The sequence below is a fragment of the Salminus brasiliensis genome, chromosome 21 (assembly GCF_030463535.1).
Source record: "Salminus brasiliensis chromosome 21, fSalBra1.hap2, whole genome shotgun sequence".
Taxonomy (NCBI): domain Eukaryota; kingdom Metazoa; phylum Chordata; class Actinopteri; order Characiformes; family Bryconidae; genus Salminus; species Salminus brasiliensis.
Genome location: NC_132898.1, coordinates 27,657,841 through 27,779,736, shown reverse-complemented (window position 1 = coordinate 27,779,736; position 121,896 = coordinate 27,657,841). Strand labels below are relative to the sequence as shown.

The window sequence follows — 121,896 nt, the reverse complement described above, 5'->3', positions numbered from 1 at the left end:
TTGGAGTCTATTTTGCCTTAATACACTCTTCAAGTATCTCTTCACCATTAATGGCTTGTTTAAAATATGTTTAAGGCATAACATCTTATCTTAAAACTATTTTCAAACAAAGCTTAAATGTGTCCTCCGCAATTTACACAGTGAATACACCCACTAGTGAAGTAGGGGCAATGAGCACACACGCCCAGAGCAGTGGGCAACCAACTCCAGTGCCTGGGCAGCAAAGAGGGTGAAGGGCCTTGCTCAAGAGCCCAACAGTGGCAGCTTGCCAAGCCCAGGTATCGAACCCGGAGCCCTAAACGCTGAGCCACCCCTGCCATTTCAATTTGTCACCACCATTATGAACAATAAAGTAAGTGTGTAAGTTTCTCTAGAATGGTTGTTTCACACTTAACCACCCTGAATGACTTTTTACATGTTTAAGGTATAATTATGCATTATACATTTTGAAAGGATAATTCCCCCTTTAATAAAATTCTCAACCCGTCCAGTAATTTATGATAGAAGTCTATGGGCAGTTGTTAAAGCCATTGGCTTCTCTTACCAGTGTTATATAAGTATTATACATGAGGCTTCTGATAAACGGTTATAAATTATTTTACAAAGTGTAGGACAATGCATTGGAATGATTAGGTCAGCTGATACAAGATCAGTCTCACAGCTTAAATGCTAGCCAGAGCTCAAGCCTCATGAAAAGCCCTTACAATGGGGATCTCAGGGCCATCAATATTTTAAAGGGTGAAAAGAAATAGGCCGAAATGTTTTGCGCCTTCTCTTCTCTTCTCTCTTTTTTTTTTTTTTTCATTGACATCAATTATTCACGCTCTCTACCACTTTACCCAACTCTGTCCGGGCCCTTGGCTGGGACTCTTTGATAAAGCTCATTATGTTAACCCAGTTATATCGCCTTACCCGACTGCAGCTCCGACACACACACACACAAAAAAAGATGTTGGTGATAACGCTCTTCTCTTACATTGGATTAAAAGTAACCTGTCCTCTAAGACTTCAGGCTTAGTTTAAAAAGGCACTGGGTATAATCAAAGAGAGATTAGCAGGTTGCATGTCCATTACTGACCTCAGAGCTCTATTCATTATTGAGAGACTGTTTTTCCACTTTGGCCTCAGAACGGAACCATAAAACTCAGGGCACAGTGTGATGTGCCCTAACTATGGGTGCAACATTGTTTGGGAGGGTTGTAGAGGGCCTTTGGTAGAGATGTGAGGGCAGGCATGGGAAAGAAGTGGAAAAACATGTGGAGAATTCCAACCTAGTCCAGTTTCCATGTTTTTAAATCCATGTTTTCTTTCTAACGTAGTTCATCTCGCTCATGTATACTCTTAAAACTGAAGGTAAGGTGCTTCAAAGCCTTAAAAGAAGGTATCGTGTTCATTGTTTGCAGGGTGGCAGCATCCCAGAAACCACTAACGTCATGGGATGTTCCAGAGCCGCCGTAGTGAAGGTGTACCGAGAATGGACTTCTCGCACATTGAGTGACTCCCAACGGCACAAGAGTGGAGCCCCATGGGCCACAGAGGCCAGAGGGGATAGACGACTTGCCGCTGTAGAGCAGTTAACCTCTATAATGAACACCTCCCATCGCCTCATCCAAGAGCCAAGGGTGGTTAATCCCACTATGAGGTGAAACGTATACGATCCTCGAGGAACTTTTGGTGGTTCTTCAATTTGAAACTTAATGTGCTTTGAGGAATTTTTGTTTAGAAACACCTTGAAGGTTCCTCAGAGCACCTTAAGAGGTTCCTCCACTGTTTCAAACCTCCAAAAGCTCCTCAAGGATCTTATGCCTTTAACAGTGCAGGTGGCCATATTATATCATTTAATAATAGGGCGGTGTTTCTAATACACCTGTGGCTCTGCACATTGTACTATTAATCAAAGGAAAAGAAGGATGTCATCATACCTGTCTAGCATAACAGTGTCTGAATGGTGTCGTGTGTTTTTAGGAATGTATGTACTGCCCCACAGTGGCTACCCATCAAAAGAAAGAAAGAAAAAAAGTAGTGTGTCATCAGCGTGAGACGTGTGTGAAAATGCAAGTAAGACAGAATTGCTCTTGAATTTTTCCCTTTATTTATTTGAACAATAATATCCTAAGTGGATTTCCATAGAGCTGGTTCCCCTTAATGTGTAAATAACGTACAAAAATGATGTCATTATTGAACCAGGTTGTACATTTAATAAGCTGAACATCAAAAACATAACTGTTATTCCCTCATATGTAAAAACATGGAGATAAAAGTGGCATATCTTATTTTTTTTCTTTCTCAGTATCAGTGCAAACAAAACAAAAGGTCATGTTGGTTTTTAATTATGTACATTTACATTTACAAAGGTCGAGATTCCACTTGTATAGGCAGGATTATATATATACATATATATATATATAATCACAATGCAATACAAAACAGGACTCAAAAACCTTGTGGGTAACAAAACCTTTTCAAGATTAGAGGCTGTGCTTCTGTTTTTATCTTTAAAAAGGCAGAACAAGCTTTTTTGCATTGAATAAAAGCCTCTGAAACAAAGGAGACCTCAACTGCGCATTCAGAGACGGAACAGAAAGTGGACGACATTCAAAACCGAAGTTTCCAGAACAGCCATTTAAAGGACATCCCATTTATTAAGGTCTAGTAAAAGTAAAAAGGCTCAGTTGATGTAGGCTCTGTCGCAGCCACTGACAGGCCTTCGGTGTACAGTGTAGTTCGACATACTGTCTTCCGTCCTCCCAGTGTTTCCTTCAGTGTTATAAAGATGTACAGCAGAGTCACCACTGACACATTCAGTATCATACCGTAATGTGGTCCAGTTTCAGTCCAGAAGAATCCCAGCACTGCAGTTTAGTGTACAGTATTAATATTTTTAAAGAAAATATTCCAAACAGTTACAGGTATATGTGTTCAGTAAAAACTGTAATATTCACCAGCTAAATCATCAGCGTAAAAGGAAATTCCACTAATGTTACAACTTTTTTGCTTAATTTAAAGTAAATTGTAGGAAAACAATGTAGTTTAGAGCGGTTTGGTGTGAAATGCAATCAAGTGCAATGAAATGCAAAGTGGTGGTGATAGAAGCCAGACATCCAAAAGGTTAAATATAATATATAATGTAATAATTGCTTAATATCTGTGACATTGTACTAGTTTTAACATAGTATTTTGGTGTAAAATACAAATTTTAAATACATTTACGGGAAAGAGGGCATTGTAGGTCAAAGCTTATATATATATTTACATTATATACATATAAAATTCAGCTATATTTGCCATGTAGACATTGCAACTCTAGGTTTTTATCACAACCACTGTAAAGAAATCAGTCAGTAAGACTGGTCACTTTACACCTGGTCACTTTATCCGTCTTGAGTGTCAGGACTATATCTGGATCAGGCCAAGCCACATAAAAATGCAAGTGTAGACGCACCCAAGACATATTTAAACCAATTGGATACAAATCCAATCTCTCAAACCACTTCAGGAGCTTGTCTGAGATGCATTTGCAGTGTAAACACATCCGTCTCTCCAAGACACATTCCAAAAGCATTATTTTCCTGCTTGGACCGGACCAAGTTAACTGAACTACAATTAGAAACAGATCCAAAGTTTCACTACAATTATTTATTTCACACCAAACCACTCCAAAAAACAGTGTGCAGTAAGAACAGTATGTAGAAGCTGTGAACATGTGGTGGAATTCCCCTTAAATCCACTGAGTAAGTGAACAAAGGCACATTATGCAATGCTGGAACGACTGCTGGACTGTGAAACACGGACCAGTAACACTTTCTTTACAGTGATTAGAATCATCTGATTTCTCTGCTTTCTTCGTCTGTCATGTAGATGCATATGGCTTATGTAGACATATGGCAGATACATGGCATCCCCCTTAGACACTTTTACATGTTTTAAAAATGACAGATAACTGAATTTGGCAGCATAGTGGACCTGTGGTTACATTCGAAAGTGAAGGATCTGGTTAAAGCCTTGGCTTAAAGTATAGCACGGGTTTACATTCTCCACTGAAATTCCTCTGTAGTGTAGCTGTATACTACGCTAAAAGGACAAAAGTCTTGGGACACCTTCTAATTCATTGTTTCTTCTGAAATCGAGGGCATTAAAAAAGAGTTGGAGTAACTGTCTCTACTGTCCAGGGAAGAAGGCTTTCTACTAGATTTTGGAGAAGAACTGCTATGAGGATTCTATGAGGCCTATTCTATTGAGAATACTTCTTTACAAGGACTAGTCAAGCTGTATGTGTGTGTATGCACACATGTGCACACCTGTGTCAGCAGTGGGTGCAACTTAAAGTAGCTGAATGCATTCATTAGAAGGTGGTGTCCACAACCATTTGGACATGTAGTGGACATATTAAGCTAATAAACTCAATAAAACGTAAGAATCTTGCTTGGATTTTTGGATCCAAGTGTGTTCTAGGCTAGTATCAGGTCTTAAAAATGTGGCAAGCGATGAAAAGACAGCTGATAACACAAATATAACAGAAGAAAGTTCAACACCAGCTTCAGTAAGTGCACTTCAGATCGACCTACAGTCAGAAAAGTGAAGTTAAATATAAACTGTGATGCAAGCTGGACGATCATGGCACAGTTACAGCAACCCCATACAAATCAAATTATATTACACCCCCAATTACTCTGATATCTCCTGATGAAATGTACAGCTAACGTCACTTACAATATACAGTCTTGTATCAAAGTGTTGTTGAAAAAACAGGAATATATTTCACACAGTATGTTTACATACATTTATCAAAATACAGACGGCTGATATTCAACCTGATATACTACTGTAGATACTGCACTTCAAAGCTTAAGAGGCCGGTTCATGTTTCATGCTATTCCTTATGCTTCCAATGACATTTCTCATAAAACCACCTTAGCCTGATGGTCTGCTAACGTGGCGGTGCTTAAGAATCCACTAATTTAGCACAGGTTTATCTGTTTAAAATGCAAACCAAACAAACTGAATCAAATGAATCACAATTCAGAAGACTGGAATCAATTAGGCTGTTTACACCTTATACCAACATGCGCTTCAGCCATTGGATCACACTCGTATTTCACGTGACCACATTGAAAGCTGAGTGTAACTCTCTTAGGATCGCCAATTTCGAATCTTGGGTCAAGCTGCTTTGCCATCAGCAGCCGGGGCCTGAGAGGGCACAACTGGCCATGCTGCCTATAGCAGGGTAGATGGCTCTCTCTCACCCACATCACTCTTAGTGTACAGGTGTCCGTTAGCTAATGTAGCAGAGCTGGGGAGTCTGGGGAGCCTGCTGACCACCTAGCGATGCTGCATTGGCAACCGTTAGAAAACAGACGGTGGTTGACTTCACATGTATTTTTAAAAGCGTGTGCCCGTCTTCGTCCTCCTAATTTTGGGAGGATTGGGAGGGTTTTCTTAATGAGTTGGTTGGGCAATTTGCCAAGAACAGTCAAGGGTAACTCATTCCGGACTCATTTGTGATCGGATTACAATCAGATTACTAGGTGGTCAGAACAATCCTTGACCACTGATGGGGTGGCAGGGTCCCTAATCTCAGACTCCTGACCATAGATGGCTGTGGTGTTGCTGAGATTCAAACTTATGATCTCCTGATTTGCATGACAGTTAGACAGTTGCGCCACCCAGAGCTGTGAAGTCATGTACATTTCTGTGTCTAGCAAAGAACAGAAAGTGGAACCATGAGGAGCTCATAAATTCAAATCCCAGCAAGGTTCAGCATGCACACTGTCAAAAGCCTCTCAGTCTTTCTAGGAACATTGTGTGATAGTGGTGCCTTGATGTGGAATGGTGACTTCCGAGCCTCCCATTCCACATCTGAGTCAGCAGTTTTTGCAGCTTAAAGTAGTGGAACTGACTAATTTAACCTAATTTAATTGAGGACACTCAATTATTCTGTTCTGAATAATCTTATGCAACAGATATCTCCTACATGTAAGATGTTTCCAGCTGCGTTTCATGTGCAACTTATTTCTGCACTTCCAAAAATGGGGGTTCCTCAAGGGTTCCTTCAGTGAAGGCAATGGTTCGATACAGAAATCATTTAGATGCTTAAATGGTTCTTTGTCTGCTTAAAGGGTTCTTCATACTGGTTCAAAAAAAGTATGGCTCCACTATCATTTTCAGTACTATACAGAACCCTGTACAAAATTGAACCTCTTGCCGTTGAGGGGGGTGTGCAGCCAACAGCGGCATACTTCAGCCATAGCTCATGAACTATTTCCATTTGGCGTGCTGCACTTTTTCTGTACAGAACACAGGCTAACCAAACAAGGCCTGCCATTCCAGCTGGAATGCGCTTACATCAGAAGCCGGAGCACCACTGGAGTAACAGCGGCATGTCGTCCGCAAAGGAACGTCCAGTAGCATGCGCAGAAAGGGACTCTGTTTAAGGGTGTGGGGTTTGACAACTTCAACAGGGTAATCCACGGTATAATGGCACTAGATCCCTCTGTCAGTCAGGAGGGATGAGGTGTGGTATAAGATGAATCCAATGTTAATTAAAAAAGGCTGTGTCTAGAGTCATGCATCAGCTGGATGAATACTATAATACTGTAGCTTCTTCCATTGCATTCACCCATCTGTAAGAAAAGAAAAGAAGTGTGTATGAGAACGTGCAATATTTATAAACTAGCTGACTAATGTACGCTTAAAAAAGGGTTCCTCAAGGGTTCCTCAAGGGTTCCTAAAGGGTTTACTAAAGGCAATGGTTCTATTTTAGGGGTGTAACGGTAAACAGTCATGGCTTGTCAAGTCATGGCTTGGTTCACACTACGGTTTGGACGTCCATCATGGTTTGGTATGACAGGAAAAACCACAATACCCTCAAATGCATAAGGCTAGTTTTATTTCTATTCATTTTTCATTTCCCATTCAAGTTACAGTTTGCTTCCTTCTACTGTCTTATAGCCCCTCCTTGAGGTAGTCGGGACAGCCTGCATACATACACAGTAGGCATGCACCTTTTATAGGTCCTGTTTTTATGTAGGGCCGTAGTCGGACGCCAGTTAGCTTAAGCTAAGCTTAGCATGGCATGTTGCTTTATTAGTACAATTGCTAAGGACAATTTGGTTTCCCATCAGTCTTCATACATAGGTTACTGCACATGCTCTGTATGTACATACTGTGGCAGTTAGGCGCGACTACACAGACCACTACTCTTCTGCTTGCACCCTTTGAGTGCTTAAATGGTTCTTTGCCTTGTTAACAGGTTCTTCATCACTGTCTTGCTATAACCTTGTATCTCCATTTTTGCTGTTTTGCACTTTAAGACCTAGACTAACATCATTTGGCACTTATTAATTACATTATATCTTTTTTTATTGTAAAGAATGGACCAATAGAAATGCTCCAAAATGATGTGGAATAAAATCTAGATAAGGTACACAGATTTTTGCTTCACGGCAACTACACACACTCTCACACCTACATATATAGGAGAATTAGGAGAGAGAGACCTGCGTGCGGTGTTCTGATCGTCCGCTCTGAATGTGTAGTACAGTGTTTTTTTATGGTAAAGCTGGAAGACGCCGTCTGTCTCCTCGCCTTCAGACTGATCAGACAGCTTTACTGTAAAACCCTGCAGGGGCAGAGTCTCACTCGCCACCTTATCCTACATAGAGAGAGAGAGAGAGAGAGAGAGAGAGAGAGAGAGAGAGAGAAAGAGGGAGAAAATATATAAATAAATACAATTAAAACATTAAATTAATACAACAGCAACAAACAGAAATCCATCAGCTTTAACAGCAATAAACTTTACTAATAAACACCCAGTTATCACCTGCTTTCTGTTATTTGATTACATGTAATTGTGTAATTAATTACACTTATTGCAATTACATTTGACATAAGTTATGTAGGTCTGCACTCTTTAACATCTGTTGTAATGACAAAATGACCTGAGTGCTTGGTAATGCAGCAGAAGTGTCAGTGGATACTGTGTGTCTGAGTGTGTGTCTGAGTGTGTGAGTGTGTGTGAGTGTGTTGGTGTAGGAGACTCTGGGCCCCCTCACCTCTCGGGCTGTAAAGGTGTAGAGCACCTTGTCTTTGAGCAGGAACCACAGCCTCTTCCACTTCCGCTTACTCTTCTTTCGCCTCTGCAGACTCCCACTCATAGTGGAGCCTTCAGCGCCCACTGACACCTACACACACAATTCCAACACACACACACACACACACAATTACAACACAGAGAGGAAAAACAGAAGAGAGACATATACTGTAAGGCAGATATAAAGAGACAGACAGACCCTGCACCTCAAATATACACTATACACAACGTACAATGTACACTACACTAGCGCAGTGGTGGGCAACTCTGGACAGCACGGTTTGCTTATTTGTTTGCCCTAATGTAGCTACTACACCTGCTAATTACAGGGCCATGTCAAGCACAGCTTCAAAGGTGTTGTAGTACCTGAGCGAGAGGTGACGTGCTTTTCCTGCTTTTCCACAGGCTGGGAGGCTGCAGGCTCTGGAATACAGCGGACAGAGGCCTGCTGGCTCTGTTTGTGTGTGGACTCGCACTGCCGCACGGCATGGGGACAGTCCCACCTACAGGAACGGCAAAGATACATCAAAGATTTGAATAATTTATGTGATATGCTTTACACAAACGATCTAAGACGCTGGGCAAAGTGTGAATATATATATTCACCCTTTGAGCAATTTCTTAAATCTTTAGTGTAAAGAATCATTATTTGACTGGTTGTGCTTATAGTACACTTGCCTCGTTTCTTAAGCTCAGCATAGCAACGGTTGCACACTTTCACTACTCTGTCTTTGAGGTACTTCAGCGGGTACCTGTTTCTTGAGCAGGCCCGACACACCACCTGCAGGTAAGAGACAGAACTGCAGCTGAGAAATCTGGTAATGTGGCCCAGCCTAATTTGTCATAATTCATCAAGCATGTCTGCAAACATCTGCTAAATAAACATCTATATATAATATAATATTTACTTTAACATACGGTATCCTACATCATATATTTTGTTTCTTAAACCAAAAACAGACAAAACTGTAAATTTTTGTATGTTTCGTTTTTTCGAAGAACATTATTTATAGAACAAACAACAATAATAAATTAAATATTTGCAAAAAAAAACATAATAAAAAACAGAAAAATAAAAATAACTGCAGTGTTTTTTTCTCTCTTATTTTAGGAGAAATATTAACAGGGTGTTTGTGTGTGTGTGTGTGTGTGTGTGTGTGTGTGTGTGTGTGTGTGTGTGTGTACCTTGCCGCAAGCATTGCAGTGGTGTCTGCGCAGCGTCAGGCTGAAGTCTGAGGCACAGTTCATACACATCATGGCATGGGAGATGGGCACCAGCACTGGAGCTGCTTCCCCCAGAGACATCCACAACTTCTCCCTGGCCTGAGAACAACAGGGGACCAGGAGAGGAGTCAGAGTTAGACCAAAAAATACACACCAAGCCCAGGAACTGACATTATCATACTCTCACAAATCACAGTTGATCAATTATTTTTTTCATTATATGTAATTTGTCAGGTTTTTGAGCCACACACAAACACACACACACACACAAACACACATACACAAACCTATATTTAAGCATACTATTTGTTAAGGTAGGTAAAGACCGTAATCACCTCACTGGAGGAGCTGAATGTATTGAGGCCTGCAGCGTGGTCGGCTATAGCTCGGCTCAGAGTGTGGAACCAGTCTTCTCTCTCAGCAAGAGAACTAGAGAGAGAGAGAGAGAGAGAGACAGAGAGAGAGAGAGAGAGAGATTTACAAAGCGCTAAAAAACGAATACATACACAGTCATTTCTTCTACGTTTCTGTTGCCAAATAATTTTTTTTTCATCATATACTGTAAGCATATCGTCGCTGTCATGCAAAACCCTTGTATCTCCATCTTAGTTTTTTACGTTTTTGACATCATCTGAATCTGGCAGTTGATCTGGACATTGTGTCAGAATTTCAAGATGAATGGACCAATAGAAATGTTAAAAAATTTCCTTGAATAAAATCTTTATAATATAAATTACAGCAATACAATTAATAAACATGCCACAAATCGTCATAATAATAGTAATAATAAATGCTACTTATATCCTAAACTACAAATAGTCTCATTAGTTTTAAAGCATATAATTTAGATTATTTAATATAATTTCTAATTATGTTTTGTTTCTAATTTTCTACTAAATTTGAAAGGCCAATTATCAAATACCCATTTATGTGAACTCCCCCTATCACTACCATGAACCCCCAACACTAGTAAGGTGAAGACTATCTATTTTTACGCTCCCCATCTCAGATAAAACAGCTAACAGACGCCGGTACTGACCAACATCACAGTAGCCACCACAGTACCATCAACCTACCCCAGAGAGAGCAAGGCCAATTGTGCTCTCTCTGACTCTAGCTGCTGATGGCAAAGCAGCATGACCTGAGATTTGAACCAGGGATCCTCAGATCACAGCGTCAGCGCCTTTTCCGCTGGACCACTTGTAACCCCATTCTCTGCTTATATTGGTCCATTCATGCTGACATGTTCACCCAGAATGAAGAACACCTGGCATTTCCAGATGATGCAAAACCCACAGGCTTACCTGGCTGAGAGGGTGATGGTGACATCATTGACTTCTATCCTGAGTGTGTTGAGCACATTGTCAATGACAGATTTGCTGACCTGTAATACACACAAACACACAGGGTACATTGTTACATATCCTGGCTGTCAGAACAAAACTTTAGATCTCCATATTTTTATAAAATGCACTAATAAACGGACCGATAGAAATGAGCGGAGGGGGTTTTGTCCTGACAGTGTGAATACATGCTATACACTGACATATGTAGGTGTTGTGTGTAGGCTGCAGAAACAGGAGACCAAAGGTAAAGAACATAGAGTTTACCTTCATGCCACTGAGGGGAAGAGTATTCTTCAGCCTGTACTTTCCATCCTGCTGAGGGTAGGTGTACAGCATCACATCGTTCATCTACAACACACACACACACACACACACACACAAACATTGTGAGTAATTCCAGTGTGTTACTTTAATTTATACCTTCTGGTTGAGCCCTAAAATACTTAAAACATTGCAAAATACACCCATATTCACCAATTTAGATGGACACAGGTGGAATTTGACCTCTGCCTTTAAGGGTTAAAGGCCTGGCGCAAGGGCCCCACAGTGGCAGCTTGCTGAGCCTGGGTATCGAACCCACAACCCTGTGCCACAACTGCTGAGTGGGATGGGTTTGGGCAGTGGTGGCGCAATAGTGTAAAGGTTCTTCAAACCCACAGCTCTTTTACAAATATATACTATATGGCCAAAAGTACTGGGACACCTGCTCAGTCAATGTTTCTTATAAAATCAAGGATATTAAAAAAGTTTATCCTGCTTTTTTAGAGGAACTGTCTCTACTGTCTAGGGAACAGGGCTTTTATACTAGATTTTGGAGGAGCGTTGCTGTGCAGATTTGATTGCATTCAGCGACAAGAGCGTTAGTTAGTGAGGTCAGTGATGGTCACCACCCCACCTCATCCCCAACTCCATAACTCATCCCAAAAGTACTGGATGGAGCTCCAACCATCATTCCAGATAATACAGTAGTTCCCTGCTCCACAGCTCAATGTTGGGGGGCTTTCTACCCCTCTAGTCCACACCTGGTTTCAGGCAGCATGCTGCCAATAGGTTTATGTGTATGTGCTCCAGAGAGTCCTACTCTACTGAGAATGTGTGGGTGAATTTGCACACCTGTGTTAACAGTGGGTGGTGCTTAAAGTAGCTGACTGCATTCATTAAAAAGGGTTACAGCAACTTCAACAACTAGTTGTAGTCAGGGACACTGTCAGGGACTCTGGGGCCCAAAATTCTGACCAATCTGGCAAAAATACTCAATTAATACATTTTTGTTAGGACCCCTGTCAGTCACAGGCCCTTAGAATCATCCTTACCACCCCAACAAAATAATAAAATGCCACCCCTGGTTATAGTATATTATTGCTGTTGGGAACTGTATTCATATTTTATTAATATAGGCCATTTTACTCCAGCTGATCCATTTGTTATGCAGTTTTGATTCACTGTAAATAATTATATGTAATTTTTTAAAAATTAAATGTAATTTTTATTTGAAACTATATAAGTTATTAATGTATATACAACCATTATAATGAAATTATTCATATTTCTAAAGCAAACAATCCCCAAAATGACAACCTCAGCCTGTGTTAGTTGCAGTGTTCACCACAAGAGGACAGCACAAGCTCTAAATCACACCCCGGGCTGCTGCTGTATGCAGCCCACTTTTCAGCACACATTCTGTAGCATATTTATGTGTTTGGGTTGTGATCTGGCGGCGAGCAGTTCACACGCTACACACAATAGGGGTTTCTTTAAAATACAGAGCTGTACTTTATCTTATTTGCTAGTCTTCACAATGATGTTGTAATCCTGGGAACGCATAGTCACTCGCATACGTACACACCCATACGTGCAGCAGGCACACTTCAAACCAATTCATTGTGTTTGGCCTGACAAATTTAGCATTAAACAAAAGCCATGACATCATGGGACACACTCTCACACACACACACACTCACACCGTACAGTGCCCCAAACATCCGTAGCTCATAGGCAGCATCCAGGAATTCAGCATGGACGATTCGCAGAAAGGCGAGACTGGGCGGAGGGCCTCAGAACAGCCACAACAAGCAAAAAAAAAGAAAACTTAAAAAAAAACAACAACAACTACGAACAGAACAGAACGTAATAATACATTTAACGAGTTTAGGATGCCTGTTAATATAGTTTATACATAATATGATCAATATATATTTTATGTTATGTATAATAATTATAGTTATATATAGTATGTCATTCAGTGTCAGATCACATGCTGTGCGATGATTCAGGCCTTAAGTTTGCATGATGCTAACTGGTGTCCATAAGCTTTTTTTACTTGTTAGCTACGTTAGCCTTGTAGCTCCAGTTCAAGCACACCTTGAACTTCGGGCCTGTCTTGGCTAACTTCATTCAAGGAAAACAGTAGTAGTTAAATATTCATATAAAAACCAGGTAAACAATCCTCTGCAAACAATATCTTAGATCACATTAGCCTGTCTGCAGAAACTAGCCAACAAATGTTGATATATCATGTTTAGCTCTTTGTCAGGTTGCTTTGGCATTAGGTTGCATTAGCAGAAAGCACAGAAAGTCTTCAAAGAGAAAAAAGAACATTCATTAAGTCTTTTATATGTTTTATTAAATACGTACACTTGATTATGCTAACACTCAGGGCCCTATTTTAGCGATCTTTTGGCGAGCCATCAACCGCGCACCGCCAGCTTGATTTAAGGCATGTCAGTGTCCTGTCTTTGCTATCGTAACGACAGGAAAAGTCCGTCTTGCCCAGCTCGAAGCGCATGTACTAAGTTTCTTAATGAATCATGGGTGTGTTCTGGGCGTAACGTGCAGTAATAAACCAATCAGCGTGTCTCTCGCCGTTCCCTTTAAGAGCCAGGTGCGATCTGACTTTGGCGGATTGCTGTTTCAGTGGTGTAATGCAGGGTGGGGTGTACCAGCGTCGGCCTGCACGTGCCTGTGTTGACAATTCAGTGCCGAGATAGCAACAAACGAATGAACGTCTGACTGTTGACGAACGTCTGCCTAGGCTGTTTTCAGTCAGTGGAGCTTCTGTGTTTTCTGATGCCAAGATACACAGCAATACACCAGAAACTGACCTGAACACCCCTCATTTTGAGATCACCACGCCCATCAGCGTAGATATATTCACAAGCAGTGTTGCTATGCAAACAACGCAGGTGGAAGGCGTGAAAATAGACTGTTGGCGGGGAGTAAGATAGCAATGAGCATCGCCATGTGCCTTGCAAGTGCTAACACTTTATATAACCGGACTGCAACCAATTTTTTTGTATTTGATGCCTTCACAAACTAGTCCAGAGATAATGAGACAATCACGTTAGCTCCTTGTCTGGTAGCTTTAGCATCATTAGCAGAGAGCATTTTGTTAGTTGTTAGCCAGTGCAGTTTTGCAGCATGACCACTAAGTAAAAGCTGCCACTGATTTCTGAGACTGAGATCTTAAACACACCTATGCAATTTGAGTCACGATTGTGTATCTCTGTGTGTGTGTGTGTTATTTGTCAACAATGCTAAATGGCTGCTGCTGCTGCTGCTGCTGCAGAGAAGCCCTCCAGTCTCGGTCACAGAGTGAGTGATGGATCTGTGTGTTGCTTTTGACTTGGTTTCACTTATTACTCCATAAATAAGAGCCGGACCCAGACAGCCATGTTTAGCCACGGACCTCCTGACACCGGGCAGCATTACACGCTCTACCATCACTCATATACACTCACACTGCAGCATCCATCAGAGAGATGCTCAATACTGAGATCACAGAGGGGAGAGTAAGGGGAATATAGAGAGAGAGGGAAATGGACGAGAGGGCTATGAACAGAAAGCTGTATGTATAGGGTTTGAGGAGGAGGTGTGTGTGTAATGTTGTGCTGCTGGTTTATCAGATGCTAGATGTATATGATATGATAACTGTTTAATTATGGGCCTTAGACAGATATATGCTATATGGACAAAAGTATTGGGACACTTGCATATTCTTTGTTTCTTCCTAAACCCTGCTTATGTATGTACATAAAAAAACCCACATCTGTCCATAATTTTCATATCAGTGCATACCTTCATCTTGTACCCTCACTCACTGACCGCTATCGAGCAGATATCTTTGGATGTTGGACCTCTGACCAAGTAGCATGTTTGTAGGTGTATACCAAATAAGATGTGGTCAAAGGTGGTCCACTGGTGGTCTCTTTCCAATAACTGGCATGATATAGGGAGCTGATGTACTGTGCACCACAGGGTAGGTGTTTCTAATAAAATGGCCAGTGACTGCTGCTTTAAGCTGCACCCGTTACTGTCACATACACTGCTTGCCTGGTCCCTGTAGAGAAGTACTGCCAATAGAATAGGACTCTCTGTAGCAGATAAACATGAACCTATTGGCACCATGAGGGAGGGGTATAAAGCCCCCAGCATTGAGCTGTGGAGCAGTGGAAGAACTGTGCTCTCTGGAATGATGGTTGGTGCTCCATTCAGTATGTCTTTGGTGCTCCATTCAGTATGGGATGAGTTGGGGAGTTTGGGATGAGGTGGGGTGGTGATCATCATCCAACATCCTGACCTCACTAACGCTCTTGTTGCTGAATGCAATCAAATCCTCACCACAGTGCTTCAAAATATAGTAGAAAGCCTTCTTTTTTAATACCCTTGATTTCGGTAGAAATTATGAATGGGTAGGTGTCCCAGTACTTTTGTCCATATAGTGTATTTTGCCTACCCCTTTGTAGGCCTCTTGCCAGATTGGCTCAGCAAGCTTTTTCCCAAGCTTCTCTATGTGTGTGTGTGTGTGTGTGTGTGTGTGTGTGAATGCTACTGGTCGTTGTTTAGGTGTTCTGCTGAGTGTCTGTGCTGGCACTGCAGGCCCTACACAGGAAACTATCATCCACTGACCCACAGCAAACATCCTGCGAGGAAGCGAAGCCTCGAAAACAAGAGCAGCAGACAGAGAGAGAGAGAGAGAGAGAGAGAGAGAGAGACAGAGAGAGGTGTATGCAGAGTGTGGTGAAGCTCTGCTAAGTGCTGACTCTCCATCAGAGCTGAACACCAGGATTTTGGTTTCCAGACTGGCCTGTCAGAATACTGTCACCTATGTCCTGCTACCAATGGAGAACTGAGCGAAGACTTACCAGAAACAGGTGTCGAGGCTGTCTGCTTTTACGGGAGACCTTCATTAAAGTGCCCTCCTTTACAAACACCTGGAACATACACACACAGATACTGTATTACAGATACTGTATATGGCAGCAGTCCCACAAAAACGAACTCAATTTGTGCCATATTTTCACTTTTTGACATAATGTCAATCCGGCAGATGTGCTTTACATGATCAGAATGATTGGATCAATAGAAAAAATCTTTAGTCTCCTGTAAAGTTCCCATTTTTGGAGATACGTTTCTGCATGACAGTGACAAAATGTTGCCATAAATGACTTGTGGCCAAGTTAAAATGGCTGGTTAAAATGAATAAAATAATTAGTTTATTATGTAATTGTGTATCAAATAAATAAATAAATAAATATGTAATCATGTATTGTAATTGTTTGTGATGTAATACACAAACAATGCTCATGCAGTCATCATTCAGTCACCAGGGGTCGTAGGGAACCACGGGCCAAGCACAGGCGTAAATTAGCTGATTGGGTTTAATTCAGTTTTGTGTTTCCAGTGATGCTCGAATCCTCATTTTGGGAATTAATGAGGGGTGGAATACTGTAGCTGGACACTGGAAGGTGGGGGATGCGGTTGATTATGGACCTAGGGTCAGTAACCATGAACGAATGACTTCACATATGGACCACTCACTCGTCCCGGCTGCAGCAGAGCCCTCTTTCCCTTCACACTGTACTCGATGTGAACCAGGCGCAGCAAATTCTCCTGTAGGAAGACAGACAGAGAGAGAGAAAAAGAGAGAGAGAGAGAGAGAGAATGTTTGTAATATTGTTACATTATTAAGAGCAACAAAGAGAGAAAGGAATGGAAAAACAGAGAAAGTTATGAAGAGAGAGAGAGAGAGAGAGAGAGAGAGAGAGAGAGAAAGAAATGAATGTATAAAGAAATAAAGATAGACAAAAGGAAAGAATGGAAAAAGACAAGGTACGAGAGAGAGAGAGAGAGAGAGAAATAGAGAGAGAGGGGATAGAGAGAATGAGAGCGAGAGAGAGAGCGAGAGAGAGAGACAGAGAGAGAGAGAGACAGAGAGATAATGAAAGAAAGAAAACATGGAAAGTGTGAGAGAGGGAGAGACAGAGACAAAGACAGAGGAAAAAGAGAGAGAAAGAGAGAGAGAGAGAGAGAGAGAGAGAGAGAAATAGAGAGAGAGGGGATAGAGAGAATGAGAGCGAGAGAGAGAGCGAGAGAGAGAGACAGAGAGAGAGAGAGACAGAGAGAGAGAGAGAGAGAGAAAGAAAGAGAGAGAGAGAGAAAGAGGGGATAGAGAGAAAGAGAGAGCGAGAGAGAGAGAGGGGGGGGATGGAGGTAGAGAGAGGGAGAAAGGAGAGATAATGAAAGAAAGAAAAACATGGAAAGTGTGAGAGAGGGAGAGACAGAGACAAAGACAGAGGAAAAAGAGAGAGAAAGAGAGGATAGAGAGAGAGAAAGAGAGGATAGAGAGAGAGAAAGAGAGAGAGAGAGACAGAGAGAGAGAGAGAGAGAGAGAGAGAGAGAGAGACAACATGATAATGTGTGACTGCTTTTGTTAGTGTGTGAATGAGGGAGGGAGACGGAAAAGGAAGAGCTGTTCGGAAATGAATAGGAGTGGAGGAGATAGAGGGATCCTCTGTGTGTGTGTATGTGTGGGTGCGTCTGCATGTGTGTGTATGTGTGTGTGTTTGGGAAAGCCATTGAGCTCCACTGATTCAGTCTGGTTTTGGTCACACTGCACTCTTTGTTTTGGACTGGAACACCTGGAACGTTTTGATGACATCATCTTTCCTCATCCTTGAACGCAGCATCACACGGTATACATTTTGGCAGAGCAGCACATACACACAGACACACACACACACACACACATACAATCACACACTCACCCTGTCTTTTAGGCTGTCGTTGGCCTGGTCAGCGATCTCTGACACGATCACGAGTGCAGCTGCACAGGAAAAACAACAGAGATTAGAAAAGACCTAAAAATCACAAAACTCAACATTCCACATCTGTGAAATACAGGTAAAACTGTAGATATTCAGCTACATTAATGGACAAAAGTATTGGGACACCTGCTCACTTATTGTTTCTTCTGAAATCAATGGGATTTAAAAAGAGTTTATCCTGCTTTTGGAGAAACTGTCTCTACTGTCCAGGAAGAAGATGTTAGACCAGACTGTGGAGTGAGCATTGCTGTAAGCATTGCAAGAGCAGCGTTAGTAAGGTCAGGATATTGGAGGATCACCACCCCACCTCATCTCCAACTCTCCCACTCATCCCAATAAGCACCATCCATCATTCCAGAGAACACAGTTCTTCCACTGCTACACAGCTGGGGGTCTTTATACCCCTCTAGTCCACGCCTAGCATTAGGCATCATGGTGCCAATAGGTTCATGTTTATCTGCTCCAGAGAGTCTTATTTTATTGGCAGTACTTCTCTACAGGGACTAGACAAGCTGTGTGTGTGTGTGTGTGTGTGTATGTGTACATATGCACATCTTTGTCAGCAATGGCTGAAACAAAAGAGCTGAATGCATTTATTTAAAGTCCACAAACATTTGGACAGTGTTCAGTCTAGCTTCCATTTAATATACAGACATTATATATATACATATTATATATGTATTATTATTATTATTAATTATACATTAGTGACACTTAATATTTTACAGAAATTATTAAACATGACCTGGAGAAAAAACTGGGCGTTTCTCTTAAAGCTCAAGTCTGAAAGCATAAGGAATGAGTTTGTAGGAACTGAGTGCAGGAGAACAATAAATACCTTGTGTGTCTTCATACTCTTTGGAGTCGGGGGAGAGGTTGTTCAAGTAATCTGGAAAGAATGAAGAGCAGACATAGAGCAAATCATCAGAACACACTGAAAAAAGGCTCAGTCTGGAACAAATGAGAAAACAATCAAACAACCCCAGCCTGAAGACAAGCGTTCCCCTTCCACTCATTCTCACCGTCTCATGCTGAGACACACACACACACACACAGACAGGTACTGTCAAGCTAACTTACCTGTGAGCAGCATGCGATACTGAAGCACTCGCACGATGACCTGCAGCAGCTGGTGCTTCACGGGAACCTGCACACCCTCTGCATTCTGCTGCTGTAACACACACACACACACACACATTTAGCACATGTGTTTATGTATATATATACATGTATTATATACATATATGTAGTGCATTCATGTAATAATACTGTAGCGTCAGCAAGGAAGAGGACTTGTACACAGCCATTCTTGGTGGGAAAATGCCTCAAATGAGTTGGATCACGACTCAAAAAGCAATTGATTCAGTAAGAAGTGACTCGCAGCGTTTGATTCAACACACATATGATTGTCAAAGTCACTGACCACAATAGGCAGTGAATACACTGGACCAGACACATGTCAAATACCATGTGGCAGTGGCAGACACCACTAGTTATAATATATATATATATATATATATATATATATATATATATATATATATATATATATATATATATAAATCACACATACCTATAGGTAATCATAATAATATAATTTTTATATAAATATTTATATATATATATATATATATATATATATATATATATATATATATATATATTATAACTAGTGGTGTCTGCCACTGCCACATGGTATTTGACATGTGTCTGGTCCAGTGTATTCACTGCCTATTGTGGTCAGTGACTTTGACTGTTTATATAAATAATAACTTTCTGTAGGAAATGTAATGATATGTCCCATATATATCATTATATACATGTAAGTACGTGTATGTAATACTAGTATAACCCATATGTCTAATTTATGTGTCTAAGTACATGTACATCCTATATGTAATAATAATATAACCACTGTGTAATATATGTATATATATATGTGTGATAAAAGAGCCCATAAAATATGTATTAGTCATATAATTACATATAGGCACTTGAGGTCTTCACGTAATACATATGACATAAATACCTAAAGTTTTATAAAAAATATATGATCCTTAATAATAATAATAATAATAATAATAATAATAATAATAATATAATATATAATAATAGTAATAATATATCGCATGTCTGTATGTGAATTCCTATATGTCACTATATGCAAACATAGGAAGAATAGACGGACACACACACACACAAACATACACATGCATTTTTTGAGTCACTTTCTCCCTCACAGACTTGGATACCAAGTCCATCTTTTTCTTCTCTTTTTTCCTATCACTCCTTCATCGCTCACACACCTGACCTTCAACCTACTATACAATACCTGATCACAGATCACACACCTAACAAATGAAAAGAAATCGTTTCAAGGACGTTTGCTGACCTTTCCCTGTATCTGTGCCGCGGGCGGACTCAGAACCTGAATAAATCTCATTCCTTCCCTCAATTATTCATTATTCACAGAGGAAAAAAAGCAGAGAACGAGTGAATCAGTCGGGGAAAAGGCAAAAAAATCAATCACGGCCTAATTGACTTTGACAAGGCTTTGTTCACTGGCGCTCAAAGGCTCGAAGGGCATCTCTGGAGGTCAGATAAGGCTGAGTTTTGGGTTTGGTGCATGAGGTCTCTCCTGTATCGGTATAGAGACAGTACGGGTATACGTATTATCTGTATAACACACACCTCTACCCCGTGGAATTGGGCCTGATACTTTATTTGATCTGTTAAATTGGCCGACATTTGAGTTTCATGGACTTAATAAGCGTTGACTGAAATCTCAGCAGTAAAGCACAGATAACTTCCCTTCAGGAATGTGATACTAGTTTGAGCAACAGCTTAATAACCTTAATACTCTCATAGTCTAGGGGGCACTACTAATGTTTGAGAGTTCAATGTTCATATCATATTTAAGAAATGATACTGTAATGCTATTAGTGGTAAGAGCATCTAAGCATCGGCCCCAGGCGTCAGTTGTCTGTTAGCTGACATAATTAGCAGTAAGTGTTCTTCTGCAAGCGTGTTGAGCTGTCTGATGAAGTTCCAAAAAAAGCAATGAGGTATCATGTGACTCAGGGGAAGCATGTGCCAGCCTTCACTCTACCAGTCTGGCAGCACTGTGTAATATGAGGAGTAATTGGAAGTGCATGGGAACTAACCCAATTTTCCTCCTCAATTTTAGATTCTTCCTCTATCACATATAATGCAACCAGCCACCTTCTCTTTGCCACCAAAACAATGTCACAAGGCAACCAACCTTCTCTGAGGAAAGTGCCGGGTACCCAGCTCCGATGCATTGGCCTGCAGACACCAGCATCAAACTGAAGTGATGTAGGTAGAGCCATCTACCCACTCAGTGGGGGGCAAGAGCAGTTGTACTCTCTCAGTCTCCGACTGCTGATGGCACTCACTACATATTTACATTAATTAAGACTTTTATATTCTGTTTAAGACTATTTTATACTATTGAATGCAGTTTATATTTCAGGTGTATTTGAGTTTAAGAAATTTGTCAGTCGAGAGTTATGTTAAATTTAATTTAATTAAAGTCTTTAATTGACTTCATTACTGTATTACTGTGTCTGTGTTGCACCGTGGTCCTGGAGGAACGTTGTTTCGTTTCTCTGTGTACTCTGTATGTAGTTGAAATGACAATAAAAACCCACTTGACTTGACTATTGTCTGTATTGTTTTATTATTGGTCATTGTTGTATTATTGGTCATTTTTAGGTCCTTATGATCAATATCGGTAAAAATTGTATATCGGTTCAGCCTTATTCTGTTACAGAGAGGTGCTAATGCTAAATTATAAAACTATTATATTATATAGTAAAATGAGTATACACATTTTTAAATATTTAAATTATGTAAGACTGTGAGCATCTGCTGTTTATTTAACTTTCACTTTCAAATCATGTCAGCAACAAATTGCAAAAAAGCACTGTGATGGTGATGCTTTTACACTTTCTGATTGAGGTCAGGATGCTTACATTGAGAAAAAAAGATCACTGACCTATGGTCAGAAATAAACTCAAAATTATACTCAGATTTTGGGGCAGAACCAATCAAAATCTCAATTTCAGCTTATGGGCATCGGTCAACCTCAATACTCAAGAACCTTGGACAACATCACTTCTACAGATGTATCTCTACATTAAATTTTTGGTCTTTCAGATACTACTTTTAATTTATCCTTCTCCTTGTTATCATCATCATCTTCATTATACTGCCATCATCATCATTATCATCACTATTTCAACAATTCTACTTTTCCTATTCATTCTCTTTCTAATAAACATCCTCCTGTGTCTCATTACCTCATTTTCTCTTCTGGAAAATTATCTTTATCTTACGACCATTAAAGTCGTCCAGATTCACGGCTACAGAGTAACCTGACTGCTGTCTTAAATCTGTCTGGACTGATGAAGCACCATGTTCTGAGAGCCTGGGGTAAGAATGCAATCTAAATGATATTTATGCTGAAGAAGTGTCTTCTCCAGTCAGGGAGCCAGCCAGCCTGCTAGTGTGTGTGTGTGTGTGTCTCTGTGTCTACGGGCTGATCTTTAACACACTTGAGCTGCGATGGAAGAAAGCCAGAGATGGACAGGGCCAGTGGCTGATGCCAGTGTGCAGACGGCCTACACAAATCACTGCAGGCTGGGCTGAGGCAGCGTCTGCACCCAGCGCTGATTTAATTCCGGCCTGTTAAAGCAGGGTGCTTCACTAATTGGCTTTTGTCTGCCTCATTGCCCAGATGCCAAATCGGTGTGTGTAACACATTCTTTACGCCCTTATCTCACACAGTCCACCTGCGCAATTTAAGGACCTGCTATGGGCGTAATGAACAGCGACGGTTTACAGCTTACTGTAAACAGCTAGTTTACATTTACACACAAAAAGCAGCGCTGGTAAAACCTTGTATCACCAAAATGTGCTACTAATGTAATTTTTAAAAATGGGCAATATTGATGTTAAAGGGCCCCTATCATTAAAATACGAATATGCTTGTGATGCCACAGAAATCAACGCATTACCATACGATATGTCCACATATGCCAATGGTGTAGCGCCGCCCATTCACAGTGAAGTCATCAGGAGTGCTACAGCCTGGACTGTGTATTACCAAAATTTACTATTAATGTTTGTGATCTCACAATAAACAACACATTACCATACTATATGTCCATCTATCCCATTTATAGTGAACCGAGACACAACATAGGACAGCCAATCAGAACAGAGATCATGTTCATATATAACCTTAATATATAAACATAAAAACACAAAACCCAACACATTGCCATACTACATATCCACCTAATCCAGCAGTTTAGCTCCGCCCATTGTGAAGTCACATGGACTGTTACTGCCTGGACTAAGGCTCAACAAAGCAGCAGCCAATCAGAACAAAGGTTATGTTCGTATATAAACATATGAACCCATAGAAACATAGTTTTGAAACCTACGTATTTGTCATGTCAATAAAACCAACATTTTTCCATACTATATATGCGCCCATGGCAGCAGTTTAGCTCCGCCCATTCAGAGTGAAGTCACAAGGAGTGTTACAGCCTGGACTGAGGCACAATGTAGGGCAGCCAATCAAAACAGAGGTCAGTCTTAAAGGTACAAAAACAGCTTAATATATACAGTAAGCACATTCAGCTGAAGTCATACTACACCCTGCCTCTCTCTCTCTGCTTCTCTTGATTTTTACTTGTCTCTCGCCCATTGACTGTGTTGCATATTTTTTCTGTACATTCTGTACATATGTTTTTACAAACAAACACACACACACACACACACACACACACACACACACACACACACACACATTAGTTTAAGCCCTTGTAGCAACACTGCAGCTGGAAGTGGTTTAATCTTATCAGGCCACAGTTGTGATCTTACAATCCGCTATTCATACATCATCTCTGTCAACACACACACACACACACACACACACACACCCCAAACGAGATTAGTCCTCCCTACTCCACTACTACAGCCAGTATGCAGTACATAGAACACTGTCTGTAGGGTCATCATCAAGGTCAGAACCCTGCTAGCATGCAACATGCATCATTATACATTACTTGGACAAAAGTATAGGGACACCTGCTCATTCAGTGTTTCTTCCAAAATCAAGGGGATAAAAACTTTCTTGGAGTAACTGTCTCTACTGTCCAGGGAAGAAGACTTTCTACCAGATTCTGGAGCACTGCTCTGAGGCTTTGATTGCATTCAGCGACAAAAACATTAGTGAGGTCAGGATGGCCATACCGCATTAGACCACTGGTCGCGCATTAGACCACTGAGCCACACAGAGCCCCGGGGTACTGAATGCCAAATGCTAAAACTCAGAGCAAACTAAGCAAACTGCATGTTTCCTACACTCTTCCGTAATTCCAATCTGCACCTGCGACTGCAGCTGTGGCAGCGTTTCTGAACTTCCCGAGGGTCTTTAAAGAGTTCATTTCACTTGTTCTATGGCTGATTGTTCAGAATAAACGAAGGCGACATGCTAGCTCAGGGCTTGATCAATGAAGGGCACAACTGCATCCACACCCAGCTAGCTGGAGCAGGAGAGAATGAGCACTGATTGGGGGAGTGAAGGAATCGATGGAGGGGCAGTTAAGGGTAATTGACAGCAGCTTAAGAGAGCTGTACGGATGGAGTCTTCTTGTGCTGTTCATTTAAACAGCGCTGACCTTTGGGGGCTAGCGTGGCTAATCCATTGATGTCTGTGTGCTGAAAAAGCAGTGGCTGTGCGTGAACGTCGATTAGGTGTAAAAGTGTGTGTGTGTGTATGTGTGTGTGTGTGTGTGTGAGTATGTTTGAGGGCAGGTGTCTTGGTGAGCAACATCAGCTCAGTGCAGTTCAGTTACAGAATCAATGCATTACTAATACATTTTTTTACCCAGATCTGAAGAACACACTGTAATCTGTTTTTAAAGTCAAGAGTCAAACAATTTGTGACTTTTAATAGCCTTAAAATGAGCTGCGCTCACCTCATTTCCTTCAACAATGCAAGTCTGTTTCAATATTAATGGTAAATAACATTGATTTAATGCAAACTCATCAGGTTTTGCCCAGAGAAATACCCAGTGCCTCAGAATTGAACCTCAAGCAAACCTTTCACTCAGAATTGTGACATACATTAATAGTCAAATACTGTGACTCTCCAGTGTATTATTTGGTATTGTTAATCACTCCAGGTTTGGTTAACAGATGAAAAATAGATTGTAAAACCAAATATCTGCCAATTTTCCACTCATTTGTTTACAGTTAGTGCATGTTCAGACATGAATGGCAAAAAAAATAATCTGTAATTACATGTTTTTTAATCTTTCTCATATTTGGCCAAGCGGTACACTTGATAAATGAAAATCTGGCAAGTTAGCCTCAATATGGTGTACATATGGTGTACATATTGAGTACTATTAAAATACTTTACATAAAAAAATTAAATACTTAATAAATACTTAATCATTTATTATTACTTATTACTTATGATTTATTAGGATGAACGTAACATATTTGAGAGACACATGGAGAAATACATAATTTAATGTATTTATATCAGACAACCTTCTTTATTATTATTTTCTGTAATAGACCAGTTGGTGCAACACATTTCCATTCTTTTTATATATCATATTTGACATGGACATTATTTTAAGACTCACATAAAAATAATATTAAGTCTGAATAGTCAGGGTTCCCCTTTGAACCACCCAGAAATGAGCTACACCCAGTGAATTGATTGAAAATTGGAGGTTAATTGGTAGAAAATACTAATTTAAGTGATATAGTGCTTCAGTGAAATCTACCAGTCCTGTAATGCAAAATGAAATGTAGCTGATAAAGGCATGAACGAATACATGGATTCACCAGTGAATGAATATAGATGTAGCGTAGTGTCATGCCCATATTTATTAAAATAAGCATGGTATACAACCACTTTACAACAAATTATATTATTAAATTATATTCTTAAATAATTTCTTTCCTAAGTTTGAATGTTCAGGTAATGTCTTGCATTAAAAAAACAAAAAAATATTATGGAAACCACCTTAAGCCAACATAATAGGTCCTAACAAGACAACATGTCCCTTTGTGCACAGTGTCATTGAGAGCCCTTGAAGCTAAGGATTTAGCATTAGCTAGAAAAACAGTAGTGTTCAAAATCCATGCAATAGAGTCAGCAATGGAGAACTTTTATTTTGCCCCAGTTTTCTACTTGGTGGCTCTTAAATAAAACTGGCTCAATTATTATGTAATTATTATATTAAACAGTCCTGCAGAGTATTAAATACCAGTTAATAGCAGATAATGCTAACAAAAGCCCATTGGCAAAATAAAAGACCCCTGCTGTAAAAAATAAATAAATAAATAAATATTAAAAAAAATCATATCCTGAAGGGAGAGAAAGAAAAAGACTAGTTACATCGTTTTCCTTTAGTCTAAACTCCAAAAGCACTGCAGCTGCAAAGCTAATGTAGCTAACAAGCAATGGAAGCGTCTACTCAGGCTACACTGCTAAGCTAAAAACATTAACAGCAGCTGTCTTAAAGCCTGAGTTTTGTCTATACTTTTTTTTATTTTTATTTTTAGAGTTTCATACAGTCTCAGAAAGCACATAAGCAAGTCTACTATAGCTCACATAACTCCTTAATGTGATAAAAAAAATAAGTGCATGATCATTTAGTAATGTAGTTTGCATAGTGCTAACTAATTAGCAGGGTATAAGCGTTTGTTGTTATCTATATTAGCTTTGAATATTTAGTGCAAACCCTTAAAAAGCAAACACTAATCAAGTCTGGGACTGGGAAAGTACTATAAATGACATTGCAGTGAATTTATATAGAATTTATTAAACTGCCCTCTCTCCTTTACTATCGCTAAAGACATGCTTTCTGACTGGCAAATAACCCAGCTAACAGAGATCGTTTTAAGAACGTTGACCAATGCTTTTCACAGGTTCCAGGAACGGCAGATACAGCTAATAAATTATAGGCTAGTAAGAAGAAAAAAAAAATCTTATGGTCTACTGCTGTAATGCATCACATGTTGTTGTAAGCAAGAGTAACATCTACGCAATGTTGTAAAGCCCTCCCAGATTAGATCAATTTTAATTTAAACAGGAGGCTTTAACAATATCAGCTGCTTAGAACAGTGGCTTATTTCACCATTCATCTCTCTCTCTCTCTCGCTCTCTCTCTCTCTCTCTCTTTCTCTCTCTCTCTCTCTGTCACTCCTATAGATTGAGTAAGCCTTCCAGAAGCCCCCACACTTACAAGAACTGCTGAATACAGATGCTCATGAATATTAATGAGCAGGGGACAGTTGGCCTCTTGTCATTGGCGATACCGATCACCATTTAGACGTGTGGTCAGCTGAATTATCCAAGCATTGGAGATATGTTAAGGGACCACACATGAATGGGATTCATGCTCAGAGAGTGGGACCCTCCTTCAGTTTTGCCATTTAACCCTTCTGAACAACGCTGTGTTTGTTGATTTGCTGAACACTTATTTTTGTAAATTAGGCAATTATATCATTCTTCACATAGTTCGCTACACAGCATTTACATTACATACATTATACAGCGCTTCGAGACCTTATTTGGAATGGTCAGTGATGCAGCAGCATCTGAACATTGACCGGATTATCAAGAGACTTTTACTGAATCAAGCGGTTCATCACTTCATCACTATTTGGAGAGTCCAGGTCCAGATCGGTAGATGTTCACCTGAACAATCGCTGATCATCTACCAGGTCTAATACAGATCATCTCAACATCCTCAACCAGCTTCTACAGAGCTGCTGCTGACACCAGTCGGAAACTGATGCTTTACTGGGTTAGGCTGAGGTTAAGGGGCCAGGATGATGGTTAGGATTAGGCTTTGGGTTGAGGTTAAGGTTAGGATTAGGGCCAGGATACTTCGCTCGGTTGCAATTACTGTCAATAATAACCAGCTTGGTCATGGTAATCATGCTGGCCAACCAGTTGTAGCTGGTCTACAACCATGGTCAACCTGAAAACCAGAAAGATCACGCTTGACCACCCTGTTCAACCAGCTTGGTTATGGTGGTCATGCTGATCGAACAGCGTGGTCAGGCTTGGCCTTTCTGGTTTTCTAGCTTGCTCGGGTTGACCATGGTTGTAGACCAGCTACAACTGGTCGGCCAGCATGATTACCCTAACCAAGCTGGTCGACCAGCATCAAGGGTCAAGGGCCAGTGAACCAGCTAGCTTACCAGGATAGGTTATGTTTTAGCCTGGATGACCAAATTTTCAACCACCTTAGCCTTTTTAGATGGGCTTACATCATCTGAAACTAGCAAACTGTCTTAAACTGGATTTTTCAGCAGGGAACTCCTGACTACTAAGGCTTATTTATGAAGAAATGCTAACTGAAGAGGGTTACTGACCCACTGTAAACCTTTAAACATGTATTTGTTGTTATTGATATGACGGACTGATATTGCAACTTATAGATGATTCAAACCAAAGCTTCAGATTCACCTGGTTTCCATTAAAACCACAAACGAGCTCCCAGAGACGTTTCCTCACCTCAAACCGCTTGACGATATCAGCGAAGGCTTGGCTCCGCCTACAGCTCTCCTCCAACAGAGCCATGCTGCGGTCATATTCTTTGATGTAGGTCGTGAAGACCCCAAACTCCTCCCGGCACGTCAAAAAGACCTCCACCACCCTCGGGCTGTCCTCCCTGAAGACGAATGAGAAGCATTAGATGGCTCCTTCAAACCCAACAGAGGGCATCCAAGGACACGTCCAGTTTTAACGATGGCACCACCGTGGCAGAGCATATATGAGGACTAATCTGCTGTAGTGCTGCCACACCAAGCCAGCGGGGACTCATAATAGTGTCCGTATCGGCATGACTCTGAAATCTATCACTACAAAGATACAAATGACCACAGGTGATCATGTCTCACTCTGGTGTGTAATGTTCTCACCACTGTTTGATCCTGGTGTCCAGTTCAGTGCAAATGTGTGTGTGGAGCTGGTAAGCCTGAGGCAGAGTGCTAAGGATCTCCGCCAGCCTGCCTTCTTCCAGCACAGGCTCACTGTCATCCCCTACTGCTTCCTCCACCGCTGTCTGAAAATCCTGAACAGAGAGAAAGAAAGGAGACTATGTAGATCATTTCCCTGCAAAGCTAATGCAGCTAACAAGCAAGGGAAGCTTCTACTCTGCTTGATTATCATTATTTCTCTCTGAAGTCAAGGGTGTTAAAAAAGAGTTGATCCTGCATTTGTTGGAGTAACTGTCTCTACCGTCCAGAGAAGATGGCTATCCTAGATTTGGAGGAGCATTGCTGTTAGATTTCGATTGCATTTAGTGACAAGAGCATTAGTGAGGTCTGGATGTTGGTTGGTGATCACCACCCCACCTTAACCCCAACTCCCCAACTCATCCCAAACGTTTCGGATGGAGCACCAACCATCATTCCAGAGAACACAGTTCTTCCACTGCTCCACAGCTCAATGCTGGAGGGCATCGTACACCTCTGGCCCATGCCTGGCATTAGGCCTGTTCTGTTGGTAGTACTTCACTACAGGGACAGGGATTTGGGTGCAATTTAAAGTAGCTGAATGCATTCATTAGAATAAGTGTCCACAAACATTTGGACATAGTCATAAAGGAGAACCAAAAGCCGTAAAGTTCAGAAAACGTTCCACCTACCAAACATTTATACCCATTGGACATAACGTGCCACTAAAGTGGAGCTGACCTAAGAAGCCATTAGCTTAGCTTAGCTTAGCACCAAAGCCTAAGAATGTCTGATTTACTCACTTTTACTCTCTGTACAAAGCCAAAGAAATTACACGCAGTATCTTCTGAATGGCCTGAAGGGGTATGGATCACCTCCAAATGTCTGTATATGTAAGAGTTTGTGATACCATCATAAATAATACAGGGCCTTGATGGGTCCGCCAACACTGCTGTCTGTTGCTCATCAATTTCACTTTTAAGAGAGCAGTGACATACATCCAGGCGCACACACACACACACACACACACACTGAGGGCAATAATCCCCTGAAATTCCACAGCAGCTCCATGCATTAATCAATGAGTATTGATCGTTCTTGAGTCACCATTTGTCAGTGCTCTCGTAATTCACTCTGTGCCATTTTATGGGTCTCCTCACAGCCATAAAAACACCGTCCTCCAGTGTGGCTCAACTGCACGAATCGGAAGAGATGGCACACAGGTGCAGACACATTTGGATAGTTTGTTAATGAGTCTAATTACACTTTCCTTGCTTCCAGGTATGGCTATTTCAGTCACATTAAAGGGTCACATGCATTGGGAAATGGATTTTCCATTCTTGTACATGTCACGAAAACCAATGTACCTAAATATAAACAGTCATAACCTCAGCCATAATATTAATACCACCTCTTAGTCCATTATATCACTTACCATAAAGGAGCCCTTTGTAGTTCTATAATTTCAGTAGTCCAACTGTTTCTCTGCATACTTTCTTAGCCTCCTTTTTTTGATGCTGACCACCGCAGAGCAGGTAGCTAGTATTTAGGTGGTGGGTCATTCTCAGCACTGCAGTGACACTGACTGACATGGTGGTGGTGTGTTAGTTATGTGTGTAGTGCTGGTATGAGTAGTGGATCAGACACAGCAATGCTGCTGGAGTGTTTAAACACCTTAGTGTCACTGCTGGACTGAGAATAGTCCACCAACCAGAAATATCCAGCCAATATCCGACCTGTGGGCAGTCCTGTGTCCTGTGACAACTGATGAAGGACTAGTGCATGACCAAACTGTGCAGCAACAGATCGGAGCTTCTGTCTCTGACTTTACATTTACAAGGTGGACCAACTAGGTAGGAAGTTTCTAATAGAGTGGACAGTGAGTGGACAGACACAGTGTTTAAACACTCCAGCAGCACTGCTGTGCCTGATCGCTCATAACACCAGTGCAACACACACTACTAACACACTCGCCACCACCTTGTCAGTCAGTGTCACTGCAGTGCTGAGAATGACCCACCACCTCAATAATACCCACCTGCTCTGCAGTGGTCAGTCCTGTGGGGTTCTGAACAATGAGGAACAGGGTGAAAGGAGGCTAAGAAAGTAGACAGAGAAACAAATTACTGGAGACTACTGGAGCTGATAAAATGGACAATGAGTGTAAAAGCAAGAAGGAGGTAATAATGTTATGGCTGATCGGTATAGATATATTTACATATAATGAGAATCAAAATTATTATAGTATATAAAGGGAAGAGTTTTGTGGAAATTCATGAACAGCTTAGTGGTGTGAGTGTGGTTTTCACAAGTGGGTGGGGGTTTTTTGGTGTCCATGGGTAGAGTAGCTTTGCACTTGCAGTAAATTAGTGAGATTCAGAATGACTCTATAAAGGTCTCTAATTCTGAAGGACGGCTTCTAAACAACGTGAGGCACAACCTCACGTCCCGTTTGGGGTCTGGAAATTCCATTTTTTTAATTCCTTGTGTTATTCCCTATCAAACAATGGAACAATGGACCATGTGTTTTCTGTAGCCCTCTGACTATGGAGTCCTTTCCTCATGAAGCACGTGGTGAGTGAGATTGAGAGAAAGCAAATGCAGGACTATTATAACAGCATCTGAATTTCAGAGCTCTAGTATCTATTTATATGGGATGGGCGATATGACAAAAGATACAACGTTAATATACTTCATTATGATGCTAAGATTTCAGAGAATCCAGTACAAGGGGGACATTTGTACATATGGCAAAGCATATTGGCTTTGGAACATTCTACCACAGGCAATAATAGTGGCGATGTTAAAAATTACCATTTTTTTCCCCATAGATCCAGAACTCCTTATATGGCCATAATGCCATCTTCAGAGTGACTACACAACCTTAGAGGCCTACTGTAGTTTTTGCACCATCATTTTGCACAGATTTGCTCCAGAAATCAAACAGAAATGCAATATTCATTTATCATTTACGTTTTGCTTTCAAAAACTTGCTTGCTGCCGGAAGACTGCAGTGTAGGCTTGTGTTCCTACAATCCTGTTTCTTGTCACATCACAGATATTTATAATTTACAAGTATCACAAGTAGAAAATATCATTAATATTATTAATAATTGAGTTACCTATCTATTATTAATTAATGTAAATGAATAAACATTTCTATTTCATTATTTAGGCCAAACAATAAAATAGGCCTAGCTGAATACTAACACTTATACAAACATATAAAAAATGCAAGGACACTCAGTATCATTAATGTGAAGCACTACAGGCCCCCCCTTGTGGAGAATCTTTAGCCTGCTAAACTTGAGTGAGTGAGTGAGCAACATGCCAGGTCGCTGATATGCTTCGCATCTATAAAAACACTGGGGCAACAAATCTGTCATTTTAAGATAGTCTGCTGTGTTTACTACAGCAATTATCATTTCGTTATTGACCTGTGTTACCCGAGGAGTAGCCCGTTAGCCTGTTAGAACAGTATTTCTCAACTCGAGTCCTGGAGACCTACTGCTCTGTACTTTTTAGTGTTTTACCCTGCTCCCAACACACATGACCCAACTAATCAGCTGCTTAACAGCCCATCATTGAGTTAAAGTAGATGTGTTAAAGCAGGAAAATGTGCAGGGCAGTGGGCCTCGAGGACCAGGATTGAATGTTAATAGCTCCCACTTGTGAAGGTTGTTCAGCCTGCCGAAGTATGGCTTTATAATAACCTGTATACACCCTGATTATCATTTCAATTTCAAACTAATAACTAAGCCTACTGGCTGAGAAAGTACATTTTAATAGATTTCCTAGAGTCCTTGGCAAGTAATTACGGTCAGTACCGCCAATAGCCCACTGTAAATCCAGAAAAATGTCAATTCTTGTGATATTGTGATATTGCCCAGCACTACTTCAGGCTAATGGTTGCACCTATAAGCCTTCCGTAGCTTGTAGTGTAACCTGATCCTCACTGCATGAATCCATATGCAACAGGGTCATGGAAGCATCCTCAAAGTCGTAAACGACACCAGAAAAACGCTGATTTAATGCTGCCGCCATTGAAAAGTGATAATCAAGGTGACTCCATTCACTCCTCTCCCTCATCCTCATTATCATGCCGCGCAATACACACACACAGTGATTAATGACATCTATATCTTACCACATTACCACTAATTGTATTAGGTTGCATAAATATTAATAGCATATCAATATTAAACCAAGCATTCTCCAAATACAAACACGCCCCTGCAGTGCACGCAGTGGATCGTTCGCCTATAATCAGTGCTATTCTCCTTTTGTGCCATTGACGGTGCCTAATGGAAATGTAAGAGATTAGGCATGTAAATGGGGGCATATAATTACGGTACCGGACCAGTACAATGCAGCACAATATGCGTGAGTTACCGTGGCATGTATACCATTAGCATTCTTTAGGCATGCAATGATCAGCAATTGTATTGACCGGCGTTTCTTTTATTCAAATGAGGCAATTACACTGCTGAATATAAAGTGAAGTCATTTACATGAGGGGGCGCTGCGCGGTGCTCTCTGGCCTCTGATGAATTACACTACATTACATTATTCTTTCATCTCAGTCCCTGCTGTAATCATTTGGAACGCAGGTTGAATTCATTAGAAACAAAAAAAACAAAAAACAACAACACGTGAAAGTTGACCCAAGGTCAGTGTGCGTAGGGCGAGTTTTGACACTGCAGGCTCCACTGGGCCCCACTGGGACAATATGCATGTGCGCAAATTGCAAATTCACACATATACACATTTATGCATACTGTACATGAGTCATTCTATGAACGTACCCTAATTTGTACCATTTCCACGTTGCAAATTTCACCTTTTTTTTTAGATCATACACTTTATTTAAATCCAGAAAATATGACATTAAACACATGTTCACCCCCCAAAAAACAATAATATATTTTTCTACCTCAGGCAAAGAATATATCTATCTATCTATCTATCTATCTACATATATATGTACATATATGTATATATGTATATATATATATATATGTGTGTATATATATGTGTGTATATATATATATATATATATATATATATATATAAAGAACCACCCCATCACACAAAATAAGAAAACTGTTGTTTATTAACATTTTCTACACCATTAATGCAAAGAAATTTTATTAGGATGAAATTTACCACCCCGTCTGGCTCCCATGTCTTTATAAAAAAGATTATATATATATAATCCTTTTTATAAAGACATGGGAGCCACTTTTACATTGAAATGAAATGTGACGGGGTGGTAAATTTCATCCCAATAAAATTTTTCTTATTTTGTGTGACAGGGTGGTTGGGTTAAGCTTGACAGACGTCGTCTAACATTAAAAAGTGTCATATAAACTTTGTAAAATAGGGGTGGGCAATACTGGTCCTAGAGGGCTGGATTCCTGCACAGTTTTGTGCTTTTCCTGCTTAAGCACACCTGAGTAAACTCAGCTGTTAATTGCCAGGTTTCGTAGGCCTGTAAGAGCAGGAAATCAGTGAATGGGCCCATCAAGAACATCAGAAATTGTCTTTTGTTGTTCCTGGCTCGCCAAATGTTCACTTCCTCTTTGTGATGTCATTTAAAGCAACAGGACATTATTTAGTTTAGTGTGACGGGGTGGTAAGTCAAACTAATGGATGTACACAAAACGCTTGTTTTTCTGACTGACTACTTTCAAGCTTTTTGGACTGACACTGAATGTTGCTCTCCACCACCACCACCGTCAAGACACCAACTGAAGGAATATCTTTCAGACATCATTAAGACACAAACCTAGCTCTAATATCAAGATGCTCCTGAAGGCCTGCATTACCTGGTGCAGGTGTGTTGGATTAGGATTGGAGCTAAATGTTGCAGGGTGGTAGATCAACAGGACCAAGATTACCTAAGGATGTTCTAGAGGCCTGTGGTGGCTGAGGTTGCCAGAATTAAGCCTTGGCCTTCAACGGATTCAACAAACGAAATGCATTTGAACATCAGTCAACATTATCAATAGTACAACAAAGCTCAAAACTGCACACCTGGCGACCTGGTTAGAGGTATCCCACAATTTTACTGAGGCATTTTATTTTGTTTATTGAGTTTTTCCCTTTCATTTGTCATCTGTGTGTGTACATAAGCAGAAGTGTATACACCAACACACTCACACACAGCTCCAGGGAGCAGGGCTACAGAGACATTTGGCCTGTCAGAAGTGGCTAGCTAATGAAAACAAATGAAAGCTGCTATTAGATCCCAAAGCAACAGCAACCCAGAGCAACAAAGCCACATCTTCCCTATTCAGCTCCACAGAGACACTATAACCTGGTTCCACCCCCAGCATGCGCATGCATCTGTGACATTAGCATTCGTGTGTGTGTGTGTGTAGAGCATGTGAACCACCATCTCCCATACATCCACGCTCGCAGAGGATAACCCAAACAAAAGCCGAGTGCGTAGATACTGCGTCACGCTAGTAACAGAAAAAGGCCTGCTAAGGCAAGGAAGTCTCGGTTACTGGAACAACACTGATAAACCTGCCGTGTCCAGCTCCTGTGTGTGTGTGTGTGTGTTATCCATGTGTGTGTATCTATTATGTCTGATTGGAAGGAGAATTTAACATCTAAGCATACGTCTAAGCAAATAGGGTTCTATATAGCACTGACAATGGGTTCTTTTACTCATGACCAATAATGGAACCATTGTTAGTGTTCCACAGAACCATTTGTTAAAGGGTTCTTTTGCAAGTCTGGACCATGCTATCAGCATATGATAATATAGGAGGGGGAGGAGAACTTTTAGAGAATCTTTTGGTGGCTTCTGCGTTGTGGTAGGAGGCCAGCCCCCCCATATGATAAGTGAAGCTAGGACTGAGAGATATGGAAGGGCTAAAGGAATGTGACCAGGGATGGGGAGTGGGGGATTGTGGATTGCAAAAACTTTGTAATGTAAACAAGGCTGAGACAGAATTCATAAGATGTTTGATTTGGAGGAGGAGGGGCTTCAAGCATGTTCCTCCACCTCCGAAAATTCAGTTATTTCATGACTCATGAATTTCATGAATTTCATAAAATGAGCTTTTCCACAAATCTGAAGAACATTTTAAGGAGGCAAAGAACCATTTACGCTTACAAAAGGTTGTCATGGTTCTATACAAAACCTTTGCTCTTTGCTAAAGAACAAATTTATACACCATGAAAGTTCTAAGAATTGACTTAAATGGTCTTTAAATATGAAAAAAAAAAACACTTAACCCCTTTAAAAAGCCTACGGACCACCGGCGGGCCAAACGTGTTATTACAAACCAAAAGTTTCACCACAAGTCCCAGTAGTTACTGAGTCATATGCTTTAGTGTGTAATAACCCTTGAGGTGTTAGGAGGTCAATGTTCACATTTGGACCAACAAATTAGTGTTTAGAGTCTCGCTGTAAAATATCTTCAAATAGAAGGATATTTGTCATATTATCATCTGACTAACTGTCATTAGTGTTCTACACAGTCAGCGCTTATGAATGTTTTATATGGCTCCTTTCTGTACAACACAATTATTTTATATGGCAAACAATTACAGTATACCTCTTCCACCCATGTTCAAACACTTCTAATTCTTGCTGGCTATAAAAACCATCATAATAATTGGTTCAATTTATAATGCCTGATTATAGTGCCTACATTATGTATGCAGTATGAATTATCTAGCCAAATTCATTTCACACACTACACTAACATTGACATTAGCAGAAACTCCCATTTAGTAATGCCAGTCAATAAAGTAAGCCCTCAGCCAGAAGTGACTGAGCTGAGCTCCAGTCAAGGGTTTATAGAGCTTTAACATGCTCAGCTGTACCCTTCGCTGTCAATACCATTACCACTCTGAGCTACAGAAAAGAGCAAAACAACACTCAGAGAGTTCTGTCAACTTGAAGGCCCTTGGAGGCATAAGGAATTAGCACATATAGGCAATGTAAAGTGGTAAAGTGGTAAAGCGGTAAAGCAGTACGCTTCATTAACATCAGCCTGCCACATAGTTTTTTTTTCTTACCATTATAGAGTGAAGAAGCATAAAAACAGAGAAGAGCTGTTCTACGTACCTCTTGGAGTAGCTTTAGTATCTTCAGATGCCTAAAAAATCAAATAAAATGAAATATTAAAGATAAAATTAAACCAGAGCAAAAATGTAAAATGCAAAAAAGGCACGAATAAATAATTAATTTTTATTTACGACAAAATAAATGAAAAGGTCAAATTTTTTAAAATGCAGTCATTATGAAATCAAGCCAGAGTAGCTCTAAAATGATAAAACAGCTCCTGCCGCTGGGAGCGACAGCACTGCGCTAATAAGAAAAGTCAACATTTATTGCAGAAGTGCCGAAGCGTTTCTTTAACAACTCATTGGTGCGTTTCTGAAATGCAATATGTTTGCAAAGACAGGCCAGTAATAAGCTGTCAGTTGTGCCTTTGAGGGACAAGTTATGAATATGGAAAGAGGAAGAGGAGGTTCGGGACGTGGATGAAGAAAGCTTCAGAATACATTATAAAAGCATGTACTTCATATGAAATAGCACCTCCCCTCAAACCAAGCCACCCATTCACTCCTTCTGCCTCTGTTTTCTGACACACCGTGAAGATCAAAGCTCCACATAAACACATCAAACACACAGTTTGTGTATTGCTATATTATACAATTACAATTGAATATTGATAACTGTAAGTTTTAATATGCTAATCGTTACCTGACCTATCCCTGACCTATTGCTCCCATGAATGTGTTGCTAGTTTGGACACTGGCATAAAGCCAGTTCGAGCTAATGACCAACTGAATGCCAAATTGAATCACAATTCAGAAGTTTATTTTTATGTAAATTTCAATTGTCATCTGTATGTGTGTGAAAGGTCACACAGTTAGCACTGTTAGCATAGATCCAAATCCAAGTCGGCTTTCTCTATTTGACTACATAGATTGTAAAAAAAAAAAAAACAGTAACACAGTAGCTCAGTGGGTTGGAAATGCTAGCTAACAAAATTTGGCACCATAGTTGCATGAACTCTACCAGCCACTTCCCTCTGGTAAAAGATCCAGGGCTTTCAAAGCTAGCGCAACAAGACATTTCGTTATGGCGTTATAAATTAGGAGACTAGACACTGGTAGAAATATGAATGGGAGTTCATATAGTAGCAACACTCATAAACGTACAACATGGCGTATGTTTACAGATAAAGTCCCGTCTTTTAAAAAAATGGTCCAATCCGCTTGCTGGCTACACTGCAACCACCTGGCTGTGGAGAGAGTAGCCACGAACCAGCCAGAAAATCATGTTTTTTGTGCATTGTTGAGCCAAATGCTACAAACTATTCATTATTTGATGTTTTTGTCAGTGATTTAAAATATAGAGACAGACAACTGGCCTACTATGACTGGAAATAGCTGGCTGTCAAAGACAAAGCTTAACATGGCTTAATAAAACAATGACCTGGAAAAAAACATCTCTCAATTACTACTTTCCTTTTGGAGCACATGTTCTTCAGTAGACAGTAAAAAGTATGTATAACCAGTAGCAACTGAGAGAAGCTTGGCATTCCTAAGTCTTTGTTTTAGTTCATTAAGCTACGTTAGGCCTTTTCCTTATAATCGTTTTTAAATGGGAGGAAAAAAAGCTTACTGTAAAAATGACCAGTTTCCTTTTAGATCACAGGTTCGTCATTTCAGCAGAAGAGAGTACTTATGACCAGTAGCGACTGGGAGAAGTTTGGTGTTCTTAGGTCATTGTTTTAGTACAATATGCAATATTAAGCTAACGGCTAAATCTATTGAAAGGTTTTTCTAGGGAACAGATGTGTTGTCTGGTGAATTATTGGGAAATTACCGTCTATGACTACTACTGTAAACATTTACATTTACATTTAAGGCATTTAGCAGATGCTCTTATCCAGACCGACTTACAAAAGTACTTTGCTATTTACTCAAGAAAAACCTCAGCTAGTTTAAATAGACTAATAATTCAAAGATACCTCTAATCTTAGACTCTACTAAACACAAGTCAGTAAGGTGATCACTCTGCTATTCGCCCAAGTATTCTCAGAAGAGGAGGGTCTTCAGTCTGCGTTTGAAGACAGCAAGCGTTGGACTCTGCCGTTCGGACAACTAGGGGAAGTTCGTTGCACCACTTTGGTGCCAGGACAGAAAAAGGTCTGGACACTCGTCTTCCGTGGATTTTGAGGGATGGCGGGTCGAGCTATAAGCCGAGCCATATTTGAAGTGTATTGAAGTGTAAAGTTAAGTATATTTAGTAAATGTAATGAAATGAAATTCAACTGAACAGAGAACTAGGATATATATAACTTCTTATTCGCAGCCAGAGGTTGGAGAAGAGTCAGTAGGCTAGGGGAGTGGAGTGGAGTGTGTCATTCTAACTATTGGTCAATATAGTCTTGGCCAAAGTATTCAAAAGCACACACACTTACTCTTTCTCTGAATCCAGCAGCTCTTTGGCTATGTAGTAGGCTCTGGATCTGCCATCAATCTGGAAGCAATGAGAGAGAGAGAGAGAGAGAGAGAGAGAGATAAAGAAGGTGAAGCAGTGTTTAAAAGGTTCCAGCATGCTAAACGCTGCTAAACACCATCAGAAACACACAAATACAGAGCGAGACGGATTGAAAGAGTGAGAGACAGAGACAACAGACACAGACTGAGACAGAGAGAGAGGCAGCGTGAAGAGAAACACACCGATCTGATTTTTTCCTCCGACCCCTGTCAGAAGAAGACTGATTATTTCATTAAAGCGCAACATAAACGTGAAAGCTTTTCCAAACTCTACGGCTTTGCCAGGGGATGCATTATGGATGAGGGGGGCCACGTTCACGGCAAGCACAAAGCGGCCATTGATTTGCAAGCTAATCACAGCCGGCCCTGATGCGCGTGCCGCTGTTGAATGCCTATATTTAGGAGGTCAAGGCAGTTTGTTTTAGCGGCTGGGACATCAGAGCCTGATGCAGCTCCTTCAAGCTGAGCGCTCAGACGCCGCTGCTGTGAGCAGTGATTCCAAACCTTTGACCAGTAGAGGCAAAGATATTTGATCATGGCTGGAAATAGAGTATGACTTCTGAAGTCTTGCAGAGTTGTCTTGCTTTGCTATCAGCCATAACATTAAAACCACCTGTCTAATATTGTGTAGACCTCCCCTTGGGCCTCTGAAGGTGCCCTGTGGTACAGTATCTGGCATCAAGACGTTAGCAGCAGATCTTTTAAGTCCTGTAAGTTGAGAAGTGGGGCCTCCATGGACCAACGGACCAACACAAATTATTTAAATACAGTGGTGTCTGTCAAGAGGTGGTGGATATATTAGGCAGCAAGTGAACAGTCCGGTCTTGAAGGTTCTGAAAAGAAAGGCAAATGGGCAAACGTACGACTCTGAGCCACTTTGACAAGGGCGACTGGAGGGTCAGAACATCTCCAAAACATCAGGCAGGTCTTATGGGTCTCTCTCCAACCCTCTCTCTCTCTCTCTCTCTCTCTCTCTCTCTCTCTGTCTATCCATCTGTCTATCTGTCTGCCTGTCTGTCTATCCATCTATCTGTCTGTCTGTCTGTCTGTCTATCTATCTCTCTATCTCTCTCTCTTTCTCTATATCTGTCTGTCTGTCTATCCATCTATCTGTCTGTCTGTCTATCTATCTCTCTATCTCCCTCTTTTTCTCTCTATCTGTCTGTCTGTCTATCTATCTCCCTCTCTCTTTCTCTCTCTCTGTCTCTCTCTATCTCTCTGTCTCTCTCTCTCTCTATCTATCTATCTATCTATCTACCTACCTACCTACCTACCGACCTACTATCCCATACCTACTTTCACTGGTTCAGATCTGTTGTGGCAGCACAAGGAGGACCTACTCAGTATTTTAGGTGCTAATGTTATGGCTGATCGGTGTATATAAAATGTATAATATCATGTGCTATGAGGACTGAACTTGTAATCACATACAAACAGTTCCTTCTGTAAAGCATCCTTTTGGTTTCTGCAGCTCCTACTATCAGGTCGATACGAGCTCTTGGGTTGGGTCCAGTACTCTCAGCCCTTGATTTTCTTTTCTTTTTAAAGACGAAGAAAACAAGGAAGCGTGCGTCAGAAGGCCAGGGCCAGGCTGATAGTGCAGGGGCAGAGGGAACGGGTGGGGTGCCACTGTCTCCGCGCCTGGAAAATGGCCGTTGGGAGAAATATGAATCTGAACCTGACAGAAAAGTGCACACACAGGGAATTCCACTTAGAGAGGGAGGCTCCTTGTTTTTGTCTGAGCTGGTGTACAAGAATCTGATTACAAGTTCAGATTCGACGAGCAGGGTGAAGCCCTCATAACACAGAGACACCACACATTACTCAACACACACGCTTTAATGACTGGTGTCAGTTGGTGAACCTTCAGACGTCTCGAGTTGCGTAATTAATGACACAGTTGCATATAAATGACACATGAATCTACTCAAGAGCCAGGTTTAAGGCATAACTGACATTCTCTGTTTGTTTCAGCGTCAAAAAAACAACAGAAAATCTAAATAAAAAAGACAATATGTCCAAATATTTGTGGACACCCCGTCTAATGAATGAATTCAGCTCATCTAAGCTGCATCTATTGCTGACATAGATGTGCAAACCCACCCACACAGCTTGTCTAGTCCCTGTAGAGAAGTACTGCCAATAGATTAGGACTTTCTGGAGCAGATAAACATGAACTTGTCAGCTGAACCATGTCTCCTAATGCCAGGCGTGGGCTAGAGGGTTATAAAAGCCCCCCAGCATTGATCTGTGGAGCAGATGAAGAACTGTGTTCTTTGGAATGATGGATGGTGGTGCTCCATCTAGTACTTTTGGAATAGGCTGGGGAGTTGGGGATGAGGTGGGGTGGTGATCATCCAACATCCTGACCTCACCAAAGCACTTGTTGTTGAATGCAATCAAATTCTCACAGCAACGCTCCTCCGCAATCTAGTAGAAAGCCTTCTTCCCTGGATAGTAGAGACAATTACTCCAACAAAAGCAGGATCAACTCTTTTTAAATACCCTTGATTTTGGATGAAACATGGCAGTAGCAGGTGTCCCAATACTTTTTCCATGTAGCGTAGCTCCTACATTCACACATAGGGGAATATAGATTGAAGGCAGGTAAACCAGATACAAATCTGATCACTCAAACCACTTTAGGAGGGGGTCTGGGATGCATTTGAGCTACATATTATAGCAATGTAAACACATCCGTGTCTCCAAGACGCATTCAACAACCACAACTCCTCCCAGTACCACCCAAACACCAGTAATAATTGTTGTGCGATGAGCGAATTTGCATATTCCACCCGAAACTGCAATCAGATTTCAGTCTGACTGACTGGAGACGCATTTGACTACCCACATGTGGCTACAATCTTCTAAGGATACAATCCAGACACTGGTCACATGAAGTGACCAGGTGTAAACAGACTCTTAAATTCAAAACCAACTGTTCCACTGTACCTTTTCCTTCTGCATTTTGCATTAGCATTTCTTGCGAACCTCGCACAAGAAAAGAATATGACCAACCTGTTTGTCGTAGGTGTGATCACCACAGCCTTCTTCCTCCTCAGACGTGCGGCCGTGGTCTTCATCAGCCGAGAGAGATGCAGGAGCAGGACACACGGGGAAAGGCTCTGTGTAGGCGCTGAAAAAGAGAGAGAGACACAGCAAATGAACAACCAGAAAATGCTAAATGCTACTGAGTGGTCCAGCACTGGGCCTATCATCAGGAGGTCAACGACTCAGTCCTCGGGAAACTGCAGAGAACGTAACTGTCCTTGTTATTTCTGGGTGGGCATGTTGACCCCCCCCCCCCAGTGCTCTGTTAGCTGATGTAACAGAACTGGCAGTGTTAGTCTTCTCCTCCAAGCATGTTGAGCTGTCCAGTGTTGTTACATTAGCGGCAGTCCAAAAAGGTGTGGTTGGGTGGCTTCATGTGACTAGCTTTCACCCTCCCGACACTAGTAGCACTGTGTCCTAGCTACTAGCCCTTGTCTCCCAATTTGATACCTCCAATTAACCCACCCATTTGTAGCTCCCCCTAGCTCTAGCAATGTTCCCGACACTAGGAGGGTAAGGACTTGTCACACATGTCTCCTCCAATATATGCAAAGCCAGTGCCAGGGAGCGAACGCCATCTACACACCTGGATCAAGCATGTCCAACTGTGCTCTCTCTGACTCCGGATGCTGATGGCAACAAATGTCTTTGATCCCACGGACTAATCAAAATAGCCAAACAGTGATGCAGGCCGAGAAGATTTTTCTATGGTATCACTCAAAGAACTCAAATTTCTCTCTGTAAGAGTATAGTGGCCATTTGGATCCACATGCTAGTCAGCTCTGATAGGGTAGTTCACAGAAGGCCAGGAGCTACAGATCAGGACAAGTTCAAGTTAAGGACAGCAGAAAGGAAGGTTCATGTAAGTCATGTAAGATTCCATCGCTTATTAGCCACATTATTTAGCAACAATTGCTACATAGGAACGCAGTTGTGGGCGGAGCATAAACAGCTTAATTATGCAAAAAAAAATGCAAATTTTACAACATTTGTCTGGATCTTTGCTACACTAACTCCGGACTATCAATTCTAACCACTCTGGACTGAAAAGCTCAATCCCAGACTGCTTCTGACTGACAGCGTTAAATGACTTTCAGAGAGGAACAACACTGTTACAACCCCTACTGCTCACTAAGCTAATCGACCTGATAGCATCTCACTCCAACTGCTTAGGGACCACACATCCAGAGCACCAGCTTATTACAACCTGGAGACACTCCGCATCTCTGCACAAACCTGAGGAAAGGCTCTCCGAAGAGGACGCTTCATATACGGCAGCACTGAGACGTCTAATGGAGCGGAAATTACCCTTTGCTGAGGAGAAGAACACTCCCTCTCCTCATTTGGACGAGCCCTGGTGTGAATAATTTTCTCTCTTTAGCCCCTCTGCTGCTTACAGTAGTAACACGCATGGCTGGGGCCAGATTGTGAAGGCATTAGCGGTTGGGGGGCAAAAGTGAACCCTACAGTCATGCGGTTGGCACTTGGCTCTCAGAGAAGCAACACAGACGTAGCCCAGAGGAAAAGATATGCAGGGATTTTACTAACAGGCGATTCAAAGACATACGTGACCCTAACGCTGCTGTCGTAACTGTCATATAAGGTATTATTCAGACAAAGCTTGTAACACAGATAGGGATAAAAAGAGGGATCTCAAAGATAAGGGACACAATAAATGTGGTAGATGCGGCAAGATTCCACATGAGAAAATGGAGAAATGTCCAGCTCTCAAGTCAGCATGCAGCAGGTGCGGGAAAACAGGGCACTGGAAAAGAATGTGAAGAAGTAAGCTGGTGAGTGAAATCACTAAGAGTGAGGAGCAAGCATCCTACTTTCTGGGCTCAGTTAACAGCACTACCTCCCAGGAGGATGAGTGGACAGTACACCTTAATATAGGCAACACTCCTGTAGTATTTAAAATAGATACTGGAGCTGATGTGTGTGTTATGAGTGACGACACATTCAAAATGCTGAAGCCTGATAAAAAGCTGATGGATGCTAAAGCTGGGGGTCAATTCACGGCAAACACAGAATACAAAGACAATAAGTACTCATTCAGAGTCTTTGTAATTAAAGGCAAGAGTGTAAATAACCTACTCAGCAGATCAGTAGCCCAGGCGATGAGCGCTTAGAAAGGGTCTTAGAGAGGTTGGAGTCAGCTGGTCTAAAACTGAATGCGGAGAAGTGTGTCTTGAGGCAGAGAAAGTTGCACTTCCTAGGCCAAGTGATCGATGCAGAGGGAGTGCGACCTGATCCAGCCAAAGTGTCCGCAATTAACAATCTTTCTCCACCAGAGAATGTCCAGGAGCTCAAAAGAGTGCTGGGACTGGTCAACTATCTGGGAAAGTACATCCCCAACAGGGACATGGGGTCCTGCACAGATGTCAGCATTTCAGCAGATTAAGGAACAGCTCACTACGTCACCCACTCTCAAGTGTTACGACGTCAACAAGCCTACAGCAGTTTCTGCTGATGCAAGTAGTTATGGAATCGGTGCAGTATTAACGCAGCTTCACGGACAAGAATGGAGAGCAGTGGCATATTGTTCCAGACGCTTAAGTGACGCAGAAACCAGGTATGCCCAGATCGAAAAGGAGTGCTTGGCAGGTGTTTGGGCCTGTGAGCAATTTGGAAAATACCTATATGGTCTAGAGTAGTTCAAGTTAATCACAGACCATAAACCCCTTGTTCCTCTGATAAATTCAAAAGACCTGGACACCGTACCAATCCGATGTCAGAGATTGTTGATGAGGCTGATGAGGTTCAACCCCACTGCGGAGTATGCCCCAGGTAAAACCCTGGTCATAGCTGACACACTGTCAAGGAGTCCCTGCAAAGAGACACAAAGTGACAACGACACACACACACGGATGTAGAGTGTTACGTTGCATCTGTCATCGATTGCATACCTGCCACAAAGCAGTAGATGGACAGCATCCGAGCCGCCACAGAAGCAGACGAAGGGATGCAGATCCTGAAGAGGTACATACAGTCAGGGTGGCCAGAGCACATTGAGAAAACAAACACCTGTGTTAGAGAGTTTCTTTCTGTGCACAGTGAGTTAGTGACCAGAGGCATACGGATCATCATACCGAAAGCACTACGAGCAGAGATACTAGATCGTATTCACGATGGACATCAAGGCTTGTCTAAGTGCAGGGAGAGAGCGAATACCTCCGTATGGTGGCCGGGTATATCATCCCAAATCAAAGACAGGATCCTATCATGTCAATCATGTCAAGAGCATAGACGAGCGCAGTCTAGGGAACCGCTGATCTCTACAGCGCTTCCTGCTAGACCATGGAAAAGGGTTGGAGTGGACCTGTGCAAATACAAGAAGCAAAACTACCTAGTGGTATCAGATACCACTCCAGGTATATTGAAATTTTGACAACTAGTGCCCAGGTTGTTAAACAGCTGAAAGCCACTTTCGCCCGGTACGGCATTGCTGAAGAGGTGGTCAGTGACAACGGGCCTCAGTTCGCTAGCACAGAGTTCAAAGAACTAGCTAGGGAGCTCAACTTTACCCATATAACCTCTAGTCCACACAATCCCCAAGGAAATGGGCATGCCGAAAGAGCTGTTCAAACAGCAAAGGGGATATTACACCAAAAACATCCTCTAATAGCTCTTATGTGTTATAGAGCCACCCCATGCAACAGTACGGGGGGGCGAGCCCAGCTGAACTACTAATGGGTCGTAAGATCCGTACCACCTTGCCTACCCTCGAGAGTAACCTGTGACCCAAATGGCCAAGCAGAAGGAGCATCAAGGCCAGAGATGCTTTGGAAAAACAAAAACAAGCCTACTACTACAACAGATGCCTTGGAGCAAGATGTTTACCCCCATTACGACCAGGTGACAATGTCTTGACTAAGCTGGATGGTCAAAAGCTATGGTCAATGCCTGCAACAGTGACCAAAGAAAGCATCACGCCAAGGTCCTATATCATTGAAACGGAGCACGGCGATACATTCAGACGTAACCGACGTCACCTTCAAGCTGTGCCAGCAGCACTACCAACAGTTACCACTTCCACTCCCAAGCCTGCCTCGGACAATGTCTCTGACACACCAACAACCTCTGAGGAGGACCCTTCTGTCCCTGACGGGATGATCCGGACTAGATATGGCAGAATTAGTAGGCGAGTAGTGAGAATGGACTTATAGGTGTACTCTCACATAGTGATAATAAATAAAACTATCCAAAGTGTTAGATTTGTATTTAGGACAAACTGTAATATGTGTTGGTTACAAGGAAAGTTTCTAGGACAGGTTACATATGTTTATGTGTGAGTTTTAGTCAGCCATTCCTTACCAGTAAATTCAGTCAAGTAGAACTGTTTTGTTATTACCTTTTATAATGTAGTTGAAAGTCCCACTGTTACTTTATTGAAGGGAGAGATTTGTATTATTTTGTGGGGAGATGTCATAGAAGGTATTATTCAGACAAAGCTCGTAAGTGTTTTGTGAATTAGGTGTGTTGCCGTAGGTGAGTGGGGGCGGGGAAAACCAGAGAGCCCGCGAGATAGAGCAGGCAGGTTGCTGCGCTTTGAGAGCAAACGGTTGTCTTCCCTGTGAGAGAAACTTATATAAAGTTATAAAGAAGCATCTGCGTGTGTCCCCGGTTTATTACAGTAACGAAACCTTGTATCTTTAGAATGGTAACTACAGGTAAAAGAACATTAAGCTAATTACATACATAAATCCCATACAGAAATCTGATATATGCTCATATATGGTATCCACCTGTGTCGTAAAGGATTGGGCATGTATATTTCATATATATCATTTATTGGACATATATGCATAATGGGATCTATTTTGATTGGTAGATAAACACCTATATAATATACATTAGTAAATTCCAGTTATTGTACATATATGTTATATAAACTGTATATGACATATCCTTGCTCATCCAGAATAACCTTTTATCTTCATTTTTGCAGTTTTCACTTTTTGACATACTGTAAATCTGGCAGTTGTTCATTACATTGCATCAACATTTTATGATGAATGAACCAATAGAAATGCTTTAAATTTCTACATTTCTAAACTTTTCTTGAAATAAATAAATTTAAAAATGACTCCTATTGAAAGTATTTTCCCCAATTTATGCCTCATCCGACAGATTTGCAACCAGCCACCACTGCTTTTTAAACTGCCATCACATGACAACCAGCGTACTCGGAGGAAAGCGCCGGGTACACAACGCTGATGTATCGGCTAGCACATGCCCAACATCACAACATGCCAACATCACAACATGCCAACATCACGCTAAAGTGATGTGGGAAGAGAAAAATCTACCTACCAAAAGTGAGCAAAGCCAATTGTGCTCCTCCTGGCTCTGTCTGCTGATGGCAGGCAGCACAATATGGTCGCTATCACACATAATAATAAAATAATTTGAATCTGGCAGCTGTTCTTTATTTCAGACTTTCCCAATGAATGACAGCTAAGTAGGATTTGCCATTTTGGAGAGATAAGGTTTTGTGAGCCAGTGATGATATGTTGAATATTAGGAAATTCCATGTATGCTAATATACTGTATGTGATACTGTATATTTAAAATCTATATATTGCCATATTTTTTAATTAGCTTTGTCGATTCCATGGCCTAGACTGGGTGATATGACCAGTGTCATGATTAAATTAACATTTTACCTTGATTATGATTATTGAACAATTAAATAAGCTGCTCAAGTTGCTCAGTTGGCTGGAGTTCTCCCCAGTGATTGCATCAGTTTAAGTCTCTGAGTGTCGGTTTTGATGAATTTTCAACTAATTTTCCAGGCCTAGTTTGAATTTACAAGATTTAAACATAGCTGTTGCTTGCAAATGACTAAAATATGTGATGCATAAACATAATTCTTGCCAGAACTCGGCAATACACATATTTTATGCCACTGAAACCACCTTAACCCTATGAGTCAAGATTATCAACACTGATTGTGAAGTGGCCTGAATCCAAGTCACGACTCAGTCAAAATAAGATCGAGACAGAGATCAAGACACAAAAGTCGAGACCTGAAGGTAAATTTAGCAAGACCAAGCCGACATACAGCATAACATACATCTGATAACAGGAACGACGGCCTGTGAACACCTTCCTATGACAACACACTGCAGGTTAGACCAGCACTAAATACAGCCCTCATTTTTACGGCTGAACACTGAACTTTTTTAAAGTATACATACACAAAGTGTCATGAAGTTGCTGTGTGGTGATTTTCTTACATACACTCATCCACACACACACACACAGGAAGCAATGAGAACACTTTGTGCACAAACACATACAGGAACAGACTGTACACACCCTCATATGTGCTTGCTGAAACCTCTACTGTACATTCACACACAGATCCATCATATATGAGGAAATGATGTCCTCCTGTGAGAGGAGTGTTAATGATTTTAACACACTGCTATTAGTGTCTGCGTGGCCTTGTACTTCTATCACTGTGAGGACCACATGTCCTCACCATGACAGCACAACCTGAAAAATAAGCTGAAGTGAGAACACGCCTCTGGCCTCCTGAACAGACAAACTCAACTTTAGGAAAAAGGAACATGGCAGAAAGGTCAGCTTTCAGATACTGAGGTTAGGTTTAAGGCGTAGGTGTAAATTAGAGTCAAGATTAGGGTTATTGGATTAGTAGGGTATAGTTAGGGTTAGGTTTTGGGGGGAGTAGATTTTATATTAGTAGGGTGTAGTTAGGGTTAGGTTTTGAGGAAGTGGATTTTGGATTAGTAGGGTATAGTTAGGGTTAGGTTTTGGGGGGAGTAGATTTTAGATTAGTAGGGTATAGTTAGGGTTAGGTTTTGGGGGGAGTAGATTTTGGATTAGTAGGGTATAGTTAGGGTTAGGTTTTGGGGGGAGTAGATTTTGGATTAGTAGGGTATAGTTAGGGTTAGGTTTTGGGGGGAGTAGATTTTGGATTAGTAGGGTATAGTTAGGGTTAGGTTTTGGGGAAGTGGATTTTGGATTAGTAGGGTATAGTTAGGGTTAGGTTTTGGGGGGAGTAGATTTTGGATCAGTAGGGTATAGTTAGGGTTAGGCTTTGGGGGAGTAGATTTTGGATTAGTAGGGTATAGTTAGGGTTAGGTTTTGGGGAGTAGATTTTGGATTAGTAGGGTGTAGTTAGGGTTAGGTTTTGGGGAAGTGGATTTTGGATTAGTAGGGTATAGTTAGGGTTAGGTTTTGGGGGGAGTAGATTTTGGATTAGTAGGGTATAGTTAGGGTTAGGTTTTGGGGAAGTGGATTTTGGATTAGTAGGGTATATTTAGGGTTAGGTTTTGGGGAGTAGATTTTGGATTAGTAGGGTGTAGTTAGGGTTAGGTTTTGGGGAAGTGGATTTTGGATTAGTAGGGTATAGTTAGGGTTAGGTTTTGGGGGGAGTAGATTTTGGATTAGTAGGGTATAGTTAGGGTTAGGGTTTGGGGGGAGTAGATTTTAGATTAGTAGGGTATAGTTAGGGTTAGGTTTTGGGGAGTAGATTTTGGATTAGTAGGGTATAGTTAGGGTTAGGTTTTGGGGGGAGTAGATTTTGGATTAGTAGGGTATAGTTAGGGTTAGGTTTTGGGGGGAGTAGCGTTTGGATTAGTAGGGTATAGTTAGGGTTAGGTTTTGGGGAAGTGGATTTTGGATTAGTAGGGTATAGTTAGGGTTAGGTTTTGGGGGGAGTAGATTTTGGATCAGTAGGGTATAGTTAGGGTTAGGCTTTGGGGGAGTAGATTTTGGATTAGTAGGGTATAGTTAGGGTTAGGTTTTGGGGAGTAGATTTTGGATTAGTAGGGTGTAGTTAGGGTTAGGTTTTGGGGAAGTGGATTTTGGATTAGTAGGGTATAGTTAGGGTTAGGTTTTGGGGGGAGTAGATTTTGGATTAGTAGGGTATAGTTAGGGTTAGGTTTTGGGGAAGTAGATTTTGGATTAGTAGGGTATATTTAGGGTTAGGTTTTGGGGAGTAGATTTTGGATTAGTAGGGTGTAGTTAGGGTTAGGTTTTGGGGAAGTGGATTTTGGATTAGTAGGGTATAATTAGGGTTAGGTTTTTAAGAAGTAGATTTTGGATTAGTAGGGTATAGTTAGGGTTAGGGTTTGGGGGAGTAGATTTTGGATTAGTAGGGTATAGTTAGGGTTAGGGTTTGGGGGAGTAAGATTACATTTACATTCACATTTGCTGCATTTAGCAGATGCTCTTATTCAGATCGACTTACAAAAGTGCTTCACTATTTACCCAAGAATCTCAGCCATCTCAGCTGGTTTGAATACACAAAAAATTTGAATTGGATTAGAATTAGTAGTGTTAGGTTTAGGGGAGTAAGATCAGAAGGGTTAGGTTTAGGGTTAATATGGCTAGTGTTAGGATTAGGGTTGACACTAGGATAAATAGGGTTAAGTTTAGTGTGAGTAAGATTAGGATTAGTAGGGTTTGGTTTAGAGTTAGTATGATTAAGGGTTAAAGCTATTGTGATGGCAAAGGTTAGTACAACAATACAAACATATATGGCAGTGTGTGTGTGTGTGTGTGTGTGTGTGTCTCACTGTCTGAGACTCATCTCCTGTCTCCTGTGTACAAAAGGTCATATAGGTGTCCAGCTGTGCCTCACACTCATCTCTCACAAGGTCACTGTGAGCTACACACACACACACACACACACACACACCACATGCACATATGATGTGTACGTTACTAATTACTCATTTCCAGATTTCCAAATAAATGAGGGGTGCTGAGAAGTTCACTGAGATGGCTCATAGTCTGAACCACATTAGGACAAGATTTAACTCTCTGCATCCTTCATCTTCAAACCAGGGAAAATCTCTCTCTCTCTCTCTCTCTCTCTCTCTCTCTCTCTCTCTCTCTCTCTCTCTCTCTCCACTGGTTCCAGACTCTTCCCCCCTCTTGCTTTTATTTTATCTGTAAACTGGGTATAACAAACATTCAATATTTCCAATTCCTCTTAAAAACCTCTCCAATGCAAACACAAATCTCTCTGTTCCGATATACGTTAAACTTCCTCATTCTACATAATCTCTCTCCATCTCCTCTGCGCTTAACATCATCATTAAGAGAGGCAATTATGGAGCAAAGTGCTTCTTCCCAGAGCGCCATGCTTTAAAACACCCCGGAGCTAAATTTACAGCGCAGAATTACTGCCACAACACAATGGTCGCCAACACTATAACAGCCCTATACATACATTCAGCTGTCTGCTGCCTTTTGTGAAGCTCTGCAATATGTAATTCAATTGATTTTCAATGTTAAAACACGCTTTGGAAACTGCCCGCGTTTTCCGCTCTCCATCCGTGGAACAGTGCTATTACAGAAGATAAGCGTCGCTGGAATAGCTTCATTACTAGACTTCATTTAACATAACGCAGGAAATTTGAATGCGGGTAAGGGTTGGAGAAGAGTGATGAGGAGGGGTCTAAGGGGCTTTAGGGAAGGGAAGGTAGGTGCTGTGCTGAATATGTTGAGGACACCTTGCTTTCTTTTCTGTTACTTTGCAGGTAAAGGTTTTCTTCTGCTGTGTTTAGATGAATTTGCGAGGAAAACATGGTATCCGAGCTAGCCGGGCATTTCGGAGTTGGGATGGTGGAAGGGAAGTAAAATATTATACTATTGGTAGGATTTTTCCCCGTCTATTGTTCAAGAAGATCTCATAAAATTAGTACATATACCACTAAATTGCACCCCACAAAATTCGTAACATTTGCAAAAGCTCCCGTCCAATATTTAGTACATCCCATCCATTGGTGGCACTGTTTTGCCAAGCACACACAACCCAGACTGTTATGTACTCAAAGAAGAACTGAGAAAACAGCAACACCACTGCATTCCACATTCGTTCATTATGGAGCTTCTAACAAAGTAATTAATGGATTTAAACTCCTGCAGAAACGTTTTTCACATTCTATGGTTAAGTTTAGGGTTAGGCTTATGGCAAGGATTAGGTTAAGTTTAGATTATTGTTAAGGTTAGGGTTAGGGGTTAGGTTAAGTGTGACAGGTAGATACCTTCTTTTCTGAGAGTTTGCTCAGACTTGTAGAATAGTTTTGTTGGTGGGCAAGCTTGGTCACAATGGTCATGCTGGTGGATCAGTTTGGTCTGCACAGCCGTAAGGCTTAACGTTGTATTTACTGATCTTAACACTTTATCCTTGTCAGAGCGTGCTGTAATTTTAGTTTTTGATCAAGTTTAAAGCACATATTTAAAGCATTTTAGGCCAGAAGGCATTTTTTCTACATAATATTTTATGGTATTGCAAATTAACAAAGAAAACATACTGATTTAATGTTTTCTTTTAGAGAAAATATCTCAATATATCTCAAATATCTTATGGGCAGTGTAGTCTGACAGGGTAGAGCTACTGAATGAGGGAGTGGAAGGGTGGCAGATGTTTTGTACAACAGATAGAGTGGAAAAGCTGTCCAGCTCCCACTGTATCAGAATGGCAGTCAGTGTATTGGTTTGTCTGACCGCCTTTCTCTGTTTTTTTGTGATAAGGGGGGTCCACAGTGTTAGTGTTAGTGTGTGTGTGTCATGGGTCACTCCCTTCCCACATAATACAATGTTTAGTTACTCAGATGACTTAAGACTGAATAAGCCACTCCAAGGAAACTCCTGTCCTATACTGCATTCACAGCCAGGCAAAACAAATGTGAACTTCAACTGAAATGTTCTTTGAACCTTTTTAAGACCAAGCCACATCAAAATGCATAAAAAGTGTAAACGCACCCAAGATGCATTGACACCAGATCCGAACAAACAAATCCGATCACTCGGACTGCAAACTGCACTTTGCTTTTGTTGTGAACTGCAACTGTGATATGAGGGCCAGTCTGTGTGCAGGTTACAAGCATACATAAGACCCCACCAGTATAATTCCAACGGCCACTGCCTGCCTCTGTTTCTAATGTGATGTCATAAAATCTTTAAACGCCGAGAGGACTGGGAACCATGACAACAACAACATCTTTACAGTGGGCAGGTTTTCCTGACTGCACCACGCCTTGCCTTATTGTGGAGGGTCGCAAGGGAGTCTGGGGAGGGGGGTGGGGGGTGGGGGGTTTGGTATTGCCTGCTCCACCCCATCCCGCTGACCTCGTCTCCATACGCCCCTGTCCTGCATTTCCTGTAAACACAGCTTTCCTCTCCTGGGAAGGCCTGGCAATGACCCCAGAAGGTTGGGCACCAGGCCTGACCCGGACCGGACCAGGCCGGACCACAGCTACACCCTAATGGGTGAGCAATTAATAACCGATACCACCCTGAAAACACTGTGTAATAAAAAAAACATCATTTACATCATTGTTCACCGTCTGGGTCTACACTTTCTAAGTAAGACTGTGTGTGTGTATGTGTGTGTGTGTGTGAGGATAGCTCCAGCTTATTGGTATTAACAGAGTGTCTAGTTGTGCCAAATCAGCATTTTTTGTTGAGTCTCAGCAAAAAGCTGTAGTCTATCACTGGAGCTATAAAGCTAATGTAGCTAACAGGTTGTGGGTTCGATACCCGGGCTAGGCAAGCTGCCACTGTCGGTCCCTTGAGCAAAGATCTTTAACCCTATGTTTAAACCATGTCTGATCACTGTCACTGTGTATGTCAGCTCACCAGTGTGTATGTGTGTGTTTAGTGGATGGATGGGTTAAAGGTGGAGGCCCATTTTCGCCCAGTTTCTCAGTTTCCAACACAAATGGTGAATATGGTTGTCTTGCCACTAATTAGGATCAACCATGCCTAAATCCACACTGTTTGCCTCACACCACACTGTTTTTTTTATGGAAAGTGGTTTCTGACATTGTATGACTACAATCAATGAATATTCAGACAGCAAGATGGCCGCCACTTCTGTTTTTAACTGTGCCATGTCCATTTTTAAACACAACACTGTGTCACAAAGTGTCAGGAGCAATCTAAGCAAGTTTTTTTAGAGATTACTTAACTTAGGCGCGGGTGTGATGATTTAGACGTGGAATGCCACAGGTGATCGTAACCTGCTACTATTGGTTAGCTATGTTAGCCGCTTAGTTTTCTGGGCAAAGCTAAAGAAGCCTGGCCAGTCAACTTTAGGGGAAAGTGTGTGACTATAATTTTTCACTAAACTACTGCTTTAGTTTTCTCCAAAAAGTGGGTGATTCTTCATAAATCTACTACTGTGCATGAAAATGTAATCCTTTAAACAGGCTAGGTGGGCTGAAGGTGTTATTAAGGTAAAGGTGCACGTATTTGTCACTGTACAGTGAAATGTGTCCTCTGCATTTAACCCATCTGGTAGTGAACACACACTCACACGTGTTAGGGGCAGTGAGTTCACACACACACACACACACACACCCAGAGCGGTGGGCAGCCAACTCCAGCGCCCGGGGAGCAGAGAGAGTAAAGGGCCTTGCTCAAGGGCCCAACAGTGGCAGCTTGCCGAGCCCGGGAATCGAACCCACAACCCTGTTATCGATACCCTGGCGTTCTAACCGCTGAGGCACCACTGCCCCACTGGTATAAATGTCTATTACCAGAGAATAGCCCCACCAGTTTGCACAGAAGTCCCTGTAGTTACTGAGTAATCCACCTTAGTGTGTAATAAGCCTTGCTGCGTTAAGGGGTTAAACAGGTCACACTGTAAATATATCTGTGAAGCTACAGGTCCAGTCATTCAAGGGCACCTGTAGAGGTCAAAACACTATTTTCAATAGTTTTCAGTATTAAATAAGGCAAGATCTTAAGAAATGTATAAAATTTAAGAAACACTGTTATAAAATCTTTTCTAAAATTGTGAATGTCGTATTAGAAGTCTTTCTCAAAGACTTCCAGGAACACGATAAACACGATTTTATGATAAAAGACTTAAGACTTAAGTCATAATTTTGACAAAATAGGGCATTATTTTTGACAAAATAAGTAATTATGAGATCTTTATTCATCATTCTGACTAGTCAAAATCTCTTTTTATAAAAAAAAATATATATATATAAAAAAAAGCGTCAAAAGCTTGATAGTCATAATCATAAAGTCATATTTTTGACAACTGGGAGGACCTGGCAGGTCTGGACTTCAGTAATGTCACTCAGATGCCCATGTCTCTGATATCACATGCTCATACTGCTTCTGAGTGTATTTTGGTTGGTGCTGGACTTAGTCAGTATTAATTAATGTTAATGGTTGGCCTGCACTGTGAAAGCACTGCAGGCTGTGAGCTGGCATTAGTAGGTCAGTGTTCAAAGCCGTTAAACAAATTGACCTGTTCAGATCCCTGGGACTTTGGCTGCTGTTGGGTAAATGGTGGAGCAGAGTAAAAGAAATGGATGGTCCATTTTAGAAGACATATTGAGGCAACAGACTTTAACATCACCTCTTTATCTCCTCTCGCTCATTCCCTCTCTCCCTTCCTTATTCATCACTCCTTAGACATTCCTTCAGTCTCTCTCTCCCTTCCCTGTTTTTGTGACTTCACCAGTGCATTCACATACACCAACCAGCCATAACATTAGCACCACCTGCCTAATATGGAGTAGGTCCACTTTGTGCCGCCACAACAGATCTAAGCATTCGAGGCATGGACTCCACAAGACCCGTGGTATCTGGCATTAGCAGCAAATCCTTAAAGTTCTGTACGTTATGAGATGGGGACTCTGAGGTGGGCCAATAACACTGTCGCTGGTTGTCATTTAGGTACTGACCCCTGATGTTTTGGAGATGCTCTGACCCTCCAGTCGTCTAGCCGTTACAATCGGGTTCCTGTCAAAGTGGCTTAGATCCTTATGCTTGCTCTTTTTTCTGGCTTTTAACACATCCCTGTTCACTTGCTGCCTTGACAGATGAAGCCACTGTAGATGACTGTCAGTGATGCTAATGTTATGGCTGTCCATCCAGTCACACTGAAGTTCTAAGGAGGGTTTTAGCCAGGGAATATTCTCTGAACAAGGCGCAATACAGAGTAGCCAATCAGAACAGATGTAATTGACATAGATCAGGTTTAAAATAGCCTGTTTAATGGTAAAATGTGTAGAGCTGGTTATGTGGAGGTTCTTTTAAGCCTTAAAAGGGGTCTTCACACTCACATCTCAACGATTCTTTGAGAACCGTCCATTAAAAGGCTCTTCAGGGAACACCACTCCACCTCTTCTTCACTGACACCACTCTGAAGACCCTCTTTTTGGCACCTTTATTTTTAAGGGTCTAATACATGATGTCTCATAGCCACTTAATCACTGGAGCAATTTTTAGCCAACCCTTAGGACCACCAGGAGCAAGAGCGAACTCCCTTCTGATTAGCCAGGGTGTGAAAACTATCAATCACTCTGATGTCACTGAGCCTCTGCCAGCAGCAGTGGCGATGTCAACTTCTCGCCAAGAGTGTTAAAACACACACACACACACACACACTCACATATACACTGCCAAGAAAAAAACAGGTCAAGCAGCTCCAGCGGCCGAGGACCTTCCAGAGACGAAGAGTGGTTAACAGTGCTGCCCTTTCAGCGCTTGGAGATGGTGGACACACAAAGATAGAAATCAATAATGGCACCAGGAGAAAAAGACCACCCCACCCCCCCTCGGGCTCAGAGAGATCACTGTCGGCTGAGCAATGGAGGACCCTCAAACGTGTGGCACGTAAATAGTGTGGTGTGGGGGGTTTCCATCAAGAGACTGACGTGTTTTCACACTATTCCCACCGCACAAAGGAAGACCACAATAGAAAGAGGCTAGAACCGCTAACCAGCTTTCAGAGAGTGGTGTACAGAAGAGCAGCAGGGGTTGGCCGTAGAATGATGTGTTATTGGAAAGGAATACACTGTATGTCCAAATGTTTGCGGACACCCATTGACACTGATACAACTTGTCTAGTCCTTGTAGAGAAATACTGCCAATAGATTAGGACTCTCTGCGGCAGATAAACATGGGCCTATTGGCACCATGCTGCCTAGTGCTAGGTGTGGGCTAGAGGGGTATAAACCCCCCGTGCATTGAGCTGTGGCGCATGCTTGGTGGTCAGTTCTTGGGGCTGAGGTTTTGGGGCTTTGCCTCAGTACTTTTAAACCTAGTGGGTCAAATGACCACCAGGTTTAATGACACTGCTCCTTTTTTCAGTACATCTAGTAGAAAAACGTTAAACACCAACAACAACATCCACTAACTAATAGCTGATGGGATGCAAGTGCATTATTTTATTTTGACTAAATGTGTGCATTTTTAATTTTAAAATTAAATCATTTTTGCAAATGTTTGATTAAAACAAACCTGCAAACCTCACAAACCGTATTTGTGTTAGACGACAGCTTATTTTTGGGTTACCCGCCCAAAGGACCCTCTGTGCTTGTCAGTATGGGTGATGCTCAGGAGCACCTATCCTGTATATGCTAAGTGCTTTACAAAGCCAATGATGTGCTTTTTTTTAACATGGTAATGCGTAGTAATGACTGTAAACAGAGCAGACACTAATAGCAATACAAATGACTACTGCAAATTTCCCTGATGCTCCTTTCACAAAAATCTATTAAAATGCTGCCCAGAGCCCACTTGAAATGGTATCTGCGTGTATGTGTGTGTGTGGCACCACTGGAGCTCACTGAGCAGAGGTGTGTAATGATGACTCCAGGGCACTGAAGGAGAGGAGAAGATAATTTGGTCAGAGAGGGTCAGAGATTGGCCCTTTCCACACCTGTGTAAATGGTCTTTCTCCCCAGGGACCAGGGTGGAATGCAGACTCTGGGGAGTTGAATCAAAACACAGAGCGCTTTGTAAGGCCTATGTTTGATTATTGATTATATTATTATTATTATTATTATTATATACAGTTTGACTAAACTGACAATATGTTGACATTAAAATATTGAAGTTACAGAGGTCTGTACATCACCCTCGTCCCCTGAATTTCCCAAACAGCAACAGGAGCTGGAAAAACGTTCTCAACTTTCAGTGTAGGTCAATGTAAAAAGATTGTACTCATCGAGTCCTTTTGGAGCTTTCCTATTGGTCCATTCCGTTTAATGCGTAAGTATTGGACTGGTCATACGTTATCAGGAGTGACGTAAGGTACTGGAAACGGATCCCATCTGTTCACACTGAGGACACACTGAGCCTGATTTCACTTGTCTGTAAGGAAGGCCAGGTGTGAACACTTCCAAGGTGCACTGTGATCGGATCATGATTGGATCACTCAAACCACATTCAGAGCTGCTCTAAGATGGATCTCTTCCATATTTAATACTAATAGAATTAACATAAAAGTGTAAACAAAATGCTGAGTAATTATTACAGTGGATCTCGGCCTCTCTTCTTGCTGTGTTTGTGTTTAGGTTTCGCAGCTGATTTGAACTGACTTTTGTCCTGCCCACAGGGAAACTAACTATCCTGATTGGTACTACTGCTAAATTTGACTAATGCCCTGTGTCCAGCTGAAATTACCATTTTAATTGGTGCTGCTGCTGAACTTGACTGTCGTCTATTGCCCCGCCTCTTGCAGAAATTACTGTTTTGATTGGTTCTGTTGCTGAATTTCACTGTCGTCTATTGCCCCACCTCTCGCTGAAATTACTATGGTAATTGGTGCTGCTGCTGAATTTCACTGTCATTTATTGCCCCGCCTTTTTCTGAAATGACCGTTTTCATTGGTTCTGCTGCTGAATGTGACTGTCGTCTATTGCCCCGCCTCTTGCAGAAATGACCATGTTAATTTGTGCTGCTGCTGAATGTGACTGTCGTCTATTGCTCCGCCTCTCGCAGAAATGACTGTTTTGATTGGTTCTGTTGCTGAATTTTACTGTCGTCTATTGCCCCACCTCTTACTGAAATTACCATGTTAATTGGTTCTGCTGCTGAATGTGACTGTCGTCTATTGCCCTGCCACCAGCTGAAATGACAATTTGCTTACTGGTAGGTTAGAGCAGTATTACAGAGTTTCTTCCCTTGCGGGTTAAGCAGTGTGTTGCATTTTCTGATAGAGTCATTACAGGAATAGGAGAACCACCTATTGTTCCACCACATTGTAGAACTCACAACCATTCCACTAATCTGTTCACAGTCTCCTGGAGCAGGACAGTATTGATGAGAACAAAAAGCTAAAGGAAAATGATCTATGTTAGTGTGATTTTTACACAGGAAGGTAAAATCGGATTGCATCTGGTCACTCTGGGAACGCGTTTCAATGACCAGTGTGAACAGAATCCGGTCAAGGGAGATCCAGATACTGTCCGGATACACAACGTAGGTTAATGCCAGGTGTAAACAAACCCATTGCAGTGTAAATGGGATGCAGATATCCAGTATATCCAGATCCAACCCCAGCACTAAACACATGTTAACGCAAGGTGGAAGGACGCTCAATATGTTAGACAGCTTCAAAGGGTTAGGTGTTCAATAAGACCATGTTTCAATGGATTCCATTTATATGCATAATGTAACTGCAGTATAAGAGACATATTAAAAAACAGTGATTCTCTACTGTCCCATCACTAACCCTCCACTCAGGTATGCTGAACAAGAAGAACTAAGTGACATCTTACTCAAGAACATGGAAACCACCCACTGCTAAGCTTTCTCTACTGCTTCTCTAAGCTTCCTCATTGCCCCCCACTTCATCTTTCAGGCAGTAGAGCGCAATAAAGGTGAAAAATCACCGTAGCCCCTAATCCAGTTTCCACCCTTGCCAAACTATTTGTAACACTGCTACTACTTGGCCTACTCTAACACACACACACACACACACACAGGGGTTACCACGGCAGACATAGAACGAAATCCAGCAAATGAGAAAACGAGATAAGCTCTCCTGTGAGCATAGTCCATCTTCCTGAATCCGACGAGCCTCAACCCTGCAGGCTGCTCTTCTAACGTACCGAACAGAGGCTACAGATGGGGAGGCTGGGAAGCCAGGTGCTGCTTGCTCGTTCGAATCTGGCTCTTCGCTGTCTTGAGTGCAGATAGGGGTTATTAATCAAACCTGGCATTCCCTCAGCTCACATTATGGCTAATATATTTGATTCTGTGCACATCTTCTGTACATCTGTTTATGACCATGAGGTGTGGCCTGATTATGCGAAAACACTGCAGTTTGATAAAGAACTGATTTAGGTCATTTTTTCTTGATTAAGGTCTGATTTCATCTCATCTTATCAACTTTGAATCATCCTGACAAACAATCTACCATCATAAATCAATGTTTTCACTAGACGATAGTGGAGTTTGAGAGGAAATAATTATGTATACCCAGCTGAAACATCTAGCTCATCCAGTTTTTGGGCGTTTTTTTAGGTGGTATATGACTTTGATGGTCAAGATGGTTGCAAAGCTGGTCAACCACCTAAACGTACACCTTATGATGTTAAGAAAGCTGGTTAAAATAGTTGACCAGCATAATATATGTTTTTAATTGAGTTTGACCAATGTGACCAACTTTGTCATCAAGCTGGACATACGGGTTGACTAGTTTGGTACAGCTGCTTGACAACTTTGGTCAAGCTGGTCTTGCTTGCCTACCAGCTGGTCAGCATGCTGGTCATGCTGATTGACTCGTTTGGTCAATAAACTTGTCAAGTCATTAAGCTTAAAAGCAGTAGCCCTATTGTTATTATAGTTGTTGTATTATCACATTCTAAGCTAACTGTACCTAGATTTTAGTCTAAAAAGCTATGCTAGCTAAGCTTATGTTTCATCATCTAACCTAGCCAATGGGATTCGTATTTCGTATTGTACTAGCTACTTTTACTCAGTGTACTCTCAGAAAGGTGAAGGCAGAGCTATCAGACTGGCCAAACACTGATCCCATTTCCTGTTAACATTGTTTTGGCCAGTACTTCCTCCAAATTTCTGTGATGGTACAGCCATTGTGTTCAGAGGAAGAGCTTTCAACATTCCAAACATGGGAACTCTCCTTAGGCTTACGATATGCTGCGTTGCTGCTAGGCTTACCCTACAGTAATTCCAGACATGTAGACCATTTTATAGTCTGAGATATAGTTCATTTAATTTAATTAAGTATTTACACATCTTTTGGTCTGCTTGGTGGAATATGGCATATCTCTTACGATATTGCTTCTATTACATTCTTATTAGGGTCATAGTGTATACAGTATATGCTCAGTATATGCAACTGTTAATGAACTGTTAATTGCATTTTTTTGATCCAGTCTAAATGTGCAAGATTTGCAGTAAATACGCAAGAACTGACAATGTGTCTTACCTCTCAGCTTCCTGCTCTTGTGTGTTGGTCTTGTTCTCTATTCCTGCAAAGCTATTCATGTCCACATAACCATCATTCTCATTTGCATTTGTTGTTGTCCGACTGTGGTCCTCAAAGAATTCTGTGATCGTAACTGCCCGAGTGGGCCTTCCTGGAGGAATCTGAATATTCTCATAGTCTGAGCTCATGGCCGGAATGTTTTCATAGTCTGATGTATCGGCACTTGGAAAGGAGATGGATCGAGGTTTAGTCAGCGGGAGCGGCATGAAAGGAGGACGAGAGCGCTCTTCAAAAGACTCAACTCTGGAGATGCCCCTGTTGCCGTAAGTCTTGGGGACGCCTTTCCTCTTTTGCCTGTCCTTGTAAACCACAAAGGTGGCGGGAAAGTCTGAGTTGCGCTGTGATTTTACAATTCGAGACTGAAGCTGTGGGGAGCTGCCGGTACTCCTCCGGTCCAGCTCTATAACTCGAACTGGTCCATGATGGCTGGATTCTGATGACGATCTGGAGGAACGGACACTACCGTCTCCATGCGCTTTGTTATCAGTTTTCTTTCTAAACTTCAGAGCCAAGAAACGCTTGAATGACGTCTTCTTCTTTTTGGGCTTGTCATTGGACTCATGTTGAATAAGAAGAGATGGTGAGCTTTTAGTGACAGGCCTCTTGGTGATGTAAGCCAGCTCAAAGGGTGGTGGTATGTCAACGAGAGATGTAGGTGTAGACACACCACTGGATGACTGGTGGCTTCTTTGAGAAAAGCTTCCGGAAGAGGTGATGACACAAGGCAGCGAGAGAGTGTCGTCTTTCCGTTTTACTTTGTTCTCCACTTGGGGCGAGTGATCCCCTCCAAAATGGGAAGAGAAGCCATCCACATCTCGACCTTCCACAGAGTATGATCGTGGATAGGCAAGAAAACGTCTGTGCTTCAATGATGGAATCATCCGATGGATTTCTGAATTATCTGAAGACGTTAACAGATCACCATTTTGGTCCAAGGCCACGGTGTAGTAGTCGTGAGTCTGGGATTCATTGCCTGTCTCCTCAGGAACAGTCTCAGGGACATATCCGGGTACTTTCCCAGAGAGTGAACGTGAGCGGGTCACAATAGTTTTCCTGTCCAGAGAGATAAAGTTCTCTCCTTCTGAATCAAAGCCTGCCTCCTCATAAATGTGTTCATCACTGTCTGAGTCTGAGTCCTCAAAGAAAGGCACTATATGGCAGTCAAGGTCTTCAATGTCCTCCTCGAAAGCCTCTGTGGTGTGGGCGAATACTACACGGTTCGTCAGCTCGGGAGTCCTGCCCAGGTCTAGGTCAGCTGGAACTGTGATGTTACAAAGTCTAAGGCGTGGTTGGCAGCTGTTCCTCTGGCTCCCATAGACCTGTCCACGCCTGGCTGAGCGCTCCCTTGCGCTCTTTCCTTTAGTTTTACGCTCCATGTCCACAGGCTCGTCTTCGTCTCCTATCTCCACATAATCCTCGGATGACGCGCACTCCAGCAGCTGATCATCTCCGTCCTGGCACAGAGAGTCATCTATGTCCGCATACTCGTCCACCTCCTTATCCTGCTGCTCTGAGGGTTCAGAGGTTGATGGGACACAATCCCTTATCTGTTCCTCCTCGAGTTCTGCAACGTCATCTGATGAGACATAAAAAGGCTCTGGGTTGGAAGTGCCTGCCGCCTGGGTCTCAGTGTCCTTCGCTTTCTTTCCATCGCATTCTTCATCATCTGTGTGATCTGCCTCAGGGTCTGAGGTGCTCATGAGATCAGCAGGCACCACCTCTATGACCGAATATGGCTCAAACACATCCTCTGCTTCCTCTGAGAATCTGAACCGTCCTGATGTGTCTTTTGTGGCACGTTCTGGCTGCCACGAGTTGGTGTCGTCCAGCGATCCAATGACATCATATGGGTACTCCTCGCACAGGAAGGGCTGGCTGCCATTCATAGTTTGTGAAGAAAATCCAGCCTCTGCATTCGTCCTGTCCTCAACTGCCCCACTAAATGAACACTCTGCACTTGGATGTGTGCCCCCTTTGCATGGCTCATTGTCACACTCTGATGGAGGCCCACAGAGAAAGGACTCTCTCTCATTGAAATAAGGCTCCTCTGTATCATCAGCAGGATCTGATTTTGGCTCCTCAACATTGTCTATCTCAGCATATGTGTCTCCCTGGTTTGATGTTAATTCCTCAATTTCTTCATAAGGGCTGGCTTTATCACTGTTGACCTCTGATTCACCTCCTGTTTGATCCTCTGCGAGAGTCTCTTTCTCAGGATATTCAGCAGGGTCGTCTGCTGTATCATTAAGATCACCTGTGCCCTGAGGTTGTTCGCCATCACCAGTGTCTTTGATGTGGTCTACAGCATCTGAAACAGTAGTTAGAATAACTTCTTGGACGTCATTCAAGGAGCCTGCATCATTTGCGTCAGTGCTGTTTTCCACCTCCTCCTCCTCCTCCTCCTTCTCCTTCTCTGACTCTGCTATCTCATTTGTTTCTCCTGCCCCCATCTCAGAGTCTTCTTCCACATTGTTATCAGGAATACCATCACATGTAGTGGGTTCTGCCGCCACTTGTTCATCTGCGCTGTTACACGACTCCTCAGCAAGCTCTCCCACAGAGTTCTCTTCAGGTGCGTCAGCTTCATCCAGGGTAGCCTCTGATTCAGATTCAGAAGGCACTATGTCTCCATTACTAACAATGTTTTGGTTGTGGTCGTCCTCTTGCTCGGTAGATAGTCTTGGTTTTGGAGCGACAGGAGGCTTTGGACCTCTGGAAGATGAACAAGGTCTTGACATGAGGGAGGAGCGCACTGTAATGGTCAGATGACTTTGTAGCTTGGGTCGAGGAGTTGGAAGGGCCTTCTGATAATCTGTAAAACAGAAAAACAAGGTTACACCATTTGCTATAGGGCAATCTGAGGCCAAATTTTACGGTGCCCCGCTGGTGACATCCCACATGAATAAAACTACAACACTTTTATGTTGTGGCCAGAACTTTGAAAAGAGATAATTAAGTCATAGCCACCACTTGGTAACACGTGGGAACGAGATCCTAAGTAACGGACACAACTTAGTAAAACATGGTAACGAGATAATTAAGTCATAGCCACTACTTTGCTAGGCATGGGAACAAGGTAATTAAGTCAGGGCCACTACTTAAATAAGAAGTGGGAATGAGATAATTAAGTCATGGCAACCACTTAGTAACGCATGGCAATGAGGTAATTAAGTCAGGACCACTACTTAAGTAAGATGTGGAAACAAGATCTTGGGTCACTAAATTGTGGCCACAACATATTGTTTTGTTCCCAAGCATGACTAAGATGTGGCCTGACTTAATTACCTCGTTCCCACGCCTTTCTAAGTAGTGGCCACAACTTAATTATCTTGTTCCCAATCAAGTTAAGACCAGTTTAATTTATGTGGGATGTCACCAGCGAGGCACCATAAGAATTTAGCACAAATAGTCTCTTATTTGCCATGAAAGCAGCCTGAAAACTTATAGTCTTATAGTCGTATAGTCCAACTCCACAAGTTACCAGCTTTCTCAAGTAATGGACTAATTGTCCAAATACACATTTATGCAACTGACTGAGGGACTGCTGAAGCAGTTTCCTGCCAAAAAGAAGAGATACGAAAATAACAGACAGCAAAAAAGTCAGTGACCCCAGTGATGAAAACTAAATTGCGTCCTTAAAGGTTGTTAATGTGAATTTGAAGCCCTTTCGGTGCAACACACCCTTTCTCTTAACAAAACTCATACACCCTTTGTCTCTTCCTGTTATTTAGTACCTGCCTTGACGCACGTCCTACTAAACTCCCTGTGCACTTGGTGATCTCCCTGCTAAGATATTGTTTTCCACCATCACTAATTAACTATTCCAGCAGACTCTCCTGGACGATCTGCGGGCAGGAAGTGCACAGGTTAAGGACATTAAGAACGTGCCCTCCCTTGTCAATGAACCAGTATTTTTTTTTGTTGTCCTTTCGTTTTTGCAGGAGCAGAGTTTGCTCAGGGTTTACTCAGTTCAGATGCACTTGTCTCTTCACACATCAGAGAAACCCCCTCCTTCAGACTGACTTGCATTTTTTTCTTCTGAAAAGGTCTTTTCAGCGGGTCGAAGAACAATACCAAATGAGAAACAACAACGGGGGCAGTCTTGGTCCCTTTGGCGAAAAAAACAGGATATGAATTATGCAACAAAGAATTCAATTAAAACACACCAGAATGGGGGGAAGATAGTAGGCTGGACCTTTTGACTGTGCCAAGCCAACAGGACATGACACATCATCCAGGCAGATAATGCCGTAGTAGGCGCATCAGCTGTGCGACGAGGAGAGGAGGAGGAGGAATGAGAGGTGGGAGAGGGGGGGAGGGGGGGAGGAAGACAGCAGAGGGAAGGTGAGGAGAAGAGAAGACGGGGGATTACTCTTCTCCTAGAATAACAGGAGAGGTGAAAGCGATAGTGGTGGACTACTGGGCTGTCTAGACATGCAACAAGGCTCACAGTGGTCCTCATACATCTACATCATAGCTGTCTGTACATACGATATGTCTCTAAGACAAATCGGTAGCACTGAACTGAAGGTCAGCTTTCATAATGCTACATGAGATCTAATATATAAGCCTTTATACAACAACTGACACAAACATCTACATGAAGGATTCATCCATCAGCATGAGATGTCATCCCATCAAAAAAGATAAAAGCAGCTTCTACTTCAACTACTAATAAAATAAGCCGTTAAATAAGACGTTAAGGCTTCTGTCAGTTGTCATAGCAATCTAATGAAGGTGTCATGTAGCCTTATGAATGCTAATCTTCACTAAAGTGCTAGCAAAAGGTGATGTACCTCAAGTTTAGGTCAACATTGAAACTTCTGAAGTCCTAAATATCCAAGTAATTAGTAATATATTTGAGGAAAATTGGTTTTTCTGGCCATAAACAGACCACTTCTGATCCCCTAAAGAACCTTTTAAAGAGTGCTTCTATAAAGAACCATGTTTTTGAGTTGAAAGAACCTTTGCATTAATGGTTCTCAGCAGGGACTTGAAGCAGTTCTAGAAGATACCTCAGTGAAGAACACTGCAGAAACCTTGGCATGCACCACCTTTTCTAGAACTGTATTTCCAGGGTAGGAACCATTTAGGAGCCTTACATTTTTAAGAGTTCAGTTTATTGGTGTCTTTGGAGCTCCCTGATAAAAGGGTCATCACTTAATTTCAGTCCAGATTATACGTGTTAGACTACTCTGCACTCAAAGCAAAGACGGGTTCTATATATAGTTCTGAAAAAGGGTTCCTTTACTCCTAAAATCAGTGGTGGAACCCTTTATGGTGCTATGTAAAACAATTTTTATAGTGAAGGAGAACTTTATGGCAGAGGGTTTTATTGTATCCAGATAAAGAACCATCCATGCTTTCAAAAGCTTCACTGAGTTTCCATCGTTTCATGTATGACTGATAAAGTAGAACCCTGAAGAACCCTGGTTGATTAAGGTGCACTTCACAAGGTGAGGTCTAAAGACATCTAAAGAAGCCAATCGAGGATCTACAGACCATCATTCCGGTCAGAGATAAAAAAACCCAAAACACCACCGTGCGTAAAGGAGCAGTTCTGACACAGCTGCTGAAGTTTAATCAGTACTAGCAGGTTTCTCACCCTGGTCCATTTCGGATGTCATCCACCGTAACGCACGAAAAACGTCCACACCATCGTTCCTGTAGCTGTGCGTACCGGTGTATCCACCGCGTCCGAGCGCTTGGCGACGTTATTCCGCGGATGACCCAACCGTAAGTGAAGGCACGGAGAGAGCCAGCATTACTAAGCTGTGTGTTCCTCGGCTTGTCCTTCCTTCAGCCTCGCCTGGGTTTACGCCTCCTCTCGGCTCCTCGCATCAACACTGGAGAAACGCGCGCTGAGCGTGCCTGGCTTTCTCCGCGCAGGGGAGGTGTGTTTTTTCCTCAGGAGGTCGAGCGAGCCAGTTCTGCAAACCCACACGCACGCACACACACACACACACACACACACACGCACACGGAGCTGACCGACCAATAACACATGAGGCAACTTCCAAACAGCGATAAACACGCTGTAAATCCTACGTGAAAGTGCACGAGCGTAAACAGGTCGTTATCTTGCACTCCAGGGAAGATACTGGCACTTTATGCGTTAGGCTGGCACTACAGCTCACTTGGGTGCGATGCATTCTGCACTGCAAAGCAACAAGGCACAAGAAATGTTTATGATTTTTAAAATCATATTTACATATGCAATGCAATATTCAACATTAACACACTGAACCCTAGATTTAATATTAGACCAGGTCCTTGTGCAGAAATCACTGTGAATTATTTGGTAATCGAATAGTTTAGTGTAGCACATTTTGTGGCGACCCACAGGGCTCTGTTTTAGGGTTTGTGAAATTGATGCTTATTGAGGCAGTAATGCAGTTTTGAGAATAAAGAACTGAAGTATCAGCCTGCATTACAGGGTTTAATGGGTTAACCCAGTTACTCCCAAAAGTAGCAAACTAAAAGACAGATTTTTGGTGCTGTAATCACTTTTACTAATTAAATCAAAACAATGCAATTTAACACATTATTTAGTGCATTTTAATTGAAATACTAGACAACAGAAGAGCGTTAAATTGCACAATACTCAGATATTGATATACACATTTATACATTTCACAGATCACATATGAAGCCACTCTGAATTACTTTGTTTACATCTTATGGATTATAGCTTAAATTTTTTTATTGAACTGAGTTACGCAGATATGTTGAAAGTTTGGCGGATTTCCCCTTCACTGTAAAAAGTAGTTTGTTCGTTCAAGTTAAAAATAAACCAAATCACCAAATCTTTAAAAAAAGTTTAGAAATCATAAACAGAGTAATTCAGACTGGCTTCATGTGTGATCTGTGAAATGCTCTGCTTTAGAGATACCGTTCAGAGTGGTGAATAGAACCAGATGCCTGAAGAGCGTGACGCCTCTAAAAGCTACATCACAGAAAGCTATTACATGGTTAATGGTTGCTTGACGCAGTGTACCCATAGATTGTATTTTTATACGCAGGGTGTTGTGAGTCAAAGACTTTTAATTTCAGAATTTATTGCAATTTCACCATCATCAACATGACATACACAACTCAGAAGACATGTCTAGGTTCACTGGTGGTTTTGGATTATAAACATAATAGCACTGGAGACACTGGAAGCTCTGGTTCCCATCACCACCCCTCTGATAGACTCTTAACATCTCAACCTACTGCTGTTGGAGGTTTTTTGAAGGTTGTAATATTGTGCATGTGAATGAAACCTGCAGACGTATACCATATGAAACACTGCATGTTGATTTGATTTGAAGGTATGTAGGGATTTGAGAACACCACAAAAGTGGATTCTGGGCTCCTGAGTGGCACAGCTGTCTAAGTGTTACATTAACATTGAATGCATTTGGCTGACGCGCTTCCCCAGAGCGCCTTTCATCTGAACCATGCTACACAGGAAGGTGAATGCATTGATGTACTGCTCAAGGACCCTTGTTGGTGTAGTGTGGTGGGCTTAGGTATTGAAACCTATCTGGGGAAGACTACACCAAGTGCTGTCCTTGATGTCAGCATAATTGACCTGGCGCTGCCTGGGTGGGTAGGATGTTCCTCCCTGACCATTCATCACATGGGCGTCTGTTAGCTGGCATTACAGGATTGGCAGTTAGCGTTCTCCTCCAAACGTGTTGAGCTGTGGGTCACTTGACTCAGAGGAAGCATGTGCTAACCTTCACCCTCCCCCTGCCTCATGGTTGATAGCGGAAGACCTGACTGGTGGAACGGCACATGATGTAACCAGGTGAAAAAATGGACTATAAATATCGAAATAAATAAATAAATAAATAAATAAATAAATGTTGCTTATTGGTCCGGGACTCGTATATGCAATTCTATGGAAAAACATGGCTCAGAAGGTTTAACATTAAGAGGAAGGCTTCTTTTAACATGAGGTTCTTCAGGCTCAACACACATCATATTTACCCAAATGGCTCCTAAAAATGTTCTGTAGGGAACCAAAAGTGGCTCCTCTTTGGGATCCCTCCAAAGGGCCTGTTGTGGGACCATTCTGTCATACTTTCAGAGCACAGAAAACACACACATGGTTTCTAAAAAAGAGTTTTGGTGAGATACCAAACGCTGTGGAGCTTCCCAGCCGGTCTTCTGTTGGCTGATTGGAGGAAAGCAGCTCTTTAAAAGCCTCTCTTCATAACAGGAAACTGCTCTCCCTGTTTCCTGCACAACAGGCAGCACTTCCTTAGCAACTCTTGAACAAAGGTGTTGATGTTAACCCTTCAGCTTCTCATTGTGTTCTAGAGGCAGATTTTGGACATTTTTAAAAAGTCTCTAAATTCAGAGATTGAGACAAAAACAAGTTACAGTGAAAAAAAAAATCAAACTTTCAGGCTACAGCTGTGGACGCATTGTGGTTTGCTTCCAAAACACTGGAGACCAAAAAACATCAAGTACAGCCTATCCATGCACATTTACATGCAAACGGATGGTGGGGACGATGGTGGATTAACAGCTCTCGCCCCAAATGTAATTTTTTTCAGAATCTAAATATATTGCATGCTCTTGTTCTTGCTAATCATGCTTATTAAACATCACACATGTCATAAGAATGTCTTTTCTGACAGATTTCCACTTCACAAAGCTCTCTGCATTAATCTGATTTTACAGGGATTCGTCTTTTCTTGCAGCACCACCAGCTGTGCTTCAGCAGGGTTGATGAAGGGCAGATTGCAGACCTGAACGTCAGGAGAGAAAAGCTGTCAGTTAAGCGAGGCTTCACTTTGGCAGCTCACATTACAGGTTCAGCATTCGAACATTAGGGGGTATGCTCCATGGGACACCTTTTCTTCTCTTATCGTCTTGGTCTGGATGTCTCTTTCCTTCTCCGGCCCTGAAGTGTCGTCCGTCTGTCTTGTCTCTCTGTCTGCCTCTGGCTCTCCCTGGCTCCCTGAGATAAATCTCATGACCTGTAGAGCTTCAGAAAAGCTGACAAAACACAGTTTTCCCTTTCCTTTGCTTCTTTTTTAATGCCATTTGAAAACTCCAGCTGCTCTTCAACATCGTGTGAACGTTTCATAAGGATTCCAAAGAAATGTCTTGGGATATTACCCTGTTATAGCAGCCACCCAATTTTCAGTATCGGCCTCGCAACTTGATATTTGAATCCAGGATTTACTGGTATTTCGTGTATTCCATTCTTCTCTCCGCCTGTACAATAGTGCCAGTGCCACTGAAGGCAACACAACCCCAAAGCACGAAAACTCCACACCAACGCATCACAGTTGGCAGGGTTTACTTTTCATGAATTGCAGCTCCGTTTTCTCCCTTTGCTGATCCTTACAGCTCTTCCATGAAGCTTATGTTTGCGCAAGTAATGCTGCACAGTGGAACAGTGCGCCACCACTCTTGACCCTAAGACCCTGTTTACACCTGGTCATCTGTCTTCCAGGTCAGGATTGTAACTGGATCAGGACAAGCCACAAAACAATGCAAGTGTAAACGCACCCAAGATGTATTTAAACCACATACAAATCCAATCACTCAAACCTCTTTAGGAGAAGGTCACATCCATCTCTCTCCAAGACGCATTCCACAACCAAAACTCCTCCCAGTACAACCCAAACACCAGTAATCAATGCTGTGCAAGGAGCGAATTTGCAGGTTCTGTTCCACACAACTACCAAGTGTAAAGGCATGTGGCAAAAATCTTACCAAGACACAATCCAGATACTATTCACATGAAGTGACCAGGTGTTTATTACCTGATCCTACCTCTCAACCTAAACCTAACTTAATCTACTACACCATCACCTAAACCTAAAGCTAATTGTAAACCTAACCTAACCATTACCTAAACTTAACTGATCTCTTACCCTAATCCTTAACAGTAGTAGAATGTGAACTTCTTACCGTTACTACAGGAGTTTCTGTCCATTAATCTCTCAATAACAGAGAAAAGCAGAATGCAGTGGCGTGGCAGTGGTAGTGCAGTGTTTTCTTTGCCTCCCAGATCTCATCTTGACCTCCACAATTCCCCTGAACTGCTTCTTCTTCAGTAACATTGTCCAGTGTAGCTTCCTACCACTAAATGAAAATGCTAAGCTATCTGCTTATGCTCTTCCCCTGCCTTGTGGGCATCAATTACAGTTAATTTCCTATCTTTAAACAGTTTTTTAGCACAAGGTTCAGAGTCAGAGAACTTCTGTGATTCAGTGGACAATCCCTAATTACAATTGGTGACATGCCATGCTCAGGCATCATTGGCTAATCATGGTTTGAGACCTTGTAAAACAAACTCTTTGCAACACATTGGGTGTCCACATTTTTGCACAGGCCACACTGAGGATTTGGATTGTTTTAGAATATTTAGAACTACATAACATTTTATGCTGGTAATATGGTGGGTGTTTTATGTTTGATTAGCTACATCAGCCTTTTACACTCTATGCTGGCTGGGTTTTGAGTTGTGTCAGTAGACCATTTTCAGCTGCTGGACCACCTCTTTGTTAAAGCAACAGGGAAGCGAGGCTAAAGATAACGCACGGTTGGCATTTAGCCCTGCCATTTGAGTCTTTTAGTGGAAAGTATTCAGAGGCACCGAATTTGACCTTTTTTACTTTTTTCATCGTACAAATGTGTTTTTCTTTCTGCAGCGAGCATCGAAAACAAGGCCTCTGTTTGCGAGCATTGTAACCAAAGGGCCAAAGCCTCTGGCTGGAAGAATAGGCGCAAGTGTAAATACGCTTCCAGATGTGATAGTGTGGAGCATGATGAAAACATGAAAACATGTTTTTGGGGCCGAACACACAAATATCCTTGACCAATACAGGTTTTGTTGGGAACTGTAACAAACACCCCCTCCACCAAAAAAGTCCACCCCCACCTGGGCTCCAATATTTGTGACTGTGAGAGAGAGAGGGAAGGACTCAGGAAAAACATGTCAAAGACCAGCTACACACACATACATACATACACACACACACACACACACACACACACACACACATACATATACACGTAGCACAGCACTGACCCAAACAGGAAACTGATTGGGAAAAAGGGGTCAGCAATTTGTTCCCAGACCCCCAAAGTGAATCTCTGCCCAGTGTTTCATAAGACCTGCCTTGAAAAGACCACCAAGATTGTTATTATCCTGAAAGTGGGAGAGATCAGATGATGACTGTTTTTCACTCAGTTCCACCAGATGGTCGGGTCAGTTCAGATGTACTGTGATTCTCACTGAATGTCTCACTATGTCCCATTTATAGATAATAACCTGAATTGCAACATTGACCAGTTAACTACAATCTAGCATCAAGGCTCTATCCATAGTCTAGTGTATGATTCCGGGAATGCAGGGTACAAGCTAATGCCTGACAATGCAACTGGGATTTTTATGGGGTCATACAGGTTAAAACAGAATGTGCTTTTGGTCATTTTCTTATATGTTACCATAGCAACAACATCTGCCAGCTTCACCAGCAGTGGAACAGTTTAACAGTTTAAAGTTTCATCTTTAAGACTTGTCATTACTGAATTCACACCTGTATGATGCCATAGTTGGTTTCGATCTTGCCATATGATTGGCCGAGAGGCGCTCCATGAGTGTCGATATCTTCCTGTACAAGCACTCTGAACTAATCTCTATCAGTAAGTATCAATAATAAGCTTCATTTCCCTGTAACCTGGTAATGACCACTAACCACTAACCTTGCAAACCCTATGTTGTTCCGTTATTTATCCTAGTCCTGAAAATCCTATACATTATTTGGTAACAGTTGACCTCTTGAACTCCACCACCAGTGGTTCTTGGCTTTTTACCCACTGGTATAGCCCAATGGAACAACTCAGCCAGTTTGCATTGCTTTGCATGTAGTTACCGATTGGTAATTCTAGGTTTCAATAAAAATCATGGAGCATAAGGGGCTGAGCATGTTCTGTAGCATCCCACAGAGTTCTATTTTATGATCTATAAAACTGTTAATTATGAGACTAGTGCAGTTATCATGGTGAAGAACTGAATGTGGGCCAATGTACATATTTATTGAGTTTAAAAACAAGTTATAACAGTTATGAACCTGCAAGAAAAGTAATGAGGAAATAACTTTAACCAGTAATGTCTGCTGAGCGACAAAGACTAAACACTAAAACGGTCCCATTGCAAAAAACAACGCTATCAATAGTTCCAACAGCATAGCAGGGTCAGCTACTTTGGTGGACCTTCCACAGGAACTCTTGCAAGAACTACGTAATGCTGTGTAATAATTAGTCATATTTGTGTAAATTCCCGTAATATTACTCTACCGCCTCAGCCCACATACTTCTTTACCTTTAGCTGCTGCTTCTGTATCACTCAGCTTGTCAACAAATGCAAGTGTACAATAAAGGGCCGCTCAAAGCAAGATTTGTATTTACAACAGTGGTGTAAAAGTGACTTACGTTTCTCAACTGTAGAGGGAGCCCAAGAGCAGAACATGCCAATTCTCACAACTAATCCTCCTTAAGTAAACAATGAGAGAAGTCCATATCCCCCAATTTAAAGTCAAAACATTTTTTATATTAAATAATTGTAATAATTGTTTAAAATATATTTAAATGATTTGTTAAAATATTTAAAAAATGTTTTTTTCATGCAGATATTTTGATGTAGGTTAAAAGATCTGATATCCTCCCTGCACTTAGTGCCTGTAAAGTGCTAGACAACACACATCCTTCCTGACTGAGAGAGAGTGAGCAAGAAACAAGAGAGAGAAAGAGAGAGAGAGAGAGAGAGAGAGAGAGAGAGAGAGTGGGCGAGAATCCAGTGTCAGCACAAACACTTCTGAACACTTTTCTTCAGGCACAAACACGGGAACACTATTCACACCTTCTACTGCACACACACACACACACCTCCACCCAGCCACCAAAAGCACCACAGCAGTAAACAGGTGAAGGCGGGAGTCAGCACTTCATCAAAAAAAGCAAATAAAGACTCTATTCCCAGCAGAGCCCTAGGACTCAATCAATACATTACTGTTGGCTTGCATCAATGTAGTGTCCATAGTCTATATGCTGCAGCTGTATTCTACAGTGCTGTCAGCCAGTACGACTTTCGATTTTATTTTTCTACCTCATCACGATTTACTGCATCTGTAGTACATGGTTGGTCACTGCAGGTAATCATTTTGATGCATTTGGCAGATTATCCTTTAGCTTAACCTTCTGAACCATTTGTTTATTATTCAGTTTTTTATCCTAGTGCAGAAACTGTCATGAATTACTCTGTATCAGTTTTTGCAGAGTCCCACAAGGTTCAATTTTAGGACCTATGAAACTCATAATTAGGAAAGTAATAAAGTTATGAGAGTGAAGATCTAAAGTGTAGGGCTCCTTTTTAAGGTTTAGGAGCTAAAGACACTTGGAATAGTCACTGGGCAGGCGCTAAATCACCTTCTACTTAGCTTCTATTATAGATAGAAGTACAGGTCATCAATCTTTGGTAATCCTAAATTTGTCTTTGGTAATCAATCAGATGCTGCAGATGCATCCGATTGAGGTTGTGGTGAAAAACCTTGAAGTATTCCTATGGTAATAGTATTAGTATGAATCCAGACAAACATAATGATGTATATCCAGCCAAGAAAAGTTAATTTGTGTATTTCTGTTTGAGCATTCATTTCATTCCAGGCAAAAGTAGACATATAGCGACCTTAATGATTCCCAAATAGCGCCTCGCTACTTTGTTGTTGCTTTATTGCTTGATTAACGGGAGTCACAAAAAGAATTAAATGTGCTGAACAACACTGTTACACCACAATATTAACAAGGAGGCAAATGACTGCAATCATTTCCATAGCACTTTTAATGAGTAGCCTACGGGAGTGCACTTTAATGGCTGTGATTCAGTGTTGTGACACATGCTAAGCAGTAAGGCATCTGTTGCTAACGAGTTTCTTGGTTATAACAGTATATTCTCCGCTCAGAAAGGCGCCATCCTCTGCACAGAGCTCTTACAACAGCCATTTATTGGCACTGAGCGAAGCTCTCAAGGAGCGACATAAAAAAAGGACTTGTACTGTGGCCTTTAAAACCGCAGCACAATAGAACAGTCATGCACTAGCCGCTAGCCACTAGCTCCATAGATTTATGTGTGCTGCAGTGCTCACGTCCCTTTTGAGAAATGGTGTACAGCGCACCACATCGCTGCCCTTTTCTGTGGCAATTTATTTTCAAATGCCGCACCACCACTGTTTTGTTTAGCATTGTAATGTGATCCCAAACTCCTGAGACTAGCGGCCTCATTAGGCTACTTGTGCTATGTGTTCCCAAGTTGTCGTACAAGTTGACCTTTTGCCCTGGAACCTGCTCAACTGAGCTTTAATGTAATTTAGGGCTGAAGAATATGTGATTATATTGCTACATACTGTATTTGCAGTTAAAGTGATTAATCACAGTCATGACGATGTTAAAGATGGCCTGCATAATGTAACCACAATAATATACTGTAACATTCCTGTGTTAACAAACATTCATTTATAAAATCTGAGAGTGGTCAAGCTCTGACCAGGTATTTCATATATTTACATATTGCAGATTCATTTTTTTAATCTATATTTTAGATTAAAAAGAAAGATTTTATCTTTTTATCTATATCTTAATTGCAAAGTGAAAAGCTATGATGAAAATTAAATGTATATGCCAATATTTCCCCCCAAAACCAACATCTGCAACATCTGTCGGTCACTAGAGACAGCCATTTCCCTATGCCAAGAAAATAATAGAAAAAAAAACACTTGGCTCATATAATAAAAGTCAATTTCCATTTCAAGTGTGTTTTCAGGTTTCTATTCAGTTCTGAGTTCAGAGGAATATCAGAGGTTTTGGTGATAATCTACCGAATGCTACAGGCAGGATTACGAGGAGTCTTTTTTAAAACATATTCTAGTACAGATTACTGATATCCTGTTAAATAATGTAATAGAATGCAGATGATTATCAATAACCCAATTAGTTTCTGTTACTTTCTCCTGTATAAAAGTCATAAAATGAAACAAAGTTAAAACAATAAAAAAATGTTTTATCAAACAAAAATTATTTGAATATCACATTTGACTGTCAAAATCAGACACAACAAATAGTATATAATAGAATTTTTGTATTTATTTATTTATATTTTGCCACATTTTGAACTGCAGAATATCTTCATCACGTGACAAAGACATCTTTTGCTTCCAACAAAGCAGGACACATAGTGACATTGGGAAGGCTACTTTCCATTTTTTGAATTGACAAACCAGTATGGAGACTTCAGCTCATTCAGAAATTGAAGTTGGAGTTTTAGCAAACAGATCGGATGTCTGTAGCCTAGGAATATTGAGGACATAGAGGACATCTAGGCTTACTGAATGCCTGACTAGACTTTTTTGGTTAGTAGAACATTATTAATGTTACTGGTAGACTTTTGGACCTTCTCAGAACGTTCAGTCTTTGTTTGGCAGTTTGGACGTTCTTCTTCAAGTTTTTATGTAACATTTTTTTTATTTGTTTATTCTCACAATTGAAATATACACAATTCTTTTCCCATTTGGTATTTTGTATAAATATATTCTTTATCAGAGTGATGACAGTGTGATCAGTGGTTTCAATATGTTTAATGTATGTGTTGTATTGTATTGGGGAAATCAGATCAAGTTTCTGTAATGTTAGTTTTTGTCTATTCGGGAATGTTATGTAACACGTGTAAGAACGTAACGTTACAGGCTAATTTCATAGAGGCTTGTAAACACACTTCTGAACGTTCTCTGCTATCTTTGATATCTTTCTTTCAACAGCTAATCTCCATTCCTAATGTTGCTTTAGTCCAAGACTAGTCTTAATCCCATTTGTAAAGTTCAAATTGCTGGGCTCCAACCATTCAGGCAGCTTAGCTGTTACTTGCGGTAACTTCAACCACAGACAGAACAGAGATTGGTGGAGAGAGTTGATGTCATTTGGGAAAGTTTGCATTTCTGTTAACTATTTCCCTATGCAAAAATCTGTGATCGTAATGTAACCTTGCTTGTAATCCCACCTCCTTTTTATCCCAATTTGGAAAAGGGGATTTCTCGTAATATCTCAGTTGGAGAAAGCAGCTTATCCATTTCTCTGGGATAAGTAGCTGCTCTTTCTATAAGCCCCGAGGGAAACAATAGGACTGTGTAAAAAAGTGCTTGGTCTAGTCTAACTTTTTTCCTGTGACTGTTTTCACATCTTTCAACCAAATGAAACTGAGAGGATGTAGATACCAAGTTTATAAATATCTCTTTTTTCCCCAGCCCATATCTATCATCATCTTTATTTGATGGTAGAGCGACTTTTAGCATTCATCAATCTACTGAGCCACTATCAGTGTCCAGACTCACTATTTGAATATTTTGGAGATTGTTCTCCTCAGCCTGTTCCAAGTGGAAGAGTTTGAATGGTTTGGGTCTTGTTCATGAGTGATGACGCGAAGAATTGTGAGATCGACTACATGTTACTTTCGTGCCTGCAGTAATTCTGCTGATATACCAAAATGCATTGGTAAAGAATGAGCTGAGCCAAAACACAAATCTCTCCATTTACCAAACACTCTACCTTCCTATCCTTACCTTGAACTCTGGAAAACAGATCTCAGATCAAAGTGGCCAAAATGAATTTTCTATGTTGGGTGGTGAGGCTCATTGAAAAGAAGTGGAGTTCTGATATCCAGGAAGGTCCTGAAGTAGAGCCTGCTGAGATGCTTCTTAAGCACCAACTGGAAGGACACCCTGAGGAAGACCCAGGACTAGAACACGTTCTCGTGTAGTTTAATGTGACGCATTTTGATGAGCTTCGATTTTTCTCTGTATGAAAACAAACCGGACAAAGAGGAAACACTCCAAGTTTACAAACTCATTAACTAATTCGGGCCAGAGCAAACCAAGTACAGGTGTGGAACCGCCCATAGCTGACTGTAGATGCGTGATATATCATGTGATGTTTCTTCTGGCTCTGGCTTTAGTGGACCTAAAGGGATTCCTCTATAGCACAGCTCTAAAGAACCATTTTTGGCCCCTTTCTTCTTAAGACTGTAGCAAGAAACAAACTAAGCAGACCTCTCATATATGCACACGTACAGTTCCATTCAAACACCAGAGCAACTGGTCTCAGATGTGTGCCAGGTTTGAGGCTTAGCTGTCTTTTACCCCCTCACTGCTGAGATCAGGCCTTAAGCCCAGGTTACTCTCATGCAGTGCAACACAGATGGCTGCTGTTTTTTATTCGTTCCTCAGGCTTATCTGATCTTTACTCAAAGATTACTACACACATTTCCTTATTTTTCACCTTCTGCAACACGTACATACACCTGTAAGTCCAAAGGTTGCTAGATTGCTTCCACACTATTAAAGGTAGAAGATCCTTGAGGAACGTTTGGAGATTCGGAGGAATCCTGTGGAGGAATCCTTTTTCTAATAAAAACCTTTTCTTGAAGGTTCCTCAAAGCACCATAGGAGGTTCCTCCACAGTTTCAGATTGAAGAACCTCCGAAAGTTCCTCAACGATCTTAGGCTTCTGGAAAAATAATAGAGCAGTAGAATACACCCACTTTTGGTGTCTTAACATTTGGTTGTAAATATGTTTGCAGAGTTCAGTGTATATGACCTTTCTGTAGGATCAGACCCGACAGGCTCCCCTTGCGCATCAATCTTTGCTGCAATCAGTCTTGGGCGCCCATAACCCTGCGACCGGTTCACTGGTGCACCTTCCTTGGAGCGCTTTTGTTAGGTACCACTGTATACCAAGAACACCCCACAAGACCTGCCTGAGGTTTTGGAGATGTTCTGACCTTCCAGTTGTCTAGACATCACAATTGGGCCTTTATCAAAGTGGCTCAGATGCTAATGCTTTTAACACACCACCTTCAAGAACTGACAGTTTGCTAACAATCACAATCAATCCAATATACAAATTAGGCTGGCAAATCTAGATTTAAGCGTTAAGGCCCTGCTTTCATTAGCGACATTAGCGGCATTAACTTTTTAGCTCCTATACAAACATAACAAGCCAACTTCTTCAAACACCAGACGTGTCTTGGCTGATTAATTCCGTTTATCAAGGGGAAAATGTACTATTTTTTTCACCAACTGCCCCTTTAAGGTAACCATGCATGTGTTCTCTGGGGATTCCCTCCTAGGAGAGGGAGAGTCGCCGGCAGCATGTCATTAATGATCTGTTCTTGCGTTCATCTGTGCAGTGTGAAGTGGGGACAGGCAGTGCTGAGGTCACCTAAAAAACCATATGTGCTTCATTCACATGCACGCACACACTAAGTCAGGGATGAATGGGCAATGACACATCATCCTTTATGTCCACGCTCGTTGTGATCACATCAGCAAAAAACTGCTGGGCTCAATTTCCATTTTTTGTCCAAGCCACACTCCATTAGCACCAGCGCTAAGAAAAAACATGCTGTCGTATTGACGTAGCATAGGAGCGTTGCCAAAGAAATCACTTCTAAATATTTACATGCAGCATGAAAGCTCTTTGACTGTTGCTATGACATCATCTTCCTGTTCTGCCTTGCGATTGGCTGTTCCATACCTCCACATCAGCACCTGCCAATCACCTGTTTCCTTCCTCGTGATTGATTTGTTTGGCTGAAGCCCTGCTGCCAGGGCAAGGTGGGGTTAGAGCTCGGTTGGATGGCAGTAGTTCACTAGGTTAGAGCCTCTCCCCAGTCTTTGAGAAGTCTTTGGTAAAGACCTAATGACTGCTGCTATTGTGTCCTTCTGGAAGACATTCGGTCCCTTGGTGGCTCCTGTGGAGCTGCAATATGGCCACCTCTGCCTGTCTTACCACTTATCTCTGCATGGTGAACCGAAACGAAGCAGCCATAAACACAGCCAAACAAAAGAGAGGGAACATCCAACATTTCTGCACATTTGGTCATCTTATCTTTATGTTTTACACAATTTAATAGCAATTTAATAAAATAATTCAAATTCATTCTAGACCCCACAAATGGGCGACTACACAATTTATAGTTTGTGTCAGGAGTCTGTGGATGATATTTGAAAACATGGAATTCACGGATTTGCTTCAGTGAAAGTACTGTGTAAAGCAGTCCGTAAAGCAACATTATGTAGGAATTTTACCCTAAAATATCTTTAAAATCATGATGCGCTACTGACTGTAACAGGGAGAATAGCCTCTCTGTCTTTGTCATTTCGGGCCGAAACGCTGCTACCAACTTATGGGATTTTTCTTCACATACTAATCTATCGCCTCAGTCCACATGATTCTTTACCTTCAGATGCCAGCTTTTGTATCTCTCAGCTTGTTAACAAATGCATATACTGTCCAGTTACTGTCAATGAGGGGTGTAATTGGTAAAAATACTCATTTTTCACATAATGATGCTGTTTTAAGCAGACTAGGCTTAGCTAGTTAGACTGTTGGACCGCTCTAGGACTTTGAAATGGCGCTACATAAAACACAGTTCTGAGGAAACTTAACATTTTGATATGGACATACCTTCACGGTTCTGGGGTGGCACAACTGCCTAACTGCCTTGCTTGTCAAGAAACCCAGGAGATCATAACTTTGAATTCCATTAACATCACAGCACTCCATGGTCTGGAGTCCAACAATAGGAAAGTCTTTCCCCATTTGAATACACAGTAAACAGACTGGGGGGGAGGGGCACAGGCCAGTCTACTTGTTATTCACTAGCTTCGAACTTACAGCAAATCATTTACCGCTGTAGCTTCTCAGAGAACAATTAAACTGTTCATGTTCATGGGGTAGGCCCCAGTGACATCAGTGACATGTCATCCACTTGAAAAGCCCACAACAAATGAGCAACATTCTCAGCTTGATGTCGGTTACCCAGGGGTCTCCACGCAATTGGTTGGATAGCTTGCCTTCTTCCACTTTACAAGCCTAAGACCTGATAGTTTAGTAGAGTAGCATGGACCTTCAGTCAGTCTTGCTGGAGGAGCAGTTACTGTAAAAGCCCCCCGCAACTCCCTTAGAGTCATCACCCCCCACTTACTCCTCTTATGAAGAGTAAAGCCTGGATATAAAGAGACGTCAAGAGGGAGCTCGTCTTTATTACGTCATTCATCTTTGCACACTTTATTGTTCCCACGACTAAGAGACACATATAATGAAGACAAGATTTAAAACTGGGTCATCTTCTCCTTGGCCACCCATAAAGGCGCTGGACTGTGCCTACTGCTGGGAGCTTGGTGAGAAGACTTTGGTCAGTGTGGGTTTGCAGTGTGGGTTTGTATATATGTGTGCATATACTGTATATCATATGGTAACATTCTAATATAGGTGTTAAAAAGGGTTCTTTGAGTGATGACCTAGGTAGAACCACTTTTGGTTCCATAAAGGAGCTGTGAAGAAGTGTGAAGAACCTTTACTTTGGCTTCTTTTAAGGTTCTAATGAAAGCATTCAGCTTCTTCAAGTTGCACCCTTTGCTGACACAGATGTGCAAATGCACACATACACACAGCTTGTCTTGTCCCTGTAGAAGTAGAAGCATTGCGAATAAAATTGGATGAGTCTGGGAGTTGGTTTGGGATGAGGTGGGGTGGTGATCATCCAACATTCTGATCTTATTAAAGTTCTTGTCGCTGAATGCAATCAAATCCTTACAACAATGCTCCACAAAAATCTAGCAGAAAGTCTTCTTCCCTGGACAGTAGAGACAGTTACTCCAATAAAAGCCAGAAAATACCTTTTTTAATATCCTAATGTGCAGGTGTCCCAATACTTTTGTCAATATAGTTTAGATTTTTTTCTTTATGTATCCAAAACTGGAACCCTTTTATTTTTTAAAAGGGAAGTGTCAGAAGTGTGTATTGCATTTTTGCACCACCTTCACTTTAAAAATAAAGGTGCCCCAAAGGGTTCTTTGAGCAGTGGCATGGAAGAACCACTTTTGGTTGCATAAAGAGCCATTTTTTTATAAAATAAATGTGTGTGTGAAGAACCTTTTAAAGAGATTTTAAAGTGGATGTAAAGGTCTGTTACTAATTTAACTGAAAGGCACCCTCACATTCTCCTATGGCATTCCTTAAAGAGCACCCTTTCTAGCACCTTTAGTTTTAAGAGTGCACTTCTCAATTTATTGTAAAATATTCAACCAAAGTAAACCTGGTTTCATGTTAATTAACATGTCTGAAGTACTCAGCTTTTACATTCCTCTATCATGGACCACAGTCTGGGCTGCTATCTGCTATCTGTTTTGTTTTTCCTGGCAAAGAATTAAACCCCCATCCACCGCTACAGCAACCCCACATCTACCTGAGCACATGCAAGCCTATGTGTGTACGGCTTTAGGTTTCATGGCTCTATAATGAGGTTAAGTGTTGAATAGAGGTGAGTGTGATTTCTCAAAGCTGACATCAAGCCAGGAGGTCACCCCTTCTTCATCCCTTTAGTTCCATACAGCCCCTCTCCTCTTCATCTTCTGTTGCACTTATATCGCTGGTGCTATACGGGTTAATTCATTTAGACCCATCAGCGCTGTTTGAATGCTCTGGGATGTTATTAAAAGATCACGGGCAATATGGCGAGAATCGCTTCCACAGATTTGATCAGGCGCACATGATTGGATGAAAATTATTGAAACGAATGGCATTCCACCTCGTAAAGTGAAATGGGCTGTCATAGAGCTTGATTGGAATCGCAGCTGTGTGTGTGTGAGTGTATGTCGGGGTGTTTGTGACATGTGGACGGCTGCCTCAGTCTCTCCACTGCGTGTCCTGCTGGGCTGACACAAAGTGACCTTGACTACAACCAGCATGGGGGAAGAAGAATGGAGAGAAGGGGAAGAGAGTAAAGAGAAGAAGACAAATGAGAAAAAAGAAAGAAGAGAAGAGAAGAGAAGAGAAGAGAAGAGAAGAGAAGAGAAGAGAAGAAGAAAGAAGAAGAGAAGTGAAGACGAGAAGAGATGGGATAAGGTGAGGAAAAAGTAAAAATGAAAAGAGAGAAGAGAAATAGAGAGAAATAAGAGAAAGGAGAGGAGAAGAAAGTGGACAAGAGAAAAGCAGAACAGAGAAGAGGATAAGAGTAGAGAATAAATTAGAAGAGGACAAAAGAAAAGATATGAGAGGATAAGAGAAAAAGGGGAAGAGAAGGATGAGAGGAGAGGAAAAAAGAGAAGCGATGAGAGGAGATTGGGAGAGAAGAGAAGACAAACAAGAAAAGAAGAGAAAACATAAGACAAAAGAGAAGAAGAAAAAAGAGCAGAAGATAAGAAGACAGAAGAGGAGAATACAGAAGAAAGGAGAAGACAAAAGAAAAGACAAAGGGAAGAAAATGGACTAGAAGAAGGCAAAAAAAAAGAAGATGAAAGAAGAGTACAAAGGACATAAGAGAAGAAGACAAACGAGAAGTAGAAAAATGAGAAGAGACCGGGAGAGAAGACAAAAGAGGAGAAGACAGAAGAAGAGAAGACAAAAGAGAAGAGAATAGGAGAAGACAAAAGAGAAGAGAATAGGAGAGGACAAAAGAGAAGAGAATAGGAGAGGACAAAAGAGAAGAGAATAGGAGAAGACAAAAGAGAAGAGAATAGGAGAGGACAAAAGAGAAGATGACAAACAAAAAGAGAAAAGAAGAGATGAGGATAAAACAAATGAGAAGTAGAAAAAGGAGAAGAGAGAGGAAGAGAAGACAAAAAAGAAGATAATGGACTAAAGGGAACAGAATAAAAGAGAAGACAAAAGAAAAGAAAAGAAGAAGACAGAAGAGAAGACAAAAGAGAAGAAGATGAAAGAAGAGAACAGTAGAAGACACAGAAGAACAGCAGACAAAAAGAAAAGATGACCCAAGTAAAGAAGAGAGAAGAGCACACAGAAGAGAAGGAGAGAAAAGTGGAGAACAGGTGTATTTGTGAAATATATGCAAATAAGTTCAATCGCAAAACCAAGAAATTCAAAACGGGCTGTTTGTGCAGCTTCACCGCATAGACGAACTGTCAGGACTGTGGAGTAGGTCAGTGGTGTTCACACACATCAAGCTGTCTTACTGAAAAGAATTCATTTCAAAATCATTTTCTGATCATGAAACGAACACCTTACAGTACAGCCCTCCACTGTAGACGAGAAGCACTGCACCTGTATCTGTGGGATCTATCCAGCATGCGTGACTTTCATCTGAAAGCATACAGTAACGATCCACTTGTTTTCTCTAAGCAAGTTAGTTCACCAATAAACATGTTCAATCAAACGCCGGTCAAATTCACACACTGCTTTTCCTAACGGCTGATCACAGTAATCCATTTCTTCGTAATGGCCTCCTCCAGATAAAAATGATTGATTTTGAGGGGATGCGCTCTCCTGTCACACCTAATTAAATTGCTCATCTATGATGATTTAGTTACTTTGTAAACAAACTGAACTGGATTCAATTATTTATTGCAGTAAATATAAAAGACTCTAGCGGGACTGCATAGCCTATTTCAATATATAACTTCAGTCATAGACAGAGTTAGATTGGCGTCGACAGCTGTAAGTCAAAATATATGAGATTGATTATTAAAAAATATGTTAAAATTGCATGGTTAATGGTTGTTGAACAAATGCTCAGGATAAGGCAGCCTTCAGTGATTTCACTTGAGTTTACACTGTAAGAGCATAAGCCAGCACATCAGCATTAGTGTGCTGTACATCTTTACTGCATAAAGCTGTTAGCACTGAAAGCACTTTACAGTATATAAGAGGCACTGTAATTGAAAGCCGATCACTGGCACACTTTCTATTGCCCGGAGCCCAGGGGAAATGTTCAACCAAACATCAGGGGGGGGCTCAATTTACACATGCTAGTGCATGTTGCTGAAACCGTTTGAACTCTATTATTTCCAAACCTCTTGCTGGCTAAAAACATGTCCGATTTGATTTATGTGGCAGGTTTAAGGCTGCTTACAAACAGGGTGACCTCAGACTTGGACGTCAGTGTTGGGGTGGTTGTGTGGATGTTAAAGTATAGATTTAAAGTGTAGACTCTTATAGTGCACAGTGGTAATTTCAGTTTTATTTACTGGTAATATGGTACAGAAAGTACTGTGAAAGTAATTCAGGTTTTAGCCAGGGATTTACTGGATGTTTAGAGTGTTAAAACAGTGTTAAAACAAACAAGACAACATGTCCTGTAAAAGAAAAAGAAGAAAGTTCAATATTGCTTTGTACACGGTTTTAAAAATTCTGAATTAATAGACCAATAGAAATGCTCTAAATTGCTTGCAATAAACTCTTATTTTGCAATGACGTCCATTCAAGGTCAAGAGTCTTCTCCTGTAAATTCCGTTTTTCACTGAACAGCGGCAATATGGAGTTTTAAAATATAATTTTTTTTTTCAATAAACATACATACATACATAATCTTTATATATGTGTTTATATAATTTCACATATTTGTTTTGTTTCCATGACTTGTAATAAGGAACAACAGACATATTTGCTTAATGAATCAGTACAAAACGTTCACAAGCACTAGTCACTTATGTACAAGCAATGCAATGCTGCACAGTGGAACAGTGCACCACCACCACCGTTAATGTGGCTAAACCTTACTGCAAGTTATTGGCCAGCCTGATCTCAAGAGAAATTTGTGCACATGCATCTAAAAACTATTAACGAATAGTGATTATTGAATAGCACAAATTACAGATACACCAATCAGACACACAAATCAATTAATATGAAAGGGGAATGTTAGAAAGCAACCAGTATATATATATATATATATATATATATATATATATATATATATATATATATATATATATATATACACTTTAAATGTGTTCATCTTTTTAATGGAATTCATCATCTCCCTCCTCTCGTAGGTCACTCTCTTTACAGAGCTTTGTGACATATTAGCATAGTTAGTTTTATTTAGCGATTCAAACACAACGTTGCTACTGTTGAGCTCATAGGGTGGATTACACATTATTTCTAGTAGGATATAGCACTTTTAAGAAAACTATAATAAAGCTATAAACAATTGTTTGCCTACTTTTTTATCTGGGTGTAATCAGAGGGCATGGACCACTCATAGCTCCCCAACCCCCCTGTATATTAGCTTCATTAAAGCGGCATGTGTGCAAGCAAGCAATGTAGGTCTTCACAGTGGGACACTTTCGAACATACCACACTAGCGTGGTTTTATGAGTCCCATTATGTGTTTGTGCCCACACAGGGGGGCTCATAGCTCATAAAAGCACACAAACCATCCTCAGGGTACCTACCACTGATTTCCTGCTATTCAGACTGTTCTCTAACACTTTGGACACATGCGATGTACTGTAAACCTTTTTGCACCAGCTGTGTTTATGTTCTTTTTTCTGTTTTGTTCTCCCTCTCTCTGGCTCGGTCTGGTGATGGCCATATTAATGCCTGAATGCATTTTTCATTACACTACTGTCTTGGGGTCGTGTGTAGGGGTCAAGACGAGAGTGATGGAGATCGATGAAAGGAATCTGCATTGTGTTACCAGCTATTCGAAGCAGTAATATGGAGGGATGCCTTCTTCTTTTTTTTTCTTTATCAATAAACGACTCCCTAAAACCAGCTCAGAGTGTCGGAGAGGGGAAATGAAAAAGGCTTCAGCAGCGCTGTACAGCAGCAGGGAGATGTCTCCCTGAGATACTATGCCTTTAATGAAGTGCTGGGCCGGGAGGCCAATGGAGTTGCAGTGGTCTGGATTATGTATGTCTCTGGTGGGCTACATAAGGGAGGTGGTGGCCTTTCTTCCTACATTCATTTCATGATAAAGAGAGAGGCGTACACATTAATAATAGAGAACAATAGTGAAGTAAAAAGGAGATACTGGGCCCTGTTTTAACGCCTTTAAAGCAGAGGCAAGCAAGCAGCTGTTTTTGTCCCATAATCTACTGTCTCCCATAATCTAAGTTCTCAATGCTGGTAGTGCATTTACTGGATATTGATATGGACAGACAAAGCCAAAAAACTGTCCATTTGTGACACAGTATTAATTTATACTAGAAAACATTTGAATATATGTACAATAAATTGTCAATTAAAAAGTTCGATGTGGGCTTCCCCAGTCCACAGCACTTGTTTCCAAAACGTATCTGGCATGTCTACATAGCGTACTTCAAATGTTGAGTTTTGTCAAAGGGCTTTCAGACTGAGACAAACATGAACATCCTCTGATCTGATGAAACCAAGACTGACCTTTTTAGCCTCAATTCTAAATGAAGAAATCTGGAGAAAAACAGGTATTGCTCATCACTTTCTAAATAACATCTTCACAGTGAAGCATGGTGGTGGCAGCATCCTGCCTGGGGGGTGGTGGGGGATATGGAACAGAAAGACTGGTCAGGGTATAGGGAAAGCTCAATGGGGCAAAGTACAGAGAGATTCTTAATGAAAACCTGATCCAGAGCACTGGGGACCTCAAACTAGGCTGAAGGTTCACCTTCCAAAAAGACAGTGACCCTAAGCACACAGCCAGGGCAACACAGGAGTGGCTTAGGGACCACTCTGTGAATGTCCTTGAGTGATCCATCCAGAGCCCTGACTTGAACCCCATCGACGGTCCCCATTCAACCTGACAGAGCTTGAGAGGATCTGCAGAGAAGAATGGCAGAAAATCCCCAAATCCAGGTGTGCACATCTTACCCACTGTACCCAAGAAGACTGGAGGTTGTAATCGCTGCCAAAAGGTTTTTCAACTAAGTACTGAGTAACGGGTCTAAAAACTTAGTCAGTGCATTATTTAGGTTTTTCTTTTCAACTAATTAAAAAAAAACAAACACTTTATTATTATACATTATGGGGTATTGAGTGCAGATGGATGGGAGGAAATGTTTAACACAAGGTCACAACATGTGAGACCTTGTTGAGACCAAAAGTGAAAGGGTCTGAAGACTTCCTGAATGCATGGTATGTGCCAGCAATGCTGCACAGTGGAACAGTGCACCACCACTCCTGACTCAGCTGACCTTCTACCAGGTTTTGGCAGTCATATAGGGGTCTTCATTTGCCTTTCTTACCAGCATACATTCAATTCTTTCTGAAAACTTTTTTGGTCTTTCAGATCTCTTCTTGACCTCCATAGTTCCCCTAAATTGCTGTTTTAAATAACATTTGGCACGTTAGAAACAGCAGGCTGAAAACGCTGGCATTGATTACTTTAATATTCAGTTTTTTTAAAGGAAAAGTCTTGTGCAGTACACCAAACTACTCAAGTGGTAAATTTATGTTAGTTATAGGCAAGCAATAATATATTAGGCAAGAGCAGACCAATGAATCTTGAGCTAGAGCACTGGCTTTGGTATTAAGACCTAAATTACTAGTCTTATCCTGAGATAAGTGTGATAAAACTCTGACCATAAAACTAACAGCAATGAATGATTATGCCACGCTATGAACATGTATTTCATTTCAAAGCAACAGTTTAAGAAAATGTTCAATGTTCAATTTTCATGCATGTGGTGACGATTTGCATGTTGAAGATAAAACAAAGACAGATACACTCAAACATTGTGCATTCCCATTGAAGCAATCAAGACAGCAAGCCAGTAAATGATTTAACTTCAGGATCCGTATGACTTATGGTTGGTATTGATTGGTTGTAAAGGAGTAGGATAATCGCCACTGTTAGAACCCACTAATCACCCATTCTTTGACAACTATTTGCACATGAGATATACAGTACTTTGTCCCTCCCTTATGTCTGTGATATACAGTGCCATATTTCACACTTTGACATAATGTGAATCTGGCAGTTGTTCCTTACATGAATGAATCGATTAATGAATTAACCAATAGAAATGCTCCACAATGATGTGAAATAAAATCTTTGTATGTTGGAGAGAGCAATCCCAGTGCAACAATGACTCCACACTAACATCAGACCAGACAGGAGGACAGTTCTGAATGCAATTTGGGCTGACAGCCTGTTTACACCTAGCATTAACATGTATTTTATTGCTGGATAGTATTTGGATATACTTTGACTGAACTCTGTTTACACTTGGTGCTAAAATGAATCCCCAGTGTGACCAGATAAGACATTAATATAAAATTAATTTCCGTTTTACTTCCTTACTACTTAAACAACAGTTTCACCTGTTCCTGGAGACCGTAAACAGCTTAGAGGAACAGTTGGGGTTCCACAGTGTGGTGGAATAACAGATGGTGCGAATTCTGTTCTCGTGGACGAGATCCATCTCTGAGCACCTCTGAATGTGGTCGTAATCTGATCACAAGGAGTCTTAGGGGTGTCTGAAATCTGAACGAGATCCAATCACCAAAAACAAATGTTAATGCCAGGTGTAAACAGGCTCCATGAGACTGGTACCATTTAAGGAGGGGGCAGTAGATCCGGAAAACAGTCAAGAACCTCTTCAGAGCCCTTACTTTCAGTCTGTAGGTCTTACAACCCCCGTTTCTGAAGCTGAAACAGCATCTCTTCACTGAGGGATGTGTTTATTCACTCTTCACGTCAGCAGCCAGTTGGCCAATATGGATTTATCAGCAATGGCATTGTCATTATTCCCATTACAAGGCTTTATGAGGCCAGCATTTCATTTACTGGCATTTTTTGTTCCGGCTGTATGGATTAAGCCTTACCACCACACACTCTTCCAATATCCTTGCCACTGAATTTAGAATAGATCAGTGAATCTGGTTAGAGGCCCATCAGCATATAATGTAGCGCTTCTACGCTGTCTAGAAATGAAGCATCCCAGAATCATGTAATAGTACAACAGGGATTTTTGCTACTTGATTGAAATACCATACATCACGCATGTTCTGCTTAAGCTCTTTCGTAAATTCCGAGGGTATGAGGGTTGCATTCAAAGGAAAGAGATTAATTTTGCTTCTTTTCTCATGTTCACTGCATAAAAGGGCTTTAAATTTTATTTCACACAAGCATTATTACATCACCACCCTGTGGCTGACCAAATAATGAAAATATAAAACTTGATGTCCCACTCAGGCCCATTTACAGCTCACTTATGGCCAGGATCAGTCATAACCAAGCAATAACCAGTGGCTAATGGCTAATCCGGACCTGTTTTTTTTTTTTAGCTTCGTTTATTCTTCACAGGGGCAGATGGCATTCACAAAACTTTTCAACCCAGTGAATATATTTTCATTGCAATGAAAGATTAGATGTCATTGTTTGCATTAAGGACTGCATACAATGTGAATTTCTGAGTATTCTGCTCATAAATGCTGCATTTTCAATGTTGCCTTGAGAGATTGGTAATAACGGAGAGAGCCGTTCCCTCCAGTGTGGTTTCAACAGCATAACTTATTCATTGGTTTAAATGGCTGTACGTATAGCTGCATTTGCAGTTTGAATGAAGGGCAAACATTTTTGATATTTTAATATGACTGAGTCTGCTTGTGTTCTGACTGCTCATTTGTCAAAGCTGTTTTAATGCCACAGAAAGCAGGGCTGAAAGGAGGAGAGGCCTTCAGTATGTTCTTAACATAAACTTATAGCTCTGGAAAGCTGACAACCACCATTCCTCTGCAGTCTGGTGTTAAGAGGAATTCTTACATATGTGGCTAAAAGACCATGTCAGGATTCGTACAATGTGTACCCACTGGAGGTCGACCATTTTTAGAAGCAACTAGTGAAATGACCTGAACCGACACCTCAACTGACCCCTAAACTTAACCCACTACACCTAAACCTAATTCTAACCTCAACCTAAACTTAACCTACTTAACCTAATTTCTATCAAAAAATCAGATTTACTGATCGGGATAAACCATTGAACTAAAAACAGATTTTTTTTTAGGTGCAGGGTCAAAGGTCATTTCTGAAGTGGAGTAACCACTGTGCATTAAGTGGCGCTGATTTTTTTATTTAATGCTCTTGTTTAATGTTTTTTGTAAAGATAAAGATAAAATCACAACTGTGTCTCTGCAAAAGAGGGCCAGTAATCCTGATACCAGCATGAGAATGTTGATTGCTAAAAATAGCTTTCATTTTTCAGTGGTTGCAGGCTGGAAAGTTTTAGTTCAGGGTACAGGTTAGCTCATGTGCTTAAAAATACCCTCATCCAATAAACACCTAAAAAAGCACACTGGGCTGGTCAATTCATCAGTGTTAGCAGGGCCAGACACAATGTTATCCTGTAGTTCCAATGTCTATTATCATTTCCCCATGTTATTATGTGTTTGCCCTAAATGCACAGTGGTAACCAACCATTTTTATCCGCTTCTGTACAAACACACACACACACACACACACACACACACACATATATATATATATATATATATATATATATATATATATATATATATATATATTAAAATGTATATTTATTTTATTTTATTTATTTATTTTAATTCTTATTCTGTAGCATATTCTTACAATTGCAGCATATTACTATACATGCAATACCACTCTAGATCCCCTTCTAAACAGTTTTGAACAAGATCCCCCATGTAGACCCAGCTGTGTAAAAGCCTACAGTCCTTACATCACTTCCTGTGAGCTACTTTATTTGCTTTTATCTGTCCCCAGAAATAATAATATAATTGATTAATAAATTCATTTTCAGAAACCATAGAGGTTTTCTGCTTTAACACAAATGCAAAGTAAAAACTGAGAGAAAACAAAGTGGTTTTTGCATCATACCATCTGTAAAAAGATGATGCAAAAAGGATGGCTTTTACAGCAGGATAATGATTCTAAACACTGAAACCTGAAAATACACAATGGACTACCTAAAATATATTATAAGGGTTGTTACTCCCTGTTTTCCTTCATTAAAAAAGTCCTAATCATACTCTTCCTCCGTATTCAAGAGGATTGTCTTATAGGAATGACTATACGAAAAGATTTACTCGATTACTTTTTCTATTGGAACTGAAACACATGAGGGGTGGCCTCTAAATTTTGACTTGTCCAATAAATACACATACATATAAACGTCAGATTGTAAATGGCAGTCCACAATTTTTCATTCTGAGTACACAAAAAGAATCACAATTGAGCAATCAAATGTGGCCAATGACACAGTATTGTACTGGAAAGATTAACTGACCCTGAAATAGAGCATGTAGCTATTTTCAGAGGCTTTGTCTTGTCGCTGCTTATGGATTTACAGTCATAGCCACGGGGCAGTGATCTACGATTACAACCTAGTGCTCTAACGTCTCTAAATATTGCAAAGATCCCCTATATATCTTATAGCTTTCTTTCACAGTGTCTGCTAACATCACCGTTTCTGGTGTTTTTATGGCTTCATATGGTGGTGGTGTAAAATTGATGGCATCCATTGTAAAATTCACAGTTCAGCAATCGACCATCATCGTCATCCCTTCAGTCCACACTCTAATCCTTCTTCTGCACTGAAATTATTATTACTCCTTCACTTGTGATGATCGGCCCAACAGGTATAATGGTGAGACAGGAAATAAGTACTGTTTGGAGGGTCCTCTCTCATGCCATCATTCTGTCTTTGTTGTTTCTGATGGTGTTTGCTAATGGAGTGTGAAGGCTCCTCTTTGGCTTTGTCATTAATGAGCAGTGCTTTCTGTGCTTTCCGAATTGCCTCGGCCCAAAGTCAGATGTCATCAGGCCGCTAAGGAAAATTAACCTTGCTGTGCCCTGCACATTTGCCTAAATGGCTCATTAGGTGTCTGTTTGTGGAGCCATGCTAAAGATTTTGCGAAGAATGTTGGCCGTAGGTAAAATTTGTGATTTATCTTTCGTCATTCCTTCTTGCCTAACTGCAAATAACCCCTTGCAGAAGTGTAGAATTGTCGTAATTTTACTATAGAACAAATCAGAATGCTTGTAAACACACAGGTTTGCAGATAACTCGCATTCGGACACTGGCCTTGCAGCTTTTTTTAAGGACCTGCAAGGAATTACATTCACATTTAATTTGCATTCAAGTCTGTATAAAAGTGTGGTAAAAGCCTTATGAAAAATATAATGAATGATTAATATTAATATGGATGATGGATATTTCTGTCTGCAAAACAACTAAACTAAACAGATCAACTAAACAAATAAATCTCCTTTACTTACAAACACAAATCTAGTGATTTTGGAAATTCTGGAACCTGTAATTTGACAGAAATCCTGTGCTTGCTTTCTGTTCCTTCTGGAATAGCTATTTAGTTTCAGGTTAACAGTTATAATCCAGATTGTGACAAACTTTAAATGAATTCACATTTCATCTCCTTTCACATACAGCCTTAAAGTCAGTGATCTAGATCTTGTGGACTTAAATAATGCAAAAAATAAATGTGCTCAATAATACATGTCTACAATGACAGGTTCTCATACACCCTAGGCAACACAGATATATGCATGTCTCCTACGCCCTCAGCAGCCACGTGCCATTGGATTTACACTCCTTATTACCTCAATGGAGCATTTAATTTCCTGCGCGTTTAGGGCGGGTAGTGCTACAAGCAGGCGTATGTCGGAGTTAGCAATCATTCAGGCCAACACGCCATGACAGGGACACACGGCAACATCATTAGGCCAGAAATCCTGCCTCCTGCTGCATTGTGTGGGTGTGTGTGTGAGTGTGTGTATGTGTTAACAGAGAGGTTTATTTACGGCAAGCACAATAGCGCCCATCCATCACCTAATTGATTGGTATAAAGCAACCCTTTTAGCTCCGGGAAGATTGAAGAAAATGAAGTGTGTGTTGCTGGAGGAATTGCTTTTAATCAAAAGCTCCTCATACCTACGTCCCAATGAATATATTATGAGCCTGCCAGGGAATTTCTGGACACTGACTGCAGGCTTGTTTTCAGTCTCCTGGGGTGGCAGTGGTGCTGGGTCTGATTATTATGGCCCTGTCGCGTTAATGGCGGGGAGAATGGGCCCATGCACGTTTAAACTGATGGGGAGATAGAGAGAGAGATGAAAGTGATGACATTGCAGTGCATTCGTACATTAGCATTGGAAATAAATGCGGAATAGGTGAACGTGACTGTAGTTTTGCTTATAGGTATGCTTATAGGTTTGAGTTGACAGCATGGAGCTCCAAAGCATGAATAGCGACCATTTGGATACTTTAAGGGTTCTTTAGTAAGCATGTGGATGCTCAAAAGGTTCTTTGCCTGGTTAAACAGTTCTTCCACTATTGTTATAATGGGTCTTTAGTAAAGGCAATGGTTCTTTGCAGAATCTGGGCAAGTCAATAGTTCTTTAGTAAATTCAATGGTACAACTTCAATAATATGTAGATGCTTAAATGGTTCTTTGCCTAGTTAAAGGGTTCTTCCCGTTGGTGAAAAACAAACATTTTATGGATGATTTTATAAAGAATCTCTTAACATATGGCTCTAGGTAGCACCAAAATGATTAAACTACTGTTACAAGGGTTCTTCAATGGTTCTTCCATAAAGAAAAGGCTTTTATGTACAAAATGGACAACTCAAATAAGCTCATGTGGATGATTAAATATGTTCTTCCCTGGTTAATGGGTTATTTGCATTGGTGGAAAATGTTTTGTATATTGTACTACATAGAACCTTTTAAAAATGGCTCAATTGTTAAAAAAGGATACTTTAAGGGTTCTTCTGTAAGCATGTGGATGCTCAAAATGTTCTTTGTCTGGTTAAACAGTTCTTCACATTGGTGGAAAACTTTATTTAGTACCCAAAAGCTTCCACTATTGTTATAATGGGTCTTTAGTAAAGGTAATGGTTCTGTGCAGAATCTGGGCAAGTCAATAGTTCTTTAGTAAATTCAATGGTACAACTTCAATAATATGTAGATGCTTAAATGGTTCTTTGCCTAGTTAAAGGGTTCTTCCCGTTGGATGATTTTATAAAGAATCTCTTAACATATGGCTCTAGATAGCACCAAAATGATTAAACTACTGTTACAAGGGTTCTTCAATGGTTCTTTCATAAAGACAAAGCTTTTATGTACAAAATGGACAACTCAAATAAGCTCATGTGGATGATTAAATTAGTTCTTCCCTGGTTAATGGGTTATTTGCATTGGTGGAAAACCTTTTGTAGATGCAAAGCAAGAATACAAAGCATTTTAAAATGGCTTTATGTTGTACCCAAAGTGTTCCAGAGTGTTATTGCTATGAAGGTCCACCTGAGGTACTTAGTAAAGGCAGTGGTTCTGTGAAGAACTTTTGGATTTGGATGCTTAAATCGTTCTTTCCTTGGTTAAATTGTTCTTTACATTGGTGGGAAATGTTTTCTGCATGGAACTGAAAGAATCTTTTAAATGCTTAACTGGATCATTGGTAAAGAGGGTCATATTTTGTGATTGGTCCTGTAAAAGGTTTATGGTCCATGTTACATTTCTATGCCAAATTAACCCCACCAGAGTCATCCTGGAAGCAGACAAAGTGGACTACTAATCTTGTGCATACAACAGACCAAATGGCATTCTCATGTATTCAAACAAACCACACTAATGGCGCTTTAACCTGTGTGAACACATTAGTTTTATAGAGTGTTTCCAAATAGTTTATAGTCTTTACTAAATAATAAAACCCAAGATCTCTGAGTTGACTTGCATAATGAGCTTAATAGTTATACCACTAAAACTGTCCAATACTTTCAGGATTTCTAGAGCTTTCAAAGGGAAAGAGTCATCAGCCCTCTCAAACTTATTTCACAGCTAATATCCACTCCATTATATTTAAATGAGCATATTTAATTGTCTTGGCACTAAATGGTAAACCACATTGCCTCTTATGTGCCCTTTTGCTGGCTGTAATCTAGTTACGAGGAACATAAAAGAGCACTTCTGAGGCATAGCAATTAGAGCACCAATAAGTATGGAATGATTAACCACAGTCACATCATTAAACCTCAGCTATGCTTAAAAGCCTGCACCCACTCCAGCAACACAGTACAGTTCATTAACAGTGGTGTATTGCTCTGGTGGAGCGGATTAAGTCAATGTATCACCTTCAGTAAGATATTAATTTACTGCAGAAGAAATGATCTGGCTATAGAAAGTGATAAACTAGGATGACCTCACTTTAATCAGTCTACTTTAAGGGTACTGGACTATATGCACATGTCTGCATGCTACCTGTGTACATACATGCATTGGGTTAAGCTCTGTACATTGTTTCGCATATATTTGATTGATATTGGTTCAGTGGATCATTCTGATTTTCATTAATGCATAGGTGTATTGGAGTAAACAAGTTATTACATCAGGACCTAAATTCTCCCCCACCTCCAACACGGCCTCAGCAGGGAGGAAGGATATACCCCACTTCCCCAGACTCCACCCCTGCCTCTGTGGAATGCAGAGAGAGAGAGAGAGAGAGAGAGAGAGAGAGGGAGAGACATGAAATGAAGCTGATGGAGTTCTCATCTAGCCAGAATAGCGATTCTAGCACAGTTTATCACACAGCATCTGTTTACTGTACAAAGTGAACAGTCAGTACCTATGTAGAATACTCTATGAGAATACTGCAGAACCTATGTAGAATACTCTATACTCTATCTATAGCTGCACAGGCATTTGGGCAGTGGAAAAATTGGTGCTTGAGAGGTTAAGTATCTGCATGAGTTTAACAAAATCCATTTTATTATCGCTGACCAGCCTAAAAAATGAGTAAATAAATAAATCAATTCATAAATCAATTCTCCCTAAGTTCCTCTTAGTTTATGCCAACATAATGATATCATTATGATTTATGGTCTCCAAATGTGGGCTTATTATTTTGTAAGCTGTTTTGCAAAAATGTACTTTTTTGTACAATTTTGACCTATTTTGCCAAAATAATGACATATTTTCACACGATCTTGACATATTTTAAACTGTTATTTTTTTCACATGACTCTGACCTATTTTACCAAAATAACGGCTTATTAGATATTGGCAGATTTTGCCAGTAATAATGATTTATTCTCACTTGATGTTGACCTATTTTGGCAAAACAATTACTTATTTTCTCAAAATTATGACTTATTTGAAATGATGACCACCTCCATAAATGCCCCCCCCCCCCCCACACACACACACACACACACACTTTTATTGACAATTTGGTGACCACTTCTTGTCTGTACCTGCTTTGCTTTGTGTTTATATCTGTTATCAATAGAAAATATTTTATGCTACATGTATAGTTTTCCATATCAGAAGACAAACATGGTCTAAAATGGAACTGAAAATGTCTGTGCTTAGGCTTTAAACAAAGATGTACTCGACGTGTGCAAACTTCTCAGATTACTAAATTTGCCTGAATACAGCTAAACAAAGCATGTGGTCCAATCACAAGTTTCCTATCTAATTCAACAGCCTTATGTATAACAGCTTAAACAAATTCTTTGCAATAGTAAAAAATTAGACTGAGAAACTTAGACTTCAGATTAACAAAAATAATAAAAAGTGATCTTATTATTATTTTTTAATAATATGAAGTCTAATATTCTCAGTCTCTCATCAGAACATTCGGCCGGTCCTATTAGGTGAAGGCAGGGGAGGAAGTATGTGGAGAGAGACAGGAAACAGGACATAGAGGCAGGAATAAACGAGAGCTGAAATAGCGAGGGGGAGAATTCTCTCCTTCTAGTAGTGCTCGAACTTTGTCCTTGAAAGACTCAGTGCTGGTGGATAAGGGCAAGTTTCATACATATTCCAGCCAGTGATCAGCGAGGGGCCGACAGCACTGCACTTTGTGTTTCCCTCGCTAACCCGCCTGATATCAACTCACGCAGGTGTTACTAGTGTTATACAGATAATGAGGTGTGTCATGTTGGCCAACATGGAGAACTCTAAAATGTGTCAAACACTGATGTCGATTTTAACACTGGTTGGAGTCAACAGATTCACACACTGATGTGCAGATTCACACACTGAGCAGCAGCACTGCTTTGGCAAAGTGTAGTGCATGTTGAGTATTGTGCATCTAGGTATTCACACTGACTTGATGCCGCATTTGGCAGCATCTAGCTTGAGGTATTATTTGGATGCTGAGCTATACAAAGTGGCTAAGAATAGTAAAGCACTTTGGTAAATCTCTATGGATCTCTATGCTAAATGCCTTAAATGTAAATGCTGTGCCTGATACACTACCAAGCAACTACTATTAGGTACCTTGTGTGTGTCACTGTGCTGAGAATAGTCCACCCCATCTGGCCTACAGAGGTCATGTGGTAAGTATACCCCTTTGTAAGTATACCCCTTTTTAGAGGATGTTTATGTTTAGTGTTTCTGATAAAGTGTCCATTGAGTAGACATACAAGGTAGTACAAAATAAAAACTAAATTAATTATACATTTTTTTTTTAAAAGGCAAGTGACTGGACATGCAGCATTAGTGTTTCTAATAAAGCGGCCAGTAAGCGGAAGTACAAGGTAGGTATGGGTTTTCTAATAAAGTGACCATTGAGGGAAAATTCAATGTGTGTATTTCTAATCAAGTGGCCAGCAAGTGAACGTATAAGGTAGGTGTTGCTATTGAAGAGGCCAGCGAGTGGAAGCACAAGGTAGAAGTTTCTAATAAAGTGGCCATGAAGTGGAAGCACAATGTAGGTGTCTCTAATAAAGCCTCTTCTATATGTATTGGTATGTAAATGATTGTGTGTATAAACGTGCGAGACCGTGTGTGTCTGTGTGTTCGTCAGCACGGGGACCACTCCTTGCGCATCCTCGTGTGTGTTCCCTCGTGCATTTCCTCTGCTCCACCTGGGCGAGCGGTATACAGTGTCCTCCATCTTATTGCGGCTCCAGGGGACAAAAGCAGCGGGAAAAACACGCGAGGCAAGGTCACAGCGCGCCCTCCGCCCCGCCAGGCAGGAAGTGCCGGGGACCCGGCCCATCAGAGACAGGAAGTACAAAGTGCAAACCAGCAACCGCAACCCACCCCACCAACCAGGAAGTACACAGAACTCACTTGCCCCGGTGCATACCAGCGACAGGGATCCAGGAACCCAGGCCTGAAGGAAGATTTCAACACATCAGACACAACAAGAAGGGGGATTTTCTTCTTTCGCAAAATATGAACATAAACAATACATGCACTGTACCACTTCAGATCAGCCCTGACATTACAATCACCTGCCTAATATTGGGCATGTCCACCATGTGCTGCTAAAACAGCTCTGACCCATTAAGGCGGGGCCTCCACAAGACCTCCAAAGGTGTTGCATGGTATCTGGAACCAAGACGTTAGTAGCAGATCCTTTAAGTCTTGTAAATTGTGAAGTGGGGCCTCCATAAATCTCATCAGTGAGTCCTGAGTGCCTGTGACCATGTCACCAGTTTGGTAGGTACTGACCACCAGATTCTTTGACCCAATCGTCCAGCCATCATAGTTCAGTTCTTGTCTCATATTCTTATGCCTGACCATTTCTCCTGCTTCCAGTACATCACCTTCAAGAACCGACTGTTTACTTGCTGCCTAATATGTAGATCCCACTCCTTGACAGGTGCCCCTGGAACCAGCTATTCACCGTTATTTACTTCACCTGTCCGAAAAAAAGGTTCCACAAGGGGTTCTTCGATCAATATCATTGCAGAACCACTGTTGGTTCACTCCTTACAGTCCATACAGTCCACATACAGCATATTGAAACTAAGCTGTAAAAATAGCCTGTTGGAAATCACTGTAAATTAACTGTGATAGGCCTACTCAGCCTACCACCGTTTTGCCCCCGCCCCCAAATTCTGCAGTTCTCAGCAGTGTTTTAGCTCTAAATGCTCATTAAAAGAGGCCCGATGCAGGACATCCAATCCAAACAGAGCGCATCTTTATGCGCAGTATTATGTGAGAATTGGTATTTTTAGCTCATGGGCTCCCCCTGTAGCTGTGGAGTGTAATTCACATATACACCACTGCTGTAAACATAGAAGGACAGCTATAAAGATGCATTTGTTGGCAAGCTGAGAGACACAGAAGCAGCATCTGAAGGTAGAGAAGTGTGTGGACTGAGGGGGTAGAGTAAGAATACAGGATTTTACACTAATATGACTTGAGTTACACAGCGGTAGGCAGGTCTGGCGAGAGGTCTCGTGCAGCTCCACCAAAATTACACAGTGCAGATAGCAGTGTTCCGGTCAGGAGTGGCAATGACAGAGACTCCATTCTCCCTGTTACAGTCAGGGGAGCATCAGCGTGCTATTTTACAGTTCCATTGCTGCATACTGTAGTTTTTTAAGGCGCCTGAACAGATGCAGCCTGTTTGATTCTCTTTCGGAGATCGAGAGGTTGCTCTTATACTATACTCTGTCTCAACAGGTATCTTCAACGGGATCACCTAAAGGCAGATCCTGTGGCAAGGACGCAATAGCATTTTTACCACCAATGAAGAACACTTTAACAGCCAATCAGATGTATTTACTGGCTGACTCTGAAAGCACCGCAGGCATCCACACTCCGAAGTAAACACATCCATCAAGCACTAAATAATCTAATGTGTGCCTAATGCTCAACAGGGGAGGAGTCCTATTTTAATACATGTGTCAGTGTGGAGAGAGAGAGAGAGAGAGAGAGAGAGAGAGAGAGAGAGAGAGAGAGAGAGAGAGAGAGAGAGCTGTGTTCATTCCAGTACATTTGGCACAGCTTTGGATGTTATATTTTATCCTTGGTGTAATATCCAAAAGTCATTATACACACACACACACACACACACACACACACATACAGACACTCATTCGTACACAGACCCACAGAGGTACTGTACATAGCATAACAATGCTGTGAGCTGATAAATCATAGACACTTTAATCAAATCACAAAGACAGAGGAGAATAATCAATCACTTCCCTCCCTCCCTCTCTCTCTCTCTCTCTCTCTCTCTCTCTCTCTCTAACTCTCTCTCTCAGCACTTTCTATGGGTAATCTTGTAATGATGGAGCCACTGTATTGAAAAATAATTTTATAATCATATATTTTTCACAGACGAGGTGAGTGTACAGTAAGCGTTTCCTGATAAAGCAGGTTTTATGATTGTGGTTAGAGTCAGTGCTATTCTGGGTTACAATAATGGTGCAGCACACACAGATAAAGGTCACAAGTGTGTGTGTGTGTGTGTGTGTGTGTGTGTGTGCAACTGAAAACATGTATGTGCATTTGCTATGCAAGTGTGTGTTTGGGTATGCGTGTGTGCATGTAATGGCAGCATGTCAGCATTATGTGTGTGTGTGTGTGTGTGTGCGTACATGTATGTGCATGTGTGTATGCAGTGGAGGTTTGAATGTGCATTTCCTATGTGTTTATGTGTGTGTGTTGAATGGAGGCATGTATGAGTGTTTTTGTAAGTATGCATTTGTGTGTGTGTGTGTGTGTGTGTGTGTGTGTGTGTGTGTGTGTGTGAAACGGAGATTGTATGTATGTTTTTATATGTGTGTGTTAAATGAGGGCCTCTATGGGCACTGCATTGTAAGCATGCATCTGTGTGTGTGTATGTGTGAGTATGCAATGGAGATTTGTAGGTGCTTTTCTGTGTGTGTGTGTATGTTTGTGCATGTGTGGGTATGGACAAGAGACATGTATTTGTATGTGTGTGTATGGGTGTGTGTGCTTACAAGGTATATACACTGTAGTGTATATAGAGGTAATGTGAATTGTATGTGTGTGTGCAGTGTGTCTTAAAGCCCACTGCTGCACAGATTGATGGAGTGGGTCACTCAAAGGCAGATCTTATTGTGATCTTGGTGGTCTCGTCTCGTCTCTCTAAGGTTCATAGTGATGAATGATAACACTCCTGAACAGTAAAAACACAACACCGTGCATGACCTTTGGTGACAGACCTTCTGTGAGTGACCTAGAGAGAGATAAAGATATATATATATATATATATATATATATATATATATATATATATATATATATATATATTTTTTTTTTTTTTTTTTTTTTTTTTTACACACAACAAACCCATATATATGCCTTAGTTTCTGCACAACACACACATATAGATACTGTATGTGTGTCCACTTCACTTGTAAGCACACACATACACATACACACACAAATGCATATATATATATATATAGTAATAACTGAGAGCTTTCTTTACTCTAATTTCTTTATTCTGAAAATGTAACACTTTTATTTATGATAGCATGTTTATATATATATATATATATATATATATATATATATATATATATACACACACTAAGCTAAGCATATATTGATTCACTGTAAACAGCTGAATATATATATATATACATTCTGTAATAATAATAATAATAATAATAATAATAATAATAATAATAATAATAATATCTGCATTAACTAAAACAATATGCATTGATAAGTATTTTATATTTAATTCTTTATTAATTGCTTTTTTCCTTAATTACTTAAAGATAGTCTACAGCATTGCCAGTGTGTGTTGGTTCACAGTCCAGACAAGCTGTAGTTTTCAAGCTTATTGCTGCCCTCTGCTGCTGGAAATGGGAAGTGATTCACAAAAGAGGAGGGAAGGGACAAGAAACTGAAGATATACGATATTAGAGTAGCCGTTATTAAGCACTTACAGCTACGATATCCTGGAAATAGATGCTACTTTAACTCCCTTGTCGTCCTAAGACGGTATGTGTAGGCAGTGTTTAGCCTTCTGGATGGAATAAACATAAAATGTAATGAAATTAAACTGTATTCATAACAACTATAACTAAACTTTATAAAATAACTACAGTTTGTTTGTGGCTTAATTTAATTTCTTTAATTTAATTTCTAATATTAAAAAAAGAAAGAAGGAAAAATAAACGTGTCTTTCCCTTTTCTCACCAGCAGATGGCGAACTCTCCCTGCTCCCGGTGAACCAGCTGATCCGAAATGAGCCAATCAGCGCCGTGGATTTGCGTAACCATGGAAACAGGCGAGGCTTTCAGTTAGCAGGGGCTTCTCTTTGACCAGCCATGGTTTCCATGTTTATTCGAGGCTGATCCGTGATCCGTGATTCGTAATTTGCAGCTCATCAATCACATTTCAGTACATGAGAGTCGACTTGACCAGCCTGGAGGACGCAGTGCTAGCTAGCTTGCTGCATCCAATCGCTGGAGCTTGTTTGCTAACACTGGAGCTGAGAACAGAGAGCCAGTCTGAAAGCTAGCCAGCTAGCTAGTGCTAAAGGTCAGCACCACTCTTTCCCCGACGTCCCAATGGCCTCTAATCCTAACGACGAGGCTGAGCTCAGCCAGAAACATGAGGAAATGTAAGTCCTGCGTCTGTGAAAGTACACAGCTCGACCTGTGGACCCAGTGCTAGCACATCAGCACCATAAACAAACAGCTGGGTGGAGTAGCCCCCACCCAGAACTCTGCCAAAGTGGACGTGCTGTTAGTAGCACTTAAAAAAATCTATTTGGACTATTTTACTGAGCAAGACTTAAATGTCATTGGACATAGCTAATGTACATCCAGCATCTGTCAGTTTTGGTCTATACAGCTAAATGATAAGCCCCAGACCCCCCAGAAAACCCCCAGAATTACACACAGTACTCCATCTGTTTCTCTACATACTCTGTTATCCTCCTTTCACCCTGTTCTTCAATGCTCAGGACCCTACAGGACTGACCCCCGCAGAGCAGGTGGCTAGTATTTGGGTGGTGGGTCATTCTCAGCACTGCAGTGACACTGACTGACATGGTGGTGGTGGTGTGTTAGTTATGTGTGCAGCGCTGGTACGAGTAGTGGATCAGACACAGCAGTGCTGCCGCTGGACTGAGAACAGTCCACCAACCAGAAATATCCAGCTAACAGCGTCATGCGGGCAGCAGTGGACGTCCTGCATCCTGTGAGCCCTGATGAAGGACTAGAGGATGACCAACACAAACTGTGCAGCAGGTGGACCGGCTAGGGAGGAGTGTTTTATAGAGTGGACAGTGAGTGGACGCTGTGCTTAAGAACTGCTGCGTTTGATCCACTCATACCAGCGCAACACACACTACCAACCCACCTCTGAACTGAATCACCTGGTGAACATTGCGCTTAGTTTTGCGTAGGTGCTGTGATTCAGCATAGATAACGTATGGGTTTATTTAGTGTTGCATCGAGACTGATACCATATCGGTCTCGGCAATAGAGAGCATCGATACCATGAAGGTTACTGACGTCCTAAACATTTTAGTTTATATCTTTCAACATTTTTGTTTGCATGCTTTGTAATAAAACCAAGCATTTCAACACCCAGTCATAAATAGTTATTACCATTAAACAGACATTTAATGAAACCTTTTGTTTTTGCAAAGGCTGAGTTTCAGCAGCTTGTTTAAAGGCCACATACTGAAGTTTACCTGAATGTGACAGTGCTTCAATAAGCAATTCTAAACTGGCACTTTGTCAGTCCTATAAAATGTGCTTTTTACACCAGTTAAAAAGCTGTTTGGTCGAGATTAGCCAGATTATGCTTCCCTATCTGCAACTGTTTCTGCATTATGGCCATTTTTATTTTATCAGCTCTGAAAAACTTTTCAAATGTGCAGTTTCTCAACCAGTAATGTTCTTTCAAGCTTATTATATTATATTTGGGATAAGACATAAAAAAGTACAACCTATAAAAAGTGGAACATCAGAAAATATCGGAAAGATGCAGAATCGGCAGATAGTTGCAAATTTGGTATTGTTATCGGAAAGGAAAAAGTGGTATCGGTACGTTCCTAGGTTTATGCAAGTGTATTGATTTAAGCATTACTACATTAATATAGTTATACATTGCTGTACATTTACAGAAAATCTTGGCTAATTATTTTTTATATAATTAAAGTAAGCAGCAGGAGCTAAAGTTCTTAATGTGTTCTCATATTGCATATGCATTATTTGTCTATTAAATTACATATCATCACAGCATTTCTTCTTTTTTTATGTTTTAACCTCACTTGTTTTGCCCTCAGTTCGGTTGCATCTACTTTTTCACCAAACCAGAGTTGATCCGTGTCACCTCCTGACTGTCTCGCGCCATTCCTGTCTTACAGTTTGGGGAGGAGAGCTGTTCTACTGCAACAGATGGAGATTTGCTATGAGCAGCAGAAGGCCAAGAAAAAGCAGCAGGCCATGACGTCTCAAGCTGCACATGAAAGGAACATGAGATTATTGGAGGTGCATGTCTTTTTAAAGTTGCCTATGGTACCAATGCCTACAGTCCTGCATTGCAGGGATGTAGAGAAGGGGAAAAACAACAGGCCCAGCTATTAGAATAGCTGCAGCTAGAACGGCTGAGTCTTTTCACAACTGTTAATAATTCCTTTCTGTATAAAGACTTTTAAAGTTTTTAACACCCGCTCCTTTCACTGCACAGTTTGCCGATTTCCCTGCTATAACACACATGATTCGGCTCATGAAGGGCTCGATAATTAGCTGCTGAGCTGAATCAGCTGTGTTAGGAAAGACCTCTGCAGGTCTATGGAAGCACACTATTGTAAGCCCACTAGTGTACAAATTGGGTATAAAAATCAAATTAGAAAACAATATATATGTGTTTATATATAAAATTGTTTTCTAATTTGACTTTTATACCCAATTTGCAAGGCCAATTACCCAATCCCTGTTCATTACAAGCAGTGCCCCCAATATGAAGCCATCCACAACAGTTTGAAAAGAGGCGGCTGATGCAGCATCGCTATGTAGATAGCATGTTTGGAGGAAAGTGGACCTCCCAGTTCCGATACAACAGCTAACAGACACCTTTGCTAACCAACATCATACTAGGAATCATGTGAAGAAGAAGTCTGAGATTGACATACGACTCCTTTTCTGCATTTCAGGATTTCCAAAAAGTTGAAAACTGTCTTCAGACACGACCACTCCTGCATCCTGATGTCATCAACCTTGAGGTATAATTACTTTCTAGTTGTTTCTTTTACGTTCACCTGCTAATATTTACAAAAATAAAGCAATAATAAACAGGCGGTGCATTACTGTGAAATGACCATGGTGATGCAAAAGCATGATGAACATTAGGCATGATCCGAAGCAGTAGTGTCTTTCATATCTTCTTTATCGTTGCTATTGTGGAATAATCTCCAAAATGACTGGGCAAGTTATGATGCTATTTTTCTTCTTCTGTGAAGTTGCCAATTTGGAGATGCAAGGTCCTTATTCCCTTTGTCGTTGTACATACTGTGTGTTTCAGACCCGTTATTGGGCGTCTGTGGAGCAGAAGCTTCCGAAATGGGAGAACTACTTGCTGGGGAAGGGTCCAACCCCTGCATCTGAAGCTGGACCACTGCAAAGACTTCAAGGGCACAGAGGTACTCAGCAAGACTCCTCACCTGCACGGGACAAGGGCAAGCCTCCTCGGCCCAAACCCAGATCTGTTGTCTGACGTTGCCTATAGTGATGGCTTGTTTCAAAGGATGGAGGCTTATCTTCTCAACCCTCAGACATGCAGTGCACATATAGATTGGAGGTGCACAGCTTATCATTGCTGTCAACATGTGGTACACCAAAGGTTCTAAAGTACTGCTCAGGATTGCAAAATTGAGATTAGATCTTGATCACTTGACCACTTTGGTGGAAGTGTAGAACCGAGCCCTTATTTTAGGCTCAGTGTCGGTACAGAAGCCGAAATGTACCTTCTGATCACTTCAGTCTAGCATCAGCAATCACATCCGCAGCCTGGGCGGTCTGAGAAGGGAAGTCCATATGGGCTGTGTGTGTGGGTGTGCTAATTTCCTTCTACTTTGATAAGTGTTGTGAGTAACACACGTCCGTATGATTCCTGTGTGTTTCCAGTATTAAATATATCACTAAAATCTAGTCTGACACTTTGGCTGTTAAACAGTTGGAGGATGTGAATGGGCAGCAGCACCTTTCATAGTTACAGCTAGTAGCACTTAGATCAGATCAGGAGACGTGGATCAGATCAGGGGGCAAAATAACCTGATTTGGACATCCCTAAAAATGCATAAAGGAAAAGTAGTCTAGCCTTTATTCCAAATGGACTTAATGAAGTGTGAATGTGAACACACCACTTTTCCTGTTTCAGTATTTATACTCTGTAGATCCTTTGGAAAATGGCAGGCTTTTTTGTAGGATATTTGTAGGCTCAGATGTTTCACTTCATGAGTAAGCCCACAAGGTGGCGCTCAAGTATCACTGGTACTGATACAAAACTGTTAAAGAATGTGTGAATTGAGAGATTTGCTTGGCCTGTGTTTGTACCCTGAATAAAATATCTTGACTTTTGCTATGTTAAAATGCTGCATCATCAAATGTACACACACACACACATGCACACACACACACATATATATATATATATATATATATATATATATATATATATATATATATATATATACAATTAAAATTATAAAATTCAAAAAAAAGATGAGTGCAAAAATCATGTCCAAATGCACTCATTGCTGACACAGATGTGCACACACACAGCTTGTCTAGTCTCTGTAGAGAAGTGCTGCCAATAGAATAGGACTCTCTGTAGCAGATAAACATGAATCTATTAGCACCATGTCTAATGCCAGGCGTAGGCTAGTAGGGTATAAAGCCCCCCAAAGTAGAACTGTGGAGCAGTGTGGAACTGTGCTCTCTGGAATAATGGTTGGTGCTCTGTCCAGTACTTTTTGGGATGAGTCGGGGGTGAGGTGGATTGGTGATCATTCAGCATCCTGACCAAGGTGTCCCAATACTTTTGTCCATACAGTGAACTGATCACTCCTCGCTGAATCTGAAGCAGATTACCCACGGTTCTGCTCACCGTTGCTAAATGCAATGGCTACACTTTCTGACTAAGGCCGGGCTTGCTTATGCAGACATCTTTTGGAATGCTGCCCCCCTCCGCCTTGCTTTCCCTTACCTGAGCTGTTGGTAGCGATGAGGTCATGTCTCTTTCATTGTGCAAATCCCCCACGATTGCTTTCCCTGTTCGCAGTAATTGCTTTTCCATTGTCTCTCTGGAGGGTGACCTGAGGTCAGCCACTTGACATATGTTCATAATAAGTCTATAGAAATGAGCCGCCTGATATAGGCTGAGCGATTAGGCTGGCTTTTGTGCTTTGCTCTCTGTGTTGGATCTGGTAATTTGGTCAATTTGAACTTGATGCATATTAATTGAACACAGTTTGCGTATTTTGTAACAAGTGTGTTTGCGGGGAGTACCTGCCAGCAGCATTCAGAGATGCATGTGAGGAAGAAGGAGGGGAAGGTTTTCATTAAAACTGAAAATCGATGAGAGACAGAATCCAGATTTTTGTCTGTTCTGTTGGTCAAATTTATAGACAATAGGCTGCAATATTGTGGGAAATGCAGTGGCCATTTTAATGTAATTTTTACTTCATTTATTTACTTTATCAATCTATTATGTCACTATTGATTTACTTTATTAATATAATTATCTGTCATTAAGCTAGACCAGTTATATTGTGATCATTCATAATAGATCCAGGCAAAAAGGCCCACCTCCCTCAACTCCCTAAAACATGTTATGCTTTATGCTTTACTCAAACACTAGCATAAATTAATATTCCTAGTTTCATTATTTTTTTATGTAATAATTTCCACAATGCTTTTCATACAAATCAGACAGTTAATGTTATTTACTGTTAGTTACTGGTATAATTTGCATTAAGTTACAGCCCATTTCTCTTGACCCTTAGTGTGTGTGTGTGTGTGTGTGTGTATATATATATATATATATATATATATATATATATATATATATATATATATATATATATAGTTTTAATATATAGTTTAAACATGTAATTACATGTTTAATTACAGTTATGCAATTACATTTACAGTCTATATTCTATATTCAGGTTTCCATTTCCTCCATTTGTTTCAAGAAACGCTAAAAACATGGCAACAATAAAAATTTGGATTTTTTAAATTGTTTTTGCAAAACAAGCTGAATCAACAACAATTTTTCAGAAGATCAGAAATGATTAAATGTATCGTCTTCTACACACAAATTGTGGTATTGTGGTAATTTTTGAAATTTCCGAATTCAATTTTTTATTTTTTTTTTTAGATTGAGAGTTGAATAATTGGACTGTTTTAAGATGTGAAAATAAAATGGCATATAGAAATTCTTTTCCTTTCAATTTCTTTTATTCAGCCTCTAAAATTCCAACATTTCCATCTTTTTAAGCCAAACGCAAGCAGTACCTCCACCTGGATTCAAACTGGAGTGATGGCACTATGTCAGCTCTCTCTCTCTCTCTCTCTCTCTCTCTCTCTCTCTCTCACTCACTGACCGAGATGGCGGGTCCCCAACTCCAGCCTAATTGTGATGATCAAACCTGCGCCGGGTGACGCGGAGTGGCGGCTTGACAAACGCGATCATCCGGATGGCCGGGGTTGAAGCGGTGCTGGTTGGCAGCTGCCCATGCTCCTCAGCTGGGACCCGCTCTTGCCCCTGAGGTCAGGGCACCAGTCGCAAAAAGGGGGGGGGGGCAGGGACTGGGGTGCTGGGGAAGGAGGGGGTGGTGGTGGTGGTGGTGGTGGGAGGGGGCTCAGTTATGGAGGGGGAGGAGGGGTGCGGGTGTAGAGGGAGGGGATAAGATGGCGAATTATCTAAAAGGGTTTTGAAGAGCACGATCTGGAGCCTTTCCAAATGACTAGCTCTGCATTGCGGGTTCTGTTGGAGAAAGCCCTGAGGTGCGTTGGCTACGGACACCACCAGGAAGGAGGCTAGCAGGGTGAAAGAGGGGACCAGAATGGAGTGTTAGAGCTGGGCTGGAGGCCATGCACACCTGGGCTTCAGCCAGATCTCCAGAGAAAAGGGGATTAGCATAAACTGATAGAGCCATCATCTCAGAAATCTTGACTTGACATTGGTTTCCTATTAGTTTGAGACTGAAACCCCAATACAGAAGAGAATGATCATCAGTTGTCCATTTTCACATCTAAACATTTGACCTAAAAATACACTACATTGACAAATGTATTTGGACACCCCCCTTTTCCTTGTTTCTTCTGAAATGATAAAATGGTTTATCCAGCATTTGTTGGAGTAACTGTCTCTGCTCTTACTAGATTTTGCAGCATTGCTTTGAGCATTTGATTGCATTTTGCCACAAGAATTTTAGTGAGGTCAGGGTGCTGGACAAGCACCACTCCTGCTTATCTCCCACTCCCCATTTCATCCTAAAAGTATCGGATGGAGCACCAACCATCATTCCAGAGAACACAGTTCCACTGCTCCACAGCTCAATGCCGAGGGGCTTCAAACCCCTCTAGCCCACACCTGACATTAGGCATGGTACCAATATATTTATATGTTTATCTGCTCCAGAGGGACTAGACAAGCTGTGTGTGTGTGCGTGCATTTGCACATCTCTGTCAGCAATGGATGCAACTTAAAGTAGCTGAACACATTCATTAGAAGGAAAGGAGCTTATTAATTTGTTACTCATCTTTGTGCTCATTGTTCAGGACGTTTAAGGAACTATTTGGTAACTAATCTCATATGGATGAATGTTCCGAAAGGGGTTCTTTTGGAGGAACACCTCAGAAGAACTGCTTTCGGTTGCTTCAAGAATGTTCGGTGGAGAACCACATGTGCATGTTTTGTAAATCAGATGTATAAGTGTGGAGAACCGTGGAGAAATGAGAAGTTCCTTGTTTTTAAGAATTGTACCTCCAAGCCGAGAACCAACCTTTCTTCCTTTGTATTTGGTGTACTTTGAAACTAACACCCAAGTCCTGCAGTTATATAATGAGACATGGAGGAGGAGGCCCACATACGGGTTCCTCAGGCTTAAACCGTTGCAGAAAATCAATTTAGCATTTTTTTAATTAACGTAATGATAATGACAGTTGTTGTTATTCAGTTTCAATGAGAAACAACCAAACAAAGCCCATTTTGTTGGAATTATCATTATAAAATGTATAATAAAATGATTACATTTGGCTGGGTAGATAACCCATACACTATATTTTTTTTAGAGCAGAACTAATTGTTATCTTTTTTGCCGTAACATCCCACCCACGTATCCGTAAGTGCCTTCTCTTCTCCCAGAACTGAAGGTCTTGGCTCATAGCGTAGCAGTCGCAGTGCACTTAAGCACAAATAGCTTTGTGCGCGAGATCCTTGGGGGGGAATTCTCTTCATGCTTGATGTCTTTATTCCTGAGCCGGTGCGGGTCTTCAGAGGCTTGTGTTGGGTTTTTGTGATTACCGAATTATGCCTTGTTTGCCCACGTATTGATTTAGTGCTTGAAAATTGTTGTTCCTCACAGGTCATCTTACCAGAAGGCTGAGTAGTCAAAACATCCACTCAAATTAATTGCATTTGTGAGGAGTGAGGAAAGCGAGCGAACGAGAGAGAGAGCAAGAGCGGGAGAGAGCAAGAGAGAGAATGTGCGAGAGAGGCTGTTTGCCTTTAATGAACAACGCAGGATAACTTTGACAGTGTTTGCGGTTTGTAGTTCCTTTTTAAGCATTCATTTGCACATGACTGCAAACAAATGCTTCTGACCCGGCGGACACCACCTATTATTGGGTCGGTCAACAGCATGTAATCCTTCATTGTACTTCCCTGATCTTTCCCTGTGTGTTAAAGTGAATATCAGCTTTAGGGTGGATCTGTAGGCCCGAGTTAATTACGATCCATCCATTGTGACACAAGGGAGTGGAAGTGAAGGAGGGAATCCTGAGGATTAACACCGGACATCTCAGCATTAACGGCCGTGTGGAACAATGAGGCCGAATCCAGATCAGTGTTCCAATAAGTATGGAAAAACGAGGCGTTTCACAGGAACACTGCTGTTTTTCCACTTAAATCGTCCAGAATATCGTCACAGACAGGCAAAAAAAAATAAAAATCACATACATTGTATCCATTTTCCATGACGAACGGACCAATAGAAATGCTCCGAAATTACTTGGAATAAAATCTAATTACATTGACTTCTATTTAAAGTTATGATGGTTTCCTGCTTCTCCTGTAAAGTTGCTGTGTTGGAGTTTTTTGTGTGACGGTATTATAATCACATGTACAATAAAAGCCAATAAACAAGCACTGAAAAGACTTGAAGGAACTGAACGTTAGCTTTATCTGTAAGTCTAAATTTAGCCAGAATTTGTCTTTGGTCAACAAATTTCCTTACTACAGGAAAACAGCAGTGGGATTAGTGTCTATTGTAATTGAGCCAGTGCTACAGATGCAGAAGATTAGCTTGGAATATGCTGGATTGTTCCTTTAATAGAAGTCTGTTGAGTGAACCCTTGCGCAAACGTTTTCTCCCCAGAGGATAAGCAGGCCTCGTTACGTTCCCATTTATTTGAGGTCGCTAGGCTTGTCTGCATTTATAGTTGTCTAATGGGGGTGCTTGGGTGGGTGGGTGGGTGGTTTGGGAGGGGGGTGCGGGTGGAGTTGAATGAGGAGCAGATTGTTTTGAGGTCAGGCCTTCATGTCTTTTAAGAGGCCGTGGGTGAGGCGCTGGACGAAAGGACAGAAGGTCCCCTTCAGCTGGAGCCCCGGGCCCCAGAGCGCAGAGACTGACAGTGATGTTGCTCCGGCGGGGCAGAGCCCGCTGCCCGGACACCTCTGAGCCATGAAGCACCTTCGCCGAGCGCGTGCCCTTGGTGCAGCATGAGGCCGTATTGGTGGTGGTGGTGGGGGGGGGGGATGCAGGACGCAGTCACATCAGAAAGCAGAGTCATGTACAGTTCTGTACAGTTGACTAAGGACCTGGAAAAGCACAAAAGGCTGATGTGTGCCTTTGTTTGTTTGTTTGTTTATTTGTCTGTATTAGTGAAGTGTTGTTTTATTTGTTTATGCTTGTTTTTGTATATTTGTTTATGCCCGTTATTAGTTATGCCATTTCTACTCATTTGAATCCATGTGTATCATGTGTATCCATGTGGGTTTTTGTTATAAATAGCAAAACAAAAAGCAAACAAATAAAACACACACACACACACACACACACAGAATCAACCCCATTGTAAATATAATTAATTAATTTAATTATAAATATATAGAAGAGTAGTCTAGGGCTCAGTTTAGTGCTTTGGCCCCTTTCTGTTCCCCCCCCCCCCCCCCCCCCCCCCATGTGGAAAAGGGGCGAGGAACAGATCCAAAGAGAGTGCGCCTGTCTCTCATTAACTTTCCCCTCTAGAAGAGCGAAAGAGAGAGAGACTGTGAGAGAGAAGAGAGAGAGAGAGAGAGAAAGAGAATGAATGAGAGCATGAATGCTTTCCCCCCAAACTGTCCGAAGAGGACGATTTAATTAGAATTTCATTCGGCCTAACCGGCGGGGGGAAAGCGATGTAGTTAACATTTGGTGGACTTAATTGGAACCTTTTCTTCCTCGCCTCTTGAAAAAAGGCCCTGTTAATCTTCCATTTAGCATCAATGGAGTTGGCCAAACAAAAGTCCCGCTCCTCTTTGTGTCCGTCCCGGGCCGGGCTCGTCCCCTAATGAGCCCCGCCGCCAATTAACGTGTTTCTGCAGCAGAGGCTGGTTGCTCAGAGGGGCTCAGAGAGGAGCGCAGAGAAAAGGGCAACGGGTGAGAGAGTGAATGGGCGAGAGAGAGAGAGAGAGAAAGAGAGAGAGAGAATGAACAGTAACAGAGGGAGAACGGAGGGTTAGAGAGGGATTGAAAGAACCTGGGGACAGTGGGGGAATGAACCGGAGAGTGAGAGAATGAACAGGTGACAGTGGGAGAATGAAGAAGTGAGAGAGTAAAAGAGTGACTGAGAAAGAGTGACTGGGAGAATGAAAGGGTGCGAGTGGGAGAGACAGTAAGTGAATAAAGAAGTGAGAGTGTAAAAGTGACAGTGAGTGAATAAAGAAGCGAGAGAGTGAAAGAGTGCCACTGAGTGAATGAAGAAGTAAGAGAGTGAAGAGTGCCAACGGTGGGAGAATGGAGAAGTGAGAGAGTGAAAGAGTGACAGTGAGTGAATGAAGAAGTAAGAGAGTGAATAGGCAACGGTGGGAGAATGGAGAAGTGAGAGAGTGAAAGAGTGACAGTGAGTGAATGAAGAAGTAAGAGAGTGAAAGAGTGCCAGTGAGGGAATGAAGAAGTGAGAGAGTGAAAGAGTGCCAGCGAGTGAATGAAGAAGTGAGAGAGTGAAAGAGTGGCTGAGAAAATAAAGAAGTGAGAGAGTGAAAAAATGCTAGTGAGTGAATAAAGAAGTGAGAGAGTGAAAGAGTGACAGTGAGTGAATGAAGAAGTGAGAGAGAGAAAGAGTGACAGTGAGAATAAAGAAGTGAGAGAGTGAAAGAGTGCTAGTGAGTGAATAAAGAAGTGAGAAAGTGAAAGAGTGACAGTGAGAATAAAGAAGTGAGAGAGTGAAAGGGTGACAGTGAGTGAATGAAGAAGTGAGAGAGAGAAAGAGTGACAGTGAGTGAATGAAGAAGTAAGAGAGTGAAAGAGTGCCAGTGAGTGAATGAAGAAGTAAGAGAGTGAAAGAGTGCCAGTGAGTGAATGAAGAAATGAGTGAGTGAAAGAGTGACAGTGAGTGAATGAAGAAGTGAGAGAGTGAAAGAGTGACAGTGAGTGAATGAAGAAGTGAGAGCGTGAATAGGCGACGGTGGGAGAATGAAGAAGTGAGAGAGTGAAAGAGTGACAGTGAGTGAATGAAGTGAGAGAGAGAGAAAGAGTGACTGAGAGAATAAAGAAGTGAGAGAGTGAAAGAGTGACAGTGAGTGAATGAAGAAGTGAGAGAGAAAAAGAGTGACAGAGAATAAAGAAGTGAGAGAGTGAAAGGGTGACAGTGAGTGAATGAAGAAGTGAGAGAGAGAAAGAGTGACAGTGAGAATAAAGAAGTGAGAGAGTGAAAGGGTGACAGTGAGTGAATGAAGAAGTGAGAGAGAGAAAGAGTGACTGAGAGAATAAAGAAGTGAGAAAGTGAAAGAGTGACAGTGAGTGAATGAAGGAGTGAGAAGTGAGAGAATGAAGTGGGCAATAAAGCGTGGCCATGAGAAAATGAAGGAGTGAGAGAGTGAAAGAGTGACACTGTGAGAAGGAAGGAGTGAGAGAGGAAAATGCCACAGAAGAACCATGTGATAGAGATTTGTGGAGTGAGAGGTTTGAATGTAAAGAACCTTTAAATGTCTTCACTCATACACCTCTCTTACAAACAACGTCACAAACAGGAAACCACACACGGTTCTTGTATGGCATTGCTCAGAGAACCTTTCATGTTTCAGACATGTTAAGATTTCAGAGTGTTTTAAAATCTGTCAATTAACACCTTACCTTACCATCTTACTCCATCATCAAACCCAGCCCTCCACTCTATCCCCGGACTCCAGAACTGCTTTCACTGATTTCAAATCTGAACGTTAACGTTTCTGAGGCTCTCACATTGTGCATGACCAGGTTCCTAATGACGAGCTCTTCATCCATCATCCATTTAATGGAGTCACTCTTCGCATACACGTTACTGAAATGAAGGGTCACTTTAATAAAAGCGCCCATTTCAGGAGGGGGAGGGGGGCAATGTCAGCGTTTAATTAGGCGCGCTCAGCCCTCCAGATCACACGTGTTTGTACTGGAATCTGATCCTCTTATACTTATGCATTATCATCTATAGCAGAGGTCTTCAAATCTGGACCTTCAGTCGTCTAACCTCTGATATTTGCTTGTAGTCCCTGTAGTTGAGTAGTTAAATGAACGTTATCAGTGTATATGTACGTCCAGCTGGACACTCAAAATTAATAGTTGTTAAGACAACATGTGGATTACATTGGAGGGGCTGTGTAATTTAATCCCCAATGCAGTGCAGCTCAATGCGTCCATACTGTTAAAAGTATAAAATCCTTGAGGAACTTTTGGAGATTCTGTCATTTAAAACTGCGGACGAATCATTTAAGGTGCTTTTAGGAACCTTCAAAGGATTCAAAAGATTTTTGTTAATAAATGGGTTCCTTTTTAACACGTTTGGTTCTATAGATATATAAAATATATGTTATAGAGATGTGAGTGTGAAGAACCTTTAGACTTCGTCAAGCGAAGGTTCCTTAGATCTTTAAAAGGTTCCTCACACTTACACATCTTTATTACAAACATGGTTCTTTGATGGATCAAACGTTCTTATGTGGCATCGCTCAAAGAACCATTTGAAGCACCTTTTTTAGAGTAATTAGCCAACAAGACACGATTGATGACTGGCGACGCAAGGCTAATGCATTTAACAACTAATCGAAACATCACAACATCCAAATGTTTATTGACGTAGTACGATTTCATATTTGGCTTGGTAAGGATTCAAAACTAATTGCGATTATTTAAATATTATTTTACAAATAGGATCATTTAATATAGTCATATAAGCCTAAGTAGGCATATAAGCCTACCAAGTTCAAATGACATAGTACAATTTTGTTAATTAATGAGTGAATAGAAAATGCGATTATTCGACAATTGTTCGACGAAGATGGTCATTTAAATGCAGTTATTTCGTGATAAAAGTGGAAGCCAGGTCTTATTCACGTAGACCGATTCATTATCTTGGATTGGTGAGCAAATAAAAAAGAAATGGATCCATTAATAGCACCACCATCCCCACACCTGCCCATTCTTAGGTCGCATAGTCGTATATTACTCTCAGATACAGTGCAAAATAATGAAGCACACACCAATCATGTATATGCTGATCGATTATATTGTTGTAAAGATGTGTGTTTGAAGTGTTTAACGCGCGAGACAATTAACTATACACTCTGCCTATCCAAACACACAAACCCCACGCACGCATCTCTCTCTCTCTCTCTCTCTCTCTCTCTGCCTTTATTGCTCTCTCCTTTTTTCTCTCTTTTTAATATTAGCCCTCCTTGCTCTAATCGTGGCGCGGGGATTGGGGCTCACGCGCGCTCCTTTCAGCACAACGAGGTTCCCGGAGCCGCGCTCGGAATGGATTAGTGTTTATTAAAGCTCGAGACGGTGAGGAAAGGCGCAGTCCGAGCTTTTTATTAGCGCGACGGGATGCACGGTATCTTGCACGGTAGCTAACCCCCTCCCCTCCCCAACATCATCCCCAGACCCAGCCAAACCCCTCCACACGCACCACGCTCACACACCCGGGGCTCTTTAGGTGATTAGCGCGCGGGGGCTTTGGAGAGGGCGCCGATTTCTGGCTCATCTTTGCTTCATAACCTTAACCTTAAGTGTTGCGGCTGCAAGAGTGGAAAACGCGCTCTTTGCGCATCACTTAAGCTGCGCCATTACGGAGTTAACGACGTCTCTTCCAGCGAGCCCTGAGCGCCGCGCAGTAATGACTTTCCTCTCTGATGCTTTTGATAGAATTAGTAAGAGAGAGCCGCGAGCACGTAGCTTAAATAAACGCGTGTGGAAATGAGATGGTAAAAATGACTGCCTGCATCCCCAACCTGAGTTAGGCTAATTACTGTGGATGTGCAGCTTTGTTCAGCAGATTAGGACAATATGTATAACCTGTGCGCTTCACATGGCACCACGATACACCTAGTTAATTGTAATTATTCCTAGACAAAAGCAAGATGTTCCGATTTGTGATTATTCGATTAATCCTCATCATTGCGATTCATTTTTGTTTTAATATTAGAGGGGAAAAACGTAAACTTAACTTTAACATTTAAATCTGTGGATACCTGGACAAAAGCAAGATGTTCGAATTTGTGATGGTTCGGATTACGAACATTATGATTAATCGTGAAAACATTTAACTTTCTAGACAAAGGTAAGGTTTTAGAATTGACAGGACGTTGCGATTATTATTAAGTTGCAATTAATATTCAATTGTACATTTAACTTAACATTTATATATATTTGTCAATTTATAGGGTAAGATATTCGCGTTTTACGATTATTCGGCTCACAAACATTGCGAGTAATATTCGTAATATTCAAAAGAAACAACAATCCTGTGTTTAACTTTAACATATTAAGATCTGATGAGTTTTAGACAAAGGCTTAATTGTGCGATTAATCATTATTATTGCAATTAATATTTGAAATAATATTCAAGACAAAAATCTAATAATACATTTAACTTTTTTAATATTTGTCGAATATTACAAATATTTTAACATATGAATTTATTATTATAGTTTCCATTTGAAATTCGGTCAATTTCCATTTATCCCAAACACACTCTCGAGTTTCTTTTCCTTTAATAAGAATTTTAGTAATGTAAAAAATGTCACATTTACACTAATATAAAAGAATAGATTATTTCCAGGTAAAAACATTTTTAAATAATATTTTATTCAGATTTATGTACAATTTCACGGTGCAGTGATTCGTTCAGTCCATCAGCTCCGCTCGTTTAGATCAGAGAGATTTGTTGTTGTTGTTGTTTATTATTTGTCCTTTACAGCACGATCCCGTTGGAGGCTAAAGTTGCCCCGCGTGCTAAGCTCAGGTCCGGGCTGCTACGGGGGGCTCGTGGACCGCTGGGGTAGTGCAGGCTCCGCTCTCGTGCAGCTTGCGCACGTGTTTCTTGAGGTCGAAGTTGCGGCAGAAGCCTTTGCCGCATGTGGCGCAGGTGAAGGGCTTCTTGTCGTTGTGCGTGTGCATGTGGAAGGTGAGGTTGTAGATCTGGTGGAAGGCTTTGCTGCAGATGGAGCATTTAAACTGCTTTTCTCCGCTGTGCGTCAACTTGTGGTTTTTGTAATTCCCTGAAAGTGAACAAACAAATTTAATCGACTATAATAATAATAGTAGTAATAATAATACATGTAAACATAGTAAAACAACGATTATTCTTTAAAATAATGAAGATGCTTTTAATGGCTTTTTGAGTGATGCCACAGAAGAACATTTTTAACCTTCAACTACTGACTTTTGCAAGAACATTTTCAAAGCGTTTTAAGTAAAAAAATACAATATTCATTTATATTATTGATATTAAATTAAACAAAATAATAATAATAAAAAATATATTATTTTTTTTTACTTTTAAAAAGGTCAGTGTTAGATAAATCTCAGTAGTTGACAATTGCAATAGATCTAGACCTAATTTCTTCTATGACACCACTCAAAGAACCCTTTCAACCTTTATTTTTTAGAGTGTCCAGGACTCAAAGTGATTAATGATTATTATTACTATTATTATTATTATTATTATAACATGGCAGAATGTCAGTGTTTTCCTAAAATGTCAAAATGTAGCTATTAATTTTATTAAGTTTAATTTTTTAAGTTCTTCTGTGGCATCAATCTAATATATATATATATATATATATATATATATATATATATATATATATATATATTTTTTTTTTTTTTTTTTTTTTTTTTTTTTTTAGTGTGACACCACTCTTGCTTGGACCCCCTAATATTAATGATTTTTATTCTACTATTTTCTGATCTTCAAAAAAAGGTCAGCGTTCTTCAGAAAGGTCAGTAGTTGACAATTAAGTTAGATCTAAGAGAAGGGAGGTTTCATCTTCGAGCATGCTGAAGTCAAAGAGTTGTCAAACTTTATCAAACTCAGCCTTCCCAACAGCCCCAAACTGTCGGATTATCAGGGAGAAAGAGAAAGAGAGAGAGAGAGAGAGAGAGAGAGAGAGAGAGAGGGAGAGAGAGGGGACAGAGTGGGGGGAGTAGGTGCACTGACCCGTGGGCAAATGTGGAAATCTTGTAGGGATAGTTAGTTAGTGCGAAGTGACAATTCATATCTGCACCGATGTCTGGAAGCTTGTGGCCACTCGCAGTCTGATGAAGCTTAAGTGAGAGACCCCAGTGTTCAACATGTAGTCTAAATATTTCCCTTTACTATCTGAGATTTGCCTACTGCATATTTCTGCTTTAGTCTTTGTAGTTATTTTGATCCGTTTCGGCTGGGTTAACGTGGTCAGATATTAATAAATTACAGAAGGTATTAATAGCGTACGTTTATACAGTAACACAAACAGTAACACATGGGATATAATGTATCACAACAAAAACAAACAAACAAACACAAATAAATGAATCAGTTTGTAAAATGCAAATGAACAGACTGGTTTATTCACCTTTTTGGTGAAACCCTTTCCCACAGAATTCACAGACGAACGGTTTGTATCCGGCGTGGATGCGGACATGTGTGTTTAACGTGGAGCTCCTGTTGAAAGCTTTTCCACATTGGTTACATTTATGAGGCTTTTCCTATGAAAAACAAACAAAAGAAATATTAAAGCTGTGCACGTGATATTTTAATACGAATAAAACCAAATACACAGAATTCCCTTTTAAATGTATAAAGGTGTAAATATTTATTATGCAATATGTGCACTATTACAGCACAGTAATACACCCTCAGAATCATGTTTGTATTGGCTGTAATTACAGTGAAATGAACCCCCACTCGAGTCGCTTTAGTAATCGTTTTAATGAGCCCGACCGACAGCGCTGCAATTACAGTTTAATGCACGCTCCTGAAACAGCTCGCGCCTGAGTGGAGTGTAATGTAGAGCGGGGTGTTACTCACTTGTGTGTGGATGATTTTGTGTCTGCACAGTGTGCTCGCCTGCCGAAATCCTTTCCCACACACTTTACACACGAACGGTCTGGCGCCCGTGTGCACCGGCATGTGGCGGGTCAGGTTATAGTGCGCGTTAAACACCTGCGGAAAAGCGCACGTGCATGAGTTCAGTTAGAGAGAAATCAACACTGATTCAGAGCAACATCAGCAGACCTGAGTGGGTTAGCAGTGGACATAAAAAGTTACAACGTTCATAAATGACATTTAACAACAAACCGTTTTGAATTAAAACGAATTATAAGGCAATAAAAACGCACTAAAGGACTAAATAAAAAATACGCTGTAAATAAACGAAGCACGGGAAAGTAAAAACGTACTGTATACAAAGTATATGATATTATAAACACACTGAACATAAATATATTAAAAATGCACCGCAAATAATATTACACGTTAATAAAACGCGCTGTGTGAAACTAACTAAAAAAATAAAGTGAATAAAAGGCATTGTACTAGAAAGAGTATTAGTAAAATTAGCAATAAAACCCAATGTAAATGTATATTAAAATTTAAATATATATATGTAAATATATATATTGATATGAATTAATTGATATCGTAAGAAAAATAACTGCTTTGGTAAAAACGAATTCAGAGTAAAAACACACTAATATATTAAAATATTAAAAATGCATTATTATTATTATTATTATTATTATTATTTTAGAAATGGCACTTTTGATTCCATACAGAACTACGTTTATGTTTATGTGTAGAAAAGTGTGAAGAACATTTTAAATGTTTCAAGAATTCATCTAATGTAAAGATTCACACTCCTCTGTCATAATAGTAATAATCTGTCTTTTTATATAACCAAAAGTCGTTCTTATTAAAAATGTCTTCTAATAAAAGTGCGTGACATTATGTAGTAAAACAGTAATACGATAATAAATAAATAATTTTTATTGAATTATTGAATGTTGACAGTTTTGTGCCGAGC

The 121,896-nt window shown here is 41.0% G+C and overlaps 3 protein-coding genes across 6 annotated transcripts in view; 1 reads left to right on the top strand and 2 right to left on the bottom strand.

Annotated features, from left to right (window-relative positions):
* Positions 1–2,075: 2,075 nt before the first annotated feature.
* Positions 2,076–67,457, bottom strand: fgd5a (FYVE, RhoGEF and PH domain containing 5a). Of its 3 annotated transcripts, none has more exons than XM_072665962.1 (21): positions 67,232–67,457; positions 61,567–64,438; positions 42,342–42,459; positions 39,245–39,303; positions 36,874–36,904; positions 28,752–28,903; positions 28,345–28,501; positions 18,843–18,933; positions 18,601–18,651; positions 17,703–17,761; positions 16,477–16,548; positions 15,801–15,869; positions 10,924–11,007; positions 10,618–10,697; positions 9,649–9,742; positions 9,275–9,412; positions 8,768–8,870; positions 8,456–8,592; positions 8,052–8,180; positions 7,497–7,651; positions 2,076–6,620 (listed from the first exon to the last, which is right to left on the bottom strand). In XM_072665962.1, exons 1-21 carry the CDS (start codon positions 67,251–67,253, stop codon positions 6,584–6,586), a joined length of 4,710 nt encoding a protein of 1,569 aa, XP_072522063.1. In that variant the 5' UTR covers positions 67,254–67,457; the 3' UTR covers positions 2,076–6,583. The 3 variants fall into 3 exon arrangements, with proteins under 3 accessions (XP_072522063.1, XP_072522061.1, XP_072522062.1); XM_072665960.1 differs by lacking the exon at positions 67,232–67,457 and adding an exon at positions 65,793–65,866; XM_072665961.1 differs by lacking the exon at positions 67,232–67,457 and adding an exon at positions 65,793–65,866 and having other exon boundaries at positions 8,079–8,180.
* Positions 67,458–103,450: 35,993 nt separating this feature from the next.
* Positions 103,451–107,793, top strand: cep15 (centrosomal protein 15). The gene is made up of 4 exons (XM_072666041.1): positions 103,451–103,753; positions 105,512–105,635; positions 106,301–106,369; positions 106,669–107,793. Exons 1-4 carry the CDS (start codon positions 103,701–103,703, stop codon positions 106,858–106,860), a joined length of 438 nt encoding a protein of 145 aa, XP_072522142.1. The 5' UTR covers positions 103,451–103,700; the 3' UTR covers positions 106,861–107,793.
* Positions 107,794–118,675: 10,882 nt separating this feature from the next.
* Positions 118,676–121,896, bottom strand: part of fezf2 (FEZ family zinc finger 2) — a 4,809-nt gene continuing 1,588 nt past the window's right edge. For both annotated transcript variants that reach the window (XM_072665874.1, XM_072665873.1), the window contains exons 3-5: positions 120,903–121,037; positions 120,448–120,580; positions 118,676–119,109 (exon numbers count right to left, since the gene is read on the bottom strand). In XM_072665874.1, coding sequence (XP_072521975.1) covers positions 118,850–119,109; positions 120,448–120,580; positions 120,903–121,037 — 528 coding nt within the window. In that variant the 3' untranslated portion in view covers positions 118,676–118,849. The remainder of the gene's footprint in view (positions 119,110–120,447; positions 120,581–120,902; positions 121,038–121,896) is intronic.

Bases quoted from the DNA above. Each gene is read 5' to 3' on its own strand.
- fgd5a (XM_072665960.1), bottom strand. From the start codon at position 65,850: ATGTCCTGTTGGCTTGGCACAGTCAAAAGGTCCAGCCTACTATCTTCC. The intron at 28,904-36,873 runs GTACGTAGAACA...CTCTCTGTTCAG, and splicing joins TACTAAAGCTACTCCAAGAG to GATTTTCAGACAGCGGTGGA. The intron at 8,593-8,767 runs GCAAGTGTACTA...CCGTTCCTGTAG, and splicing joins TGCTGAGCTTAAGAAACGAG to GTGGGACTGTCCCCATGCCG.
- cep15 (XM_072666041.1), top strand. From the start codon at position 103,701: ATGGCCTCTAATCCTAACGACGAGGCTGAGCTCAGCCAGAAACATGAG. The intron at 105,636-106,300 runs GTGCATGTCTTT...TCTGCATTTCAG, and splicing joins GGAACATGAGATTATTGGAG to GATTTCCAAAAAGTTGAAAA. The intron at 106,370-106,668 runs GTATAATTACTT...TGTGTGTTTCAG, and splicing joins CTGATGTCATCAACCTTGAG to ACCCGTTATTGGGCGTCTGT.